The following is a 135,603-nucleotide window of genomic DNA, read 5'->3' as shown; positions in this document are numbered from 1 at the left end:
TCCAGCGGTTAGGACTTGGTGCTTTCCTCTTACATTAGGAATGTGTGGGTGGACACGTTTGGAGCAGTGATTGTGCCCAGTGAGTCAGAGAGAGACAGAAGAGGGAGGAGGCGGGCTCCCGGGAGAGGAGGCCGGGGTGGGGGCTTGGGGGAGGGGTAAGGGCTTCCCTGAGGTCGTGTCCTTGTTGGTCCAATGGTGTCTGCTCTCACTAGTCCTGGGTTCAAGTGCTAGTTCTGCCATTACTAGTCACATGGGATAATAAAATTACCTGTCTTTTAGGGCTGTGGTTTTGAGTAAATAAGCAAGCCTGGGGAGCAGCCCGCAGAATGGCTGTTAACCTTTACTGGCCAATTACCATCCTCTTCATGGAGGACCTTCCTTGTCCATCTTCAGCTTCCTCCTCATCTTCGACTGAACTCACCCTCCTTCTTCTGAATCCCTTTATCTGCTCTTATTACTACATTTGTTCTTCCATGTCGTTATTCGTCGTATCCAAAGCACTTTCATATCTGACTTCTTTGACCCCTCCAGGCAATCCTCAACGAAGTTCCATTATCCCCAGTTTATGGAAAAAGAAACCAAGTTGCAGAAAGGTCGGGTGACTAACCCAAGATCGCCCAGGTGGTAGACGATAAAGTTGGGATTTGCCCAAGTCTTTTGTATCCAAGTTCCTTTAACTACAGAAGTTGTCCCTTTCATTTATTCAACAAGCTTTGTCAAGCACCTGCAGACATCGGGCTAAGTACTGGAGTGTAGAGAGGGGGAGGGACGGTTCCTACACTCGGAGCTCTGGTCCGTGAGCAGGGCAGACGTTTACATAACCAATCACCCTCTCATGGGGAGAACAACTGTCTAAAAACTCCACGGAGGGGCTGGGGCTTGGTGGGGGTTTGTAAGGCTGAGGAGTTCATCTGGTGAGTCAAGTGGGGCACCGCAGCCAGTGAGGTAGCACGTACGGATGGTGAGAATAGTCTAGTGTGGCCAGAGGACCAGGTTCAAGGGAGCTGGCAGGGAAAGTGGGGATGTGGCTGGGCGAGGTCAGGCATCCATCACTAATGCTTCCTGTGCCACTAAAGGTTTTGGATTTTACCCTGTGGGTGACGGGCAGCTGTTGCAGGGTTTTCTGCAGGGGACAACATGATGACATGATAAGAGTCATCCTTTCAACCAGAAATGAGTCTGTGGTGCATCGGAGATGAAGCAGTGAACAAGATAGCCAAGGACTTACTTACGTTCCTGAGGGTTGAGAGATACTATAAACAAGTCAATGAATACAGAGAAAAACAGGGTTACACAAGCCTGTTTGTGCTTGAAAAGGGAAAAAGGAGTTCCTGAGAAGTGGGCGCGTGAATCGCCGGCTGCGATCTCTGCGGCCACACCCGCTCTTTCACCTTCACAGTAGAGGAAGAGGGTGATGCGGCCACGTGCTGGCTTTGACCATTCTCTGCCTCGCCGAGGGGCCAAACATGAGTGTAAGGTGGTACAAGGCGTGGCCTGGGACCACGACCACCAGGAGATCACAGGCCCTGTGGCCAACCTCAAGTTGTCCTGCCAACCCATGCTCAGTTTGGATGACTTCCAGTTCCAACCACCTGTAACCTTCTGCCTGAAGTCAGGTTCTGGCCCTGTGCGGACCCCTGGGCGGCACCAGATTGTTCCTGTAAGCAATGACCTTTCTGAGGAAGAGAGCAAAGAAGAGGTGAGGAGGAAGAAGCTGAGTAGTGCCCCATCCTGCCTGCCAGGAAGCTGGGGGGAAGCGCTGACCCTTCCTGGTTAGCTAGCTGCCTGCCACGTGCACCATGCACCAGGTTCCTGTACAAGTTTCAAGAATTTTGTGTCTTCTCCATTGAAGAGGAAGGGTAGCGGTGGGGTGGGTGGGGTCTTGCTCTGGTGCTAGGAGAGAGGGGGTCCCATTCTCCATAGGGCCCTGGTGTTCTAATCCTGTACCACACCGGGAGCGTGGTACAGGGGTGGGAGGAACTCTGAACTTCCATCCTGACCCGCTCTCCCCACTTGCCTATGAGGTTGTAGTTCAGCATCTGAAGCTCAGGACTACACATTTTAAACATTTTTTACATTTTTGGATAAAGGTTGAAAAAAGGAACCAAAATTAATTACAATGGTTACCTAAGGAGGGGGTTGGTGGGCACGGGAAAGGGTGTAGGATGGGCTGGAAAATGGACTTTTCTGGATGCACCCTGTTTGGTAGTTTTAACTTTGGAATCTTGGGTTTTACATAGTTATAAAATTAAATTAAATTTAAATGATTTTTTAAATCCCTAAAACTTCAGTTAACTTAAAATGTAAAAACACAGTAAAATGATTGAACAATCATACATTGAGTTGGTAGCATAAACACAGAGAGAAGAGTTTTTCCTTAAACACAGTATTTTTACTATCATACCTAGCGGGGTTTAAACCTAAGGACAAGAAGAACGGATGTGTGTGTGTGTAATTACTATAATATGTTACTATATATACATAAATAATTATGTTTATGTCTTTAGTAGCATGATTTTCAGCATAGGAACATAGAGATCCAAATATAAAATTTAAAAAGCTAAGTAAAAATAAGAACCTGCTGTATAAAAAAATAAATAAAATAAAATTCAAAAAAAAAGCTAAGTAAAAACCCTGTATTTGTAGATTTGAATTGGAAATATCAGTATAATTTATAAAATATTTTTCTCTTTCTAAAAGCACATATTGGGACTTCCCTGGTAGTCCAGTGGTTGAGACTCCATGCTTCCATTGCAGGCGGTGCGGGTTCCATCCCTGATCAGGGAACTAGGACCCCGCACACTGTGCCACGCGGCCAAAAAAAAAAAAAAAAAAAAAGCACGTATTTCCTAGGTTTGTGCACTCAGGTGTAGAAACAACAGTAACCCCATAGCAATGAACACGCTTATATCCAGACAGTGGTCTCTCAATGTTATTTCCCACTATCAGGAACCAGGGCTCCTTGGAGAAATGGCTGATTCAAGATCTGGGGCAAGGATATACAAGATGAACCTGGGATATCTTTTTAGGCCAGCAAACAAGAAATCTACCTAAGTCTACTGGGGTCATGCCCAGAAGACACAGGGACTGTCTTTTTTTGTTTGTTTTTTGTTTTTGTTTTTGAATTTTATTTTTTTATACAGCATGTTCTTATTAGTCATCAACTTTGTACACATCAGTGTATACATGTCAATCCCAATCACCCAATTCATCACACCACCATCCCCACCCCACCGTGGCTTCCCCCCATTGGTGTCCATACATTAGTTTTCTACATCTGTGTCTCAACTTCTGCCCTGCAAACTGGTTCATTTGTACCATTTTTCTAGGTTCCACATACATGAGTTTATATATGATATTTGTTTTTCTCTTTCTGACTTACTTCACTCTGTATGACAGTCTCTAGATCCATCCACGTCTCAGCAAATGACTCAATTTCATTCCTTTTTATGGCTGAGTAATATTCTATTTGTATATATGTATCACATCTTCTTTATCCATTTGTCTGTCGATGGGCATTTAGGTTGCTTCCATGACCTGGCTATTGTAAATAGTGCTGAAATGAACATTGGGGTGCATGTGTCTTTTTGAATTATCATTTTCTCTGGGTATATGCCCAGTAGTGGGATTGCTGGGTCATATGGTAATACTAATTTTAGTTTTTTAAGGAACCTTCATACTGTTCTCCATAGTGGCTGTATCAATTTACATTCCCACCAACAGTGCAAGAGGGTACCTTTTTCTCCACACCCTCTCCAGGATTTGTTGTTTGTAGATTTTCTGATGATGCTCATGCTAACTGGTGTGAGGTGATACCTCATTGTAGTTTTGATTTGAATTTCTCTAATAATTAGTGATGTTGAGCAGCTTTTCATGTGCCTCTTGGCCATCTGTATGTCTTCTTTGGAGAAATGTCTATTTAGGTCTTCTGCCCATTTTTGGATTGGGTTGTTTATTTCTTTAATATTGAGCTGCATGAGCTGTTTATATATTTTGGAGATTAATCCTTTGTCCATTGATTCATTTGCAAATATTTTCCCCCATTCTGAGGGTTGTCTTTTTGTCTTGTTTATGGTTTCCTTTGCTGTGCAAAAGCTTTTAAGTTCCATTAGGTCCCATTTGTTTATTTTTGTTTTTATTTCCATTACTCTAGGAGGTGGATCAAAAAAGATCTTGCTGTGATTTATGTCAAAGAGTGTTCTTCCTATGTTTTCCTCTAAGAGTCTTATAGTGTCTGGTCTTATATTTAGGTCTTGAATCCATTTTGACTTTATTTTTGTGTATGGTGTTAGGGAGTGTTCTAATTTCATTCTTTTATATGTAGCTGTCCAGTTTTCCCAACACCACTTATTGAAGAGACTGTCTTTTCTCCATTGTATATCCTTGCCTCCTTTGTCATAGATTAGTTGACCATAGGTGCATGGGTTTATCTCTGGGCTTTCTATCTTGTTCCATTGATCTATGTTTCTGTTTTTGTGCCAGTACCATATTGTCTTGATTACTGTAGCTTTGTAGTATAGTCTGAAGTCAGGGAGTCTGATTCCTCCAGCTCTGTTTTTTTCCCTCAAGACGGCTTTGGCTATCCGGGGTCTTTTGTGTCTTCATACAAATTTTAAGATTTTTTGTTCTAGTTCCATAAAAAATGCCATTGGTAATTTGATAGGGATTGCATTGAATCTATAGATTGCTTTGGGTAGTATAGTCATTTTCACAATATTGATTTTTCCTATCCAAGAACATGGTATATCTCTCCATCTGTTGGTATCATCTTTAATTTCTTTCATCAGTGTCTTAGAGTTTTCTGCATACAGGTTTTTGTCTCCCTAGGTAGGTTTATTCCTAGGTATTTTATTCTTTTTGTTGCAATGGTAAATGGGAGTGTTTCCTTAATTTCTCTTTCAGATTTTTCATCATTAGTGTACAGGAATGCAAGAGATTTCTGTGCATTAACTTTGTATCCTGCAACTTTACCAAATTCATTGATTAGCTCTAGTAGTTTTCTGGTGGCATTTTTAGGATTCTCTATGTATAGTATCATGTCATCTGCAAACAAGGACAGTTTTCCTTCTTCTTTTCCAATTCGTATTCCTTTTATTTCTTCTTCTTCTCTGATTGCCTTGGCTAGGACTTCCAAAACTAAGTTGAATAAGAGTGGTGAGAGTGGACATCCTTGTCTTGTTCCTGGTCTTAGAGGAAATGCTTTCAGTTTTTCACCATTGAGAATGATGTTTGCTGTGGGTTTGTCGTATATGGCCTTTATTATGTTGAGGTATGTTCCCTCTATGCCCACTTTCTGGAGAGTTTTTATCATAAATGAGTGTTGAATTTTGTCAAAAGCTTTTTCTGCATCTACTGAGATGATCATATGGTTTTTTTTTAAGTTTTTTTTTATTTCTGCTTTATAACAAAGTGAATCAGTCATACATATACATCTGTTCCCCCATCCCTTCCCTCTTGCATCTCCCTCCCTCCCACCCTCCCTATCCCACCCCTCCAGGCGGTCACAAAGCACCGAGCTGATCTCCCTGTGCTATGCGGCTGCTTCCCACTAGCTATCTACCTTATGTTTGGTAGTGTATATATGTCCATGCCTCTCTTTCACTTTGTCACAGCTTACCCTTCCCCCTCCCCATATCCTCAAGTCCATTCTCAGTAGGTCTGTGTCTTTATTCCTGTTTTACCCCTAGGTTCTTCATGACATATTTTTTTCTTAAATTCCATATATATGTGTTAGCATACGGTATTTGTCTTTCTCTTTCTGACTTACTTCACTCTGTATGACAGACTCTAGGTCTATCCACCTCATTACAAATGGCTCAGTTTCGTTTCTTTTTATGGCTGAGTAATATTCCATTGTATATATGTGCCACATCTTCTTTATCCATTCATCCGATGATGGACACTTAGGTTGTTTCCATCTCTGGGCTATTGTGAATAGAGCTGCAATGAACATTTTGGTACATGTCTCTTTTTGAATTATGGTTTTCTCAGGGTATATGCCTAGTAGTGGGATTGCTGGGTCATATGGTAGTTCTATTTTCAGTTTTTTAAGGAACCTCCATACTGTTCTCCATAGCGGCTGTACCAATTCCTATTCCCACCAGCAGTGCAAGAGTGTTCCCTTTTCTCTACACCCTCTCCAGCATTTATTGTTTCTAGATTTCTTGATGATGGCCATTCTGACTGGTGTGAGATGATATCTCATTGTAGTTTTGATTTGCATTTCTCTAATGATTAATGATGTTGAGCATTCTTTCATGTGTTTGTTGGCAGTCTGTATATCTTCTTTGGAGAAATGCCTATTTAAGTCTTCTGCCCATTTTTGGATAGGGTTGTTTGTTTTTTTGCTATTGAGCTGCATGAGCTGTTTATAAATTTTGGAGATTAATCCTTTGTCAGTTGCTTCATTTGCAAATATTTTCTCCCATTCTGAGCGTTGTCTTTTGGTCTTGTTTATGGTTTCTTTTGCTGTGCGAAAGCTTTGGAGTTTCATTAGGTCCCATTTGTTTATCTTTGTTTTTATTTCCATTTCTCTAGGAGGTGGGTCCAAAAAGATCTTGCTGTGATTTATGTCATAGAGTGTTCTGCCTATGTTTTCCTCTAAGAGTTTGATAGTTTCTGGCCTTACATTTAGGTCTTTAATCCATTTGGAGCTTATTTTTGTGTATGGTGTTAGGGAATGATCTAATCTCATACTTTTACATGTCCCTGTCCAGTTTTCCCAGCACCACTTATTGAAGAGGCTGTCCTTTCTCCACTGTACATTCCTGCCTCCTTTATCAAAGGTAAGTTGACCATATGTGTGTGGGTTTATCTCTGGGCTTTCTATCCTGTTCCATTGATCTATCTTTCTGTTTTTGTGCCAGTACCACACTGTCTTGATTACTGTAACTTTGTAGTATAGTCTGAAGTCAGGGAGCCTGATTCCTCCAGCTCCGTTTTTCGTTCTCAAGATTGCTTTGGCTATTCGGGGTCTTTTGTTTTTCCAAACAAATTTTGAAATTTTTTGTTCTAGTTCTGTGAAACATGCCAGTGGTAGTTTGATAGGGATTGCATTGAATCTGTAGATTGCTTTGGGTAGTAGAGTCATTTTCACAATATTGATTCTTCCAATCCAGGAGCATGGTATATCTCTCCATCTATTTGTATCATCTTTAATTTCTTTCATCAGTGTCTTATAATTTTCTGCATACAGGTCTTTTGTCTCCTTAGGTAGGTTTATTCCTAGATATTTTATTCTTTTTGTTGCAATGGTAAATGGGAGTGTTTTCTTGATTTCATTTTCAGATTTTTCATCATTAGTGTACAGGAATGCCAGAGATTTCTGTGCATTAATTTTGTATCCTGCTACTTTACCAAATTCATTGATTAGCTCTAGTAGTTTTCTGGTAGCATCTTTAGGATTCTCTATGTATAGTATCATGTCATCTGCAAACAGTGACAGCTTTACTTCTTCTTTTCCAATTTGGATTCCTTTTATTTCCTTTTCTTCTCTGATTGCTGTGGCTAAAACTTCCAAAACTAAGTTGAATAAGAGTGGTGAGAGTGGGCAGCCTTGTCTTGTTCCTGATCTCAGTGGAAATGGTTTCAGTTTTTCACCATTGAGGACGATGTTGGCTGTGAGTTTGACATATATGGCCTTTATTATGTTGAGGAAAGTTCCCTCTATGCCTACTTTCTGCAGGGTTTTTATCATAAATGGGTGTTGAATTTTGTCGAAAGCTTTCTCTGCATCTATTGAGATGATCATATGGTTTTTCTTCTTCAATTTGTTAATATGGTGTATCACATTGATTGATTTGTGTATATTGAAGAATCCTTGCATTCCTGGAATAAACCCCACTTGATCATGGTGTATGATCCTTTTAATGTGCTGTTGGATTCTGTTTGCTAGTATTTTGTTGAGGATTTTTGCATCTATGTTCATCAGTGATATTGGCCTGTAGTTTTCTTTCTTTGTGACATCTTTGCCTGGTTTAGGTATCAAGGTGATGGTGGCCTTGTAGAATGAGTTTGGGAGTGCTCCTCCCTCCGCTCTATTTTGGAAGAGCTTGAGAAGGATAGGTGTTAGCTCTTCTCTAAATGTTTGATAGAATTCGCCTGTGAAGCCATCTGGTCCTGGGCTTTGGTTTGTTGGAAGATTTTTAATCACAGTTTCAATTTCAGTGCTTGTGATTGGTCTATTCATATTTTCTATTTCTTCCTGATTCAGTCTTGGCAGGTTGTGCATTTCTAAGAATTTTCCATTTCTTCCAGGTTGTCCATTTTATTGGCATAGAGTTTCTTGTAGTAATCTCTCATGATCTTTTGTATTTCTGCAGTGTCAGTTGTTACTTCTCCTTTTTCATTTCTAATTCTATTGATTTGAGTCTTCTCCCTTTTTTTCTTGATGAGTCTGGCTAATGGTTTATCAATTTTGTTTATCTTCTCAAAGAACCAGCTTTTAGTTTTATTGATCTTTGCTATCGTTTCCTTCATTTCTTTTTCATTTATTTCTGATCTGATCTTTATGATTTCTTTCCTTCTGCTAACTTTAGGGGTTTTTTGTTCTTCTTTCTCTAATTGCTTTAGGTGCAGGGTCAGGTTGTTTACTCGAGATGTTTCCTGTTTCTTAAGGTGGGATTGTATTGCTATAAACTTCCCCCTTAGAACTGCTTTTGCTGCATCCCATAGGTTTTGGATCGTCGTGTCTCCATTGTCATTTGTTTCTAGGTATTTTTTAATTTCCTCTTTGATTTCTTCAGTGATCACTTCGTTATTGAGCAGTGTATTGTTTAGCCTCCATGTGTTTGTATTTTTTACAGATCTTTTCCTGTAATTGATGTCTAGTCTCATAGCATTGTGGTCGGAAAAGATACTTGATACAATTTCAATTTTCTTAAATTTACCAAGGCTTGATTTGTGACCCAAGATATGATCTATCCTGGAGAATGTTCCATGAGCACTTGAGAAAAATGTGTATTCTGTTCTTTTTGGATGGAATGTCCTATAAATATCAATTAAGTCCATCTTGTTTAATGTATCATTTAAAGCTTGTGTTTCCTTATTTATTTTCATTTTGGATGATCTGTCCATTGGTGAAAGTGGGGTGTTAAAAGTCCCCTACTATGAGTGTGTTACTGTCGATTTCTCCTTTTATGGCTGTTAGTATTTGCCTTATGTATTGAGGTGCTCCTATGTTGGGTGCATAAATATTTACAATTGTTATATCTTCTTCTTGGATTGATCCCTTTATCATTATGTAGTGTCCTTCTTTGTCTCTTCTAATAGTCTTTATTTTAAAGTCTATTTTGTCTGATATAAGAATTGCTACTCCAGCTTTCTTTTGATTTCCATTTGCATGGAATATCTTTTTCCATCCCCTTACTTTCAATCTGTATGTGTCTCTAGGTCTGAAGTGGGTCTCTTGTAGACAGCATATATATGGGTCTTGTTTTTGTATCCATTCAGCCAATCTGTGTCTTTTGGTGGGAGCATTTAGTCCATTTACATTTAAGGTAATTATTGATATGTATGTTCCTATTCCCATTTTCTTAATTGTTTTGGGTTCGTTATTGTAGGTCTTTTCCTTCTGTTGTGTTTCTTGCCTAGAGAAGTTCCTTTAGCATTTGTTGTAAAGCTGGTTTGGTGGTGCTGAACTCTCTCAGCTTTTGCTTGTCTATAAAGGTTTTAATTTCTCCATGGAATCTGAATGAGATCCTTGCTGGGTAGAGTAATCTTGGTTGCAGGTTTTTCTCCTTCATCACTTTAATTATGTCCTGCCACTCCCTTCTGGCTTGTAGAGTTTCTGCTGAGAGATCAGCTGTTATCCTGATGGGGATTCCCTTGTGTGTTATTTGTTGTTTTTGCCTTGCTGCTTTTAATATGATTTCTTTGTGTTTAATTTTTGACAGTTTGATTAATATGTGTCTTGGCGTATTTCTCCTTGGATTTATTCTGTACGGGACTCTCTGTGCCTCCTGGACTTGATTAACTATTTCCTTTCCCATATTAGGGAAGTTTTCAACTATAATCTCTTCAAATATTTTCTCAGTCCCTTTTTCTCTTCTTCTTCTGGAACCCCTATAATTCGAATGTTGGTGCGTTTAATGTTGTCCCAGAGGTCTCTGAGACTGTCCTCTGTTCTTTTCATTCTTTTTTCTTTATTTTGCTCTGCAGCAGTTATTTCCACTATTTTATCTTCCACCTCACTTATTCATTCTTCTGCCTCAGTTATTCTGCTACTGATCCCATCTAGAGTATTTTTCATTTCATTTATTGTGTTTTTAATCGATGCTTGATTCATCTTTAGTTCTTCTAGGTCCTTGTTAACTGTTTCTTGCATTTTGTCTATTCTATTTCCAAGATTTTGGATCTTGGAAATAGAATCTTGGATCATCTTTACTATCATCATTCTGAATTCTTTTTCAGGTAGACTGCCTATTACCTCTTCATTTGTTAGGTCTAGTAGGTTTTTATCTTGCTCCTTCACCTGCTGTGTGTTTTCCTGTCTTCTCATTTTGCTTATGTTACTGTGTTTGGGGTCTCCTTTTTGCAGGCTGCAGATTCGTAGTTCCCGTTGTTTTTGGTGTCTGTCCCCAGTGGCTAAGGTTGGTTTAGTAGGTTGTGTAGGCTTCCTGGTTGGGGGGGACTAGTGCCTGTGTTCTGGTGGTTGAGGCTCAATCTTGTCTTTCTGGTGGACAGGTCCACGTCTGGTGGTGTGTTTTGGGGTACCTGTGGCCTTATTATGTTTTTAGGCAGCCTCTCTGCTAATGGGTGGGGTTGTGTTCCTGTCTTGCTAGTTGCTTGGCATAGGGTGACCAGCACTGTAGCTTGCTGGTCGTTGACTGAAGCTGGGTTCTGGTGTTGAGATGGAGATCTCTGGGAGATTTTCACCGCTTGATATTATGTGGAGCTGGGAGGTCTCTTGTGGACCCGTGTCCTGAAGTTGACTCTCCCACTTCAGAGGCACAGCACTGACTCCTGGCTGCAGCACCAAGAGCCTTTCATCTACCCGGCTCAGAATAAAAGGGAGAAAACGTAGAAAGAAAGAATTAGTATTAGAAAGAAAGAGAGAGAGAAAGAAAGGAAGAAGGAAAGGAAGGAAGGAAGGAAGGAAGGAAGGAAGAAAGGAGGGAGGGAGGAAGGACGGAAAGACAGAAAGAAAGAAAGGAGGGAGGGAGGGAGGAAGGAAAGAAAAAGAAAGAGTGAAAGGAAGAAGGGAGGGAGGGAGGGAGGAAGGAAAGAAAGAAAGAAAGACAGGAGGGAGGGAGGGAGGGAGGAAGGAAAGAAAGAAAGAAAGGGGCGGAGGGAGGGAGGGAGGAAGGGAAGGTAGGAAAGAGAGAAGATAAAGTAAAATAGAATAAAGTATAAAATATAGTAGCGTTATTAAAAATAAAAAAATAGGGCTTCCCTGGTGGCGCAGTGGTTGAGAGTCCGCCTGCCGATGCAGGGGACACGGGTTCGTGCCCCGGTCTGGGAGGATCCCACATGCCGCGGAGCGGCTGGGCCCGTGAGCCATGGCTGCTGAGCCTGCGCATCCGGAGCCTGTGCTCTGCAAGGGGAGAGGCCACAACAGTGAGAGGCCCGCCTACCGCAAAAAAAAAAAAAAAAAAAAAAAAAAAAAAAAAATAAAAAAAAAATAAAAAAATAATTATTAAAAACAAAACAACAAAAAACAACAACAACAAAAAAAAACGGACGGATAGAACCCTGGGACCTATGGTGGAAGCAAAACTATACAGAGAAAATCTCACACAGAAGCATACACATACACATTCACAAAAAGAGAACAGGGGGAAAAAATCAAAAATCTTGCTCTCAAAGTCCACCTCCTCAATTTGGGATAATTCGTTGCAAAAAGAGGAAAAGGGGAATAAGTCTGGAATCTTGCTCTCAAAGTCCACCTCCTTAATTTGGGATGATTCGCTGTCCATTCATGCACTCCACAGACGCAGGGCACATCAAGCGGACCGTGGAGCTTTAATCCGCTGCCTCCAAGGCTGCACAGGGAGATTTCCCTGTCTCTTCTCTGCTCTCACAGCTCCCGGGTCTCAGCCTTGGACCTGGCCCCGCCTCTGTGCGTAGGTCACTGGAGGGCGTCCGTTCTTCGCTCAGACAGGACGGGTATAAAGGAGCCGCTGATTCGGGGGCTCTGGCTCACTCAGGCCGAGGGGAGGGAGGGGCACGCAGTGCGGGGCGGGCCCGCGGCAGCAGAGGCCGGCGTGACGTTGCACCAGCCCGAGGCGCTCCGTGCGCTTTCCCGGGGAAACCGTCCCTGGGTCCCGGGACCCCGGCAGTGGCGGGCTGCACAGGCTCCCCGGAAGGGGGGGGTGGGCGGTGACCTGCGCTCGCACACAGGCCTTGTGGCGGCGGCAGCAGCAGCCCCAGCGTCCCACGCCCGTCTCCGGGGTCCGCGCCTTCAGCCGCGGCTTGCGCCCGTCTCTGGAGCTTCTTTAAGCAGCGCTCTTAATGCCCTCTCCTCGCGCACCAGGAAACAAAAGGGAAGAAAAAGTCTCTTGCCTCTTCGGCAGCTCCAGACTTTTTCCCCGGACTCCCTCCGGGCTAGCCGCGGCGCATCAACCCCTTCAGGCCCTCTTCCTGCCGCCAGCCCCAGTCCTCTCCCTGCGCTCCGACCGAAACCCGATACCCGAGCCTCAGCTCCCAGGCCCGCCCGCCCCGGCGGCCGAGCAGACAAGCCTCTCGGGCTGGTGTGTGCCTGAGGGCACCGATCCTCTGTGCGGGAATCTCTCTGCTTTGCCCTCTGCACCCCTGTTGCTGTGCTCTCCTCGGCTACTCCGAAGCTTTCCCCCTCCGCCACCCGCAGTCTCCGCCCGCCAAGGGGCTTCTAGTGTGTGGAAACCTTTCCTCCTTCACGGCTCCCTCCCACTTGTGCAGGTCCCGTCCCTATCCTTTTGTCTCTGTTTTTTCTTTTTTCTTTTGCCCTACCCAGGTATGTGGGGAGTTTCTTGCCTTTTGGGGGGTCTGAGGTCTTCTGTCAGCGTTCAGTAGGTGTTCTGTAGGAGTTGTTCCACGTGTAGATGAATTTCTGATGTATCTGTGGGGAGGAAGGTGATCTCCGCGTCTTACTCTTCCGCCATCTTCCTCCGGACCGCCGATCATATGGTTTTTATTCTTCAGTTTGTTAATATGGTGTATCACATTGATTGATTTGTGTATATTGAACAGGGATCGTCTTGAAGCGGCTACTGGGACAACTTAAGCATCAAAAAGAATAATATCAGAAAAAGAAGAATAACTGCGATGGATTGAAACACAGCAAATATACAGAAAGACATGAACTCATAATGGTGCTAAAAAAAAAATGAAGGAAAACTCATTGGCCGGGACTTCCCTGGTGGCACAGCGGTTAAGAATGGTTAAGAATCTGCCTGCCAATGCAGGGGACACGGGTTCGATCTCTGGTCTGGGAAGATCCCACATGCCGCGGAGCAACTAAGCCCGTGCACCACAACTACTGAACCTGCACTCTAGAGCCCATGTGCTGCAATTACTGAAGCCCACGCGCCTCGAGCCTGTGCTCTGCAACAAGAGAAGCCACTGCAATGAGAAGCTCACGTACCGCAGCAAAGAGTAGCCCCTGCTCGCCACAACTAGAGAAAGCCCACGTGCAGCAATGAAGACCTAACACAGCCAAAAATTTTAAAAAAATAAATAAATAAAACTCATTGGCCAACTTTGGAGGTTGCCAGGGAAACCACTTATTATTCTGTAAATCGGCAAATAGAGGGGGAGACTCAAGTATTTGTCCTGCTTTTCCTGTCCAAATTGTATTTCAGAGTACAGTAGCCTCATAGTTGGTTGTTTTTGTTTCCTGTGGCTGCTATAGCAAATGACCACAAACTGCATGGCTTAAAAGAACAGAAATATATTTTTTCATAGTTCTGGAAGCTATAAATCTGAAATCAAGGTGTGGACAGGGCCACGCTCCCCCCAAATCCTCCAGGAGAGAATCCTTCCTGCCTCTTCTAGCTCCTGGTGGCTTCAGGTGTTCCTTGGCTTGTGGCTGCACCCCTCCAGTCTCTGCCTCCATCTTCAGCTCACCTCCTCCTCGTCTCTGTGTCTATGTCCCTCTGTCTTTCTCTTATTACTCTTGTCATTGGATTTAGGGCCCAGCCCAATAATCCAGGACAATCTCATCTCAAAACCCTTCACTTAATTATATCCGTGAAGATCCTTTTTTCCAATAAGTTCATGTCTACAGTTTCTAGATGGACATATCTTTTTGGGGGGCCACCATCCAACCCACTGCACGTGGTGAAAGGAAGCTCTTCCTGGAGCAGTTCCAGCTATTAAGTTCAGAAAGAATAGTCTTGCAACTGAATGAACAAATGGGCCCAAGAGCTGATCATCACTGGTCCCTAACACCAGCAGATGGTAGGTTGACGGGGTCTTCATACCATGGATTTAAGGACACTTAGCAGGGTTAACGCCACTTGACGTGGAACAAGCTGACATTCTGGGCTTCTTGGAGTACCCAGCACTGCCCATGAGGACCAGTGGCAAAGAGAATTTTTTTTTTGAACCTGGATGTAATTAAGGCTTTAACTATAGCAAGCAGTTTTCAGGAAATTCAGAGGATAGAAGAACATGTATTCACTAAGAAGATATAAGCTCCGTGACAATGAACTCCAAGGACCTCAGAGGAGTATCTGATGCATAAAGGTGCTCAGTGAAAATGTGCTGAATGAATGAATCCAGACTGTATAAACAAATCTTAAAAATCAATAAGGACCAGCAACCCCAGAGCAAATCAGAAAAGGGGATGAACTGACAATTTACAGAGAGAGAAAATGGGAAGGATCCATAAATACATGAAGAGACTCAATCTCACTAGTAATTAAGGTAATAAAAATGAAAACCTTAATGCGATACCATTTCACACCCCCAGATTGGGATCTGACAATACCACATGCTGCTGAGGATGTGGAGCAAACTTCCTCCTGCTGGTGGGTGTGTGAGCTGGTCCAACAGCTCTGAAAGCACTTGGATGATACTTGCAAAATGTGCATATCCTATGACCCAGAAATCCCACTCCTAGGGATTTACCTTAGAGAAACCTGCGTATATGCATGAGAAACAAAAATGTTCACGGCAGCATTACTTGTAATTGAAAAATAGGGGAAATATTTGTTAACAGGATCATGTAAAATAACACACTGGGCAGCAGTAAAGAATGAATGAACCAGAACTACACCTACCAACATGGTAGAAAGTCACAAGCAACAAAATAAGTAGCAGGAAAAATATAGCGTTATATTATTTATAAAAGCTGAACAATAACAAGAGAATTATATACCTACATAATTTTAAGGTGTATTTAATAATACACAGTAAAGGTGATTCATAAGAAAAACTCCAAATTCAGAATGTTACCAAATGCACAGTGAGGCCAAAGAAACCGAAATGTCAGAGTTTGGAGCAGAGAAAGATTTGTTGCAGGGCCATGCAAGGAGAATGGGGGGCTCGTGCCCCCAAGACCCTGAACTCCCCAAAGGGTTTTAGCAAAGCATTTTAAAAGGCAAGGGCTTCCCTGGTGGCGCAAGTGGTTGAGAGTCCGCCTGCCGATGCAGGGGACACGGGTTCGTGCCCCGGTCCGGGAAGATCCCACATGCAGCGGAGCGGCTGGGCCCGTGAGCCATGGCTGCTGAGCCTGCACGTCTGGAGCCTGTGCTCCACAACGGGAGAGGCCACAACAGTGAGAGGCCCGCATACCACAAAAAAAATAATAAATAAATAAAAGGCAAGGTGAGGGAGGGGCATTGTTGGTCGTTGCAGACTTCTTGGTGTTGGAATCCTTTGTTCTTGCAGCTGTCCACGTAGGTCAGGTCATGATGTTCCTGTAAACCTCCAACAAGAAAAATGTTACTCTCTGTTCTGCAACTTTTTATCTGTGTATGAATGGAAAAGTGTTATACCCTTAAAAGTCAGAGCCTTGAGAATAGGCTATCCTATATACTTCAGGCTATAGGCAACATTCTTAAATGTAAGCAAAAGTACTAGAATAAAAAGGTTAAAGTAAAAGAAACAGATTTAATATGGAGTCAGATTTGTTCTTCCCTATTACAAGAGTAGTGGTTGCATCCAGCATGGGGAGGGAGGGGTGGGAAGAAAGAGCCCTCAGTTGTGTCTGTAATGACATTGCTTAAAATGGGTGGTGGATACATGGCTGGTCATTACTCTTTGTTAATTACTATTTATTCCTTTTAAAATATGGAATCACTTTCCTACTCAAAACCCTCTAATGGTTTCCCATTACACTTTGAATCAGTTCCAAAGCCCTAATTTTGGTCTATATCATTTGGCTCCTGGCTACTTCCTGGACATCTTCTGCTACCACTTTCCCTTTTGCTCACTGAGCTCTGGCCATACCAGACATACCAAATATGTTCCAGCCTCAGGGCCTTTGCATATGCTATTCTCCTTGCATTGAATGTAGGGCATAGGCTCCTACTCTTTCTTGCTATGCTTCTCTACTCACATCTCCACAAAAGCCACCAGATCAGCTTCTGTTTTACCCTAGAGATTGATGATGAGCTTGAGATGACCCTGGCTCTCTTATGAAGCACTGCAGTGGGCTGCTTCTTCACCCTCCTGCCCCAAACTATGATTCCAGGGTTGGGCCCATTGCTGTGTGGTCATTTAGGGCAGGCGCATCTGTGGATGGGGGAAGAGGTTGTAAAATGGCTCTGGAAAGGATGTGTCATGTAGAAGGTGGGGGGGTACTGTCATTGCGGGTAGAATCGTGGTGGTCTCCAGGGTCCTCTCCAATGAATTCCTGGGCTGGATGAGCCACGTGCTCTCTGCAGCCTCCCTGGGCCACCAGCAGATTCAGACATTGCTCTGGGGAGACACACAACTCCAAGTACAAGGTGTGAGGCTGGTGGAGGCTTTGGGATGAGCTAGGCAGGAATCGGACTCAGCACTGACCCAGCTTCTAGGGACATTTTAATTACATAAAATTAAAACTCACTCACATTTATGTTGTGCTTCAAAAATTACCAAAAGTTCCCACAGACCTTATTGAAAGGCTGAAAATGAAAGTTTTTATAACTTTTATAGAAACTATAAATACTACTGTTTAATTGTATTATTACTTACTGTTAATTTATGATGCTAACTTTTCATTATTACAAATGACACAAGTAGGAATTTGACTGAATTTGGTTTAAAAACTAAAAAACACAACTAAAACAACAAAAACAACAAAACCCCCCAAAACATCAAACACCCAAGGAAAAAGAATAAAATGGCTTCAGGTGGTATTAATTTGGGGCTAATGTTATTTCTCTAGATTGTCATTGTGAACACTTTTTAAACTAAATTGCTGTCAACTTTGTTTTCCAAAAGTTTTCTCCTGGGAGCCGCTGAGGATGGAGGGCACATCCTCTCTCAGTGAAAGAAGAATCCGCTCTTTAAACAGCCTTAAAAACAGCTGCTGGTTGTCAGTGGGAAGAAAGTCACCTGGCCGACTGCTCCCCTCAAGGGAAAGGCTGGGTCCCCCAGGAGCAGAAGCTGGGAAGACCACCCCCCTGAGCAGGCCCTGGGATTTCAGAATTCCAAAACTGGTTTCGGTGAGTTTGTGGTTCTCGAGAAAAGTTTTGAGAAACAAAATATCCCTTAGAAACAGCCCCTTAGCTGTTCCATGGTGTTCTCAGCTGATGTTCCTCTCTCACCAGTGCCAGAAATTTCCCCAAATGCCTTCTGTGTTGGTGCCATTTTGTGAAAAACTAAAGCAAAGGTGTTTGCTTGTGGAGGACGGGTTAGAGGGCTGAGAGGATGGGCTGCGTTTGCAGGGAAGCTGCTGCCCTCCAGTGGCCACTCTGAGGATGGCGAGGTCCGTGCCCAGGGGACCTTGGCTATCCCGTCCACCCCTCCCATCTTTCTTATTGGTAAACTGGGATACACAGGACCCTTAAAGGTCTCCTGTAAGTTACAGGCATATCAGGGACAAACAACACAATGCATGTTCCTGGACTGCCATCCTTTCTCACACAATAAGACATAGGATTGCACTGGGCTATGGTCCCTCTTGCCTCTATGTCCTGCTTTTAGAATTTCAAAGCACTGTCACCCTAGATGACAGATACCCAACCGTTCCCACCTACCCTCTTGTCACCTGAGAGGCCGCCTCCCCTGCCCCCCGCTGAATGGACAAGGCTGGCCACTCAGATGCCCCCTCTCAGGCCTGAGTTAGCAACCTGAGGCCCAGCTGACATGAGGCCGTGCAGAGGTGCCCAGGACTGGCACCTGGTAACCCCACACCTCACATAAGTGGATGTTGGAGGAGCAGACACCCTGCCCTCCCAGGGGCAGCTGTGTCCAGAGAGGAGGAGGCAGGTGCTGGAGAGCAGCAGAGAAGGACCTCCAGGCCTCAGAGAGGGGGTCAGTGTGGCTGAGGTGGGGGGTGATGATGACCTGCTGGTGACCACTGGTATGGGCTGTACTTCCTGCCCTTGGAAATCCCACACCCCCTCCCCCCAGGTCTTGACTGAGCAGGTATGATTGCATTTTTCCTCCACAAACACACAATCCCCAACTAAGACACAACACGTCTTATTTTGTTGGAGCCTCAGAAGCAACCAGGGATGCAGGAGGGCCTGGTTTGATCATCTCCAGTTGAAGAAACTGGGACAAGAGAGTGTGCTCTGACACACAGCCTCTCAGTAGGGAAGCGGGAACTTGAAGTCCTGGGCTGCAATCAATTTCTCGTTGGCCCGTTGGACTGTTGGAACTGACCTAGGTAACAAGTCAGGAAGAGGCATGGTGTTCATTTTCCGGGGTGCAGCTCAGCAGCCTCAGCTCCACCAAGGAAGACCCCTAGGCTGAGTTTTAGGGTGTCAGGACCCCAGCATCTCCCAGAAACATAGTAAATGTCCCTTTGGCCCCTGCTCCAGAGTTCCCCACCCCATCACTGATAGCATAACAGGCTCCTGGAGGTGGAAGCTGAGAGAGAGAGAGGCCCCCCACTGCTCCAGGGTGGGCTGCTCAAGCACTGGCCCCTCTTTCAGGGGGGACGTGGGAAAAACCTGCTGATCACATCTTTCTTAGAGGCAGACACACATGGGCAAACAGAGCCACCATTAGGCCCTGGATCAAAAATACCAGATGGGACCACTAGCCTTTGTCAAGAATGAAAGGACCCATCATCCATGGAAGGGTCCCCTGAGGCAGTGCCCCCTCCTCACGTACAACAAGGACGTGTCATATGTGCTTCTCACTCTGTCACCCCCTCTCCACCTGGTGAGCTCCACTTCACCCTTCAGGATGCAGTATCCTTACCCACGAGATAGGGCACCCATATCATGCACGTTTAAGAGCAAGGAACAGAGGTGAGGAGGTTAAGCAATTTGCTCCAGGTGCCTCCGGTACCAAATGGCAGAGATAGATCTAGAACCAGGTCTCCTGTTTCTTAGGTTAGTTATCTTTCTACTCATTTCCCATTTGAGGAGAACCACAGGGCTCCTGTCAGAAGTTTATACCATCAGAGATTAAAAATCCTTTGTCGTCAACATGCTTCTCTTTGAATCCCAAAATGTGCTATTGACCACTTGAAATGTGGCTAGTGCAAACTGAGATGTCCTGGGATTTCACTGACTTAGCATAAAAAATGTCAAATATCTCATTAATAATTATTTTTATGTTGGTTACATGTTGAAATAATGTTTTAGATATGTTGGATTAAACCTAGAATATCATTAAGACTGAAAAAAAACACCACAAGCTTCTCTTTGAAAATGAAAACACTACAAGGAGTTCATAGATTAGGCTGTTACCAGTTATTTAAATCTCAGTGTGAATTAAATGGCACAGCTCAAGCCCAGGAAATATTTGCAAGGTGAAGGACGGTGATACTTTTCCTTTGGGTTTAGAATGGTGGTTTTGATGAGGAGGAAGAGGTAAGAGTAATTTGGAGTGTCACAGGCTGCTGGAGGGCTAGGATTGATTGCTGAGGGCCTGAGGGTGTTGGCTTGAGGGTTCATGGATACAGTGATGAAAGAGGGTCTGGAAGGTGAGAAGGCACTGGAAACTATTTTCTCTGTGGTGACCCATGGTCTATTGGCCAAGCCAAGGGTTTAGAGGGCTTCAGAACTGAGCCAAAGGAAACTCCACCTGAGCCTGGTGGGCCGTGAGGCCACCGTACTGAGCCTCATCTCCTTACTGGGCTCTGGGTCTGAATCTAGGAACCTCTGGGGCCACAGAAGAAGGTTTACTAGGGCATCAGTGGGGCTGTTCCTGGAAGGATGGTGGCGGTAGGGGAGGTACAGAGTGAAATGGATATGAAGACACAGGCAAGGTCAGACAGCTCAGGGGCCAGGCTCTGTGGGCAGAGGCAGGGCTGTCTGTGGCTGAGGGGAAATGGCCTGGGACCTCTGAGAGCCCTGAGTGCATGGATAAACCTGTGGATCCCACCCTCCATCACAGGAAGAAGGAACCACACCTGGGCTTTTGAGCACCTATATGGGCCTCAGGGGCTCTGTGGGCATTGTTAGTAAAATAAAATTATGATGTAAGTCTTCCAAATGTGTATATAAAAATAAGCAAAGTTAATCAATATAGCAAAAGAATAGAAATTGAAAAAAGAAAATAGCAAGAACATATAAGAAGCAAAATATAAAATAAGATGCCAAAGAGCAAAACGTTGATTATAACAAATATAAATGGATTAAACTCTGATATTCAAGGGCAAAGACTCTCAGATTAGATCAAAGAACAAAAAAATCTAGAGCATGTCTAAAACATAAGACACAGAGAGGTTAAAAATACAAGGGTGAGTGCTTACATACCAGGCAAATGCAAACAAAAAGCAAGTCTTGGTTGCTTGAATGTAGAATTCAAGACTAAAAAGTATGAAATATAAGTTGAAAGAGTAGCTATAGCATATATTTGGCGGTGTGATCAAGTTGGTGTTTCAATAGCACTGTCTTCCAAGAAGACAATTTCAAGAGGTTTATTGTACTCGCCGTTTTTCAATTCCTGGCCAGGAATACCCAATCCTGACCCAGAGCCCCCTTCCTTAGAGGTCTCTGTGAGGAGCAGCTAATTCTCTTCTTCCTCCCCAACAATCAGTCCATGTGCTTTGGGTGGGGTGGTCAGTCAGTGTGCTCCATCCTGCTGGCCACAAGGATTGTTTTCAGGGATACAGTGTTCCAAGTGGTCCAATCAAAGCCAATCCCAGAATTTGGGGGAACTCAACCACAACATGCACAAAACTAAACTCAGGGTTTTCCTCCATAAAACCCAGTATTCTTCTTGTGACCCCAAAGTCTAAATGGTAGCACAATCCATCCAATGAACGATGTAAAACAAAACCAACACAAAACAGCAAACCATTTAAACATCTCCCTCTTCCTCACCCACCATCCAATCCACTCCTAAGTCCCATTGATCTTATCTCCTAAATATCTCTTAACTCTCTCCGGTTACCTCTATTTTCCATTGACCCCTCTCAGGTCCATCATCCCTTCCCTGGGCTACTAAAGGAGCCTCCTCATTAGTCTCCTTATTTCCACACTTGGTTGCTCAATTCCAATCCAGCTACTGTCAAAACAACCTTTCTAAAATGGAACTCTGACAGGGTCCCAGGGTGAGACTTGAGTGAGGGCCTTGTGTTAGGTTAGGATCATCGGGAAGACTTGTTAAAACACAGATTCCTGGGCTCCACTCCAGAGTTTCTGATTCAGGGGGTCTGGGGGTGGGGGGTAGAATCTGTATTTGTAACAGGCTCCCAGGTCATGCTGACGTAGCACTTGAGAATTGCTAGAGTCGCTTACCTAGTTTACCAGAAGTCTGCACTGGGGTGTGGGTCTAAATCTCCAGTGACCCGTGAAAAATTTCTCTAACTTGCTGTGTTCCTTAAGAAGCTATTTCATTTAGGACTTTTGTTTTCAGAGACAGAAAACCCAAATCGAGCAGGTTTCAGCAACAAAGGAAATCTATTGGTTCACTGAACTGAAAAATTCAGGTGAAGCACAAAAGAATTCGAGCTCAGTGGGATCCCAGCTCACACCATGTCGTCAGAGCTAAGTTCATCCTCCCTCAGGCCTGCCCTCCTCCCTCTGGCCTTGCTCTCACCTAAGTGGTCCCTCACAGGGGGCGCCAGAAGCTCCAGGACTCTGTCCTCGGGGCTCAGCAACCAAGATGGAGAAGTTCCCAAGATGGAGAACTGGAATAGGGACCCCTATCTAAAGTGGGACCCTGGGGAGAATACCTTCAGCAAAAGGGAGAGCGGGACAGGAGTCCACCCAATAAAGGGAGACAGCGTCCAGGTCTCAGATCTAGGCGGAGGGTGAGAAGGTGGGCCTTGAGCAAATAAGCATAAGCACCAGCTGGCCCTTCCCTGGCTTTAGGGTTCAAATTCATATTATCTGTTTGTTAAAAGGACTCAAAAATAAAAACAATAGAAAAACACATACACCCACCTAAACAACAACAACAACAAAAAACTAGAAACTTCTGATGCCTGACAGGACCACACACAGAAATGTTTTCGGGACAATTGCAGATATTTGAACATGGCAGAAATATTAAATGATATGAAGGGCTTACTGATATCTAAAATTTTTTTATGTGAAATAAAAGTATTTAATAAAAATATGACTTTTTTTTTTTTTCGGTACGCGGGCCTCTCACTGTTGTGGCCTCTCCCGTTGCGGAGCACAGGCTCCGGATGCGCAGGCTCAGCGGCCATGGCTCACGGGCCCAGCCGCTTCGCAGCACGTGGGATCCTCCCGGACTGGGGCACGAACCCGCGTCCCCTGCATCGGCAGGCGGACTCCCAACCACTGCGCCACCAGGGAAGCCCGATGACTTTATTTTTAAAAGATCCGTAATGAGGTATTTAGGGATGAAATTCATGATGTCTGTAATTTACTTTAAAATATATCCACAAAGAAGGAGGAGAGGAAATATGGCAAATGTATAAGTGTTTTTTAAAAAAAATCATTACTGGGACGTATCTAGGGGTTTGAGGAGACTGGAGCCTTTCAAGACCTGAGAATGAGGACTAGGGGATTGTGACAGGCAGAGCGGGGAATAAGGACTGGAGTCTGGGACCCTCTTAGTTGGTCACATTCTGTGCCCTCACAGGGAAGCAAAGACTCTAATTGCCAAGTCAGGAAAATCAACAGGAGCCCTGACCCCTGTCCACTCCTGTTTCCAACCTTGGCCAATGGTGTTGACCCGTGCCTCTCAGAAACCAAAGCACACAGATCCTCCCCCAGCTGGTGACCTAAGCACAGGGCCAGGGCACCAGCACCCACCAGTCCGTGCACGTACAGACTGCCAGCAGGAAAAGTCTTTCAGCTCAAAGGCCTGGACCACTCTGAAGCTCCCATCAGGATGACGGGAATGATGGGGAAAATGTTCTTGATCAGCGGGGCTCCCTTTCTGGAGCAACGGCATGACCTAGGGTCAGACTCTGGGGACAGAAGGTGGTTGAGACGGTGGTATCTCTCTCTCTCTCTTTTTTTTTTTTTGCGGTATGCAGGCCTCTCACTGTCATGGCCTCTCCCGTTGCGGAGCACAGGCTCCGGACGCGCATGCCCAGCGGCCATGGCTCATGGGCCCAGTCGCTCCGCGGCATGTGGGATCTTCCCGGACCGGGGCACGAACCCGTGTCCCCTGCATCGGCAGGCGGACTCTCAACCACTGCGCCATGAGGGAAACCCCTCTCTTTTTTATAAATGTATATATATATATATATATATATATATATATATATATATATATATATAATTTATTTATTTATTTAATGGCTGCACAGGGTCTTAGTTGCAGCATGCAGACTCTTAGCTGCGGCATGCATGCGGGATCTAGCTCCCCGACCAGGGATCGAACCTGGGCCCCCTGCATTGTAAGTGTGGAGTCTTACCCACTGGACCACCAGGGAAGTCCCAGAGACGGTGGTATCTAACTTTGACATAAAAACACAACAAACTGAATGACAAGGGGGAATGTAATGGGTGAGCATCCTTACAGAGATGCCAGGAAGGTGTCTATGACAGGACAATGGACGGGACAAACACAGAAGTGAGGACCATGGGGCCCACCTGCAAGGAGGAAGGTTTGGGATCAATGTAGGAAGAGTGTTTTATGGCATAAAGCTGCTGACTTCAGTTGCTAACATGAATATGCACGCACTTCATACCGGCCACTATGCAAAGTGCTTTCAGCATTGGGTTAGTTCGGGTTCCCCAGAAGCAGAGCCTGAGTCAAGGGCAAGTAGTTCATTTGGAAAGTGGAAGAAAACATGGCAAGGGAGTGGAGAAATGATCCTGGAAAGAGCAAGGAGCCCATGAAGGGTGTGTTATGGGGACGGCTACCAACAGGCATCTGTTGCTTTAATCCCAGAAGGTACATGAGGAAACATGTAGAACACACTCGGATTCACCTGGTGGGGGTTGTGGAAACCGGAGCATCTATACACCACCTCCATCAGCCAGCGGTGCAGGGCACCCACCACCCAGCTCTTCGGGCTCACCTGGGCTCAGAAAAATGCCTTCAGGTGAAGAGAAGGAAGGCAGACACGGACATACAGTGTCGGCCAGAGCACGCGGAGGGTGTCTGCCCCCCACACGCTGACACATATAATCCTCTCAACAATCCTACAAGGCAGGTGCGAATACTATTATTATCATTATTATTTTTTTAAAGAAGATGTTGGGGGTAGGAGTTTATTAATTAATTTATTTATTTTTGCTGTGTTGAGCCTTTTGTTTCTGTGTGAGGGCTTTCTCTAGTTGCGGCAAGCAGGGGCCACTCTTCATCGTGGTGCGCGGGCCTCTCACTATCGCGGCCTCTCTTGCTGCGGAGCACAGGCTCCAGACACGCAGGCTAAGTAGTTGTGGCTCACGGGCCTAGTTGCTCCGTGGCATGTGGGATCCTCCCAGACCAGGACTCGAACCCGCGTCCCCTGCACTAGCAGGCAGACTATCAACCACTGCGCCACCAGGAAAGCCCTGTGAATACTATTATTATCCCCATTTTTCTGATGGGAAAATGAGACAGAGAAGTTAAGTAACTTACCCAAGTGCAGAGCCTGGCAGTCTGCCTCCAGAGTCCATGCTGGAATGGGCTGTCTTTGGAGGTGGTGAACTGCCTGTCAATGAAGGCATTCAAGAAGAGGCCTGATAACAACTGCAGGGATGTTGAACGAGGGATTCCTACTGGGGACAGGGACTAAGAGACAGCTAAGGCCCCTTTCAGTGTTGAAATCCAAGATTTTATCAAGAGGCAGGGGGAGTACCTGAAAATCTGGTCCAGGCAGACAACCTAGGAGGCTCTGATGCCAGAAGATGGGGGTAGGTAGGGGGCGGCCTAGAAGAAATCTCTGCTGAGTGGGTTTTCTAGTGGCCACCTGGCTCCACATCTTGAGGAGAGAACCCTAGGGGACTGCTGGAGCCCAAACCTTGATAGCCATGCAAACAGCCGGCTCTTTCTGATGACCAGGAGCCGTGTTCGCCTCAGGCAAACTCCTATCCCACTAGCACAAGGTTGGCTCCACTCCCACCTCCTGGGCTCAGGGTCCACATCTGCAAAATGATGGAGGTGATGGGACCCATCTCTGGTTCCTCTACCACCGAAGTTCTGTGATTCTGGGTTCAGACAAGGAAGTGGAGGCCAAGCTTCTAGAACAGTCCAGGCATTCTTGGTATAGCTGAGAACAGCACAGTGTGAATTACAAAAAAGCCTGGATTATGGCATAATTGCAATATGGTGAATGTTTCCTTCATTCAAGTATACAAAGAATGGGAAATTAATTGTAATCAAGTATCTATAAGAAGAGGTCCTATGAGTCCTGCTTTAATACATAATTAATTTTCAATTGCCAATATTTTCTTTGTTTTTTTGTTTGTTTGTTTGGCTGAGCCTTGCCATTTGTGGGGTCTCAGTTCCCTGACCAGGGATTGAACCCCGGCTCTCAGCAATGAGAGCTCGGGGTCCTAACCATTGGACCACCAGGGAATTCCCCAGTATTTTCCTTTATGCATGAAAACTGAACTGGTATGGTTCTTTTTTTTTTTTTTTTTTTCGGTACATGGGCCTCTCACTGCTGTGGCCTCTCCCGTTGCGGAGCACAGGCTCCGGACGCGCAGGCTCAGCAGCCATGGCTCGTGGGCCCAGCCGCTCCGTGGCATGTGGGATCTTCCTGGACTGGGGCACGAACCCATGTCTCCTGCATCGGCAGGCGGACTCTCAGCCACTACGCCACCAGGGAAGCCCTGGTATGGTTCTTTAAGAGCTAGTTTTCTTTAGAGGACTTCCCACTCCTCCCTACAAACTGCCGACCACGGCACATCAAGTCCAAGTGTAACTGTGAATTCCAAAGAGTGAGATCCGGCCAAATGGAATTCCGTGGGGCCTCACCCTGAGAACCTGGCTCACTCCCTTCCTTCCTGGGAGCCTTGATCTGGACATCCGTCCTTATCTGCAGAGTCACGTCTTGGCAGCAATTGGGCTTACGTGTAAAGATTAGTGAGTCTGTGTAAACCAAGCAAAGTACAAGAACTATTCTTCAGGGGCACATGGACTGACTCAGTCTGAACCCCAAAGCTCAGAACGACACGGGTGAGGCTGCACAGGGAGAGGCTGCAGCTGTTACAACTTGGAGCCATGGGTCACCTGACCTCGAATTAAACCCAGTCAACAAGCATTTATTGAACACCTGCCAGAAGTGCTGAGTATGATCAAGACTTTGCTCTCAAAGGCTGATCCATCTCCACGGGGTGGACAACAGAGGGGCTGCTGTTCCCATGCAGCTGACAAGGGGAAGAAATCCCAAGGAATTCAAGGACTTGCTTTAGGGTCAGGATGTCTATGGCAAAGTGGACTTTAGACCTCCTGATTTTCACGGTTGCACAACTCCCCATCACATGCACAATCTCCAAGAGATAGCATGGTTTACTAACGTGAATTTTGAAAATGTTTTTATTAGCCATTTTATTTCTTATTTAAAATGCACAATTTGATGTTTTGACATCTGTACACATCCATGATATTATTGCCACAATGAAGATAGTGAGCATTTCCATCATTCCAAAATTTCTCCCAAGCAACCACTGATCTGTTTTCTGTCACTATAGATTAGTTTGCATTTCCTACAATTTTACATAATTGAAATAATATAGTATATACTTTTTTTTGTCTGGCTTCTTTCATTCAGCAGAATTACTTTGAGATTCATGCATACTGTAGCATGTGTCCACAGTCATATCTTTTTATTGCTGCATAGTATTCGATTGTGTGGATATACCACAGTTTGTTTATCCATTCACCTAGGGGATGCACTTTGATACTGTGTCCAGTTTTGGGCCATTACAAATAAACCTGCTATGCACATTTGTGTACAAGCCTTTGTATGGACATATGGACATATGCTTTAATTTCTTTGGGCAAATACCTAGGAGGGAATGCTGGATCATATGGTAGATGTATGTTTAACTTTGGAAGAGACTGGTAAACTGTCTTTGAAAGTAGCTGTATCATTTGCATTCCTAACAGCAGTGTACCAGCAAGAGTTTCTCCACATCCCTGTGAATATTTGATGTAGTTGGTTTTTTTTTTTTTTTTTTTTTTTTTTTTTTGCGGTACGCGGGCCTCTCACTGTTGTGGCCTCTTCCATTGCAGAGCACAGGCTCCGGATGCGCAGGCTCAGCGGCCATGGCTCAGGGCCCAGCCGCTCCGTGGCATGTGGGATCTTCCCGGACCGGGGCACGAACCCGTGTCCCCTGCATCGGCAGGCGGACTCTCAACCACTGCACCACCAGGGAAGCCAGATGTAGTTGGTCTTTTTAATTTTAGGCATTCTAAGAGGTAGGTGGAGGTATCTCATTGTGGTTTTAATTTGCATTTCCCTAATTACTAATAATTTAAGCATCTTTTCATGTGCTCAGTTACCGTCACATGTCTTCTTTGGGAAAGTATTTATTCAAATCTTCTGCCCATTTAAAAAATGGAGTTGTTTTCTTCTTATTGAGTTTTGAGAGTTCTTTATACATTATACTTCTAGATACAAGTCTTTCTCAGAGATATGATTTGCAAATACTTTTTGCCAGTCTGTGGCTTGTCTCTTCATTTTCATAACAGTGCCTTACAAATAGCAGAAATTCTTAATTTTGTCCAAGTCCAATTTATCAACATTTTCTTGTACGGATTGTGCTTTGGGTGTTGTTTTGTGCAACTCAAGCTCACAAATATTTATCTCTTATGTTCTATTCTAGAAGTTTAATTTAGGCCTATCATCCATTTTGAGTTAATTTTTATATATGATGTGAAGTATGGATAAAAGTTCTTCTTCTTCTTCTTTTTTATTTTTTGCATGTGGATGTAGTTGCGCCAGAACATTTGTTAGAAATACTATCCTGTCACCATTCAATTGCTTTGGTCAAAAATCAGTTGTCTATATCTAAATCTGTTTTGATTACCGTAGCTTTATAATAATTTTGACATCAGGTAATATTAGTCCTCCAACTTCATCTTTCTCAAAGTTGTTTTGGTAATTCTAGCTTCTTTGCATTTCCACATAAACTGTAGAATCAGCTTGTCAATTTCTATGCCCCCAAGATGTCCTGCTGGGATTTTGATTGGAATTGTGTTGAATCTATAGATCAACTTGGGGAGGATTAAGCCAACCTTGCATTCCTAAAATAAACTCCACCTGGACAGGATATATTATTGTCCTTATGACACTTTATTGTATTCTATTTAAAGTTGGTTAATAATTTTCCTATCTATGTTTATGAGGGTGTTGGTCTGTAGTTTTCTGTCTCTAGTTTGGTTTTGGTATCAGAGTATTGATAGTTTCTATAGTGATTTAAGAAGTATTCCTTCCTCTTAATTTTCTGGAAGAGTTTGTGTCACACTGGTATTATTTCTTCCTTAAAAGTTCGGCAGAATTCACCAGTAAGTCCATCTGGGCCTGGAGTTTCCTTTGTGGGGAGGTTTTTAACTAGGAGTTCAATTTCTTTAGTTGATGGAGGACTATACAGGTTATCTGTTTCTTATTGCGTGGTCTTTGGCACTTAGTAGCTTTTTTTTTTTTTTGCTGTACGCGGGCCTCTCACTGTTGTGGCCTCTCCCGTTGCAGAGCACAGGCTCCGGACGCGCAGGCTCAGTGGCCATGGCTCACGGGCCCAGCCGCACTGCGGCATGTGGGATCTGCCCAGACTGGGGCATGAACCTGTGTCCCCTGCATCGGCAGGTGGACTCTCAACCACTGTGCCACCAGGGAAGCCCGGCACTTAGTATCTTTTGAGGAGCTTGTCTATTTCATCTAAGTTGCCAAATTATTGGCATAAAACTGTTCATAATATTCCCTTCTTATCCCATCACCTTGCTGTATTCTATTGGGTAGAAGCGAGTCAGGTTTATCCAGGCTCAGACTATACGTCCACTCCCACCAATGACAAATGCACCAGACCGTCTTCTATTTTACTCCAGAGGCAGCTAATGTGTTTGGATGACCCTGGGCTCACTCGGCCAACGTTGTGGTGGGTGTCTCCTTTACTGTTTTGCTCTTGCACCACCAACTGGGCCCAGCACCATGAGACCTGGGCTTCCGCTTCAGGACAGGCTTATCTGTGGCTCATGGGAAAGGCTGGAGGAGAAGACCTCTAGATGGGGTGTGTGATCTACGAGGGAGGAATCATCATTCTGGGGGAGAATCCTGGTGAGCTCCTGGAATTCCTGTATGAAATAAATACACAGGCTGGATGAGCCACAGGACCTGCTGGGGCCACATCTTGAACCTCCTGAAGATTCAGTCACTGCCACAGGGCATTGGACACATCCTTGTAAAGAGAACGAGGCCTGCGGTGGGGGGTGCGTTCTGGGATGAGTGTGCTGGGGGGCTCAGCTATCAGATAGGTTATAATAGTAATCATAAAAATAACCCCTGACATTTGTAAAATGCTTCTTAACTTACCAAGCGTTTCTACCTGGTTTATATGAGGCAAGAATGATCAGCCTTAACTCAGGGATGCAGAAACTGAAGCTAAACAAGATTAACTTACTTGACGAAGGACCAGAATAGGCAAAAATGTTGGGGCTCCAAAAAAGATCTTAAGATGGTTTTAAACGATTTCTGTAAATTTTTTGACATGCCTCTGTTCAAAAGTTGCAGTCTGATTCCACCCACCCTCAGTGTGGGCTGGAATTAGTGACTAGTTTCTGAAGAACAGAATGTGGCAGAACTGATGCTATCTATGTGATGTTCAAAGCTAGGGGTGTGAGTGTGTATACCATTTTGTTTCTCTCTCTCCTTCCCCCACACGCAGGAATCCAGCTACCAAGGTATGAGGAAGCCCAGATCATGCGTCAGTTTCAGCCAGCATCAACCATCAGAAATGCGAGTGAACAACTCCTGCAATCTGTAAACACTGACCAGGATTAGCCCTGCAACCTACAGCCACAGAGAGAGAGGAAGCCACCCCAGGAAGGCGATGGAATCCAGAGCCTTGGTTTCTAGTTCTTCGATTCTCTGACACTTTGATCAGGATTCAGCCTCCATATCAAATGCTGAACTTGAAAAATTTTACTTTAAAAAAGTGTGTCCATCCACCATTTGAGTTTTGATGCTGATGTAGAATCGGAGGATCTATTCGTGCCAATCAATACTCACGTGCCTTCCCATCTTCCTAGGTCATTCCTCCCAGGGTTAGCGTTGGAAGCTAACTGCTTCTTAATTAAATCAGGGACCAAACTGATTTAGTTTGGCCACTGGGGGCATAGAAAATCTCACAGCAGTCACCCTCCCTCGAGGCCTGGGGCAGGGAGACGCTTCCTCAGAGAAGGAAGCCTTAAATGTGCCACCTGGGGGACGTGTTGAGCCACTAAAAGGAAGTCTCCCTGGCAGGCAGAGACGGTATGTGAGGTCCAGCATCTGTGATTTCTTCTTTCTTCTCCAGAAACTCCACTCTGTTTCTCTGGGCAAAAATTCGCTTTATCTCCACAAATGTTCGGCCCTTGGTCTCAGGAATGACCACGTAGATGTAAACAGCAGTGAGGAGGCAGATTCTGGCAAAGATAATGAAGCTGTAGGCACCACTGACCTCCTAGGCCAAGAGACAAGAAAACAGGGGGGGACAGAGGAAGAAAGGAATGCCAGGGACAGCTCTGGGTGCGGCCTTTGTGAGTCACACAGGAGTTTCTCAGTGGCCAGTTCTACTTTACACCCAGAGGAGTGGAATAGCTAGACAATTGGGTCCTGCCCTCACATCAAAAAGGACTCAGCCTTTTAACAACAGGGACGGAATGTCCTCTAGACTTGATGGCACACCTTCAGAAACAGAGGAAGGAGGTGGACGTGGGGGAATCGTTCCCTCACCCTGGCTCTAGCTTGCTTTGCACTTGGCCGACCAGACCCCCTACATAATGAACGCGTCACCGCCTGAGTGTGGGACCTCCCTTCAGTGGTGGGAAACTGGGACCTCCCTTCAGTGGTGGGAAACTGGCGTAGTTACAGTTTGGCTGAAGTGGCGCCACGTGTGTTTTATGGACCTTGGAGTGTCGCCCCCCCTTGTCGAATTAGCAGATGTTCTTAGCAGAAGAGGCACCCCTGCCTATTTCCCGGAGCCCCTTCTGCTTGGGGCGGGGCGGGGGAGGCAAAGGTGGCACAGGAATTGGGGGCAAGGGGCCGCCCCCGCCGCCGCCGTGCTCCCCACCGCATGTCTCCACTCACCTGGATGGACGGGAACACGAAGCCCACGATGACGCTGGTGAGCCCGAGCACGGCCCCGTCCCCTGCGAAGGCGGCCGGCCGCGAGGACTGCAGGAAGATCTCGGTCCTCACCACGGAGGGCACGGGACCTGGGGGCAGAGAGCGCAGGACCAGGGGAGGGGAGAGGGGCTCGGAGGGCCCTTCAGGGGCACAGTCTGTTCCGGATGGCCGAGGGAGGAAGCTCACATCTCTCCTCCTGGGTGCGCCCATAGCTGAGCTTCGAGCTGAGCCTCTGAGGGCCTCAAGGTCACACCAAGGCCGCTGTACCCCGTGGTGGTGTCATTTTGAAATTCGCAGACAGTGGGAGGGGGAGCAAAGCTGAATGAGCGCTTGAGCCTGGGACGTGCTGCCCCCTGAGGTAGATCTGGGGAATGGCAGGCACCTTGCCTTGGGGCAGTTTCTCAACCCTTTTTCATTCAGGAGTCTTGTCTAAAATGTCTAAGGCCATTTTTCCCCCAAATCACCATCCCTCATGAAATTATAATACAACAGATATACTGTATATCCGTTTATATACAGTAGGTCTATCTATGACTTTATATATTCTTTATATATTAACATATTATCTATATTCTTTATTACAAAAATAAGATTCTGTCTCTCTCCCCCCAGTTAATTTCCGACCCTTGAAGATGGAGGGGAATTCAGAGCCCCGGAATGAGCTGCCCTTGGGACGTCAAATGGGAAACTCCTAGAACTGGCGAGGAGGGAGCCCCTTCCTCAGGGCTCTGTGCCCCAAAGGGGTAGCAGTGAGGGAAGTTATCCACACTGCCCTCCCTGGCCTCCTCCCTCCTGCCCCCTGGGGCCAGGCAGCCAAGCAGCCCTTTAGGAGTCGGCTCACATGTCAAATCAGTCCACCATCTGACCCCGCATCTGCTGGCACAGCTGATTACTCCTGGTCTTCCCGGAGGAGCCGGAGGCCCAGAGAAGCACAGTGGTTTGCTTCGGGGAACGCACAGGCAGTAAGGGGCGGAATGGCCCAGAACCCAGGTCTCCCGACACAAACACCAGCAGTGCTCCCACCAGGCCCTCCTGCCTCCGTATTGGAGGTGTGCCGGGAAGGCTTCCTGTTGAAAATCCCACTTAAATATCTTTCAACACGACCGTGTCAGTCTGATTCACAGCTGCATCCCCAGTGCCTGGCACAGCAGGTGTTCCATCAGCGTGTGTTCAATGGATCAATAACTTTATTTTGGCTTATGGACAGCTCTTTCAAAACCAAGATTCTGCAGGGAATATTCTAGTCTTAGGAGCCAGAGGGGTCTCTTCCCATGCAGTGGGAACTGCGTTAGATTCTCAGGAGTACACACAGGGGAGGGGAAGCCTGGAGTCTGGAGGCTGCCCCCAAGGAAGGTGGAAGTGAAGGCCCAAGGCTGCCAGCACATGGACACGGGGATAAAGCAACACAGGACTGTAGCTGGAAGCCAGGGGACCAAAGACAATTGAGCCTCGGGTGGGCTGTGGGTTTGGAGGCTAAAGTGAGCTTGTAGAGGGTTTGGATGTGAACTGTGGGGCCCCCAGTGGGGTCTGGCTGGCAAGAGCTCCCTCTTTGCAGAGGCTCGTCTCCTTCTTGGGCACTGGAACTGAAGCTGGGCAACTCTGGGATCCACAGGAGATTGGGGGGCCCCAGCCTGGCTGTGGCACTGCTTGGCACTTAGTAAATGTTTGTTGAATGAATGAATGAATGAATGAATGTGAGCTGGAATGGCCTTTCAAGAAAAAGGTAAACTGAACTGAGAATTCCAGTGTGGGTGGGGCTTGTGTAGGAACAGGGGAAAAGGTGGAGAGAACATCATGAGAATCACCAGTCAAGGGCATCCATTCATTCAGCAAATACCAGGTACCTCCTATGTGCTAGGCCCTGGAAGGCAGTGGGGCGTGCATGTACTCACTGGGCTCCATGGAATGTCCTGCGATGTAGGCGAAGACACAGGTGATGCCCAGGTAAGACAGCTCAGGGACCGTGCTCTGTGGGAAGAGGCAGGGCTGTCCGTGCCTGAGAGGCCCAGGCCTGGGACCTCTAAGAGCCTGAGGCCAAGAGCCCCACATGCAGACAAGCCCACATGCGGGCCTCACCTTCCTGCCACAGGAAGGAGCCACACCTGGATTTCTGAGCGCCTGTGTGGGCCTCCAGGGCTCTGAGGGCAAGAGAGGGAAGATGAGACCAGGAGTGAACCTAGCATTCTAGTCAACGGGGGCCTCCAGGAGCCGTACCTGATTGAGAGAAACGTAACAGGAGGAATGCCAACCACTTATTTATTTTCTGCCCTTCACAGATGCTAACCCACCGAATCTTCTTGACACCCCTCTGAGGGAGGATGTTATTGTTTCAATCCTACAAATGTGGAATCAGAGCACAGAGAGCCTGAACACAGACAAAGAGGACACTGGGTCCCTCAGGCGTCAAGCAATGGCCCAAGTCAAATGATCAGGAGCGGTTGGAGCTGGGACCTGGATTCTGCACTCTGCTAGAATCCTTCTAGAAGGCATCAGACCAGGAGAGCTGGCACACCCCTATCTCTGCTCCCCACTACCAGGGCAACAGATGACACAAACTCAGGGTGAACAGACCTCAACCAAACTAAGTATGCAGGTAACTATTTCACTACAGTTATGAAAAACGCTGCGAAGGTGGGGTTTGTGCAGGGCTGGCGGTGGAGGTGGACCAAGAACGACTCCTTCAATGAAGTTGTCTCCAAGGGACAAGGTGAGAGATGAGCTGGGGGAGGGGCAGCCTCCTAGAATGGATGACTTGGGGATGAAGAGCCAGCCAGGCTGCTGAGCAGAGGCGTGACAAGCTCTGATTCACGCAGGCAGGCAGGGTGGGGTCCATTTCAATATTTGAAGCAAAAGAGGAGTTGGCTGCAGCTGGAAGGGATATCCTGGGTCTGGTGCCACCTGCGCAGCTGCTGGTTACGTTTTCAGGCAGAGCCAACAAGACTGGCCAATGGGTTGGAAGGAGAGAGTGAGAGAAAAAAAGTTGCCGGGGATGCCACCAAGGTCTCCAAAAGGCAACTGGCAACTATCTCTCTAGATAATGTCCAGTTTTATTTACTTCTTTTCACCTAAGTCCGTAAATGTTCTAAGAACTTAGATTATTTTCATATGAGAAAATAAGGTCTTTAAAAAGGAAACTTTGATTAAACCAAAACAGGACTGTAAATTTTTTTTAAAAAAATCACTTCCTTTTTTTTTTGGTAAAGATTTATTTATCATTTATCTATTTATTTAGTTTATTTAATTAATTTATTTTTTTTTGCGGTACGCGGGCCTCTCACTGTTGTGGCCTCTCCCGTTGTGGAGCACAGGCTCTGGACGCGCAGGCTCAGTGGCCATGACTCACGGGCCCAGTCACTCTGCGGCATGTGGGATCTTCCCGGACCGGGGCACAAACCCGCGTCCCCTGCATCGGCGGGAGGACTCGCAACCACTGCGCCACCAGGGAAGCCCAATTTATTTAATTTATTTTTGACTCCGTCGAGTCTTAGTTGTAGCACACGGGATATTCGTTGTGGTGCACGAGCTTCCCTCTATCTGTGGCACGCGGGTTCCAGAGCATGTGGGCTCTGTAGTTTGTGGCACCCTGGCTCTAGTCGAGGTGTGTGGGCTCAGTAGCCCCGCAGCATGTGGGAGCTTAGTTCCCTGACCAGGGATCGAACCTGCATCCCCTGCATTGTAAGGCAGATTGTTTACCACTGGACCACCAGGGAAGTCCCTATAACTAGCATTTTCCTCGATAGCTGCATCATCACCCTCCACCTCGCCTGTTCCTCCACAGGCTCCCCTGCCCTGCTGTTCCCTGAACACAGCCACCTTCGTCCCCCTGAAGGTCCTTGCACTCACCCAGGAATTAAAAAGAAAGTCATGGGGCTTCCCTGGTGGCGCAGTGGTTGAGAGTCCGCCTGCCGATGCAGGCGACACGGCTTCGTGCCCAGGTCCAGGAAGATCCCACATGCCGCGGAGTGGCTGGGCCCGTGAGCCATGGCCGCTGAGCCTGCGCGTCCAGAGCCTGTGCTCCGCAATGGGAGAGGCCACAACAGTGAGAGGCCCGCGTACCGCAAAATAAATAAATAAATAAATAAAATAAAATAAAATGAAAATAAAAGGAAGTCATGATGGAGAGGACAGCCTGGCAAAAAAGACAAAGAATGAAGACATTGTCTCTGAATTATAAGAATAATCTCTTCGCACATTCTCATCCTCACATACGATTGTGTTTTCAACTACAGACGGTCCCCTGACTTAAGAAGGTCCAAAATTTTTAATTTTACCATGGTAGGAAAGTGATACACAGTCACTAGAAACTATACTTCAGGGACTTTCCTGGTGGTGCAGTTGTTAAGAATCTGCCTGCTAACGTAGGGGATGCAGGTTTGATCCCTGGTCCAGGAAGATCCCACAGGCCATGAATCGCCACAACTACTGAGCCTGCGCGCCTAGAGCCCGTACCCGAGCGTAGCAATGAAGACCCAACACAGCCAAAAACAAATAAATTTATATAAAAAAAAAAGAAACTGTACTTTGAATTTTGATCTTTTCCCCGGGCTATCAATAGGCAGTACGATCCTCTCTTGTGATGCCAGGCAGCTCCCCATCAGCCACGTGATCGTGAAGGTCAGTGACAATCACGCTGTTTTTCACTTTCTGTACAGTATTCAATAACTTACATGAGACGTTCAACACTTCATTATAAAATAGGCTTTGTGTTAAATAATTTTGCCCAACTGTAGACGAATGCACGTTTTCTAACCACATTAAAGGTAGGTTGGGCTAAGTGCTGATGTTTAGTAGGTTAGATGTATTAAATGCATTTTTTTTTTTTTTTTTGCGGTACGTGGGCCACTCACTGTTGTGGCCTCTCCCGTTGCGGAGCACAGGCTCCGGACGCGCAGGCTCAGCGGCCATGGCTCACGGGCCCAGCCGCTCCGCGGCATGTGGATCTTCCCAGACCGGGGCACGAACCCGTGTCCCCTGCATCGGTAGGCGGACTTTCAACCACTGCGCCACCAGGGAAGCCCTAAATGCATTTTTGATTTACAATATTCCAGCTTACGATGGGTTTATTGGGGATGTAACCCCATTGTAAGTCAAGGAAGATCTGTATATAGTTTTTTTTTTTTAAACAGGAGAAAATCAAACAAAGTTTAATAATATGAATATAAGGCAGAGACCCAGGAAAACTAACTATCTGTGTATAGTTTTTTTTTTTTTTTGGCCGTTCCACGTGGCATGTGGGATCTTAGTTTCCTAACCAGGGATCGAACCTGGCCCTCCTGCAGTGGAAGCACAGAGTCCTAACCACTGGACTGCTAGGGAAGTCCCACCTGTGTATAGTTTTAACTGTAAAGGCACAGTTACTGCAAAAGCAACAACAGGGCAGAAACAGCTGAGGATATACAAAATGCTGTCTGCTTTCAGAATATTTCATACTATGGCCATCCTATGTATTTTCAAAATTTTTGTAGAACACGTATAACAAAAATATGCTAAGAAAATGACAAATTAAAGTGATGTATTTCTTGCTTGGGCGGCCTTTTGTGTTTTAATCTTACTCTGATACTATTCCCAGTTACTCCATAGCCTCTCATTACTTCTTTTCCTACTTCTTTCTGATCTGGGTTCCAAGATATTTTTAATAGTAGAGACCGACATGCTTGTTGACACGTGTTAGGATTTCAAGATGAGAGCTCTACCCCATTTTATACTTGGGGCACACATCAATCAGACCAAGCTCACCTGCCAGCACCTCAACTTCCTTCTTCACGTCCTCCATCCTAACCTTCCGATTGGCCTGTGAGTGGTGTTCCTACTTCAGTTAAGGTATCTTCCTCTTTGTCTTACCATATACGAATATGTTTGGTCCCTGGTCGTCACTTATCCTCACACTAGTGTAGTCTGCCGTCCACGCCGACCTCTGTTCTCATTTTCTTCTGCTTGTTGAATGGAATGACGTCCGATCTTCCGTCTCTTTATTCTACTCTAGATCATTATTGGTGGACATCTTCTAGTGCAGTGCGCTTAAGCATTTGCATATTGAAATATATGTTTTATGGAACTTCTTGTTTCTCCTTTACTTCATGGTTAGGGCATTCGATTTAATTATTTATTTGCATGTACATGGGTAGATAATTGAAGTCACCCACGAACTCTACTTCAGGACGGGGCATTACATTGCACACGAAGGGGGCGTGGAGTTTGACACGCGGAGTTTGAGATCACTGGTTCTAGCGGTGTGGGTTCTGTTACAGGGACCTCCCACCACCCTGCTCGTCCACCACTGCGTGCCCCGCCCCCAGTCCCACCCCTCTGCGTGCCCCCGCCCCGTCCCTTCCGGGCAGGAGAGCGGGGTCCGACCTGGAAGCGCAGCGCCGAGACGCGGATGCCGTAGCCGACCAGCAGGAGGCGCCGCCTACCCAGCCGCTCGACGACGCCTGCCTGGAGGGGAAGGGCGGGCGGTGAGGAGCCTCGACGGCACCAGGCGGGGGGCGCCCGGAATTCTTGGGCCTGGGCCCCCCACTACCTCCTCAACCCCTCCTTAAGTGCCCGCTCGCCCCTGCTGCCTGCTCCGTGGAACTTAGGCCCTTATCCCGACGGGAACTTGACGTTTGTGCCGCGGACTCTGCACCACTACTCCTCCCTGTCTCAGGCATCTACAGACCCCGGGTCTCGGCTCCTTGACCACCTCCCCCCCGCCCCCACTCCGCGCACTGTAATAACTACGTTTTCTAGTTTCTGCGTCTGATGCTTTGACATCTGGGGGCCTTCCTGACGCTGGAGGGACTGTCCCCCACACACCGTTAGCCGGTTTCTAGAGATAGCAGACAGCTCAGCTGTGCGTGCGCCTTTCGCATGGAACCCGCCCGGAGCCGCCCCCCCCCCACCCCCTGCTCCATCAGGCTCTCACCTGCCCCCGCCGCCCCCAGCCAGCATCCCCCTGCCTTATCGCCCAAGGCAGGTACCAGACAGCCAGGAACACCCCGGCATTGGGGCCCCGGAACCGCCTGAAATCTTTCAAACTAGGCAGTCCTAAACCTGCTTACCTTGCCTTGCCTGTTCCTTCCCACGGAAACCACGAGAAAGGCTCTTGCCCACGTACTGCTGCCCGCCCCCCCACCCCGATGCTTCTCCATGTGGCCTTGTGTGCACTTCTCTCCCTTGGGAACCGTGAGCAATGCTGTCTTTTCAGTGGCAATCATCTCACACCCCCGAGATAATAATACCTACATTTTCACATAGCCCCCCTCCCATTATCTGCTGCTGCAATTCACGTCGAGGCTGCCCAGAATCTGGCCTCACATCACGAGGGTCCCTTTCACCCCCAGGTACTTTCTTTCCCACTGCCAGGACACACACCTCCTGATCAGCCTGTACCTTCTCGAATATTCCAAGCTTGGACAATGCTTCGTCCGACCAGCACGCCTGCCTGCCTTCTTGTTCTAACGCCCTTTTCATTCTACTCCATCCTCACCTGCAGCATCCACAACAGTGCCATCAGCAAGGCATCACCGTCACTCCATGCTAGGCCCTGTACGGTCCATTTACACATGTCCCCTCCGTCCTCCCAACAACCCTACAGACGGGGATTATCACTGCCGTTCAGTGAGGGTCCAACAGGAGCAAAACGGCAATCCCAGGATTGTATAAACAAGGTAGAGGTAAGACCAACGTCTCCTTCTGTGCTTAATACCCAGACACCGCTCCTCAGGGAGAGGGAGGGAGGCGCCCCTGTCTCTCTGGCTTGGGTTTCTCCAGGTAGGATGACGGGGAAGAGGGTCCTAGTTATGACGATGTACCCTAGAGGAGGAGGGCTCTGAGGACAGAGGGTGGACCCTGCCCTAGAGGAAGGCGAGGGGCTACGGGAATCCGCTGGAGGAAGGGGTGCACAGACTCCACGGAGGGTTGAGAATTGGGCCTGGGGGCCTCCTAGCTCCTCCCATTTCCGGCTCGTTTCCGTCACTCGGCTCTCCCCACCATGCTGAATCCTCTGAAGTTTGGGGCTTAAACTGTCTCTGGGGAAAACACAGATAAGTAATAAATAATTTCCTAAAACACCTTTAACCTCCAAGGTAACTCAAGAAACAGGAGCCAAAATAATAGTGAGATAACTTGGAAAAGTTCTAGAGAAAGGACCATCCTGGTCACTTGACCTTGTAAATGAGCACACCTCTGTCTATTCACTTTTTTTTTTTTCTTTGCGGTACGCGGGCTTCTCAGTGTTGTGGCCTCTCCCGTTGAGGAGCACAGGCTCTGCACGCGCAGACTCAGTGGCCATAGCTCACGGGCCCAGCCGCTCCGCAGCATGTGGGACCTTCCCGGACCGGGGCACAAACCCGTGTCCCCAGCATCTGCAGGCAGACTTTCAACCACTGCGCGACTAGGGAAGACCCTGTCTATTCACTTTTTTAACACAGGCATAAGTGGTTCAGAGTTTAAATATAAAACTCTGAAATAATAATTTTATGCCAACAGTAACAACACGTGCATCAGTATACTGGGTATTACAATCACCATAACCATTGTACAAAGGAAGAAACTTGAATTTGAAGGTGTTTAAGTGGCCCGGTTAAGGTCACACAGTGGTAAGTATGGGCACATCCGAAAGTCTGTGTCCCTCCAGTCACCCCAGGACCAGTGACACCAGCAGTGGACCCTGGGGGGCTCTTGTCTGCCTGCGGGGCACCGACTCAGAGATGCCCAATGGGAAGGACACTTCTGGGTGGCGCACCAAGATGACGGTCATCACTGTGTTGACCACGCTGGCACCCACTGTTACTGGGAATGAGCCGCCTCCATGCCAGCCGAGGGAGGCGTAGATCATGTCCGCGTAGTAATTGACCGAAAACAAAAGCACAAGGGCTGTGAGGAGAGGCCTGAAGGCCCAGGCCGCTGACAGCCTTCCTGACTCTATAACACACAGTCCTGAAAGCCTAGGGGACCCCTTGGACAGGAAGGAGGCAGTAGGTGGGAGAAAAGAGCCGTGACCTGAAGACTTGAGACCTGGGATGGAGGCTGGCTCTGCCGGAGCCCGGGTTACAGCTCTTCCCCTCTCGGGGCCTTGAGTTCTGCATCTGTAAAATGGGACCCCGAGATGTTTCCCTCTGTCTCTTTGTTAGTCTATGATCTCAGGCCCCACAGAATGACCCCTCGCCTCTCATTCCAGGCCTAGGCAACCCCAAGCTCAGCTTCTCTCCTGGCCCAGCCCCAAGGATGTGGGCAATGCAGCACTTCCGAAAGCCACCACGTGCCCTGGCTCCTGCCTGGGCTGGGTACCACTCGACGTCTCCTGCTGAGCAACCGTGAGTCCCCGAGGGCCTGATGCCACCACTTCCTGACACTTTCCTTAAGCACCATATGGGTTACGCATCCAATCTCTGACGTTTCTGGAAGCAGCCTCCCAGCCCTGTTTTTGCAGATCTTCACCCTTCGCCTACACCATCAATAGATACAATTATAGGGCTTCCCTGGTGGTGCAGTGGTTGAGAGTCCACCTGCCAATGCAGGGGACACGGGTTCATGCCCCGGTCCAGGAAGATCCTACATGTCGTGGAGCGGCTGGGCCTGTGAGCCATGGCCGCTGAGCCTGCGCGTCCAGAGGCTGTGCTCCGCAATGGGAGAGGCCACAACAGTGAGAGGCCCGCGTACTGCAAAAAAAAATAGATACAATTATAGCAAAAGAACCGCGCATACCGCGCTGACCCTGGAGAGCTGCTGGCCGGCCATGGGCAAGACGATGGAGACCAGCTGCCAGCGGACAGGCGGAAACGTGAAGAGGCTGGGCACAGACAGGCGGCCCTCGGCCCTCTCGGCCTGGTCCTCCACGCGGCACCTCTGTCCCGTCCCACTGGTGCCTGCGTCGTGGAGTGCATTTCCCCACCCTGCCCCCTGCCCGTTCTCTGCTTCGGGCACTAGGGAGGGATGTTTGACCGGCACGGGGAAGCGGCTGGGAAGTGAACATGGTGGGAGCGTCTTGACGGAGCAGCCTGTATCTCTAGTACCTTGTTGAACGTCTTCTTCATCTCTTTTCTGAGCCAGGGTGGACCTCGGGCTCTCGGGGAAGAAGGGCAGAGAGGGGAGCCAAAACAGTGCGGGGACCCCCATGAGCGCCAAGAGCACAGGCCAGCCTGGAGGGACCCGACACTGAGAACATGGACACCCAACACTGGGGAATCCCTGCCCTCCAGCCGACCTTCCGCGTGTCCTGACTCTGTCCTGACTCTCTCCTCTTGCAAACTCACTCACCCACATTGTTCCAGCCCTCCTAGGTCCTGGTGAGAGCCAAGGACAGCAGGGACCGAGTCCTTGCCAAGATGTGACTGCCCAGAACCCACCCACAGCAGGGTTCCACATTTTAAAATAGAGAAAATAATTACAGTTTTCAAAAGATCTGCTGTTAACTCTTTCTGCAGGAAGAGTATTGCTTTTCTTAGGAACAGCAGATGATTTAAAAGTGTGAGCCTTGGAAAAAGTGAACCCATGTCTTGTTCCTAACTTTATGGCTGGAAATGGCATAATCTCTGCCTTGCTGGAGGCTGGGGTCGATGAGGGTGCTGGAACCAGCACTGTGGCTGTGTGAGCTCCTTCTGGAAGGTCTGGGTTAAGGAGGCGGCATTGAGATTCATCTAAGCCTTACTAGCTATGATGGAAACTGGAAGAGGTATTTTACTTCTCTAAGCCTCAGTTTTCTCATCAGTAAAATAAAGATGATGATGATGATGATGGTGATAAAGTGCCCCCTGAAGAGTGGTGAGGGGTGACAGGCATCGTGCACTAGGCATCAGTACAAGGCAGCTGTTGGCAGCAACAGGCCCAGCCTGGCTTCCCCTTCAGCTGCACTGGGGTAGTTTGGGAATCGTTAAAACTAATGACCTTTCACTGAGCACGACTGGGTCCTGTGTCTCTTCAAGGTACTCTGGGGAATACAAAGTCATAAATCCACCCATTAAGGAATTCCTGTGGAATTTAGGTAATTTGAAAATGTTTACGAGGAAAAAATAAATAAAGAAAGAAATCCCACTGTGTTCTTGTGGGCCTTTAATGCTGGCCTGCATTCAAGCCACACTCTTGGGGCCATTCTCTCACCCACTCCCCCAGAGGACCATTTCCCCCTTTCTCCTCTGTCCTAGAGCTTCCCTCCCGCTTCCCCAACCCGCCCTCTCAGGCAGTGGCCTGGCCACCTTTCACTTGGAAAGTAGAAGCAACCAAAAGAAAACGTCTAGCGGAGCCACATCCACCCACGTGACAGTGACCATGGCTGTGTGCCTGCCCCTCCTGCATCGATTGCCCTTGCTGCAGGACCATTCGCACAGCGTCCCAGCTGAAAAAACAAAGCAAAACAAAAAACCCTTCTCTCCAGCCTGCTTCCCCTCCCAGCTACCCCCAACTTCTCTCCTTCCTTTACAGCAAAACTCCCAAGAGTTGTCTGTGCCCCTGGTCTCCGATCTCCTCCCGTCCCCATGCACAATTTGTCTCCACCGCTCACCCAAACTGCTCTCGTCAAGGTCACCCGTCTCCAAACAAGCCACACATTGCCCAACCCAAAGGGCACCTCTTGGCCTCACCTGACTTGATCCGCCAGACACATGGGCACAGCCGAGCCCCATGTGTCCAGACCCCGCTCCCTCGGCCCCCCCATAGCTCCCACGCTCCCTCTCACCCTCCCCCCACCCCCCCGGACCTCGGTGAGCCACAGGTACCTGTAGGGTTGCCCAGGATGGCTTGCAGGCCGAAGATCTGTGCTAGGAAGATTCCCATGATGACAAACACCTCCGTCATTGTTCCCAGAGCACCTCTAAGTTTTGTGGGAGCTAACTCTTCCAGGTACACGGCAAGGGCACTGTAGGAGATGCCTGGATCTAGCAAAACAAAAACCAGGGGAGGAGAAAAGAAACAGTCCCAACCTCCTGGGGCCTGGAAACTTGAGATTTAATTCATCTCATAGTCCCCGAGTTTCTCTGTGGTGTCAGCACCACTGACAGGCAGCCTGTACCACCCCCACCACTCCCCGCCCCGCTTCCCCTCCATGGAGATGGAAATTGGCCACGTGGACTGTTTAGTTGACACTAAGAAGGAAACCTTTCCAGAATCCTCAGACTCCCAGGGGACACGGCAGGATATCCTCTCCTTCCTAGCTGCGGAGCTGGGGCCACTTGTTACAGGCGAGGACTGTGTTCCTGGGATGTGGGACTGAAAGATAGGTCTTTGGCTTGGGATTATTTTCTGATTTTTCTGAAGCACAGGTTACTTGTATCATTTTTGTTTTTTTTAATAGAAAAAAACACCATAGTTAAGAAACCTCAGTCCCCTGCTGACAGAGTCCCCAAATCCTGTACTTTTGCTTGAATCTTCTCATCCTCAGTGTGAACTATACACCTTCCTTGGAAGATACCTTGTAAAGCCTTATCAGAATCTGGTACTTCAAGGTAAAAGGTAAAAGTGTGTTTTTAAAGATCTTCCCCTGATACATTTTGTTAAATAAGGGGAAGGGGAGAGAGAACATGAGGTTTTCGAGAGTCCGGGGATGGAGACAAGAGGATGCTCCCAAAGGGAAAAGAGCCATTCAGAACCAGGAAGACCCTTGCTGCTCCTGCTTCCAGCCTTGGCCAGTGGTGCTGGGTGTGTCTGACTCAGACCCTTCCCCCCACTGCTGACCCTCAGCATGGGCTTGGGGCTTCAGACTCCCAGTGCCACTCGAGAAAAGATGATCAGCTCGGAAGCTTTGGTCACTTTGCTGACGCCCTTCGGGATGGCAGGGATGGCGAAGACATGGTTGATCAGCAGTGTTCCCTTTCTGCAAGGACAGCAGAGCCCAGAGGGCATGGGGGGCGAGGCAGCAGAAGCTCTCCTGACACCAACTCCTATTCTCCAGGGCAGCCGTTATAGAAGTGTCGGGAATGTGCCTGAGAAAGGCTGATGGCTGGGAAGCACAGAAAGCAAGGACCAGGGGGCAGAGGCCCCAGGAAAGGAGGTTTGGGGTCAGCAGGGGGGCGGTGAGGAGTGGGAGCATGCTAACCATTGGAGCTGACTGAAGATAGTAGGGAAGGAGAAAGCAATGGGCCTGCCTCTGCAAGTAGGGAGCTTCCTGTCACTGGTGGTATTCAAGCAGAGAGTAGGCCAGATGAAGACTGTCAAGAATGGTGAACAGGGGAACCCCACAACAGGTGGGAGACAGAGCCGGATTAGATGATCGCTAAGATTCCTCCCAAGGCTGAAAACCCATGAGACTATGAAGAGGAGGGAGGGAGTGTCTGAAAAATAGAACTATGCTGGATGCCCCTGCCTGTCCCCCAGGATCCATACCTACCTTCCAGACTGTGTTCTGTGCCCCATGCTGACTGGCATCAGTGGCTCCCTTGCCCCCTCATCCCCACATGTGGCTTGGATTTTGCCAAAGGAGAAAACAGCAGTGGATCAGGAAGGAAGATGGTGGCCCAGCTATAGGGTGGCTGCTGGCTGCACCACCCTTGGTGATCTCTCCACATGCTGCCCACATTCTAGGACCATCAGGACCCTGACTGACACAGGTGCATCATCTCTGATGCCAGGAGTGGAGGAGGGCGGATCTCTAAACAGACACCCAGACACCCCTCCTGGGGGGATAGTCCTAAGAGTTCTACAAAAGTCCCCTGCTAGGCAACACTGAGGACTCATCAGATACACAGACTGGTTTTCTCAGGCCACTTTTCTCTTCCTGGGGTGGGCACAGCTCTGAGAGAACTGCCATCAAAGCCCAAACTCAGAGCAGAGGATCAGCCAGCCCAGAGGCTGCAGGTCTGGAAAGAACAAACAGCCCACACGAGCCCCTTCCTGATGACCAGGAAGCCTTAGCTTAGCTCAGGGCTGGTCCCGACCCCACTAGGGCAAGGCCAGCTCCACCGCACCAGCTGGTCTCAGGGTCCTCATGTGCAAAATGAGGACAATGATGAAACCACCTCTGACGTCCCAAGTTCTGTGACTCTGGGTTCAGACAAGGAGGTGGGGGCCAAGCTTCTAGAACAGTCCAATCACTCTTGGTGTAGCTGAGAACAGCACAATCTGAATTACATAAAAGCCTGGATTATGGCATAATTGCAATACAGTGCATGTTTCCTTCACTCACATATACAACGAATGGCAAATTAATTGTTAATCAAGTATCTATAAGAAGAGGTCCTATGAGTCCTGCTTTAATACATAATTAATTTTCAATTGCCAATATTTTCTTTGTTTTTTTGTTTGTTTTTGTTTGTATGTTTGGCTGAGCCTTGCCGTTTGTGGGATCTTAGTTCCCTGACCAGGTATTGAACCCCGGCTCTAGGCAATGAGAGCTCGGGGTCCTAACCACTGGACCACCAGGGAATGCCCCAGTATTTTCTTTTATGCATGAAAAGTGAACTGGTATGGTTCTTTAAGAGCTAGTTTCCTTTAGAGGACTTCCCACTCCTCCCTACAAACTGCTGACCACGGCACATCAAGTCCAAGTGTAACTGTGAATTCCAAAGAGTGAGATCCGGCCAAATGGAATTCCGTGGGGCCTCACCCTGAGAACCTGGCTCACTCCCTTCCTTCCTGGGAGCCTTGATCTGGACATCCGTCCTTATCTGCAGAGTCACGTCTTGGCAGCAACTGGGCTTACGTGTAAAGATTAGTGAGTCTGTGTAAACCAAGCAAAGTACAAGAACTATTCTTCAGGGGCACATGGACTGACTCAGTCTGAACCCCAAAGCTCAGAACGACACGGGTGAGGCTGCACGGGGAGAGGCTGCAGCTGTTACAACTTGGAGCCATGGGTCTCCTGACCTCGAATTAAACCCAGTCAACAAGCATTTATTGAACACCTGCTAGAAGTGCTGAGTATGGTCAAGACTTTGCTCTCAAAGGCTGATCCATCTCCACGGGGTGGACAACAGAGGGGCTGCTGTTCCCATGCAGCTGACAAGGGGAAGAAATCCCAAGGAATTCAAGGACTTGCTTTAGGGTCAGGATGTCTATGGCAAAGTGGACTTTAGACCTCCTGATTTTCAAGGTTGCACAACTCCCCATCACATACACAATCTCCAATAGACAGCATGGCTTACTAATGTGAATTTTGAAAATGTTTTTATTAGCCATTTTATTTCTTATTTAAAATGCACAGTTTGATGTTGTGACATCTGCACACATCCATGATATTATCGCCACAATGAAGATAGTGAGCATTTCCATCATTCCAAAATTTCTCCCAAGCAACCACTGATCTGTTTTCTGTCACTATAGATTAGTTTGCATTTCCTACAATTTTACATAATTGAAATAATATAGTATATGCTTTTTTGTCTGGCTTCTTTCATTCAGCAGAATTGCTTTGAGATTCATGCATACTGTAGCTTGTGTCACAGTCATATCTTTTTATTGCTGCATAGTATTCGATTGTATGAATATACCACAGTTTGTTTATCCATTCACCTAGGGATGCATTTTGATACTGTGTCCAGTTTTGGGTCATTACAAATAAACCTGCTATACACATTTGTGTACAAGACTTTGTATGGACATATGCTTTAATTTCTTTGCTCTCAAAGGCTGATCCATCTCCATGGAGTGGACAACAGTGGGGCTGTTGTTCCCGTGCAGCTGACAAGAGGAAGAAATCCCAGGAAATTCAAGGACTTGCTTTAAGGTCATGATGTCTATGGCAAAGTGGGGGCTGGACTTCAGGCCTCCTGATTTTCAAGGTCGCACGACTCCCCACCACATGTACAAATGCCAAGAGACAACATGCTTCACTAATATGAATTTTGAGTGCCAACAGCACCCTTCTTCTTTACCTGCCACATTTGTCAACCAGCAGGCCAATAAGCAGGGGCCCCACCAACACGCCCAGAGGAGACACGGACATGGTGCAGGACCACAGCAGCAGCATGACTTTCTCGTCCATGAAGGCTCCGTGTCGCTCAAAGTAGGTTTCATTATAAAAGGACTTCAAGACCTGGAAGACATTGACCCATCCATTGACAATCAGGCAACTCATGAGAGACCAAGAGGTAATGTTCTCAGTTGCCTCAGGTCATTGTCATGAAGGATGTGTCTACCAACACCCTCAGGACACAATTGATTCTCTGTTGTTACCTGGAGATAAAAAAAAAAAGCCTACTGTATGATGGGGTGAGATGAGGAACTAGACTGCTCAAAATGTTAAAAATTCACTGTTGGGAATTCCCTGGTGGTCCAGCAGTTAGGACTCCAAGCTTCTATGCCAGGGGGTGCAGGTTTGATCCCTGGTTGGGGAACTGAGAACCCACATGCCGAACGACATGGCAAAAAAAAAAAAATTCACTTTGCAGAACCTTGCTGTGCAAGAGGCAACATAAGAAATATTGTTACTTCAAGACAGTATGGGGCTTCCCTGGTGGCGCAGTGGTTGGGAGTCCGTCTGCCGATGTAGGGTACATGGGTTCCTGCCCCGGTCCGGGAAGATCCCACATGCCACGGAGCGGCTGGGCCCATGAGCCATGGCCGTTGAGCCTGCGCGTCCGGAGCCTGTGCTCCGCAATGGGAGAGGCCACAACAGTGAGAGGCCCACATACCGCAAAAAAAAAAAAAAAAAAAAAAAAAGACAGTATGGTACTGGCACAAAAACAGAAATATAGATCAGTGGAACAGGATAGAAAGCCCAGAGATAATCCCACACACATATGATCACCTTATTTTTGATAAAGGAGGCAAGAATATACAATGGAGAAAAGACAGCCTCTTCAATAAGTGGTGCTGGGAAAACTGGACAGCTACATATAAAAGAATGAAATTAGAATATTCCCTAACACCATACACAAAAATAAACTCAAAATGGATTAAAGACCTAAATGTAAGGCCAGACACTCTACAACTTTTAGAGGAAAACATAGGCAGAACACCCTATGACATAAATCACAGCAAGATCCTTTTTGACCCACCTCCTAGAGTAATGGAAATAAAAACAAAAATAAACAAGTGGGAGCTAATGAAATTTAAAAGCTTTTGCACAGCAAAGGAAACCATAAACAAGATGAAAAGACAACCCTCAGAATGGGAGAAAATATTTGCAAACGAAGCAACTGACAAAGGATTAATCTCCAAAATATACAAGCAGCTCTTGCAGCTCAATATCAAAAAAACAAACAACCCAATCCAAAAATGAGCAGAAGACCTAAACAGACATTTCTCCAAAGAAGATATACAGATTGCCAAGAAACCCATGAAAGGATGCTCAACATCACTAATCATTAGAGAAATGCAAATCAAAACTACAATGAGATATCCCTCACACCGGTCATAACGGCCAGCATCAAAAAGTCTACAAACAATAAATGCTGGAGAAGGAATGGAGAAAAGGGAACCCTCTTACACTGTTGGTGGGAGTGTAAATTGATACAGCCACTATGGAGAACAGTATGGAGGTTCCTTAAAAAAAACTAAAAACAGAACAACCATACGACCCAGCAATCCCACTACTGGGCATATACCCTGAGAAAACCATAATTCAAAAAGAGTCATGTACCACAATGTTCATTGCAGCTCTATTTACAATAGCCAGGACATGGAAGCAACCTAAATGTCCATCGACAGATGAATGGATAAAGAAGATATGGCACATATATACAATGGAATATTACTCAGCTATAAAAAAAAACCAAAATTGAGTTACTTGTAGTGAGGGGGATGGACCTAGAGTCTGTCATACAGAGTGAAGTAAGTCAGAGAAAAACAAATACTGTATGCTAACACATATATATGGAATCTAAAAAAAAAAAAGGTTCTGAAGGACCTTGGGGCAGGACAAGAATAAAGATGCAGATGTAGAGAATGGACTTGAGGACACGGAGAGGGGGAAGGGTAAGCTGGGACAAAGTGAGAGAGTGGCACTGACATATACATACTACCAAATGTAAAATAGATAGCTAGTAGGAAGCAGCCGCATAGCACAGGGAGATCAGCTCAGTGCTTTGTGTCCACCTAGATGGGTGGGATAGGGAGGGTGGGAGGGAGAAGCAAGAGGGAGGAGATATGGGGATATATGTATATGTATAGCTGATTCACTTTGTTATACAGCAGAAACTAACACACCATTGTGAAACAATTATACTCCAATAAAGATGCTAAATATATATATATATATATATATAGTTACTAATTGTATGACTTTGGGCAAGCTACCTTACAGAGGTAGCTCTGTAAGTCTTAGTTTCCTCCTTGGTTATAGAAATAATATATATCCAATAGAGAATTTAAGAGCTTCACTGTGATATATTGATGGTACATTGCTTGACTGAGAAAAAAATGTTCCTTCAATGGTAATAATGATAAGTATATTAATATAAGCCATGAGCAACTACTGCAGTACCTCCTATAAAGCAGAATAAAGTGTAGCTATAAAGTAATGACAGTGATTTTTAAAAGTAGAGCAGGACTCATACACCCAAATGAATGGGAACAGACACTGGGTCCTGTCCTTGCCCTTTCAGGGACCTTCTTCCTGTAACTATTCCCTGTCTCTCCTGCATCACTGGTTCTTTTTTTTTTTTTTTTTTTGGTCACGCGGCATGGCTTGTGGGATTGAAGCTTGTGGACCCAGGTTCAATCCCTGACCTGGGCCCTTCACAGTGAAAGCACCAAGTCCTAACCACTGTACCACCAGAGAATTCCCAATACATCTTTCTTTATTGCATCCGTCTCCTCACAACACAAACATGACTCTTGCCCTATAAAACCCCAACACAACCCCCCTTCTCCCTTCACTAAGCTTCAATTTTTTGTTCCCCTGTGCAGCAAAGCTCCTTAAAAAGTTGTCTCTCCTCCACCCCTCCCATTCTCCCCAAACCCACTCCAATCAAGCTTTTGTCTCAACTCAGCTGGTCTTGTCAAGGTCACGCATGCGCTCCATGAGGTCAAAGCTCTGCCTCCTAAGCCCCTCCCTCCTGACTCACGTGCTTTACTAGGCCTTTGGGATACTCTTTTTCCTTTGCTTCTCCTCCCCCCAATCCCAACCCCTAAGGGTTTAGTCCTTGACCCCATTCTCTTTGTCATCTGCAAGTGGCCTTCCCAGGGGGAAAGGCAGTGGGACTAAGGCCCAAAGCGACTGGGCAGGGAATCCAAGCCCATCCCCTCCCACCCCCTTCCCAGTGTGCCTGGAAAGGATGACATTGCGGGGCGGGGGGTGGGGGGGAGGGGGAGGGGAATAGCCCACAACCCTAGTCATCCCCTGGTCTGCAGAGGCCGGCCTCCCAAGAGTACTAGAGGAAGGCAGCTGCTTCTGGAAAAAAGCCGGTGGCTTCTGGAAGAAAGATGGCGGCCTCCACAGAGCAAGATGGCAGGCTTCTCCTGCCCACCCAGCTTGTGCGGTGTGTTAACCACAGCGATGTTGCAGCCGTATTGGAAGGCCGAGCCAAAGGCTGTGTTCAGCGTGGCCAGCACCAGCGTGGGTTGGAGGCGCTGCGGGAGCGGAGGTTTACGGTCAGGGACTGGGAGGTTAGTCCTGGGAACTTCCGGAAGTGGGGCCGAGGCTGGGCTGGAAGCGGGGGTGGAGGACCCCAGGCCATGCCCAGGGGAGTGGGGAAGGTGCCGGAGGCTGGGGGGAGTGGATGGCACCATTTCCTGTTCCTTGAACGCATCCCCCTCCTTAAAGATATATCTGTGCGTCTCCTCTGGGCTTGGCCCTGGATGAAGTAGGGGAAGCTTCAGGAAGAAGGTCCAGCGTACTGTGCCCTTGAGGAGCTTACGTTCTAGTGAGGGGAGGCCAACAAAACAAAACAAAAACACAGACAAGTACGAGACCCCCAAATAACGATAATGCTGTGAGGACAATACAACAGGTAATGGGATAGAAGCCAGTGGGGGACAGAGAAGGGGGCTCTCCGAGCAGGTGCCTTTAAGCTGAAACCTGAAAGGATGAGGTGGGCCTGTGAGCTGCTGGGGGAGGAGTTTTCAGACAGAGGAAGCAGCAAACAGAGGCATGGCTTGCCTTTCACTCCTGGACAGGCCCTGGGGAAAACCAAGGCAATCACGTTTCCATGGCTACCGCAGCACCCAGGGTAGCTCCCGGGAACTGGCCCCCGGGCCAAAGTCTGAGGAGGGGCCAGCAGAACTGGGGCAGGGTCTGTGGCTGCCTGAGTCGGTGCCACCCAGGGCTCCAAGAAGCCAGCTGGTGCAGAGCCATGGCCCCAGACCGTCCCCCCACCCCTCTGCTTGCCTGTTACCTGTACCTCTGACCCCCACCCCCACTATCTGCCTGACTGCCGACAGTCTCAGCCCTGTGCAGCCAGCAAACCAGCCAGGCAGACAAAAGCAGGATTTGGGCAACTTTAGAGGCTGGGGGAACAGGACGGGGACAGGGGTCTCCCACACTTCCCCAGAGCTGGACTCAACCCCTCCTCTCTCGTGTCTGAGCTGGGATGTGTGGGGAAGCTGCTTCTCCTCCACTGCTCTCCCAGGGCTGGTGGCTCCCCTGGAAAGCCAGGGGCAGTGTTGTCCTCTCCTTGCTAGAAGCATTTCAGGGGTCTTCCCCTCCCTCCACAGTCCCCTCACCTGGTGGCAAAGGGACAGTGGCCGTGACAGTTTCCTAGACTTGGCACGTACCCCTTCCCTGGGGGGGAGGGGGGTAGTGGAGTCCCCGCCTCTTTTGTTCTCGTCCTTGTTCAGCTGAGAAACAGGCGTGCCCTGCCTTCCAAGTGACACCTGGGTCCTGCTCTGTGTTGACAGCCTGGGGCCTGTGAGGCTTTATTACCCTTTTGGTCTCTGGACCCTGCTGACTTTCCCCAGGAGACTATTTTCCTTGGACGTGTTGATAAGATAAAGATTCAAACTCAGCGTGAATTTTGTCTTTGTCTCCATCAAGCTTCAAACCAGAAACTCTCTGGTTGCACCAAGGAGAAGAAAAACACCACCTGCCCTGGGTCCCTAGAAATAAGGTGTCTTGGAAACCAAGTCGGGCCTGATTGCCTACATCCTTTATGCGTCTCCTGTGTTATCTCTCCATCTGTGCTTCCTCTTACGAATTTGGACGAATTGTCCATTTGGGGGAAAGAGCAAACTAAATACTTTTTTTAAAGAGATACAACTTAGTTATTTCTACTTACGCTTATTAGTATTAAATAAGTCAATAAAATATTGAACAAAAAAGTGCTTATTTCAGAATTATCACTGTTAGAAAGAGAAATATCATATGATATCACTTATATGTGGAATCCAAAAAGAAATGATACAAATGGACTTATTTACAAAAAAGAAACAGACTCAGAGACTTAGAGAATGAACTTATGGCTACCAGGGGGGAAGGGTGGGGGAAAGGGATATTTAGGGAGTTTGGGATTGACATGTACACACTATTATATTTAAAATGGATAACTGCTGATCTATATTTCTATTTTTGTGCCAATACCATACTGCCTTGATGAGCTTTGTAGTATAGTCTGAAGTCAGGGACAGATGAATGGATAAAGAAGATGTGGTATATGTATATAATGGAATATTACTCAGCCATAAAAAATGAAATTAGTCATTTGTAGAGATGTGGATGGACCTAGAGTCTGTCATATAGAGTGAAGTAAGTCAGAAAGAGAAACAAATTTCATATATTAACACATATATGTGGAATCTAGAAAAATGGTGCAGATGAAGTTATTTGCAGGGCAGGAATAGAAAGGCAGATGTAGAGAACGGACGAGTGGACATGGGGGAAGGGGAGGGTGGGATGAATTGGGAGATTAGGTTTGACATAAATCCACTACCATGTGGAAAACAGTTAGCTAGTGGGAACCTGCAGTATAGCACAGGGAGCTCAGCTCGGTGCTCTGTGATGGCCTAGTTGGATGGGACGGCGGGGAGGGAGGTCCAAGAGGGAGGGGATGTGTGTATGCATATGGCTGATTCACTTCGCTGTATGGCAGAAACAAACACAATATTGTAAAGCAATTATACTCCAATAATAAAAATAAAAATAAAATAAAATGGATAACCAACAAGGACCTACTGTATAGCACAGGGAACTCTGCTCAATGATACGTGGCAGACTGGATGGGAGGGGAGTTTGGGGGAAATGGATACATGTCCATGTATGGCTGAGTCCCTCTGCTATGTACCTGAAACTATCACAATATTGTTAATCGGCTATACTCCAATATAGAATAAAAAGTTAAAATAAAGTAAAAAAAAAAAAGGAATTATCTATATTAGCAAAACAAAAAAGTAGGCAATAACTGGATAAATTATGACAAATCAACTGGAATGCCAGGCTGCCATTTCAAGGGATAATTATGAAAATTATGTAGGGACATGGAGACATGTTATGAACGTCATGTTAGGTGACTAAAGCAAAATACACTCGTGTGCCTGGGTAAAAACCTGTTGGCACATGGACAGCAGCATGACGACCACTGGGATAAGAGAACATGGGGGCCTTATTTCTCCTAACGGTCTGCTCATGACAAGTTAGGTACTCTCCCAAGTGCTACCTCTTTTGTCTGCTGTGCCCCTCATCCCTTCTGAGGCCTTGCTAGCAGAGTGTTAACTCTTGGGAAAGGCCTGGGCCCGGGACACTTCCCTACCAAGATATGAAGAGCCCTCACAGCCTGTGCTGGGCTTTTCACCCTGGGAGGGACTATCTTTCCGTCTCAGGCTCAGTGTGCGCTCCAGGGTTCTGCTTAAAGCACATTCAGCAGTGGCCAAAGGCAGGCCCCCAGCTTCTGTATTTCAGCCCTCACGGGGTGGGGTGAGGGGAGACGGTGGGGTCCTCCCACGCAGCACAAAGTGGGGCATGTGCAGCCTCCAGGGCTGTGGATCCACTGGCTGTGGGGGATGCTTTGCCTGGAGCTGGATCTGGCACGTGCTCTCCTCTCCTGCAGTAAGTAGACGCTGTACCACTTGAGCATGGTGTGTGAGTGGTCTCTCCTCAGCAACCTTGAATCATGCACTCATCTCTCACTTCCCTGCCTTTTAACCTTGGCTGCACAGCCTGGTCCGCAGTGAGCAGTGAAATCTTAACATTTCTATTTCTACCACGTCTGTCCAAGGTCATCTAGGCTTTTTCTATCATGTCCCTGAAAGTTCTTCCAGCCTCTTCCCACTGCCAAAGCCAATTCCATATTTTTAGGTATTTGTTATATCTTCCCCTGCTTCTCAGCACCAAGATCTGTATGAGTTTCCTGTGGCCACTGTAACAAATCACTACACATTTAGTGGATTAAAACCACACAGAGGGCTTCCCTGGTGGCGCAGTGGTTGAGAGTCCGCCTGCCGATGCAGGGGACACGGGTTCGTGCCCCTATCCCGGAAGATCCCACATGCCGCGGAGCGGCTGGGCCCGCGAGCCATGGCCGCGGAGCCTGTGTGTCCGGAGCCTGTGCTCCGCAACGGGAGAGGCCACAGCAGTGAGAGGCCCGCGTACAGCAAAAAAAAAAAAAAAAAAAAAAAAAAAAAAACCACACAGATGCATTACCTGACAGTTCTGGAGGTCATAAGTCTGACAAGGGTCTCAGTGGGCTTAAATCAAGGTGTCGCCTTTCTGGAGGCTGTAAGGAAAGGCCATTTCTCTGCCTTTTCCAGCTTCTAGAAGGCTTCCTCCATCTTCAAGGCCAACAATATCAGACTGAGTCTTTCTGGTTCTTCCTGCCCCCTGTGATTACATTAGTCCCACTTGAATAATCCACAGCAGTCTCCCATCTCAGGGTTAGCAGACCACAGTTATCTCTCAGTTTGTTCCTAAAGACTCTCGAATGCTAGTCCACTCCACCTTTCCACTTTATCAGCCGAATTCAGTATCCTTTTGGCAGAAATCACAATACCTAGTCACAATGCTTACAGTCTAATAACATTGATTCAACACTGTATGCCTCCCCTCCCTTCTCTGAGTCAAGGGCAGCAACAAAGTCAAGCTGATGGCAAAACCAAGCTCCTTCCTGCTGTTCCTTCTGCTTGAGACATTCCTCCCCCAGGTCTCAGGTCAAATGTCTCCTCCCTGGGGAGGTCCTCACTAGCACCACCCTTTTGGAAGTAACCCACACCCCTCACCCCGCACTCTCCACCGCTTTCCCCTGAGCACTGTCTGAAATGACCTCCAGTATTTGCTTACTTGTATTTTTGTTTTGTTCTGTTTTGTTTTGTGGTACATGGGCCTCTCACTGTTGTGGCCTCTCCCGTTGTGGAGCACAGGCTCCGGACGCGCAGGCTCAGCGGCCATGTCTCACGGGCCCAGCCGCTCCGCGAAATGTGGGATCTTCCCGTACCGGGGCACAAACCCGTGTCCCCTGCATCGGCAGGCGGACTCTCAACCACTGCACCACCAAGGAAGCCCCTACTTGTATTTTTGACCATTGGATCCATTACATCCACTGGCTGGCACATAGTAGGTGCTCAACAAATATCTGTTGAATGAATGAATGTCCTTGATGCATGATGCTCCCTCTCCCACTACCCTCCAAACACCTTATCCTCCCTTGCTATACAAATCTCACCCATTCTTAGAGGCTCAGCTCACCCCATTTTCCTTGAAGACGACTCCAGGTCACGTCCATTCAGTCAACGTTTACTAAGTGCCAACAAGCGTCAAGCTCCCTGTCAGGCATTGGAGCTGCTCGGATGGTTAAGACAGTGCTCACAGCAGACTCAAAACTAGATACAAGTCTTCTGTCCATTCTTATTGCCCCATAATTCCTTTTTGCATGTGGTTTGCCTCTTCCTGCCTAGACTGTAAATTCCTTGAAGACAGCAGATGCCATATAGGCAACTCTGCCGTGTCCCCGTGCTGAGCTGAATGTTGGGTGACTGGAGAGCCCTCAGCAGCACTTGATCAGCTGGTTAAGGAATAACGGGGGAGGGGAGGAAGAGGAACTATCCACGGGTAAGAGAACCAAATCACCACGCACTTTTATGACGAAACCCATGCAAGTGAGGGTCAGAATAGCAGCCACCTGCCGCCTCATTCTTCCTCTGGGAACTGAGGAACCAGCCCTCGAGGAAGCTGATTGCAGATGGCAAGACTCTGTGTCACTTTCATTCCAAAGTGGGACTTCAGACTCTGCCCTCCAGGCTCTTCCATAACAAACATCGCCAGGGTTGCTGCCCTCCCATTCCTGAAGTCTGTCTTCTGCTGGTTAAGTGACATCAGGACAGAGGGCAATGTAGTGAGGTTTCCATGAAGAAAAATCTATTCAATTTAAAGGACTGAAATTTGTTCTGTGGTCACATCCTCCCTATATAGTAAAATGCCCTTTTTTTTTTTTTTTCCTGTACGCGGGCCTCTCACTGCTGTGGCCTCTCCCGTTGTGGAGCACAGGCTCCGGACGCGCAGGCTCAGCGGCCATGGCTCACGGGCCCAGCCGCTCCGCGGCATGTGGGATCCCCCCGGACCGGGACACGAACCCGCGTCCCCTGCATTGGCAGGCGGACTCTCAACCACTGCACCACCAGGGAAGCCCGCCCTTTCTTTTAAGTAACCTACTTCTCATTATGATAGTAGTTGAGAGTTATTATTATTATTTTAGGTTTTGTTTTGTTTTGTTTTGGCCACACCACACAGTGTGGGATCTTAGTTCCCTGACCAGGGATTGAACCCACGCCCTCAGAAGTGAAAGCACGGAGTCCTAACCACTGGACCACCAGGGAAGTCCCTATTTTAGGTTTTTACTTACAAAATAAAAAGTAGGCAGCCCAATGCTAGTTCACCCAGTTTTGGTCTGTGAAATCCAGAAGTGTGGAAACCACTGGTGAAAGCTACCTGCCTCGTCGGGTTATGAACGTGTTGCCTTGGGGCTGGCAACTCCTCCAGTTATGCTCTCCCTACGTCAGCTCAGCCTCACGCTGCCCTGCTCTCGCTCTTAAAATCCTCCCGGCCAAGACTCATAGATTCAAAACAACACCCAGTGAGCCCTGCTGCGTGCTCTTGGCACTGTGGACACACAGCAGTGAACAAACAGGGTCTGTAGCCCCTCACCACCATCTCTCTCACTTGCTAACTGCCCTGACCTTGACTGACCTTGATCAGCATCCACGGGCCTCCCATCTCCTGACATTTTCTAATGGAGGGACTCTTTAAATTGCAAATCAGATCAGAATTGTCTGACTCACGTCAGCCAGTGACTTGCCCTCACGTTCAGAATAAAATCCCCAGTCCTCCCGGTGGCCGGCTGAGTCTCTGCCAGCTACCTCCTTCCTTTCCCTTTCTGCTCCAGCCGTTCCACCGACCTCGCGTCACTCCCGAGCTGCAGCCAGCCCTCTCTCACTTCAGGACGTTTCCACCAGGCTGGTGCTTGTGCAGATTCTCTCGTGGCTGCCCCCTCCCTCCCTCAGGGAGGCCTTCCTCCCTCTCCCTGGAAAACAGCCGTTCTCCACCTGTCACCCTCATGCTACCTGATCTTTCTTTATCTCACCTCTCGCTCAGTGACATGGTTTTCTTCACTGTTGCAGCCCCAGTGCCTGGAACACAGTAGATGCTTGATAAGTCCGTGTGTTCCCCCAAATCTACATCCTTGTTCTTCTGGTTTCAGAGCCATACGGTCAACTTCCTTCTAGATGTCTGCCGTGTGTTCTGTGAGCTCCCCCATCTCACCAGGTCCAGAACTGTTAGTCTTCTCCCAAAACCTGCCACGCAGGTCCCCAAACCATTCGCCATTGGCCCCTGTTAGAAACCTGGCACGTATGCCAGATGCCTCACCTACAGTGGCCGAGTGCCCCTAAATCCCACCGGTCTCTCTGACTTCCCCCTCACTTCTCGGCCTCACCACTGCTGGCTTTGCAGGGCCCTCGTTCTTGCTCCCCAATCGGTCTCCCTCCCCACGTCCTGCCTGGTCTTGGTACTGCGACCGCAGTCTCTGAAACTCAATGGTCACGGACCACCAGGTTTCTCTCTTTTTGTTTCTTTGGTTGTGTTGGGTCTTCGTGGCTGCACACGGGCTTTCTCTAGTTGCGGCGAGAGAGCAGGGGATACTCTTCGTTATTGTGCGCGGGCTTCTCATTGCGGTGGCTTCTCTTGATACGGAGCATGGGATCTAGGCGGGCGGGCTTCAGTAGTTGTGGCACATGGGCTCAGTAGTTGTGGCGCACGGGCTTAGTTGCTCCACCATGTGGGATCTTCCCAGACCTGGGATCGAACCTGTGTCCCCTGCATTGGCAGGTGGATTCTTTTTTTTTTTTTGGTACGCGGGCCTCTCACTGTTGTGGCCTCTCCCGCTGCAGAGCACAAGCTCCAGACACACAGGCTCAGCGGCCATGGCTCATGGGCCCAGCCGCTCCGCGGCATGTGGGATCTTCCTGGACCGGGGCACGAACCCGTGTCCCCTGCATCGGCAGGCAGACTCTCAACCACTGTGCCACCAGGGAAGTCCCGCCACCTTTATCTTGAGGCCAAGGTCCAGGCTCAGTGTGGCTCACAGGGACCCACAGACAGGATCTAGTTTGGGCTTTCTGGCTTCACGTTCACACCAAGCTACCTGGCGTTCCCCCCAAACCCTCTCATCTCTCTGTGCTGTTCCTCGCCTGGAATGACCATTCTTCTCTTTCCTACTGCATTTTCTCCTGGAGAAATCCTTTTTTGTGTTTCCTAATTCCCCATCTTCCTTCTGGGCAACCATAGCACCAGGCCCATCTCTTTCTCCTCCTGTTGTATTTTACCAACCCATGTAAATCCACATATCTATAAATATTTCTATGTGTAGCCACCTGTGTCTATATTCAGCTGAACAATATCTCCAACTGTAGTCTATTACCACATGGATCATTCTAGACTCTCTCTCTTGGCTTATCTGTAATTTCTCACTGCAACAGTGAGATGGTTCCCAGCATCTGCCATCCACGTACTTGTTTAATCCCAGTATTCATGTATAGTGGGGTCTCTCACTGTATCTTACCTGTGTGTTTTTGTCTACAAGATCAACATTCACCCCCAAGCACTTAAAAATAACTAAGTGCTTAATACACACCAGGCACTGATCTAAAAGCTACAAGCATAGAATTTAATTCTCATAACCAACCATGTGAGGCATTTACTATTAGCTCAACCAAAAAGGAAACTGAGGTACAGAAAAACCAGATAAGTTGCCCATGTCACCCAATTACTAAGTAGCAGAACCATGGCTGGCCCCAGAGGATAGACCCACAGAATCATGAACTCCAGAGCCTCCCCTGGGTTAGGGGTGCTGCCCGTAACATGAGCTGAATTAATAATGCCACAGTCCCTTAATTCTGACATTCTGGCCTTACTGTTTCTCAGCACTGCACGCTGCCATCTATGGTTGTTTTCTGAGCCCCCTCACACCGTAGGTCCCTGTGGCAGAAGGTAAGGATGGTTCAACCACAGGATTGTGCTCTTTGTCTGGGCCTTCACTACATTTGTAAGTCATGGAATTCACCACCTGGGGAATCCCCATTCCACCCCCACGAAAGCCGCTCCCAACCCCACCACTGTCCCACCCGGCCCCTGGTCTCTGCCTCCCTAACTCCCAGAAGATTTTACATCCTGTCAGAAGCCTTTCAGCAGGTGGTCCCTCCACTTCCTTTCCTACACCTCAGTTTTCTCCACCTTTTTGTACACACCCTCTTCACACACACACACACACACACACCCCTCTACGAAAGCCTCTATCTCTGCTGTGTGTGTGTGTAGGGGGCACTGCCTCCTTCTCCCGACACCCTTTCCTGTCCACCTTCAGGGCCCCTCGGTGTTCGCTATGCACCTTCAGGAGCCCTCGGTGTTTGCTATGCACCTGAACACATGCAGAGGCTTCCCCAACCTTAAATCTTAAAAATCACAACTTTGCGACCACCTCATCTCTCACTCCTCCCCTTCTTTCAGCAAATATCATCTGAGCGGCCTCCTCCATGACAGGTTCTTTTAGGCAGTGGGGATTCCGGGACTAACAAAACTGGCCAAACCCCTGCCCTTATTAAGGGGCTGACACTCCAGTGCAGCCAAGCTGCTTGAAGGAGCAGGGACTGCCCCCCACCTTTCACTGGCTCACAGAAAAGCAGCACATCTTGGTGAAAAGTGATCATATGTGTTTTATTGAGTATACAGAGGCAATTCTATTGTCCTCTAATAATATAATTTGGGAACAATAATCTCTGACTTGGTTAAAGTCTCCATAGGGACCTGCTTCCCAGATTCCTAGACATCGTTACTTGTGACATCATACTTTTCAAAACTCGTGTTTCTGGAGATGGATCTCACAAGAGGACGGATTCCACCCTGAACATGTGCCCGTGGCCCCTGGAAGACTACGGGATTGGAGAAGAATTCGTTTCTTTGGCCACATTTGATTCCTTCCATCTCGACACCACGGTAATGGTTTTCATTATAAGAGCCTGTGTTGCCGGGAGCCACACAATGGCTGACCCAGCATGGTTGAGGGACAGCTGCCCGGCATGCCTTGGGGTTGGTGATGGGTCAACCTGGAAAGAGACAGCCTGGCTTTAAGAACTGCACAGAAGCCCTTACGACAGTCCCATCAGGGCCTGCCTTCCACACCGGACTTGTCCTAGTGGATTCATAGCCCAGGAGGGAAGCTCCACGCAGACCTGATTACCAGGCTCCTCCTCTCGAGTTACTGCCCCGCAGTAGAGGGCGGAAAGTCCTTTAGCTCCTCCTTTTCCAGGTGCACCTCTGACACTTTGTTCATCTTGGTGAAGATCTGATTGATTTCTATGAAGGTCTTGGACTTGGTCTCGGGGACAACCAGGAAGATGTAGGTGGTGGTGAGAAGACATATAACGGCAAAAATGATAAAGCTGTAAGCTCCAAGGCCCACCTGTGGGAGGGGAGAGGGTTCACGTGCTTGAAAAGGTTCTCGATTTACTGCTTGAGTATTTTGTGGCTCTGGGGCCCCTGGGTCGCACTTACTTGAATGAATGGGAAGATCAAGCCCACAGTGAAGTTGGAGAGCCAGTGGACGCTGCCCCCCACCATGTAGGCAGCCGGCCGGGAGGACTGCAGGAAGATCTCGGTGATGAGCAGTGCGGGGATAGGACCTGGGGAAGAAGAGGAAGAGCTGTCTTCCCTGCCGGCCAAGCAAGCCCACAAAGGGTCCTGGAGCCCCTGCCCGTGCAAGGTTCCAGAAGCATCCGGCCCAAGACGGAGCAGTGTGTCTGTGTCTCCAGGACTCCTGGTCTCGTGGAGAAGCAGTGTGAGAAGGCACCTAGCAAGAGTCGGGCACAACAGGCGACCTCCTGTGATGTCCCTAAAGGGGGCCCATGACCACCTGTAAGACTCTCTGTGCCAACCACACGGGCACCGTGGTCCAGCCTACACAGGCTGCTTTACTGTCCTCGCTCTAGTCGTGCTCCGCCCAAACCCCTCTGCCACAAGAACACAGGCAGAGAAGCCATTTGGGCCGAATTCGCCCCTTCCTGGAGCCTCTCTAAGGAGCTCAGGCCAGAAGTTTCTAGGGCTGGTGGTATAGGAGGGGGCAGTGAAACCACAGAACCAGCTCTGGGGTACATACTGGGCCCAAGGGCATGTCCTGTGACATAGGAGATGATGCAGGCGATGCTGACGTAGGGCATCCAGGATATTGTGTCCTGTGGGGAGAAAACAGAGTTGGATCACACCTGGCAAAGCGGAGACAACCTGGGACGGGAGCGTCAGGACTCTCGGGTGCCGGAGGGCCAGCAGCTCTGCCTGGGTTGGGAAGGCAGGCGCCTGGCACCTCCTTCCACAAGCAGCGCCACCTGGATGCCCCTGGAATGCCGGCTGAAAGTGGGTAATATGCTGCTGGGGTGGGGATCGGGGCTGCACGTGATCCCCAGGCAGCAGACTCGCGCATGCGCACGAGGGCGCAAGGCACCCCAGGCCCCACTTTCCTCACCTGCAGAGCCAGGGCGGCCGTCAGCACGCAGCAAGCGGTGAAGCAGATGGAGAAGCCCAGGAGGAGCAGGACTCTCCTCCCCAGGAGCTCCACCACGAAAACCTGGAGGGAAAGGGAAAGGAAAAGTGGGAGGCTCAGCAGGCCCTGGCTGCCCCCCTGCCCAGCAGGCCCACCTCCCCTGTGCGCCCACCCACCCGCCCGTGTGTGTGTGTGTGTGTGTGTGTGTCTGTGTCCTTGAATGGCCAGCGGGCCTCTGCACTGCGCAGTCCAGGGGCCCCATTTGTCACGCGGTGGCCCTGGCACAGGTAGTGGTCCCCAGTGTGAGACGTTGGAGAAGAGCCACCTCTCACGGCGGTAGCTTCCGGAGTGGACGGTGGGGACGGGTCTCCATCTTTGGGGCCACAGGCTACCGCCCTCCCCAAAAGACAGGCTGTCATCTGAGGACAGCCCAGAGGCTAGAGAGGAGGGGACCGAGGGGCACGTCGCCACCGAGATCCGGGCTCCTTCCTGGGCCAAGACTCCCCACTCTCAAGGTGCCCTCCATCCTTGGTGGCAGGCAGGGACTCGGCTCCCGGGGGCACTCACGGCGCAGACGGTCATCAGCACGTTGACCGCGCCTGTGCCCGCCGTCACATACTGGACATCCTGTGCTCTCACCCCAGCGCTCAGGTAGATCTGGTCTGCGTAGTAGTAGATCTGGAAGGCCACCCCCGAGGCTGGTGAGGCCGGCCGGGCGGCCTGGACCCCTCGGCGGATCCCTTCCCGCTCCCGCCCCGTGCCTGCCCGCTGCCCTGGCCCCGGCTGCCCTGGTACCGCGTTCACTCCCGACAGCTGCTGGCCGCCCATGAGGACGACGATGGAGATGACCTGCCACCGCAGGGACCTCATTCTGAGCAGCTTCAGCACGGAGATGAAGCCCGCAGCCTTCTCGGCCTTGTCCTCCTCCCGGATCTCCTGTATCTCGGCGTCCACGTCGTCCCAGCCGCGCAGCCTCCTCAGCGCTGGGGGAGGGAGCAGAGGGGACGCTGGGGGCGGAATCACGCAACCCCCCGCCCCCCGCCCCCCGCGAAGATGCCGCAACCTGCGTCGTTGGTCCTGGTCTCCTGGGAAAGCCTTACCGCTTTTGGCAGCCACTTCATCCTTCCTCTGAACGAGCAGGTACCTGGGGCTCTCCGGGAAGAAGGGCAACAGGAGCAGCTGCAGAGCCGCGGGGATCCCGGTCACCCCGAGGAGGACGGGCCAGCCTGCAAGGAAACCAGCCTTCCGAGAGAGCCGGCGCCCCAGCCTCCTCTCCTGCTGCTCTCCGCCTCCAGCCCCACGGAGCCGCTCTGGCCCACCATCCTGATTGGTTTTCTTTGGAGCCGGAACACAGGCTGGGGGTCGGGGGTGGGGGCGGGGCCTTTATCTTTCTCACTCCTCTGTCCCCAGCGCCTAGGATGATGGTGTCTAACCAAGAGCGGACCCTCTAACTACTTAGAGAATGGATGCTGATGAAGAGCCACTACCCACCTGTCAGATGAACAAAGTGAAAAATTCTGACAACACCAAGCACTGACGAGAATGTGGGCAGATGGGACGTGTCCACACCGCTGTGTGGACACGTGGCATCTTTAGGGGACAGTCTGGCAGGAGCTAGTGATGCTGGACACCCACATGCTCTAACCCAGCAGTTGTGCTCAGGAACGCATGCCTGGGCCCCCGGGACACCAGAAGGACGAGGACAGAACAGCACTGATTGTAGAAACAAAACCCAGAAACAAGGCGAATGTCCACACGGTAGAACGGATGCATAAATCATGGTTCATTCATAAGATGGAATTTTTTTTTTTTTTTTTTCTGTATGCGGGCCTCTCACTGTTGTGGCCTCTCCCGTTGCGGAGCACAGGCTCCGGACGCGCAGGCTCAGCGGCCATGGCTCACAGGCCCAGCCGCTCCGCGGCACGTGGGATCTTCCCGGACCGGGGCACGAACCCGTGTCCCCTGCATCGGCAGGCGGACTCTCAACCACTGCGCCACCAGGGACGCCCCAATAAGATGGAATTTTATACTGTGGTGAAAATGAAGCAAGTCAGGACAGGAGCCAGTCCCACCAATGCGATGTTGGATGCAATGTAATTCCACACAACGTGGTTCCATTGTATTAAGTCCGGAAACAGGGAAAATTCACTCTGTCTTCTAGAAAAGTGGTGAAACTCTTCTAGGGAAGAGCAAGGATGCGATGATCATAAATGTTGGCACAGTGGCTCCCTTTGGGGGCGGGAAGGCTGTGATTGAGGGGCGCGCAGGGGGCCGGCGTGGCTCTACTTCTGGACCCTTATATATGTTACATCACTCAATAAAAACGGTTGAATAAGTGAATGAGTGGTTCAGGCTCCTTCTAGGAGCTGTGAATGCCCGACTCACCCCCTTTTCTCCTATGCAGGAGGTGATAACTGCAGACATCTGCGTGCCAGGCACTAGAGTCTCATGGCTTTTCACATATAGCCCACTTCCCCATCATAGCCACGTCAGGAGGCAGGTACCAGCATCAACCCCATGTTACACCTGCAAACACTGAGGCATGGAGGGCATGTAGCTCCCTTGCCCGAGATCAGTCATTTAGGAGCAAAGCTGAGATTCGAACTCAGGCACATTGAACCCTGAATCCCCATCCTCCCAACCTTCTCCACCTCTTGGCTCTGAATCCAGGGCCTAGCTGATCCGGGTCCCGCTTCTATCACCCTGGCACAGACTACAGCGAGTATGGACGTGCCTGCCGTTCGGGCCGTTGCCATCTGCCCTCTGGCCCCCACCCCACCCCCTACACTGAAACTCTTCCCATGAGATCTCAGTGACCCCTAACTGCCAATTCCAGACACCCTGTTCCGATCTTGACCCCCATGACTTCTGTGCAGCCTTTGTGCTGTGACTGCCCACTCACTTCCAAGGACTCTGACACTCTTCTCTCTGGCCTTCCTTCCTTCCTTCTTCACTGAGCACCTCGTATGTGCCATGAATTTTGCTGGAGATTCAAAGATGAGGAAGGCCAAGCCCTGCCCTCCACACTCTTGTCTAGAGGAGGGTACCGATGGCTGAATAGTCACCATAAAGGATGGAGGGACAAAGTGAGAGTCCACCACAACACCTGCAGCTCCCTGCATGCACAAGGAACTTTATGCTTCCATCCCCTGTGCCCACATCTGGAATGCTGGTCCTACCCGTGCCCCCAAGCCCAGGCCCTCTCTGAGACCCCCTCCCTGGGTGGAACCAGGGCTCCCTCCCACACACCAGAGAGCACCTCGCAGGTGCCAGGGATCCGTGGCTGTTTCTGGGTGCAGCTGGTTGGTTACGTGCCATCAGCAGGGGACAGGCACCTAGCTCCTCCACTCCTGGTCCCAGCTCTTTACAAGGGCGATTGAAAGGTGGGACAGATGGTAGTTAGGCTCGGACTCAGGCCTGCACTGCCTGCATTTGTGTCCTAAGGAGACATTGGACATGTGATCCAACTTCTCTATGCCTCAGGTTCTGCACCTGTAAAATGGGTATAGTAACTGTACATGCTTCATAGGTTGTTTGGAGGATTAAATGGATTATATAAAAGACTTCGTGTCTGGCCCATACGTTTTGACTGGTGCTTTGTTAGTGGCGATTTCCCTTTCAGAGGTTCGAGACCCAAGACAAAAAAAAGGGAGGCCATGCAAGAACGACAGTTCTGAGTTGCTGTGCACCTACTATGTGCCAGGCCCCAGGCTCTGGGGTGGGGGTGGGGTGCGGCTCCGAAGTCTGCATCTGGTGTGGATGCCGGCCCTGAGACTCACCACCTCACCTACGGAGGCTGGGTCTTGTGACCCTCTTTCCTGGTCTGTGATGGGATGATCACGGGTTCCTGCGCAGCTGCATTGCTGGGAGGCTCCAGGGCAATGGTGCCGGAGGCCTTAAGCACAGAGCCTGGCACCCTGGTGGCCGTCATTACCACGCCCCGGGTCCCTGTGTGACAGTCACCAAGCAACCAAGAGAAAGATAGCAGCACCTCCTGCGCCCTCACAGCTCCCTCATCCGTGTCCCAAGAGGGACTAGAGAACGTCAGTCTGTCTGTCCCCACCAACTTGTTCAGGCCCGCTCTGGGCAACCTCCAGCTCAGCACCGTGGGGTCAGGGCTGTGCGGGGGCCCCGTCGTTTAGAGAGAAAAGACCAGCTCATAGGAACGGGCTGGGGGGTCTGGGGTGTCCTGAGCTCACCTTCTTCGTTTGCGAGGAGACTCCGAAGACCCAAGATCTGGGCCGCAAGGATGCCGACGGTGATGAAGAGCTGGGGCACCACCCCCAGGGCCCCCCTCAGGTTCTTAGGGGCCAGCTCCCCTAAGTACATAGGGACGACATTGGAAGACAGACCTGGGAGGGAGGGTGAAATAAAGACACCATCAGGAAACATTAATCTGGCAGGGATGAGCTCTGTCTTCAAACACATTTATTCTTCCTCAGCAATCGCATTCGTTGGGCTGAAACTGTCTCAAAACTGCAGGAGTAAGCAAACAACCCCTCTTGCAATTCTTAGGCCTTTTAATTTAAGAGAAAATAGTCTGACCAAAGAAGTTTATGGACAGTGCGTTTGCTTCCAGACTGGTGTCACCTGGGGACACAGGCCACCCGGACCTCAGGTCTTCCTTCCTGATTGGCTTGGTCTCAGAGAGGAAAAGCCCAGGTGTGGTTAGACCCTCTCCTCTCTTGCTCCTTGGGTGGGGGGAAACCTGTTAATAAAAGGCCAAGGACCCCTGCCCACCAGCTTTACCTTCTGAGACTGTATATTACATAATAAGCTGATGCATAGACATTGAAGCACAAGCTTTATTTGTCAGTAAGCATTGAAAAATTAAATACATACTGTAGACTAACTGCATTCTGGGATCCGTGTAATGACTGAACTACTTCTGAATCCTCAGTATTTGAACTTGTTGGTTTTCCCGTCTTACTGACATCTGACCCCCTTATGAATAGGTGAAACTTAATTTTATAGGCTCTAAAGTATTTTCATAGATATTATCCCATTTAGTTCTCCTAAAAGTCCAGTGAGAGGTTGGGGGTCTGGGAGGAAGGTCAGATGGGTTGTTACTGGTCCAAGTATCGCACATGGAGCCAGAGGCAAGCTGATGCTCAGAAAGACGTGGGATCTGAGAGGGAGGCTGTGACCAAGGGCAGACCAAGGGAGACAGTGTGGGGTGAGGGGAGGCTGGAGCTGCTGGTGATGGGAGGGTATTTTATAGCACTGAGATAAGAGGAAGCTGAAGGCCAAGTTTTCAAGCTCTGCAATTCTGCCCAAGGACATCTCTGCTTAGTATTTTATTATTATTATTTTTTGGCTTTTTTTTGACATCTTTATTGGAGTATGATTGCTTTACAATGTTGTGTTAGTTTCTGCTGTATAACAAAGTGAATCAGCTAAGCATACACATATACCCCATATCTCCTCCCTCTTGCATCTCCCTCCCACCCTCCCTATCCCACCCTGCTAGGTGGTTGAAAAGCACCGAGCTGATCTCCCTGTGCTATGTGACTACTTCCCACTAGCTATTTTACATTTGGTAGTGTATATATGTCTATGCCACTTTCTCACTTCGTCCCAGCTTACCCTTCCCCCTCCCTGTGTCCTCAAGTCCATTCTCTACGTCTGTGTCTTTACTCCTGTCCTGCCCCAAGGTTCTTCAGAACCTTTTTTTTTTTTTTTTTTTTTAGATTCCATATATATGTGTTAGCATACGGTATTTGTTTTTCTCTTTCTGACTTATTTCACTCTGTATGACAGACTCTATCTAGGTCCATCCACCTCACTACAAATAACTCAATTTTGTTTCTTTTTATGGCTGAGTAATATTCCATTGTATATATGTGCCATATATTCTTTATCCATTCATCCGATGATGGACACTTAGGTTGCTTCCATGTCCTCCTGGCTATTGTAAATAGAGCTGCAATGAACATTGTGGTACGTGATTCTTTTTGAATTATGGTTTTCTCAGGGTATATGCCCAGTAGTGGGATTCTGCTTAATATTTTAAAAGGGGCATCACAGTTCATTAATTAATACCAATTCTTTCTGATTTTCAGACAAAGAGGGACAGTCTTTAGAGCAGCTCTAAGGTGTCTTGTGTGGTGGACAGGGGGGGACCCTGCAGGCCCAGTGCCCAAAGGGCTATGGAGAAAGCGAGGCCCTCGTGTTGCCCGGTCACCATTCAGGCCCTGGGGGCTGCTTCTCAAGGCCAAGTGCTTCTGAACTTAGGTAAGAGCAACACTGGAGAGACAAACACCAGGAGGTTTGTGAAGAGGTGGGATTCCCTTCATGTTGGTGGAGAACAGTCTCATTCTGTCTTAAAAACAACTCCACGGGGCAACCCCCGGCCAGCCTGTTCTGACACCAAAGTCAGAGAAGCAGCTTTTTTTTTTTTTTTTTTTTTTTTGTGGTACACAGGCCTCTCACTGCCATGGCCTCTCCCGCTGCGGAGCACAAGCTCCGGACGCGCAGGCTCAGCGGCCATGGCTCACGGGCCCAGCCGCTCCACGACATGTGGGATCCTCCCAGACCCGGGCACGAACCTGCGTCCCCTGCATCAGCAGGCGGACTCTCAACCACTGCGCCACCAGGGAAGCCTGGAGAAGCAGCTTTTAAAGTTTAAATTCCATTAGTGAAAGTCTGAAGTGTTCTTATCAAAGATGTTGACTAACAGCAAACCAGCAAACTGAGCATCTGGGGGTCCAAGCTGCATTGACCCTGAACCCCCTTGGTCAGAGTGGCCGTTTACTTCGTTTTTAGGGTGTCTAAGTACCACGGGGCTTGATGACACCCTTTCCTGACTTTTCAGGAAATATGTGAAGGAATGAGCAGGAAATAGATTAGGCTTCTGCTGGAGTTCTTCAAGTATGACCTGAAGACACAGGGGGTTCCTGATACCTTTCAGGGGGTCTGTGAGATCAAAACTGTTTTCAGAACCGTCCTGAGATGTTACTTGTCCTTTTCATTCTCGTTCCCTGACCAGTTTTCCCGAGGTCACGTGCCCTCTGACATCACACCAACAGAACCCGGAAGCAGGTTTGAGAGTCTGGCTGTCTTCTGTTAAGCCAGACATTCAAGAGATTTGCAAAAATGTAAAGCAATACCACTAAATTTTTTTGTTTTAGAAAACAGAATTATTTTCATAAAGACATGTAATGGGCTTATTATTGCTATCTTAAAATGAATTAATACATTTCTTGGTTGCAATTTCTCACATGGTAAATATTGATCAGTATAACGCATATGAGAAAAAGCTCCTTAGAACCCTCAATAATTTTAAGAGTGTAAAGGGGTCCTGAGGCCAAAAAGTTTGAGAACTGTTGACCAGAAGTCATGCTTATTTAAAAGCAAAGGTAGGTTGGGAATTCCCTGGCGGTCCAGTGGTTAGGACTCCGTGCTTTCACTGCCGAGGGCCTGGGTTCAATCCCTGGTTGGGGAATTAAGATCCGGAAAGCTGTGTGGCATGGCCAAAAAAAAAAGCAAAGGTTGGGATGTTAAACTGTGATTTTTCTATTGGAGCCTAACATTTCTTTCTTGGAACCAACTCTGAATTGTTGGCTGTCAGTAGAAACGCGACAGCACCTGCCCACTGCAGACAACTTCCAGGAATCGTCCATTTTTCATAAAGCTGAGCCTGGCTGCAGGGAAAAACTGCAGGAGCAGGGCCAGGCACCCCGGGACTCCTGGCCAGACGGTAGATAAATGTCCAGGTGCTCTCAGGGAAAGCTAGAATGAATGAAGTTTGCCAGGGGGCCCATCAGTCCCTCCTTGAGGTGACCTCTTCTGTCTTCGGGAATCTTGTTTTCCTCTTCATCTCCCCAGCCCTGCAATCCCTCGCCACTTCCCCCAGTACCAGGCTCCTTGCTGTCTCCTCTGCTGTCAGTAAACTCCAGGGAAGGGGTTTGCTGACATCCGGCCAAATTATCCCTTCTTCATCCCCATCCCTGTGTTTGGAAGGAGAACGAGTCACTTGACAATGCCACAGCCTGGTGGGGGGCGAGTGAAGCGCCCAGGGTGCAGCATTTCCAGGGGCGCTTACCCTTGGGGGCCCACCCAGCAGTGCACGGCCCCGAGAGTGGGCACCTTGCTTGCCTCAGTGGCCCTGGCCCTTCTGCCTACAGAGGAAGCCAACCTGGAGGAAGGCCACAGCATGGCTGAACCATGTCTCTTCAGCCTGAAGCCATCATGGGGGAATTTTCTATAACCAGGGAAACCCAGCCTGGGCAGAATGGCTTTGGAGAGGTTACTACTGTTAACTCTTTTCTGGCAGAGGGATTCGTGCATTTGATAATTTCTCAAGCTTTTTTGACCACAACTCACGGTGCAAAATACAGAAATACATTTTACATCCAACTTGGTTCTCACATATGTATAAAGATAAAGAACTGAAACAACGTTTCAAAAGACAATCCTTATGTTTACTACATGTGACACAGTCTACCCTAGTTAAAAACAACAAAAAAGAAAATACTGTTTGCTAAACAGATGTCACTACCCACCAACTGATCCTGAGACAGGCTGGCATCTGGGACCCTTTGCTGCAGTGTTTGCACCTGGACAAACATCTCCTTGAGCAACAAGCTACAGAGAAACTATAAGGGACTAAAAATAACTGTGTGCATGTGCAGTTGGGGCAGATTATGGACAAAAAGATACAAAAAGACCAAAGAAAACCCAACTGTCATCTCTGAAGAGCCGGGAGAAAACACTGGATGTCTTGAGCCAAAGCAGTGTACTGCGCATGCCCCTGCACTCAACAGCACAAAGGGGTGGGCAAAACACCTAAGCCACCCCTCTGGCCTGATGCCTGGACACACCTCTTCCCTCACCCCATATAAGGAACGAGCTCGCCCCCACCTCGGGGAGTGAGCAAGGGAACCTGTTACTTGTTTTTGCTCCCTCCTGCGGCCGCAGGGGCCCCAACAAATCCTTGCCTGAATTTCTTGTCTGGCCTCTAGTCAATTTCTGTTGATTGGGGAAGGCCAAGAACCCTGGTCAGTATCAGTCCCGACCTGCAGTTTAGAAAACATTGAGATTAAGGACTGGTTGGAAGGACCAGTCCGGTCCTAAGATTCTGTATCTCAGTCTTTCAAAGAACAGCTTTCTTCACAGGAAACTCCACAGTGAAGATCTGCCCGCGGTCCACACACATCCCTGTAACGCAGGGGCTTAAGCGTCTACCCACAGCAGAGGTGTAGGAACAGCTTGAACCTATATGCTTCAGAGACCCCAAATTTGTTCAGACCCCAGGTGCCTGTTCTCCCCCCTCTGACCACCCCGAATCACAGAATGGTTTACCTGCACATATTCCCACCAGAAGTCTGGCCAGAATTATCATCTCAAATGACCTGGCAACTTCACTGCATCCCATTAAGATCGCAGGCACGATGGAAAAGATGTTGTTGAACAGCAAGGTTCCTTTTCTGCAGAGGACAAAATACCAGTCGGTTTGGTTTAAGGATTTGCCACTCCTTTAACAAATGTTTGCCGAGCATCTACTCAGTTACAGCAGTTGCTGTTGTGTTGTTTGATTTGCTGTTGACCTAAGATGGATACAGGTCCAGTGCATGGCCTGGTGTGGGAATATTCTCTGTGGGAGCAGATATAAATGACCCCAATGCAGAGGGCATCAGTAGTGGGGAACAGAGGGAAAGGCTCGCATATTACAATACAGTAAAGGGTTCTGCAACCATAAACTAACATGATTTTAGTGTAATCTTGAAACCCAGACTGGATGAGGACATTAAAGGAAAGGTTTAGGCCAATCTCACCTATCAACATAGATGTGAAAATCCTAAATGAAATATTAGCCAATTGAATTCAACAGCATATATAAGAATCTTTCAAGGTTAAAAACACCATATTAAAGATTGTACTGGGGAAAAATATAGGATTATCAATTGAAGTAGCAAAACAAGTCAATAAAATTTGATATCCATCATGATTTAAAAAAAAAACCTTAACAGGGCTTCCCTGGTGGCGCAATGGTTGAGAGTCCGCCTGCCGATGCAGGGGACATGGGTTCGTGCCCCGGTCCGGGAAAATCCCACATGCCGTGGAGCGGCTGGGCCCGTGAGCCATGGCCACTGAGCCTGCGCGTCCGGACCCTGTGCTCCGCAATGGGAGAGGCCACAACAGTGAGAGGCCCGTGTACCGCAAAACAAACAAACAAACAAACAAAACCTTAACAAACTATAAAAATGAGGAAACTTATGTAAGCTGATAAAGGGTATCTCCTGAAAACCTATAAAAATATCAAACTTAATAAAACTTACAAAGCAGTCCAATTTAAGTCAAGACTGGAGTTGGATTTGGGCCCTGGAGAGCCAGACAAAGGCAAAGGGAAAGTTTCTCTGGAGAAGCCCCTCCCATTGGGCTCCCCAGGAGTCTACCAGCCAGGGACCCCCCCCCCCCGCCCATGAGATGAAGCATCACCATTACAGGACACACAAGACAATCCACCACCTGCAAGAGGCTGCACATACAAACAGCACAGCTTCAGACAACAGGATTAGATAGAAGCTATAAAATATGTTTTAAATGAGTAGTGTCATAAAATAAGGAATCAAAAGGGTACTATAGAAAGAACAAGAACATACATAAAACAGAACTATCCAAAACAATAGCAAAAAAGATAGATTTTTTTTTTTTTTTTTTTTGCAGTACGTGGGCCTCTCACTGTTGTGGCCTCTTCCCTTGCAGAGCACAGGCTCCGGACGCACAGGCTCAGCGGCCATGGCTCACGGGCCCAGCTGCTCCGCGGCATGTGGGATCTTCCCGGACCGGGGCACGAACCCGTGTCCCCTGCATCGGCAGGTGGACTGTCAACTGCTGCGCCACCAGGGAAGCCCCGGTGTCCGTTTATATGAGATGAAAAGTTATAGAGATGGGTGGTGGTGATGGTTGCCCAACAGTGTGAATGTACTTAATGCCAAAAACCTGTACACTGGACTTCCCTGGTGGTGCAGTGGTTAAGAAGCCACCTGCCAATGCAGGGGACACGGGTTCGAGCCCTGGTCCGGGAAGATCCCACATGCCGCGGAGCAACTAAGCCCCTGCGCCACAACTTCTGAGCCTGCGCTTTAGAGCCCGTGAGCCACAACTACTGAGCCCGCATGCCACAACTACTGAAGCCCACATGCCTAGAGCCCGTGCTCCACAACAAGAGAAGCCACTACAATGAGAAGCCCGCGCACCACAGTGAAGAGTAGCCCCCGCTCACCGCAACTAGAGAAAAGCCTGCACGCAGCAACAAAGACCCAATACAGCCAAATAAATAAATAAATAAATAAATAAAAATTAAAAAAAAAACCTGTACACTTAAAAGTTGGTTAAAATTGTAAATTTTATGTTATGTATGTTTACCACACTTTTATTTTTTGACGCACCGTGCCACTTGCGGGATCTTAGTTCCCTGACCAGGGATCAAACCCGGGCCCTGGCAGTGAAAGCGTGGAGTCCTAACCACTGGACCGCCAGGGAATTCCCACCACAACTTTTGAAAAATAGCTTTTTAAAGAAGTCTTTTTACAGACAACAACAACAACAACAACAAAGGCACGGAGGAACTTCCAGAAGAATATAGAAAATGGAGGAGAGAAAATATCTGTAGAAATGATGGCTGAAAACTTTCCAGAACTGATGACAAAGACATGAAACCTCAGACAAGGAACTGCCATGAGTTCTGGGATAAATAAATCAGCCATAGCTTGCTCACAAAAGGGAAGCTTCAACAGTGTAAGGATGTTTAGTTTTTCCTCCAATTAAATGATAAATCCAAATCAATTCCAAGCAGAATCCTTTTTCAGGGATTTCGATAAGCTGATTTTTAAATTAACACAGAAGACTAAAGGAACATGAATAACTAAGATAAATTTGAAAGCAAGTGATTTTTTACATGGAAAAAAATTAAAATAAAATTGGCCTTCCCTCTCCACTCACCTACTAAATACAAAATAAAATTCCAGATCTATTTGGGAAAGACAAAATTGAAAAATTATTTTTTTAATTATAGAAGATTATCCTTACGACGCCTGGTAGGGAAGACTCTCTTAAGACACAAAAAGCAAAAATCATGGATGAGTTAAATGTGACCACTTGAACATTTAAAGATTTTGTATCAAAAAGATACTACATGTACAATTAAAAATAAAGCAACAGGGCTTCCCTGGTGGCGCAGTGGTTAAGAATCCGCCTGCCAGTTCAGGGGACACGGGTTCGATTCCTGGTCTGGGAAGATCCCACATGCCGTGGAGCAACTAAGCCCATGCGCCACAACTACCGAGCCCGCGTGCCACAACTACTGAGCTCGCATGCCTAGAGCCCATGCTCCACAACAAGAGAAGCCACCGCAATGAGAAGCCCGCGCACCGCAACAAGAGTAGCCCCCACTCGCCGCAACTAGAGAAAGCCCGCGTGCAGTAATGAAGACCCAAGAAGCCAAAAAAGAAATAAAATAAATAAATTTAAAATAATAAATAAATAAAGCAACGGATTGAGAAGACATGTGCCGGGTACAACAGAGTACAGTGTGGACGTTACTTGGCACGATGTGCTCAGAAGTGAAATTTCCTCCCAGCACCGTCTGTGCCTCTTTTTCCCCTGTGTGAAAAGGGGATGGGGCTTTTGTAAGGATTAGTGCAATTCATATCCCCTAAAAGCACTTAGGATAGAGCCCGGCAAGTAGGAACCCATCAGTTAATTGTTAGCTGCTACTGACATCTAAAGAACACTGATAAATCTTTAAGAAAACCACAAACAACGGAATAGCATTGATCACACTTTCAGGTGGACTAGCAACTGTCAGCTCCACCTTCAGACCGGACGGCTAGTCCTTCACCCAAGGAGAAGCATCCTGCAGATCTGTGACTTGACCCATGTTCTGCCCACCGGTGGCCCTCAGGGAGAACTGTGCGTTCAACACCAACCTCCCAGCAAGGCTTCAGGCACAGCTTGTATGTTTCTATTCTCAGATTCTTTTTGAAAAAGACTGGAGAAGGAACCAAGGTCTGGGGTCTGGCCTTGAGCTCACTAGATCTGTGGCTGAGAACGGGCACTTTACCTCAACCTGCCTCCGTGTGCCCATCCTCGAAGGGAGGGGGGTGGAGGGGAAGAACTCTTTTTTTTTTTTTTTTTTTTTTTTTTAGCAGTACGCGGGCCTTTCACTGTTGTGGCCTCTCCCGTTGTGGAGCACAGGCTCCGGAAGCACAGGCTCAGCGGCCATGGCTCACGGGCCTAGCCGCTCCGCAGCATGTGGGATCTTCCCGGACTGGGGCACGAACCCGTGTCCCCTGAATCGGCAGGTGGACTCTCAACCACTGCGCCACCAGGGAAGCCCAAGAACTCTTAAATACTGTTCATGACAAGGCTGCTGGCTCTCTCATGCCCATGGAATTTACCAGGGGGGTGGGAGGGCTTAAGGACCTTTCTTGGAATCAAATACAGAATCTCGAATGCTTCTAGAATTAGGGGCAAAGATTTAAGCTCTGCTTTTGCCATTGATGACACTCACAGTGAGGGTCTCCCTGGGACCACGCGGTCTCACACTGACGGGCTTGACATTAATCTCAGCCATTTCAGAGTTTTACAGGAATTTAATTTGGGCTACATTTCGCATATAACTGGATTCCAAGGTAAAAGAACAGAGCAGTTAGCTTGTGTTCATTTAGGAAGCAGAGTTCAGGAACATCAGTCTATGGTCTACATTGGGCCTGATGTCTTGGCCATGCCATCTGGCATTTGACTCTTCGAAAGGCCAAAAGGACGTTCTGGAAAGGACGATTTCAAGGCAAGAGAGGGTGAGAGCGGGAGTGAGTCCTGATCTCTGAAGCACTCTCTGCTCTCTCCATGGCCACCCCAGACCCTGAGACCCATCACCCCCACCCAACTCCAGCCCCGAGACCTTCGTTACCTAAGTCCCCAAACACTTGGTCAATGTCTGATCTTCTTAACCACATTAGGAAACAAAAATCATCACAGCAATCATTACCTGGTTTTAGGATAATGATTTCTGCTTTAGGCCCAGGTTTTAAACTCTGATGGGGTCTATGAGTTTCAGGGAGTTGAACATTCACCTTCCCTTACCTGCCTAATTTATTCACCAAGGGGCCGACCATGAGGGAGCCGAGGAAGCCTCCGAAGGGAAACATGGACACAGAAACCGACCACAGCAAGGTCAAGGAAAATTCGCTTATGTATTCACTGATTCTGTCATAGTAGGTCTCGTTATAAAATGCTTTCATGAGCTGGAGAGCAAAGCAAAACAGAACACCAAAATAATTTGAGCTGGTTTTGCAGAAAGAACAGTGTACGTTGTTGGGCCACCCAATGGGATGATCTGGGCACATGAACATCAACCCGATTAAGTGGAGGAGAGTGAGTGAAGATTAACAGCAATTAGCAGGGGGCACCCACGCCGGGGTAGGCGGCTGGGAGGCCTCCGATGGGCAAGCTGCCAGGGATGTTTCTTTTTTTTTTCTTTAAAGAATTTGGTTGGTTCTCTTTATTATTTATTTATTTATTTGGCCACGCCCCGCAGCATGTGGGATCTTAGTTTCCCGACAAGGGATCGAACCTGTGCCCCCTGCAGTGGACGCTTGGAGTCTTAACCACTGGACCGCCAGGGGAGTCCCTGCCCAGGATGTTTCTAACCCCAGAAAGGAATGACTCCAGGCTTCCAATCATGGAATCAATGTTGGATGATCCTGGCCCCTCCAGACTCTGCTATGGATTACAAGGCTGCAGAAGATCAGAGTGCCCCCAAACGTACCCCCCACCCCTGGAGGCCAGCCCACCATGTGTCCAGCCAGGCCTGGCTCTCCACGAGAACCTGGTGTGTCCCCATGACCCTGTGCCTGCAAGTCCCTTGGGCTTGTGCTGTTTATTTCATGGGTTTCCCCCACCCTTCACTTGAGGTCCCACTGTGTGCCCTCAGCGTCTGTACAGTCCCACCCTAGTGGCCACCCGGGCACGGACTGCTCCAAACCCCCCTCCCTGTTCCCGGGGGGCTGCATCTCGCCCACCATAGCGACCTACCTTGGCAGGGGAGTTAATAGCAGCCACGTTGTACCCATACTGGAAGGATGACCCAAAGGCAGCAATCAGCGTCGCCAAAGCAAGCACTGGTGTCAGCCTCTGCAGGAGGAGAGATCACGGCTTTAGGTAAGGAAGCAACCCGGGGTTCCAGGGAGCTCCTGATTTACTCAGAGTCTTGCAGAAAGATGGATGTAATGGGATCTGAAGATCCGTGGTCTTTCAACCACTCCATGTCTGGAAACCTACCCTCCATGCACCTTGGGTGGAGTAGGTTTCGTTAACCGTAGCACTTAAGCCTGGGTAATCCTTTGTTGGGGGAGGCTGTCCTGTGTGCACCGTAGAGACACCTCTCACCCCATCTGTGACAACCTAAATGTCTCCAGACATTGCTAAATGTCCCTGGGGGCAGGTGGGGAATCGCCCCTGGGTGAGAATCACTGGGTCTCAACAAAACCGAAGGGTCACCCCCTCCAACCCTCCACCTAATGTCTGAGCTGCTTCTGTGACATTCCTGCCGCGGGACTGCCTCTGCTGATTGCAGCAAATGCACTCAGGCACTGCCTCAAACACAAACCCCCCAAAAAATCAGAGAGAAAATGTGAAAATTTTTAATTATTTAGGGCCACTGACTAACTTCCTTTAGCCTCTGGACTGCTGCTCTAAGAGGCAGAAGGCACGGTGAAAGAAATATTTAAATATAGATTTCTGGGGACTCTTACACACATTCTGTGACGATATGCCCCTTGACACCTGGGTAACTGAACACTGATTTAAGACCATCTTTAATGACACGTGGGAATTCATTAGTAAAAGAATGAAAATTGGGAGAAAAATAAAAGTGGAAAGAGCTTTGCTCTTAGAATCTATGGATCTCAGTTTGAATTTGCTCACAGCCACTTTCTGGCTTAATTTCTGTGATCTTCAGTTTCCTCATCTTTAGGGTTAGGATAATAACACCTCTCGGAGTTATTGCAAGGATTAATTATGGAAGCGTCTAGCTGTGGAGGTGAATCCACTGACTGGAGTGGGCCTGGGCTCTCTGAACCCACCATTGACACCCTTCATCCTGTACTACAACCGAGGTCCCCATCACATGAGACTCAGCCCCTCTGGTGGCGAGCTGAGGTCCTCATGTCTCCCCTGGGCAGCATCCCTCCAATCTAAGGGGGAACCTCTTGAGAGAGGCAAGTAGGAGCAGGACAGGCAGAGAAACAGTGGGCACCTGGGCCTTGCCTCATGCCGGGGGGGACCGCTGAGCTAGTGACCCCCTCCCCGACCCCACAGAGCAGGTGCTGGACCCGCAGGAGTCCTGGTCAAGAGCAAAACCGCAAGTGAAACTTTGCCCGTCTCCTCTTCCACTAAATAACTAACAAATGCTTAATTCACAGGAAGTTTCTGGTAAAGATGATAAGAGCCACAGACAAGGCAGCCTATCAAGGAGCAGCGGGCTCTGGTTTCCAGTCTCTCCTCAGGCCCCACCACCCCCGCGGGCCAGGGGGGCAGCAGGTGACGGAAGTGGGGGGAGCAGGGGATGGTGCCCAGGAGGGGAGGCGGGTTCCAGGGCTGTTGCTACACCGTGTTTTCTAAAGTCAGGGGGTACGCAAGTAGGCATACCCACCCCACCCCCAAAACCCCACCCAGGAGGTAGCATAGGGCCAACCATGTCACACTTCACCTCCTGAAGCGCTCTGGGTGTTCATTCATTCATTCACACATTGAGCACCCACTGTGAGCCAGCCAAGGTTCTAGGTTCTAGCTACTAGGGATATAGTGGAGAAGAAAACAAAGATCCCTGCCCTGTAGCTGTCCTATTGCTTGATTCGGTGGAAGGAAAGAAGGAAGGAGGAGAGAGAGGGAGGGAGGGAGGGAGGAAGGAAAAAAAGGTTGATTAAGGGCTTCCCTGGCGGCACAGTGGTTGAGAGTCCACCTGCCAATGCAGGGGACGCGGGTTCGTGCCCTGGTCCGGGAAGATCCCACATGCCGCGGAGCAGCTGGGCCCATGAGCCATGGCTGCTGAGCCTGCGCGTCCGGAGCCTGTGCTCCGCAACGGGAGAGGCCACAACAGTGAGAGGCCCGCGTACCGCAAAAAAAAAAAAAAAAAAAAGTTGATTAAAATTTCTCCGCTTCTAATTCCCTTCCCAGTAAATGCTATAAATGCACCAGGCTTCATTCATACTGCAGGTGGAACTCCAACATTCTGCTTTGATGGGTCCTAAGGTTTGAAGTCCTTAGCAAAGCTCAGTGGGGGAGCTGGCTGGTGCCCCGGGGCTCATGCCCCAGACTGGGGGCATCCTGCCAGGTACGTGGATAGACAGCTCTCTGACTGCTTTTATGGGATCCTAGCAAAAATTATCAGAGACCTCACGCTGTAGAGTGTCTAAGCCTAGAGCACAGAATTCAACTTCTATTCCTTGGCTTTCTCCTTGAATTTGAGCCATAGGTACATTCTAAGGACCCGTAGGAATTAGGGCTCACACTTTGTGGAAATAGCAAAGACATTCTGGGTAAGTTCTCAAGTTCTCACCAACCTTGCTGGTCCAAATGCCTTCATTCTGATGAAACAAAATTATTTTTAAGGCAGGAAAAGAAAAATTTAACATAAAATTTCCTCTGCCATTTGAGCCACTATCCCCTCCCCTTTAGTGTGCATTAAGCATATGCATTACACATTAACTAGATCCCCTTAGAAGACACAGGAATGCCTACTCACAAAAAAAAGAAAAGAAAAACAACAACAACAACAAACAACATCCTCCTGGCACCAGCAAGCTAAATCCTTAGGAGATGACATTCCTTTCCCAATCCTGTAAGGGGTCACAATAACTCACTACTCACCTTGTTAGACTATGTAAACTGTCAATATGTTACTTTGATGTATAACACTTCGTCTCAAAAATTATATAACTGTGCTCTGACTTCTAACAGGAAGAACAGTCCTCAGAGCTTTCTGAAAGACTGTCTGCCACGTTATAATCCTCAGGTTGGCTCGAATAAAAATTTCATTTCTTTCTTAGATTGACTGTTGATTAATTTTTTTCATGGATGATGCAATAAACATTGCATTGCATATTTACTGACAGCTGTCTATGATCTGTGTACCATGCTATAGTCCAGTGAGCAAAACAGCTGCCCTCAAGAAGACTGTGGTTCAATGGGAAAGACAGACATTTTTTTAAAACTTCATAATAATTTAATAATGAAACTAGAACTGGAGTAAGTTTTATGAAGAAAATCCACAGAAGTGGTTAAAGACGGGAGTCAGGAAAGTGACTGAGAGAGGATGGGGGCCTGGGTAGGGGAGTGGCTGAGGCAGGGGAGCAAGAGGTACCAGCTTTGAGGACTATTTAGGAAGTAAAATCAAGGGATTTGGTACCCCTTGAGAAAAATGGAAATCAAAACCACAACGTGGTACCACTTCTCACTCATTAGGATGGTTAAAACCAACAAGACAGGTAAATGTGTTTATGAGGATGCTGAGAAAATTGGAACCCTCTCACATTGCTTATGGGATTGTAAAATGGTGCAGCCACTTTGGAAAACAGTCTGGCCGTTCCTCAAAAAGTTAAACACAGAGTAAACATATGACCCAGCAATTCCACTCCTAGGTATATACCCAAGAGAATGAAAACACATATACATGCAAACTTGATCACAAATATTCATAGCAGCCTTTTCATCATAACCCAAAAGTGGAAACAACCCAAATGTCTATGAGCTGATGAACTGATAAGCAAAATGTGGGATATTCATGCAATGGAATATTATTTGGTCATGAAAAGGAATGAAGCACTGATACTCGCTACGAAGTGGATGAACCTTGAAAACAAGCTACGTGAAAGAAGCCAGTCACAGAAGACCACCTGGTTCCATCTATGTGAAATGTCCAGACTAGGCAGATTCACAGAGACAGAGATAAATCAGTGATTGCCCAGGGCTGGGGGAGAAGAGGAAGAGATGGGGGGAAATGCGGAGTGACTGTCAGTGGGTAGGGGGTTTCTTTTAGGGGTGATGAAAGTGTTCTGAAATGGATTGTGGTGATGCATATACAACTCTGTGAATATATATGGAATTATATACTTTAAAGGGGTGAATTGTATGGTCTGGGAGTTATATTCTCAATAAAGTTACTATATAAAAAAGGCATGTAAGAGAAATTCAGGGCTTAAGCTTTCTTTTCCTTTTCTCTTTCTTTCTCTTTTCCTTTTCTTTTCTTTCCAAGAGGGGAAAAAAGAGAATTTGGTACTGGGCTGGATCAGGGCATGAGGGAGAGGAAGAGGCTGAAGAGGATGTCCAGGTCTCCGAGCATCTTATTGAAAATGACAAATGGCTCAGTGGCCTCAAGACACGAGAGGGGACCCTCCTCAGAGGCCAAGGGAAGCCGGGACTATGAGCTGTGCTTTTGAGAAAAACTAGGAACCAAATCCCTCACGCCCACGGTAAACTGGCTTCCTGTTTTTCAAAATGCTGAGAACATTCTGAGACTTCAGTGAAACAACCACCTTCAGGGCTAGCCCTCTGAAAGGGTGTGATTCAAGCTCTCTGGGAAGAAAGCCCCACCCAAACCATTTCTCTCTTAGGAATTTGTCTCCAATTTCTCTTTCTACCACCAGAGAGACACTCTCAGTCTCAGACTTTTCTTTGTCAGGCGTCTCCAGTCAGAATGCAAATATGCCTGGAAAAGGGAGTCCCTATGAATTATTAACACCGTAAGTCACTTTATCACACTATGGAATGAACCCAAAGTTTCACAAACATTCCTTGAGGTCCGAGTGACGAGGGGAGAGAGGGGAGACAAACGTCATAACATTTTAGAGCTGGAGGTGCCCGGTGTTGTCGCTGCGGGGGGTTTACAGCGTGGCCATTGCAGCCCAAGAGCGAGGGGTTGAAACTGCCTCTCCTGCTGCTGGCTGTGTGGCCTAGGGCTAGCTATTAACTTCTCTCTGTCTTGGCTACTTCATCTGTACAATGGGGACAATGATACTGCCTTCCTCGCAAGACTGATATGGGGAATAAATGAGTTCATATATGTGAAACAGGCCCCCAGCTGGCCCGTGGTGGTACACACTCCAAGCATTACACATTATATCACGGTTTGCTATCAATATTAATTATTAACAATGAGGACCCAGAGGGGAAGTTAGTAGCTCAACGACACTCAACTAGTTGGTGGTGGAGACACTCCACTAAAAATTCTGTTTTCACTTCCCAAAGCATTTTGGCATTTGTTTCTAATCATCTTATTTGTTTCTTTCAGGCCAAAAGTCCTTTTTCCTGGCGGAAAGTCCCTGATGCACACCAGATTCATGTCTTTTCTCTCTCTCTCTCTTTTTTTTTTTTTTTTTTTTTGGTGGTACGTGGCCCTCTCACTGCTGTGGCCTCTCCCGTTGCGGAGCACAGGCTCCGGACGTGCAGGCTCAGCAGCCATGGCTCACGGGCCCAGCCGCTCCGCGGCATGTGGGATCCTCCCGGACCGGGGCACGAACCCGTGTCCCCTGCATCGGCAGGCAGACTCCCAACCACTGCGCCACCAGGGAAGCCCTCATGTCTTTTCTGAGGAACCCAAAGGCCAGTGATGCCGTGGTCACACAGCCACCAGGGGACAGACAACCAGGCCCTCCCCACCAGGCCTGAGCGGCCCCTGGCAGCCCAGCCTCTGTGGCCTGAGCTGGCCCCCCACTTCCACTCAGCTCCTAAATCCCTCCTTGGCTTCACTTTGTGATTTGAAGGTTCTCACAGTCACCACTGGCATAGTTCTGTTTTGATGTCTCCTGGGACACCTAGCGCATATGCACCCAAAGGGCCAGGTCTGCCCTCAGGCACCTGGGAAGGGGCAGCCTGCATCCCCCTGGATGGATCCCTGGAGGAGGCCCCCTTCCTTGGGGGACTGCAGGAGCAGGCTGTGATCAGCCCATATCTTTTGCATGTGACCGTTTAATCATCTCCTTTCAAAATGTATCGTTCGTTTTCAGGGACCACCACGCAGGGTGTTTCTGTTCTTTTGCAGCCCCACCTGGGGGCACAGCTGGGAGGTGCACTTCTTTTGAAGAGACGGCACAGACCAGACCAGGGCCCCCCTGACCCCCAAATCCCTGAGTTCTTATTACCTCACAGCTCCTTTTCTATAAAATAGAGGCGATAACATTTGACCTAACACGTTCTTGTTGTCATGAAGTCGACAAGACAGTCCCTGTGAAGTGACGCAGTAATCTCTAAAGCAGGCAATCTTGTGGGCGAGAGTGCTACTGGCATCTAGTGAACAGACACCAGGGATGCTGCTCAACATCCTACAACACCCAGGCCAGCCCCCCATGGCAAAGAACTATCCGGCCCCAATGTCAGTAGCGCTCTGCTCTGAAGGATGATCACAAAACAATAACACTTACGGGGGATCCACTCTGTGCCAGGTAATTTACACACAGATCTCATTTACTTGTTCCAGCATCCCTCTGAGGTGGTATGGTTATTATTCCCATTTTATAGGTGAGAAAACCAAGGCACAGAGCAGTTAAATAACTTGCCTAAGTTCCCACAGCTTGAATAGGATGGAGCAGGAATGAATCCCAGGTACTTCTACCTCTCAGACCTGTCCTTAATCTGTGAGCTACAGAGCATGGACCCAAGGCTCTCCTGTCCACGACTGAATAAATAATAATTTGCACAAATAAGTACCTCCCCCATCAATATAAACAGATGCTGTTTTGATGAATAAAATGCAAATTTCTTAAAAGTGTTAATAAATTTATGTTACCTTTCTGTCCTTATGCATTTTCCTCAATCAAAAGACTCTAGCACTTCCCTGGTGGTGCAGTGGTTAAGAATCCGCCTGCCAATGCAGGGGACGCGGGTTCGTGCCCTGGTCCGGGAAGATCCCACATGCCGCAGAGCTACTAAGCCCGTGTGCCACAACTACTGAGCCTGCATGCTGCAACTACTGAAGCCCACGTGCCTAGAGCCCGTGCTCTGCAACAAGAGAAGCCACCGCAATGAGAAGCCCGCGCACCACAACGAAGAGTAGCCCCCGCTCGCCGCAACTAGAGAAAGCCCGTGCACAGCAACGAAGACCCAATGCAGCAAGAAAAAAAAAAATTAAAAATTTTATTAAAAAAAAAAAAGGACCCTAAAAGTACAACGGCAATTATATGGAGGGCAAGGGTGGGTGGGAAGAGGTTCAGAAAAATCTTTCATCTCTAAAAGAAAAGGATTCTGATTATCTAAAAGGGAGGAAACCTCTGCTGCAGATCTGAGTTCAATTCAAATCCCGCAACATCTTTTCTACCTTCTCTTCGTGCTGGCTTAGCTCTTCACCTGCTGAAAAGGTTAGTGAAAATGCCCTGAAGCGAAAATCAAACAAAGCAAAAAACTCTCACAGGCCATGTGTAAGGATTTTGTTGCTGGTTTCCGAAGCCCTTCCCCTCAAGTTCTTACGGTGAGGGAAGTTGTGACAAACTCATCCTTTGAGTCTCATCATTTCGGTTCCAGCCCAAAGAACCTCTGAATCTCAATGTGTCTAAATGTCTCCTCTCTCTAGTCCCTGTAAAAGTCCAGCTGCTGGGTGAGCTCTGAGGGGCAGGTGCCCCAGTGGTCCTCGCCGTGCACAGAGCTCCGAAGAGCATCCCCAGCAATGCCGAACAGGCCCTGCCGTGGGGCTGCTGCTTGCTGTCTCGACAGCAAACTTACCCCTTCCCTCCTGACTGCATCCTGTTGCTCCATCTTTTCTCTGGAAGCGCAGGGTTCTGCTTACTTCCTTTCAGCCAAAATAACAAATGCACTGAATGGCGAGAGAAGACATTCTGGCTGTACTTTGGCCAAGCCAGGTAACAGCCAATAGCATTTTTATAGGCGGGCTAAGGCAGAATAACCCTTTCGGGAACCCAGAGGTTTGTCTTGTTTTCGCTTCTTCTTTTAAGGGAGATGTCTGGGGTCTAGCTCAGCAAGTAGGCACCCCCCAGGGACTGCAGGCACAGTGCCTTCCAGATTGGGACAGTCTGCGGTATTTCCTTACTGCGAAAGTCAGGCTCGTGGTGAGTGACTGGAAGGGTTATTTCCGTCACAAGCACATGGAAAGCAGCAGGTGCCGGTGACCCTACAACACACCAGGTAACACGGGGGCCGGAGATGGGGTCATTAGAGGCTTCTCAGGAGTGGTCCCTGCCAGGAAGCCTGCAGCCAAATCTCTCCACTAGGAAGTCGGCTTTTGTCCAAAGTACCACGGAACACTTTTCTCAGAAAGTTTCTTATTTTCCTTTTTAAGGAACTCAGAGTCGCCTAGAGATGAGATTTTCTGTGTAATCATCACTATTGCAAAAGCAGTAACTATTTCAAGTCCCTTTATCTGCAGGGCAGGGAAAGTGAGTCACAGATGCTTGTCTGGGTCCTCCATGCGTGGCCAGGCCCCTGTCGGCCCCCTGTGCTCAGCGCGTGTTCGGCTGCCATGTGGCCACCACACCAGGTCAAGTGGCCAAAATCCAGGGCAGGCTCTCAAAGCCGATGGGCTTTCATCGTTACAGGGCATGTTCCCTGTTTTATTTGTTGTGGCACAAATCCAGTTAATGTAGTCACATCTTCCCCTGTTCACCTTCAAATGACAGTTAACTGGGGGTCCACTGTGTGTCGGGCAGTGGTCTTGGCATGAGTGGCAAACTCGGGAATTGTCATCAGGTGCCTCTGTGTGGGAGGCTGAGAGGAAGGTGACAGCGTGTGTGTGTGTGTGTGTGTGTGTGTGTGTGCGCGTGTTGGTCCCTGCTTCCCCATTCACGTGGGGGGTTTGGGGGGATAGGGAGGTGCTGGGAGCAGTGGGGGCCGGACTGACCATTTCCTTTCTCTAACTTCATTTCCTGTCCTTTTAATCCTGGGTCACAGCCCTAATACCATGATTTCCCGCTGAGGTTTGGCAAGACCAGAGGTTCCCAATTATTTCAGAGTTTTGAAAAATTCTCCAAAGAAAATGCACTTTAGTTGCGGGGCGGTGGGTGGGGGAGGGGTGGGGGGGTGAAGGGGAGGGGACAGGCTGGGAAAGCAAAAAGAGCTGTCAGAAGTTTGCCACCATGGGTCATTGCCAGGCCCAGAGGAAATCAAGAGAACCACTTCTAGGCCCAGAGCGTCCACTTCGCTCCCTGGGGAGCGGAAAGCTGAGAGATGGGGTGGTGTCGGGCAATGCAGAGCCCCCCCCACCTCGACCTCCCACCTGGAGTGGAGGTGGTGGGAGGAGCCGGCGGCCCGGCCTGGGCGGGAGGGGCCTCTCCTGGTGGGGAGAGGGGGAAGGGAGGGGGGAGCCGCAGTACCTGGCTCGGCGGCCCCGGGGCAGCGCAGGTACAGCCTCGGCGTCACCAGCGCCTCAGCGGCGGGAGCGCAGCGCAAGTGGAGAGAACGCGGCGGGGAGGCCGCCCGGATGCTGGGCTGTGGGGCGCTGTCCCCTCGCCCCTGCCCCGGGTTCCCCTCAGCCCTGCCCGCGGCCTCCTCAGCCCGGGACCCTCGAGCCCCGCGGCGGCCAGGAGACACCGAGGGAGGGCACCTGGGGGCCCCGGAGGGCCGGGAACGGTCGGGAGTGGGCCCAGAGCTCGGGGACTGTCCCCGCCCAGGTCCTCTGTGTCCCTTGCCCGGTCCTTCCAGGCCCCGGGACCCGGGCACAGCAGCCTCGGGGTCTCAGGCCGCCTTTAGGCCCTTGGGGGAAGGGGGTCCTCTGGGCGCCCAGGGATCTGGGGGCTCAGAATAGGGAGTGGCCCACCGGTCCGAGGCAGGGACTGTCCCTGCTGGGGTCTTGCAGGACCCTAGCGTCAGGGCGACCTGAGGTGTGTGGGCCAGGCTCGCCCACTGCAAGTGTCTTTTTGGTTTGGGGAACTTTCCACGTTTATTTATTACCCGCGGGAGCTGAAAACGGGGGCAGGGAGGAAGAGAGTGTCCCATCTCTGGCCCTCGCCCTCCCCACCCTGCCCTTGTCTCTGTCCTGCCTGCGCTAGGAAGGGGACCTGCCAGTTGAAACCTATTTTTGCCTTGGGGTTTAAAATGACAATAATAAACAACACTGATTAACCCAAGGATATTTTGGCTAATTGCACATAGCAGGCCAAGGTGTGTCACAGGAACACGTACTAATGTTTCCAAGAAACGGACCTGTGCTTGAAACTACTTCTGTTGAGAGACAAAGAATCACTTTTAAAGTAATAGGAAAGTGACCAGACCCGGGTTCTGCCAGGGCCTTCCTGACTTTCTCTTTCCCACCTTCCATACAGTTTGGTTCATTACAGGGAAATTATATTAGGATTTTATCATTGAGGGAGAAAAGGACCCAAAGCGAATTTTCCTCTTTCTTAGAGGGCTGTGTGTTAGGTCCACTCTAACCTGTCACAATGGGGAAAGTACTTGCTAAGAATCCTTGCTTGTCAAGGATTCTGACATGAAGATTTGGGTCCCAGATCTCAATTCCCAAATCATTATTATTAACATATATTATTACTATTAAACATTATTATTAACATAAAATATAAATATGTTAGCATAGGATTTTAGAAGACTTATCAGAATCTGAAAACAGTGGTTATTCTGGAATGTGAGATTAGGAATGATTTCAATCCTAGCATATATTTACATTTATATGTACTGAGTCTACTACTGTCCTAGAGGGGGGATACAACAGGGTGCAAAAAAAAAAAAAAAAAAAGCCTTGTCCTCAAGCAGTTTAGACTCCAGTTAAGCAGAATTTAGTCAGATAAATACACTGATGAATTTATAACTATAAAAGGACTCTAAAGAAGGGGGTTGGGGGGCTGGTCAGGGAAGGCTTCCCTAAAAAAGTGAGCTTGAGCTGAGATGGGAAGGAAGCATGAATAGAGCTTACCTAAGCAGAGGGGGGTGGGGTGGGGATGGGGTGGTGGAGAGAGCCTTCCAGGTAGGGAATAGTATGTGCCAAGGCCCTGTGGTACGAGAGAAATTGCAATCCGTGTAGCTGAAGAGCACAAAGTGGAAAGGAAGGCTGGATGGAGAAGGAGGCTGGGGAGGTAGGCAGGGCCAGACTATATTTAGCACTTATAGACCATGTGAAGGAGCTTCATTTTTGTTCTAGGAGCAGAAAGAAGGCATTAGAGGGTGGAGGGTGACCAGATTTGTGTTTTGAAAAGTTTACTGTGGCTGCCTAGAGGAGAACTGATGAGGGGACAAGAGACCAGTGGATTTGGGGAAGAGGAGAGGGAGCTGTTCTTTGCTGCAGAGCAAGTGAAATATGCCAGTGACTTGGACCTGCGTGGTGGCAGAGATTAGAGAAGCAAATGCATCTGAGAGATATTTAGGTTGTAAAACTGACAAAACTAGGTGATTGACACCAAGGGGAATTAAGAGGATTTTTGTATTACTTTTAAAATAAAACAAAAAATAAAAATGGTCTATCTGAAAATGAAGCTTTTCAGAATTAGAAAAAAAAGTTTGTATAGGAAAATTTAACCAGGATGTAAGCTGTTGAATTAGCATCACAAAGCAGGTCGGCAAATCCCCGGGCTGTTCTTGAAACCAAGCAGGACCCTGTGGTGCTCTTGGGCACGGAAGCCTTTCTGTGTCCCCCTTTTCTTGTTTGTAGGGAACAGACTCCAGCCTCCATGACCGTCCCTCAGTTCCAAAGGGCAGATTTGAACAGTTGACAATCAGGGACCGGAGGGAATGCAGAGACAAGGGAGGAACAGCCAAGAAACAATAGTGCGGCCTTGGGGCAGGGTCCTGGTTCGCCTCGAGGGATACACATGACAATATCTTTAAGCTCTTTATGGAACTAAAACCCCCAACAAATGGAAGATGTCAGCATTCTTCAGTCCAGAGAAGCTTTTCAAGAAGACCACATGAGGCCAGATTAAAGGAACCACAGAAGCTCATCAGATTACCTGAGGCCAGATTAAAGGAGTACAGGCCTGCACACACCCTAATCTTATCAGCACCCCCATCCTTGAACTATAGCTATAAAACTCCTCACCAAATCCTTCCGGGTTGGGACATATAGTTTGTGAGGGGCACGAGCCCACTGTGTCCCCCTTTGCCTGGCAAAGCAATAAAGCCATTCTTTTCTACTTCATCCAAAACTCTGTCTCCGAGATTTGGCACTGGCGCACACATGCTGAGTTTTCGGCATCATTCTGAGACCAGACGATACCAGGACTTTAAGTCACTCTTGGTCTCATCTCTACTAGGAATGTTCTGGAATTTTAAAGTTTTGTCGTGGGCCTCTATTGTACAGACTGCTGTGGCTCCCCCAACCCATCCCCAAATCCATTTGCCCAGTCCTTCTAGTACTAGAATTTGGGGCAGGACCTGAGGCTGCCCAAAGGAAAGACTAGGTTTCCCATCACCCTTGCGGTTGGCAGGGACATATGACAAGTTCTCTCTAAAGCAACACATGCGAAGGTGTCATGTACTGGCTTGTGAGAACCTTTCTCTCTTCTTTGTTCCTTTTGCCACCCTGCTGCCTGGAATACGGGTGCCACCAGCTTGGACCACAAGGTTGAGGCCACACAGGACAGAGCAAGAAGATGGAGGGAGCTTGGGTCCCTTCCCCTTTGAAGTGCTGCTCCAGCCCAGACCACTGCCTGGACTTTCCATGAAGGAAAAACACTCCTCTTTTTCATTTTCTGTCACTTGCGGCCAAACCCACTTCTTACCGATATAACCATCAAACATTTGCCTGAAAGTCTGTTAGGACAGAAAACGGGAAGAGACTCTTACTCTTGAAGAAGCTGTGAAGACATGTCTCTGTCTCTCTCTCTCTCTCTCTCTCTCTCTGTCTATATACATATATATATGTCTCTCTCTATATATGTATTTGTTTGTTTTGACTACAGCCTAAACCAAGTTTTAAAATGTGATGACATGGCTCTCAACTGGAAGCAAATGGCCTAAGAACACTCATTTTAAAGGAGAAAGTGAGAACCCCCTAGCTGCTGGGTGCAAATGTCAGTGGAGATTTACCCAGGCTGCTGTTTTCATTAGGGCTGTATTTGGTTTTGTTGTGTTCAGATTTTAAAATTGTGTGGTGGTCTGCCCCAACCCTATTTCCCCCCTTAAATCCTGTTATTTATTTATGTGCCGTATGACAGAAAGTGGGGTCCTTTAGGAACATGTGCATCGCATTATACCAGAAGTGCCTGCACGTGCCTCGGAGGGCACAAAACGAGGCTGCTACCAAGGTGCAGAGTGTGTGTGGATTGCTTGATTGGAGGGAGGGGTAGGAAGGCAGGAGACAGCTCTGGGTCATCCCCATTCCAGGTGTAGATAAGAAGTAATTAGCAGGTCCCCGCATGCATCCAGCTATCTACACAGGCAGTGCTCCTGTTGCAGGGGGCCTGGTAGGATGACACAAGACTTCCCAAGCCCAGTGCCCAGTGGGGCCAGCTACACCTCACCCAGGCCTGCCTGGCTTCTGGCCATCAGAACCCAACTCTTCAACGTGGGTAGAAGGAAGAGGGAGAAAACATGCCTGATCCAAACTGTCTTACTCCACAGTCCAAGATTTTATCAGATGCCCCCAAGGCAGAAAGGCTGTGGATCATGTTGACACACCTGGTGAGTAAACTTCAGAGATGATACAAGTTTTCTTTCCAAGAATAGAATTTGACCTCACCTATCAGAGTGCCCATGCACTAAAGAGTGACCTTTGGGAATCATGGACAGAATGCATGAAAGCCAGGGGGTCACAAGGCTTCTCAGGGACCCGAGTGGCTTCGTTGGTTACACATTACCTTGGGTAGACCACTCTTTTTTTTTCAAACTGTGGTAAAAATCTTATAACAAAAATTTGCTTTTTTAGGTGTACAGTTCAGTAGTGCTAAGTATATTCACTGTTGTACAACCAGTCTCCAGAACTTTCTCATCTTGCTAAACTGAGGCTATATATTCATTAAACAATAATTCCCCCCAGCTCTGGCAACCTCTGTTTTACTTTTTGTTTCTATGAACCTGACTGCTTTAGTTGTTTCATATAAGTGGAATCGTCAAGTATTTGTCCTTTTGACTGTCTTATTTCACTTAGCATAATGTCATCCAGGCTCATCCATGTCATGAGCAAGGATGTGGAGAAACTGGAACCATTGTATGTTGCCAGTGGGAATGTAATGGTGCAACTGCTGTGGAAAGCAGTTTGGTGATTCCTTAAGAAGTTAAACAGAATTACCATATGATCAGCAATTCTACTCCTAGATATATTTTAATTCCAAAAGAATAAAAAAAGAAACTGGCACTCAAGCAAATATATGTATATGCATATTCATAACAACGCTATTCACAATAGCCAAAAGGTGGAAACAGCCCACACGTCTACCAATGGATGACTGGATAAACATATTGTGATATATACGCACAACAGATTACACAGCTCTAAAAAGAAATTAAGTCCTGACACAAGCTACATGAACCTCGAAAATATTATGCTAGGTGAAAGAAGCCAGGCACAAAAAGGTCACATACTGTATGATTCTATTTATATGAGAAATCCAGAAAAGGTAAATCCATAGAGACTGAAAGCAAATTGGTGGTTGCCAGGGGCTGGGGGGAGAGGGGAATGGGGAGTGACTACTTAATGGGTGTGGGGTTTCCTTTGCAGGTGATGCAGATGTTTTGGAACTAGATAGAGTGGTGATTATGTAACACTGTGAAGGTACTAAAGGCCACCGAACTGTACACTTTAAAAAGATTAATTTTATGTGAATTTCTCCCTAGTAAAAGCAAGGGAATAAATGCTGGAATACTCTAGAATAGTACGCTACTTTGCCCATCTCTTTCTGACTCTGGGGTTAGTGACCTTACGTTAATAGTGTTAAAGGATAATTTTCAAGAAAAAAGGTGAAAATTATGATTTTTTTCCTTCCAGTTTATTGAGATGTAATTGACGGCACTGTTTGAATTTAAGGTGTACAGCATAATGGTTTGACTCTCGTACATCGTGAAATGATTTAGTGAACATCCATCATCTCCTATAGATACAAAATAAAAGAAAAAGAAAAAAAATATTTTCCTTGTGATAAGAATGCTTAGGATTTACTCTTTTTTTTTTTTTTTTTTTTTTGCGGTACGCAGGCCTCTCACTGCTGTGGCCTCTCCCGTTGCGGAGCACAAGCTCCGGACACGCAGGCTCAGCAGCCATGGCTCACAGGCCCAGCCGCTCCGCGGCATGTGGGATCTTCCCGGACCGGGGCACAAACCCGTGTCCCCTGCATCGGCAGGCGGACTCTCATCCACTGCGCCACCAGGGAAGCCCTAGGATTTACTCTCTTAACTTTCATATATAACAGGGTTTCCCAACCCCCAGTACCGGTACCAATCCAGGCCTGTTAGAAACCGGGCCGCACAGGAGGAGGTGAGCGGCGGGCGAGAGAGTGAAGCTTCACCTGCCGCTCCCCATCGCTCCCCATCGCTGGCATTACCGCCTGAACCATCCCCGCCTGCTCCCTGCCCCATCCGTGGAAAAATTGTCTTCCACCAAACCAGTCCCTGGTGCCACAAATTTTGGGGACCGCTGATATATAACGTACAGCGGTATTAATTATATTTATCATGTGGTACTTTACATCCCTAACACTTATTTATCTTATAACTGGAAGTTTGTACCTTTGGACCACCTTCCTCCAATTCCCTTCCCCCTGCCTCTGGCAGCTACTAATCTGACCTCTTTTTCTATGAGTTTGTTTGTTGTTTTTGGAGTATAATTGACCTACAGCACTATGTTAGTTCCTGGTGCACAACACAGTTATTCTATATTTCTGTCCCTTTCAAAGTGATCACCACGATAAGTCTAGTTACATGAAATAGGTCACCATACAAAGATACTACATAGTTATTGACTATATTCCCCACACTGTACATTTCATGCCTGTGACTCATTTATTTTGTAACTGGAAGTTTGTACTCTTACTCCCCCTCATCTATTTCTCTCCTCCTCCCTGCTCCCTCCCCTCTGGCAACTGCCTGTTTGTTCTCTGTAACTGTGACTCTGAATCTCTTTTGTTATGTTTGTTCATTAGTTTTGTCTTTTAGATTCCACATATAAGTGAAATCGTAGAGTATTTGTTGTTCTCTGTCTGACCTGTTTCACTTAGCATAATACCCTCTAGTTCCACTGGCAAGATTTCATTCTTTTTTATGGCTAAGTAGTATTCCATTGTGTGTGTGTGTGTGTGTGTGTGTGTGTGTGTGTGTGTGTGTGTGTACCACCTCTCCTTTTTGGCTGTGTCTCCCAGCTTGCGGAATCATAGTTCTCTGACCAGGAATTGAACCCCCGCCCTTGGCAGTGAAAGTGCAGAGTCTTAACCACTGGACCGCCAGGGAATTCCCACCACCTCTTCTTTATTCATATTTTGATGGACACAGGTTGCTTCCATATCTTGGCTATTGTAAACAATGCTGCAGTGAACATAGGGGTTCATATATCTTTTCAAATTAGTGTTTTCATTTTCTTTGGATAAATACCCAGGAGTGGAATTGCTGGATCGTATGGTAGTGCTATTTTTAATTTTTTAAGGAACCTCCATACCGTTTTCCATAGTGGCTGGGCCAGTTTATATTTCCACCAGCAGTGCGAGGGTCCCCTTTTCCCCACATCCTCATCAATACTTATTTTTTGTCTTTTTGATAACAGCCGCTCTGAAAGATGTGAGGTGATATCTCATCGTGGTTTTGATTTGCATTTCCCTGATGATTAGTAATGCTGAGTATCTTTTCATGTGCCTGTTGGCCACCTGTATGTCTTTGGAAAAATGTCTATTCACATCGTCTGCCCATTTTACAATTGGGTTGCTTGGGTTTTTTTGATGTTGAGTTGTGTGAGTTCCAGCATCAGTTACCTACAACTTGCAGAATTGTAAGCTCAAAGGTAGTACAAGGGGGCTTCCCTGGTGGCACAGTGGTTGGGAGTCCGCCTGCCGATGCGGGGAACACGGGTTCGTGCCCCGGTCCGGGAAGATCCCACATGCCGCGGAGCGGCTGGGCCCCTGAGCCATGGCCGCTGGGCCTGCGCGTCTGGAGCCTGTGCTCCGCAACGGGAGGCGCCACAGCAGGGAGAGGCCCGCGTACCGCAAAAAAAAAAAAAAAAAAGTAGTACAAGGGCAGAGCGCTGTGCCAGCGGGAAGTGTGCTGCAAACAATGCGCGACTTTCCCCTGAAGCGCACACTTTTCCCTACAGTCAGTTGACAAGAGCCTCAGTGGGAGCATCACCGATATCAGCACCGGCTGTAAATCAAGGCCCCCGCCGCCTCCAGTTGGTCGGTTGTTGAACGGTTACAGCATCCCACAGGATCTAGTGCTACGTGACGCCCCAGGACCAGAGAATACATTTTACGTGTCCAGCCTGGTGTCTTAAGGAACATATTACGAAAGCCAGAAGCCCAGTGGGTATTGCCGGGCCACGCAAGTTCTCCTTGAAGCCAAGCCCTGCAAGCATCCGCCCCCGCTTTTGAAGCCCCCGGAACCAGACTTCCTCTAGGTCTCCTAGGTCTGCAGCAGCCGCCTTACCTGGGAGCTTGTGAAAAATACAGGCTCACAGACTCTCAGACTCCACCCCAGGCCCGCTCAATCAGAACCTGCACTTTTTTTTTTTTTTTTTTTTTTTTGCGGTATGCGGACCTCTCACTGTTGTGGCCTCTCCCGTTGCGGAGCACAGGCTCCAGACGTGCAGGCTCAGCGGCCATGGCTCACGGGCCCAGCCGCTCCGCGGCATGTGGGATCTCCCCGGACCGGGGCACGAACCCGTGTCCCCTGCATCGGCAGGCGGACTCTCAACCACTGCGCCACCAGGGAAGCCCCAGAACCTGCATTTTAACAAGAACCCCGGGTGGTCCCGGCTCTCAAGAAAGTCAGAAGCACTGCTCTGCGCTTTTCCTGAACGTGGCATCGGCGACTCCCCGTGGACACCCAGCCCCGAGGTCTCCCGGATCTGTGCCCAGCCAGGGCGGACTCACCCCCAGGGCTGACACAGTGTCCCCAGTGCTCTCCTCGTCACTCATGTCACTCATCATGGCGCTGGCTGGTTAACTTCAGACAGCACCTGCCCTCCGACGCCCGAGGCTCCCCGTCTGCTTTTCCTCCTGGGGTGGTGGTGCCGAGACAGGGAAGAGACAAACGCTGTCTGCTGGTATTTGAGAGAAGATCTCCCAGATGCAACGGGTCCAGGCAAATCCAGCGATTCGCTGGGTGCCGGGGAGAAGAGAAGCTGCAGAAAATGTTAGCGAAAGGGAGAGCCTGCTCCCATCTCTGACTTAATGGTCATGGGAAATTCCCCAGATGCTTGTCAAATAGGGACTGCCGGACAAGAGTAGGTGTGAGATTGTTCCGTCTGGAGCTGGGCCTGGGGCACTGGAAACAGAGGGGAGGATCCAGCTGTGGGGGAGGGGCAGGAAGTAGTCGACCCTTCAGGGGGTCTTAGGTAACACAAGAAAAGCTAACGGAGAATAATGACAGCTGCGTCTTGTAGAGCTTTCCTCTGGCTCAGTCCTTGTACTAAGCACTGGGTCTCATGTTAGTTTCATTAATATCTCCTTTTTAGATGAAATCAAGACTAAGAGAGATCACAATTCTTTGCCCAGAGTGACACCATTAGGAATGGCAGAGGCCTGGGTGACCCAGTTTCTCTCCTTCCAGACCCTCTTTGTTCACACACCTGTCTCTCCTGACCCCCTTTCTTGGACCATGGTTTGTCTGCCAAGACATGGCTGGGTGAAGATGTGGCTGCCCTCATCAGCACCACTTTACTACTCCCAGGAGACTGGCCCAGAAAGATATAAGTTGCAAGTGTCATCTGGAAAAAAATAAGAGCTCAACATAAGAGCTGTGAGTTGAGTTTTATTCAGTATCTTACTGATGACTATGGCCCAGGATACAGCCTCTCAGAGAGCTCTGAGAAACTGCTCTGAAAGAGGTATTGGAGGAGCATATATATGAAATTTTTTGACTGGGAAATACATGTAGCCAAGCCTACATCTTGTTAAAAGATTAATGCTAATCACAGAAAACAGATATCTCCAGTTAATGATTTTAGCGCTTTGCTATGCATGGGAAGGTGCATAGAATCTGGGGTCATCAAAATTCTTTCTTAGACATGCATCTTAACTATCTAGGGCCCCATGTGCCCAAAACACAGAGTACTTCATCCTGAATTCCTTTCAGGGTATGCTATAGGTCAGGGGCTAATGACTTCTTCCTTGTAGAACTGGAATTGTGGGCAACATTTTTTTGTTTCCACAAGTAACTTCTACTTCCCTCCAAGAACTTTTAAGAAACGATGCATTCTTTAACAGAAAGCATCGTGACAGTTTACACCCAAAACTCTTTAAATTCTTCACCTCCAGATGCTTACCCCACTATGCCCACGGATGCAAAACTGGGATGTCATGACTCTCGCCCAATCCCCAGCACATTAAAAGGCCCACCTTAAACCACACTTCAAAAACGCCACTAAAGGGAACTTCCTGGTGGTCCAGGTGTTAGGAGTCCATGCTTCCATCACAGGGGGCACAGGTCTGATCCCTGGTTGGGGAACTAAGATCCTGCCAGCTGTGCTGTGCGGCAAAAAAAAAAAAAAAAAAAAAAAATCGCTAAATATCCCACTAAATGTCCCTCCCACTCTGAGACCCTATTAAGGCCCTGTTGGGAGTGCTTTTCCTTATCCTGCAAGCAGTGCACGGCTTAGTCTTATCAACAGGCTGGGCCGACTCTATGGGAGGCCTGCAACCTGTGCGATCACTAGGGCCTCTGCTGAGAAGGGTGACCTCATTTGGCCCCAAATGTAATGAGCTCAGTAAACATTAGCTGTTAGCTACTATCAATGTCCTGACCCCATAACACCAGGCAAACCTTTTCTTCATGGAGCCTGGATTCTGCTCCAATAAGTGATTCTGAGTTTTGGGGGTTTTTTTGGTGGGGGAACCCACATGCTTCATTCAGAAAGTCATCTAGGGACTTCCCTGGTGGCACGGAGGTTAAGAATCCTCCTGCCAATGCAGGGGAGATGGGTTCAAGCCCTCGTCCGGGAAGATCACACATGTCGCGGAGCAACTGAGCCCATGTGCCACAACTACCGAGCCTGTGCTCTAGAGCCCACGAGCCACAACTACTGAAGCCCGCGTGCCTAGAGCCTGTGCTCCACAACAAGAGAAGCCACCACAATGAGAAGCCCGTGCACCGCAACGAAGAGTAGCCCCCGCTTGCCGCAACTGGAGAAAAGCCTGTGTGCAGCAACGAAGACCCAACGCAGCCAAAACCAACCAACCAAATAAATAAATAAATATATATTAAAAAAAAAAGTCATTTACCTCTTCCCCCCAAACTTCTAACTTTTTGGATGTGAAAGGCTTAAGCCCCACGTGCATGCTGGGCTGACCCTAGCATCTCACTCTGTGCCCAGAACCGGGCAGGCTCTGGGGAAACAGGCCAGGTAGAGTGGTCCCTGCAACTTCTGGTCTCTATGGACACCATGGCATCTCAGAGGTCTGCTTAGAAGGCCATGGAGCAGAGGGAGGTGGTCTTCAGGGTGTCTGCTGGCTAAGGGCAGAAGCAGGGAGCCAAGCAAGAAGGGAAAAGGAGGGCTTTCCAGGGAGAGGGAACAGCATGGGACAGTATGGAGCAGCACTGTGATACTGTGATTTATAATCAGAAATATATATTTGGTCTTCATCCCATCCTGGCACATAGATCCTAAAATCTTGGAATTTCCTCAGCATCGAAAGTGTCTTTTTTTTTTTTTTTTTTTTGCGGTACGCGGTCCTCTCAATGCTGTGGCCTCTCCCGTTGCGGAGCACAGGCTCCGGACGCGCAGGCTCAGCAGCCATGGCTCACGGGCCCAGCCGCTCCGCGGCATGCGGGATCCTCCCAGACTGGGGCACGAACCCGTGTCCCCTGCATCAGCAGGCGGACTCTCAACCACTGCGCCACCAGGGAAGCCCCGAGAGTGTCTTTGTTATGTCAGTGAGGTGACTTTTGGAAAAGCCCCTAGGTAAGCAAAGAATGGGGCTGGTTGCCAGGGGAACAAATCCTGTGATTAGGGAGTTGGAAATTTCAGTCCTACGCCACCAGCCTCCTGGGAGGAGAGAGGGGCTGGAGGTTGAATAAACCACCAATAGCCAATGATTTAATCAGTCATATAATGAAGCCTCCATAAAACCCCAAAAGGACAGGAAAACACAGAGGTTTGGGGAGAGTAGGACTTGGAGGACATGGAAGCTCCGTGTCCTTTCCGCATACCTTGTCCTGTGCATCTCTGCCATCGGGCTGTTCTTGAATTATGTCCATGGTAATAACCAGTGATCTAATAAGTAAAATGTTGCTCTGACTTTTGTGAGTTAATCTAGCAAATTAATCGAACCCAAAGAGGGGGTCTCCAGTGGGAATCTCCAGTCTACGGTGGTTGGTCAGAAGCACAGGTGAGAACCTGGACTTTCAGTTGGTACCTGAAGTGGGAGACAGTCTGTAGGACTGAGACCTTCACCTGAGGGTGTGGTGCTGTCTCCAGGTAGACAGTGTCAGAGCTGAACTGCAGGACAGCGAGCTGGTCCTATAGCTGGTGTCAGACGATTGCTTGCTGGGGTTGGGAAAAACCACAAGCATCACCAGCATGGAAGTGTGTGCTGTTTGCTGGGGTGAGGAAGGCGGAGGCGACTCCAGAGAGGGGGACAGGTACAGGTCAGAGGAGGCCTGAGAGCTTGGACTGTTCGCTGCCTCCCCTGGAGTCCCTCAGGCCAGGTCACCTGGCCAGACTGTGCCTTGGGTGGTGCTCAGAGCCTCCCTAAGCAGGACGAGGGGGCTGGTGGGAAGGTCAGGGAAGAGGTGATGGAGGGTCACCGAGGGGAGATGGGGTGGATGGGGAGAGGAACACAGCACCTAATGAGGAGTGGAGAGTCTCAGGAAGGTCTCTCAGTGCCAGCCGGGAAAGGCTTCTTCCATTTTCTCACAGATAAGCATGTAGCACCTGGTTCAAGGTATGGAGATCAAGGCAAGAGAGAGTAGCTAAAACATCCTCCCAAGTGGTTGCCCGGAAGAAACAGGACAGGACGCTGCTAATTTTGTATTGTTTAAGTTTGTGTGTGCTGTAACTTTTTGTGTGTGATAATTTTATTATTTTATTTTTTTAAATTTCTTTTTAATTTTCATTTTATACTGGAGCATAGTTAATTAACAATGTTGTTTAGTTTCAGGTGTACAACAAAGTGATTCAGTTATACATATACATGTATCTATTCTTTTTCAAATTCTTTCCCATTCAGGTTATTAGAGAGTACTGAGCAGAGTTCCCTGCTCTATAGTAGATGCTTGTTGGTTATCTATTTTAAATACAGCAGTGTGTACATGTCAATCCCAGACTCCCAATCTATCCCTCCCTTCCAAGTTGCATCTTAATAACAAAACTAATATTAAAAAGATGCAAGCCATTTCTAGGGGCTAGTCAATGTATTTTTAAATTAATTAATTATATTAAGACTTTATTTTCGTAGAGCAGTTTTAGGTTTATAGCAAAATTGAAGGGAAGATACAGATTTCCCATGTGCCCCCAGCTCCTACACCTGCACAGCCCTCCCCAGCATCAACACCTCCCACCAGTGGTACCCTGGTCACCTGAGATGAACCTGCACTGACACTTCATTATCACCCGGAGTCCAGAGTTTACATTAGGGCTCACTCTTGGTGTTGGACATGGTGTGTTTGGACAAATGTGTATTGACAAGTATCCATCATCATAGGGTCATACAGAGTGGTTTCACTGCCCTAAAAATCCCCTGTGCTCCACCTCCCTCCCCCCAACCCCTGGCAACCACTTATCTTTTTACTGTCTCCATAGTTCTGCCTTTTCCAGAATGTCCTATAGTTGGAATCGTACAGCATGCAGCCTTTTCAGATCGAATTCTTTCACTCAGTAATGCATTTATGTTTCCTCCGTGTCTTTTCATGGCTTGATGGCTCCTTTCTCTTTAGTGCTGAATAATATTCCTTTGTCTGGATGCACCACAGTTTATTTATCCATTCATCTGCTGAAGGACATCTTAACTACTTCCAAGTTTTGGGCAGTTATGGATAAAGCTGCTATGAACATCTGTGTGTAGGTTTTTGTGTGGACGTAAGTTTTCCACTCATTTTGGTAAATACCAAGGGGCGTGACTGCTGGTAAGAATATGTTTAGTTTTGTAAAAAACTACCCAACTTCATTCCAAAGTGGCTGCACCATTTTGCATTCTCACCAGCAATGAATGAGAGTTCCTGTTCCTCCACATCCTCGTCAGCATTTGGTGTTGTTGATGTTCCGGATCTTGGCCATTCTAATAAGTGGGTAGTGGTATCTCGCTGTTTCAGTTTGTGTTAACTGGTGACACATGATGTGGAGCATCTTTTCACATGCTTATTTGCTATCTGTGTATCTTATTTGGTGAGGCAGCTGTTAAGGTCTTTGGCCCATTTCTTAATCGGGTTGTTTGTTTTCTTATTGCTGTGTATTAAAAGTCCACTGTAGGGCTTCCCTGGTGGCACAGTGGTTAAGAATCCGCCTGCCAATGCAGGCGACACGGGCTCGAGCCCTGGTCCGGGAAGATCCCACATGCCGTGGAGCAGCTAAGCCCGTGCACCACAACTACTGAGCCTGCACTCTGGAGCCCATGAGCCGCAACTACTGAGCCTGCGTGCCACAACTACTGAAGGCCGCGTGCCTAGAGCCTGTGCTCCGCAACAAGAGAGGCCACTGGAATGAGAAGCCTGTGCCCTGCAACAAAGAGTGACCCCCACTCGCCACAACTAGAGAAAGCCCACGTGCAGCAACGAAGACCCAACGCAGCCAAAAATAAATAAATAAAAATTTGAAAAAAAAAGAGTCCGCTGTATATTTTGGTAACAGTCCTTTATCAGATGTGCATTCCCCCCAATCCCCAGTTTCCCTGAAAAATAATAGACACACCTCACTGTATAAGTTCAAGGTGTACAGCGTGATGGCAATTCACATACATTGTGAAATGATGACAGTAGGTTAGCATCCATCATCTTGTATAGATACACAGATGTGTCTTTTGCAAATATTTTCTTCCAGTCTGTGGCTTGTCCTCTCATTCTCTTGATAGTTGATGTATTTTTAGCTTTACAAAATCCAGGAAGTAGAACAAATAAACAAGGAACGCTTTTGGGAGCAAAGTTCCCAAGATGTAGCAGTTAAAAAAAAAAAAAAAAAAAGACTTGAAGGCAGGGCTGCAGGGCTGCGAAGTTCTGCACTGAACGAGGCAGCCGGCTCCGATGGCTGGTTTTGGAAGGCTGCTTCCTTCAGAGAAGAGCCCTTGTGCCCCAGCAGTTCCCGGCCACCTGGGAGCCTTAGTTGCCACTGCAGAGGGTCACCGGGTGTCGGGATAGAATCATGCAAGAAGGGAGACATGGTTGGTGGCTCAGTATCTGGAGTGTCACACTCATGAGAGTTTAGCCCTAAGCTGTGGGTCCTTGGAACTTGGCTTTGTTGATCCCCATATGGGACGGGGCCTTGGAATCTGTATTCTAAACACCACCACCCCTGCTCCCCAACCCAGACCAGGCAAACTCAGGAGAAGCTGGCTATACCAACCAGTGGCCACCTACCCGACTGCATTTGCCCACAGAGAAGGGCAAAGACGTGGTCTCCAGGGCCCAACCGTGTGGGAAGCTCTGGACCTGCCCCACAGCACAGGCCCGTCTGAGCCTCACTGCCGACCCGCACCCACATCAACGGCAGTCGGCTTACCAAATACACAAAAGAAATATAGTTTATTTAATTAAAAATAGCAAGACTTTGGCCTTGATCCAGGCGGTCAGGGTTTGCATTACAATTTTGCATGTGCACAAAACCTCCCGCGATGCCATTATGCCAAGACGGGAAGCCTGCAAAAGTGTTCTTTTCTTGCTGTGGACACAGGCGGAGCTCTCTCTGCATCCTCAACCCCGGGCCAAATCATAATCTTTATTAAAAAACAAACACAGACAGACACAACTCTGAAGCGCAAAGAGGCAGAAAGTGTTCAGTAAACCTGAGGAAAAGACCAAGGTTCAGCAAGTGCCTGAGCAGAGAGGGGCTGGGGGCTGAGACGCAGCCCCTGTTCAGGCCGAGGTCACACAGCTGTGCCCGGGGGGGTGAGGGTGGATAAACATTAACTACACTGGCCGAGAGAGAGACCCCACGGGCGCCCAGCCACGTGTAAAAGGAACGCACTTTTGTCTGGCTCTGATCCGAGGCAGGAGACCCTCCTGGGCTTCACGATGGTGCTGTTTGCAACGCTCCAGGCACCAGGACGAGCCCCTCCCCTGCCCGCACGTGTCCGCCACTTGCAGTAACATGTTCACCCGTCTGCAGAGACGGGGTGGGGAGCAGAGGGAGGGACATGGAAATACTCAGCAGCGGCAACTCACAGGTGGAATGAGAACGTGAGGGTGGCCCGGGCACACGGAGATGCTCTTCTCTGAGCCCCGACTCCCTCTGCAGGTGTTTTCCGGCTGCAGCCGGTCTGGGGAAACCCAGGTCTCAGGCCAGTCCTTAGAGGCCATGCCCAGCGGGCATCGATGTTGCACCATCTGAGCCGAGGCCTCTGGGGCCCCCTTCAGAACAAGAGGTATTCGAGCATCATTCCCCCAGGGCCCATACTAACTCAGCCGTGAGTCATCTCCTCTTTTGCAGCAAGCAACTTCCTGAATTTCTGCTCCATTCTAGAAGCTAACGTGAGGCTCTTTACCAGCTAGGCACCCATGATGAGCTGTAATGCCTTTAGGGGACCCCCGACTCCCCTCACGTGGGCCATTTCTGTAAGGAGACCGCCTTACTGAAAGTAGCTTTCTGTAGGGCAGCCCAGAGCTTTCTCTGAATCCTAAAGGGATGTTTACCTCTTGCTGATTTTCATAAAAACTTCTTTTAAAAAGGGAACCCAAAAGGAGCGTTTTGGACCTAGTTCTGTGGAGGACTATTCCTTTCAGAGTCTCTTCCTGTTACAGATTTTGCTTTTGAGAGTAAAAGAGGAATCAACAGTAGGGTGTGGCTTTGGTTTTAATCCAGAACCCTCTTACAGGTTCAGAAAATCAGTTTTGCAGAGTTCTCATGGGACCCAAGGGAGGGGCACCTATCGGGTTAGTTGTACTTTTCTTCCCCAAGGCCCCACACGCACGGTGACAGTTACACCTCCCATTCTTAGCCAGTGGCTTCTATGACTGAACAGAGAAATTGTTTTCTGACCTAAGACGAAAGGGTTGGTGGAAGAGTCATAGGTTATAGAGATACGGATGCTTCTTTTAAATCCTTTTTCTTTTAAATCACCCCACGATGCATGCGTCACTCTCCCCAACCAATCCCCCAAACCTTCACCTTCAGGGAAGAATCAGTATTTGGGTGTTCCCTAACCCTCTGGTCGCCTTTCCTATACAAAATTAACCTAGGAAGTGAATGAGCCAGATCCTTCCCTGACTCACCCATTTCCGTCTTTACAAGAACAGACCCAAGTGACAGTGGGGCGTCTGCGGGGACTTCTGCAGTGGCCTCTTCCTGTCCTGTTCCAGTCCTTGCGTTGGAGGAGGGACCTGCATTTTAAGTGCCTGGGGGAGACAGGAGTCTGGATCCTGGCCTCTGCTTGAAACTCAAACACAATCCATACACCAAGGGCTGGCAGCCCGTGGAGAGACTTCGGGAGGCCCCAGGAGACCAGCTGCCCTGCGCAGCTGTGTGCGGCTGCGCTCATGCTGGTCACCAGGGGGGAACCTCCTGGTGAAAGGTAACTGGCCCTTTCGTTGACCAGCAAAGCCATCCGGGAAAAGCCAGGCTCTCAGGGGAATCTCAACGCCCTGACAAACCAGGAGTCTGCTCCGTGATACCTCAGTGGGGGCCACGTCGCTGGTACCCCCTGACATTTTCTTGAGGATGGGTGCCCAGTGTATATATATCTCTTTGTGCTTTTCCCACGGGTGTGGGTCCCTCCAGCTGTAAGCAGTGCTGTGTGGTCACGAGGCCGATGACGCCCGGACCGCAAGGCAACCTGGCAGTGATCGGGTTTCCCTGAATCTCAGTGCAGCCCTCATGCCGACGAACTCCCCTGCGTGCAGAAGGATGCGGTGTGAGGGGACGTGCTTGAGGGTCGAGGAGGTAGACAAGCTGAGTTTGCGCTGCTCCCCACGGGGCTCAAGAGCTTCGGCAGCCCAAGGCGGACAGCGCAGCTGACGCCCCGCTCCCTGCAGAGGGGACTCGGCGCCGCCCGCCCCAGGTCGGCAGCACCCACGCACAGAACTAGGAGCGCAGCAGCTCAGGTGCTGGAGAGTTCATCCGCGGCCCGCCTGGGCCCCTGAGGCTCGCCCGTCGTGGAGGGCGCGGAGGCCGTGGGAGGCCCACCGGGCTCTCGGCGGCAGCGGAAGGCTGAGGGCAGCAGCCGGAGCAGAGAGCGAGGAGACGAGTCCGGACGGTGCGGGTGCAGAGGACGAACGTGATGCAGTTGGCGCCCCCCTGAAAGGTGTTCCCGATGCCCTGGCAGGGAGAAACGGAGGGGCGTGAGTGCCAGGGCCAGGGCGGGCCTGAGCAGCACACGCAGGGAGGCCGGGAAGTGCTGGGGACCCAGGACCCGGTCCTCCACCCCTTGAGGCTGGTCTGCGGGGGACCCTGGCCACGTGGGCCTTGGGCTGAGCACCGGGCAGGCCTGGACTTGCAGGCGTGTCCCCGGGTCTTCTGGGCTGGGGAGGACTCAGGGTCAGTCAACTCTCCCGGGGCTACTCCTAGGCCACTGGACAGCAACTCAACACCCCCGGGCTGCCCCCGAGCCACGCTGACCTTCCACCTTCACTCTTCAAGGCTCCCTGTGGGGCAGCGAGCAAGGCGAGGTAGGGTAGAGCCCTCGGCCTGCCTGCCTGCCTGCCTTCCGGGGACAAGGATCTGACCCTGCTGACCCCACAGTCTGGCCGGGAGCCGCGAGGGCGGGGCGGGGTGGTGGCGGGGGCAGACCTACGTGCAGAACCACGAGCACCGGGGTCCGCACTGCCGGGGAGCCACAGAGGGTCAGGACGAACCGCACGGTGCTCCAGACCCGGAGGCAGACGAAGATGAGCGGGATGAGGACCAGCTTCTTATCGGCCGTGGAGGTGCGGCGCTGGAGCTGGTGCGCCCGGGACACGAGGGGCCGGTACTCGGAGAGAGCCTCATGCTGCACAAGGAACACACAAATCAGACGTGAGGCCCTCCTGCCCCCTCCAGCCCCCTCCAGCCCCACCACAGGCTGCCCTCCCCCCGGGACACGGAGGTCGTGAGCCGCGCAGTGCCTGAGGCCGGCAGCCCAGGTTCCCACCTCTGCCCCGTCTCCTCCATCCACTGTCTGCTCCACACCCCACGAGGGTGTCTAAAGCACGTTGGAAACTTCTCAGGTCCAAAACACATGCCTGCTCTCGACCCCCAGCCTGCTGCACGCTTCCCCATCTCAGCTAACGGGAGCTCCGTCCTTCCAGCCGTCCAGGCCCCAAACTTGGGAATGGCCTTTGGTCCCTCTCTCTGTGCGACAGCTCACGTCCGATCCATAGGCAAGCCCTGCAGGCCCTGCCTTCAAAACAGACCCAGACCTGGATGTCCACTACCACTGCCACCAGCCCGGTCCAAGCACCACCACCCCTTCTCTGGTGAGCTGCCACTGCTTCTTCACAGGTCTCCCTCTATCGCCCTGACCACCCCACCCCGTCCCCACTGCAGTCTTACTCTCAACACAGAAGCAGCGTGGCTCGTTGAAAACCTAAGTCGGATCAAGCCAGTCTTCCACTCAAAGCTCTTGTTGTCTCCCCATTTCACACGTTCCTTACGATGTCCCCAACCCTAGTCTAGCTCTGACCTCATTCCTGCTACGTACCCCCTTTACTCTTCTCCAGACACACGGGCCTCCTAATGCTCCAAACATGCCAGGCACACCCCACCCCAGGGCCTTTGCACAGGCTGCTCCCTCGAGCTGGAATGCTCTTCCCCAACCGTCTACGTGGCTCACTCCCTCACCCTCTTCAAGTCTTTGCTCCAGTGTCGCCTTCTGGATAAGGGCTATCCTGACAACCTATTTAAACTGCAAAGGCATTTCCCAGGTGGTCCTGTCCCCACCTCCAGCTCTTTATCCTTGTCTGCTTTTCATAGCTCTTATCATCCTCCTTCCTGGACGCCATTCACCCTCGTTTATCAGGCCCATTGCTCATGGTCATCCTCCTCCTCCAGAAGGCAAGCCCCCCTCACCCCCCAACCCTGCTGCGTCCCCCCACCCTGCCAGCCTGCCCCACAGCAGGGGCTCTGCCCAAAGCTGGGACAGGAAGAAAAGGCGAGCAGCCGCCAGCTTTGGTTTCCCCGCTCCTTGGAATGCCCTTCAGTGACAGGAAAGGCAGTTCCAGATCACGACCGAATTTCTAAAAATAGATGGAAAAAACACTGCTCCATAACAAAGATGTGTTTTTGAGCCTGGTCCTCTGTGGGGGACACTGACGGCGCAGGTGAGGAGAAGAGCCACACCCTTTGGCATCTCTGAGCACCCAAGCTGCTGCAGCTCACCTGCTCAGAGCACATGCTTCCTCCCCAGGGCCTTCAGCACCCAGAGAACGGCACCACCCACCCCCTCCAGGACCACACGGGTGGGCGGGGGAGCCGGGCACTAGCCAGGCACTAGCCGGGCGCTAGCCAGGGCTGCTAGTCCGCTCTTCCTCAGGGCAAAGCTCACCCAGTTCATTTATTTTTAGCTCTCCCTCCTAGCTAGAGGCAGGGAACAACCGGCACATTCTCACCTCCCTGCTCACTAGTATTTGTTTTCTCTGGAAACACCTGCAGAGCTGTAGGAGAGGACCATTCTCACATGGGGGGGGTCAGCCTCACAGGCAGGGCCCCAGGCTTCCTGCCCCCGCTACAGGAAGGGTAGGGAGGAAGACAGACACACGAGGGACTCCCCTGGCGCTCCAGTGGTTAAGAGTCTGGGCAGGAGGGAGAGCTGGCGGTGCCAATTTAAAATCTGGTGGTCAGGGGGACTTCCCTGGCCGTCCAGTGGTTAGGACTCTGTGCTTCCACTGCAGGGGGCACGGGTTCGTTCCCTGGTCAGGGAGCTAAGATCCCGCATGCCCCGCAGCATGGCCAAAAAAAAAAAAACAAAAACCACATGAAAAGGCAGCTGGGGGAGGGCATGGGGAGGTCCTGGGCAGAGCCTGGTAGGGCTCCTGGGAGCTTTCATCGGGGAGTCCGGAACCTTCCCAGGGCAACGGAAAAGAGGAGGTGAGCAGGGCAGCCCCGGCCCAGGCAGGAGACCAACTAAAAAACCCTAAGTAGACAAAGAGGATCTCAGACCCATCGGTGAGCCCTGCCAGCATCTTTGTCAACGACTCCAAGCTGAGCCAGAAGAGGGCGGCAGGGAGGGGTGAGAATCAGGTAAATTTTGGAGTAAAAAGAGAACCCAAAGTGTGCATCCCACATACAGGGTGGCGATCAGGTGTCAGACAGCTGCGAGGAGCACCCTACACACTTGGAAATGACCGCTGAGTCAGCAGCACACCCGAAAGTCAAAAGCTGGGGACGTTCTCGCCTACAATTACAGCCTTGAAAACTCAGAGCAAAAAAGAAACACAGGTACCACACCAGCAGAATGAGCTTGGAAGTCTATCCCCAGAGTTTTCACGATGTTACTGCTCCAGCCCCGTTTCATCTTCCATCGTAATTACACGTCTGCCTCCTCCTAGGAGGGCAGGATCCATGCCTGAGCTCTCCTTAGCATTCCCACCGACACACAGAGCTTTTGTGCATAGTAGATGCTCAATAAAAACACACTGAATGAATGGTTGAGCGGACCAACGGATGGGCTAATCTGAGGCTTTTTGGGGTAGCAGTTTGCTTGTGGCTAGGAGAAAGCCCATACTTTACACGTGCGGAAACGGTAGTCCAGAGCAAGGAACAATTTGGCCACATCATCAGAGGGAAACCATTCTTTCCTAGAATTTCTTGCCAGAAGTCTAGGAGACTTCAGAGCAGCCCAGCCTATTGATTTATGAATTCCTGACAGCCTGAAAAGTCTACCACTTATAATATTTTAATCACCAAGGAGAAAGAAGTGAGTTACTTGTATCGCTGATTGTGAAAGTCTGTGGCCTCCTCTCCCCAGGGGCGTGCCAGTTCAATTCTTATTGGGCTACTGGTCATCTTTCATCCAAATTCGTCTCCAGGTTAAGCGACCGTGGTGATCTGTCCAGGAGGGGGCAGTAGAGAGCTGCGGCCCAGAACACAGGCTGAGCCCGCAGCCTCCTTGGCTTCACAGCAGCTCAGTCAGAGTTGGGCGAGTCTGGGGAGCCCCTTAACTTCGGTGAGCCCCCGTTTCCTCATCCACAAACGGAGCATAACAGGACCCGCTCCCGACAGGGCTGCATAACTAGCAAACCAGACAACCCACGATGCTTATTAATTCAGCGCGCGTCACGGTGCCTGAGGCACAGCAAACGCTCCGTCACTCTGGTCGGTCACCAGTCCTGTCCCCTACAGCAGCCAACCCCGATGCCGGGACACAGCGGCCACACAGAGCTCTGGGCCGGGGCCCCGTGGGGCACGTACCGCTCTGTTGATGTGCTTCCGGATCAGGAGGTAGAGCACGGGCAGCGTGACGTAGGCGAGCATCTCCCACGCCTTCCCAGTCAGCAGCATCCACAGCACGCGGTCCTCCGCCTCCAGGTCGATCCAGCACCAGCCCACGGACACGTCCGAGGCATCGTAGCCGATCTTCTTTAGAGTGACAGCCGCCACGGTGATGGCCAGCGGAACCCCCCAGCTGAGGAATAAGGAGCAAACGGGAGGCGGTGAGGTCAGACCCGGCTCCCGGCAAAGCCAGCGAGGGCGAAGGGACCGGGATGCTGTGTACGCAAGAAGTACGGTGCTCTCCCAAGTGCGCAGCACACAGTGTCCCTGCAGAGAGGAGGGGCGGGAGTGCTCAAATCCCCCAACCCAGCCCTGCTCTAACCAAGCCCTGCCAAGCCCGGGATGCCCTAGCCTCCCACCTGGACAAACCCTCCCAAGCCCTTGGAGGCCGGGTTCTATTTCAGAATTGCCAGGCTCCTCGGAGACTGGCGCTGGGATGCTGTGGCATCGGGACGGCCGGCTCCTTCCCACACCGAGGGGCCTGTGCACTGGCCCACAAACACCAGCCCACGTGGACAAGCCTCATCCACACACCCCAACAGTCAGGCCCCCTTGGCCAGCCTGGGCCCAGGGGTGCACACACTGGTGGCTTGGGGTTGTCTGGGTCCCGTGCACCCACAGCAGGAACTAGAAGACGGGCCCTGGGCTCCGGGCGGACACATCTCCTCGGTCCTGAGCCCTCCATGCTCTATGGGAAGGGGCGGGCACTGCCAAGGGTCCAAGGGGGCCCACTAAAGCACAAAGCCTGGGGCGGGGGCCCCCTCTCAGTGCAGTGTTGGGCTGACTTTTCTAGAGTTTACTGCAATGGCAACACACCTGGGATTAGGGCTGAGCCCCAGGGCCCCTCCCCAGTGGTCCCCGCACGAGTCTCCTCGCCAAGCCTTTTAAATCAGCCAGGGGGACCTGTGGTGGCCCGGCAGAGTGGTTAAGAGCTTGGACCGTGATGCAGCAGGCTGGGTCCGAGTCTCGGCCCTGCCCCACGTGGCTGCAACACATCCGTGTTTTTCTCCAAAAAGTGGGGATGATCACGGTGCCTGGAGCAGGGCATCGTTGTTGGTTGTCAGGAGAATAAACTCATCAGCGTTACATCCAGCATGCGGGACAGGGTACGCGTGTCCGCAGTTACGACCAATGTTGTCAGTGAGGCTTGTCCCCAGGTCCCAGGATCCGGGCCTGCGGTGTAGCCACCAGGGATGCATGAGGCCTGCGCGGTCTCTGCCCCCAGGAGGACACACGGGCCTACGAGGTAGGTCGGCCGCCCAGAGAACAAGCAGTAAGTAAATAGGACAGTGTCATCAGGAAAACGTTTAGTTCAGAAACTGGTTCTGTCTTGAGGGCTCTGTGTAAGGAATATCGGCTCTTTCTGAAAGAAGGTCATAGAACAAGGATGAGGCCACAGTTGCACTTAGTCTGTTACCAAAACGAGGCTAGAAGGGCTGTGATTTTATAAGGTCCTCCAAACGCCGCAGGGCTGGGGACAAGGCAGGGCAGGGATGGCGAGGAAAGGGAGAAAGTCCGCTTCCTGGGCCCAGGAAAGACTTGGTACCTCCTCCCCTCACTGGCCTCTGCAGGAGGGACCAGAGCCTGGGGCGGGCCACTGGGTGCCACCCTCAGCTCTGCTGCCCCAACAGCCCAGCAGAGGCAGAAGCAGCACACCCTCCTTGAAGTCACAAGAGCACGGAAGGGGGCAAAACCCCGTAGAAAGTAAAGGATGGTGGGGACTTGCCTGGTGGCACAGGGGTTAAGAATCCGCCTGCTAAGGCAGCGGACACGGGTTCAAGCCCCGGTCCGGGAAGATCCCACATGCCGCGGAGCAATTAAGCCTGTGCGCCACAACTACTGAACCTGCGAGCCACAACTACTGAGCCCATGTGCCGCAACTACTGAAGCCCCCGTGCCTAGAGCCCGTGCTCTGCAACAAGAGGAAGCCACCAAAGTGAGAAGCCCGTGCACCGCAATGAAGAGTAGCCCCCGCTCGCCGCAACTAGAAAAAGCCCGCGCGCAGCAAAGAAGACCCAATGCAGCCAAAAATAAATACATAAAATAAATAAATTTATTTTTTAAAAAAAGGATTATGAGAAAGGTACCAAGTTACACTTCAAATGGATGGAGTGTGTCTATTTTAAATGTTTGTGCTATGCAAAGTTATTGATCTGGTGAGTTAATATATATTAGTGTCAAACCAAAGGGTTACCGTTTTAAAACTCACGCCATCCTGGGATTTTAGGACAACACATGTCAGCTATGAGCTCCATGAGGTGAGGGCCATGTGGGTTCACTGCTCTATTCTGGCATCTACACCAGTGCCTGGCACATGATAGGGGCAAAACTAGGACCTGCTGAATGAATGAACGAATGAATGAGTGAAGTTTGAACCAAGTGACTGAGACAGCTTTTCCCAATTTACTCTTTAAATATTCACTGCAAGGACATTACTGAAAGGAGGTGAAAGGCTTTTAAAGGGCTGAACCGGAAATCCTGAAGTTAGAGATGGGAAAGCTGTGCTTAGGGACCAACACCCGGCAGGACTGGAGCCGAGGATTCCCACCCCAGCGGGAAAGGAGAGTACAGGCTTGGCGGGAGGAAGCAGCTTCTTTCCCTCCTCAGCATCCCTACAGCCCCTGGGGACCACAGGGTGACAGTTCCACATTTTACAACTTTAGGTTTGTTGTACAAAAGCTACCCAGTGATGTATTTCCTCTGTGTTACTGGGGTGTGCCTGGAGCTGAATCTGTGATGGAAAATAGCCAGAGGGAAGACCAAATAGACGGCTTTGAAAGGGGTGAGCATGTGGGTTGATCAATCAGAGTTGCTGTTTGAACTCAAGCACAGACAGCAGCTCTGCTGAGGCTAGAAGCTGCCTGGGGAGGTACCTGAGGGGAGGTGGAAGAAAAGGTGACCTCAGAGAGCAGTGGGAATGGAGTGGGAGGGATGGTCTAATAGCCCCGCCAAGCAGGCTCCACCAGACTCGTAACTTACAGGTACGGACAATGGTGTGCTGGTGATGTTTTAACATCAGAAAGACATCTACGCACGTGTGTGTGTGTATGTACACAAATGTAAACTGATTATGAATTTTACAGATATAAAGGATGTGCGGCACACAATTTGTAAATAATAATAAAATACACAATACTCCTTATCGTACATTCCACACAGCCAATTGATTCTCACAGGAGGCTTCTGTTGAGTTTTGCGGAGCTCTGGTATCTGCAGCCAACCTGTGGTTGCAGTCAGCCAATGAGAGTAGTTCCGTGATGAGAAGGTGGCTGATGTTTCCATTTTCCTTAATGACTAAGATGGAAGTGAAATGAGGAAGACCTGGGGGACCAGACGAGAGCTGGGACTTCACTGGGTCCACTTGACATGAGTGACCTCTCTGTGGATCAGATAATACTTTTCTTTTTTTCTTTTTTTTTTTTTTTGCAGTATGCGGGCCTCTCACTGTTGTGGCCTCTCCTGTTGCGCAGCACAGGCTCCGGACGCGCAGGCTCAGCGGCCATGGCTCACGGGTCTAACCGCTCCGAGGCATGTGGGACCTTCCCGGACCGGGGCATGAACCCGTGTCCCCTGCATTGGCAGGCGGACTCAGGTAATACTTTTCCAACACTGGAAGAATGTTTCTTCTTTTTTCCTGCTCTGGGACATGGCCTCTTCTCATCACCTCCCCGTGAAATATGCGGCTTCCCACGTGCCCCGACGTGGCTGCCGCCAGGGCTTAAGTACAGAGACAAGAAACACTTTCGCATTTAATCTTTACTACTAACATTTTCTCTATCACTTTCTTAAATCTAGAACAGGGGTTCAGCAAACTAGGGCCCTCAGGCCAAATCCGGCCCAGTCTGTTTTTAATTAATTTATTTTATTTTTAAAATTGGAGTATAGTTGATTTAAAACGTTGTGTTAGTTTCAGGTGTACAGCAAAGTGAATCAGTTATACATATACATATATCCACTCTTTTTTAGGTTCTTTTCCTGTATAGGTCATTACAGAGTATTGAGTAGAGTTCCCTGTGCTCTACAGTGGGTTCTTATTAGTTATCGGTCTTATACACAGTCATGCGTTATGTGTCCATCCCAAGCTCCCGATTCAGTCTGTTTTTTAAAATAAAGTTTTACTGCATACAGCCACACTCACTGGTTATATATCATCCATGGCTGCTTCTAAGCTACCAGAGCTGAGCTGAGCAGTGGCATCGGAGATCGCATGGCCTGCAGACCTGAAAATACTATCTGGTCCTGTACAGGAAAAGTTTGCTGACATCTGCTCTACAGATCAACAAAAGTATAATTAGGGGACTTCCCTGGTGGTGCAGTGGTTAAGAATCTGCCTGCCAATGCAGGGGACACGGGTTCGAGCCCTGGTCTGGGAAGATCCCACATGCCACGGAGCAACTAAGCCCGTGCACCACAGCTACTGAGCCTGCGTTCTAGAGCTCACGAGCCACAACTACTGAAGCCCACGCACCTAGAGCCCGTGCTCTTCAACAAGAGAAGCCACCGCAGTGAGAAGCCCATGCACCGCAACGAAGAATAGCCCCCGCTCGCCACAACGCAACTCAGCCAAAAATAAATAAATAAATAAATAAAATTTTTTAAAAAGTATAATTACGACCTAAGGAGTTTTGAGTATGTTACTTTTGTTTTTAATGCAATTTATTTAATTGTAAGTTTATATAATTTAATTTTTAACGATGTTCTATCTAACAATCAGCCCACAAAATGCCCTGAAATTTAACAATCGGGTCCCGCAAGCTGGCTCCAGGCCACCACTGGACAGAGGATGAAAAGGATAGGGGGCTGAAGGTGCCCTGCACCAGTCTCTCACCTATAGAGCCAGGAGAAAATCTGTTTGGCAACCGCAATAAGCCAAGCTGTTCTCTGGCCAAGTGGCCACCCTGAGTTGTAGGTGGTGTCCAACTCTGGGAGGAACTCTACAAAGACATGTGTGACCTAATTCTCACTTTCCAGAAACGTCTACTGCTAATTTCTGACATGTACCACCTAACAGTTTTTTATCCCTCCAAAAAAAAAAAAAAAGCAGCCATCAATCAAACAACAAACAAAATCAGAACAAGTAAGATACGGCTTAACAACAGCACATGTGAAACAGACCAAGGGCTGTAGCTGACTGGGACCCAGAAGGTGTGTGGTCGGAGGGGCTGCCGTGATGCCCAGACGTGGGTGATGGAGAACGACCAGCAAACTGTCCTGCCTCCGTGTGGACACCTGGGACCCACATTCTAAACCTGAGACTGTGAAGCTGGCACCAGAGCGGGCATGTGAGGACATGCTGGGCCTGGAGCTGGGCCTCGAGTCTTGGAAGACTCTTGGGGACGTCCTGCTAGCAGAGTAGACTCAGGCGGCCGAAGGAAAGGGCAGGCATCCTGCTCAGTCCCAAAGCCAAGGGCTAAACTGGCAGCGTCCCCCATCAAGGGAAGGAAGCCATGTGACCACGTGCAGGGGATGGTATGAAAGGCACTGAGGAGGGACATGGTTAAAGCAGGTGACCAGTGAGGCTCCTTCTCTCCAAACCTGTGGTGCAGGCGGAGGAGAAGCGTGGCTAGGGTCACCTAGATGGAGGGGGCCTGCAGACCACTCTCTGAGCAGAATCCCCCACTTGGAGGGGCACCAAGAGCTGCTCCCAGAGGTGCCCAGGCCCCAGCTCTCACGTGTGTTTGCCTGGAAACCGAGGCCAGACTCCAAGTTGGCTTCCTCCCCCTTCGGAGGCAGTTATAGGCTGAGTATGTCCCCTCCTGCCCCCAAATTCCTGTGAAGTCCTAACCCCCAGTACGTCGGGACGGGACCGTATCTGGAGACAGGGTCTTTAAAGAGGTGATTAGGTTAAAATGAGGTCACTGGGTGGGTCCTAATCCAATAGGACAGGTGTCCTTGTAAGAAGAGGAGATTAGGATGCAGACACTCACTGAGGGACAACCATCTGAGGACACAGGGTGCAGACGGCCATCTGCAAGCCAAGGAGAGAGGCCTCAGCAGAAACCAACCCTGCCTACACTTGGATCTCCGATTTCCAGCCTCCAGGACCGGGAGAGAAGGGATGTCTGTTTAAGCGCCCCACCCAGTCTGCAGGCTTTGTTAGGGCAGCCGCAGCAGACGAAGGCAGATGCTCCCTACCAACTCTGGGGGAGAGACATGCCAGGGCAGGGGATGGCAGCCCAGCCCTGGGACACCCCCCGACACCCAAACCAGCAGAGCTGGGGGCCCTCAGCGGGCTTAGGGGAGGGGTAAACTGACAAATGCCCTGCAGACCGGTCATGAGCTTGGCTTTTGGAACTCGACATTCACTTTGTTCTTCAGTCGCCCCACGAGAAGCTGAAGCACCGCGGGATCAGGCGGTCGGTGAGCAGGCCGCGTCCCACACCTGGATTCCGTGGCATTTGTCAGACGACCACGAGAGGCGGCCGGTGCCCCCGAGAGCAAGGCTCTGGCTTTCCTTCAGAGTTTCCAGTCTGCCCAGCTGGGGATCTTCTGAAACCTGTCCCACCAGTCAGGGAGGGGGACACCTGTGGTGACAGAGCCGCTTTCACAGTCAGGGCTGGGAACACCCTTCCCCCTCCGCACCAAGGGCGCAAGGTCTGCTCAATCCACCGTTGGATTCCTGTACTCCCCCCTCCCCCCAAACCTCACCCTTCCTACAGATCTCTGGTGCGGGGTGGCACCTGATGGGAAGGCTGCAAGAGGGTCTTCTCCCCCAAACAGCAGAGCCTGGTCCATGTGCCTGGGGCCTATGGAAGGCCTTGAATGTGACCATGACCCCAAGATGCTCTGAGAACAAAACTATCCGGCAACCATGTGCCAGTTTCTAAAGCTCTTGGGAGCAGGAGAGAGCCGGGCCTGGGCCCGGAGGGATGCAGCTGCAGGGGGCACAGCCTGGTGCAAGGAATCCAGGCCCGAGGAGGCCGCCTGGAGGTTTCTGCCCCAGCAATGGGGCTCTTATTGTTAAGGGTCGGGCAGGGGGCAGGACGTGGGAGTTCAGGGTGTCAGCCACCGGCCAGGCCACCGCGAGGTCGGTCGCTCGGTAGCCCTGGCCGCAGAGGTGGGGAAAGGCGTCCAAGGGAACTTCTAAACACTCAGCCCCTGGCACAGGCCTCTGCAGCCCTGGCTCTGTGGGTGCCGAGGAGCACTGTGCAGCGCTCAGGGACGCTTTCCTGCCCACCTGGGCCCGGGGTAGACTCTGACTCCGCTCCGGCAGGGTCAAGGGGCAGCCTCTGGTGCCGCAGAGGGTGTCCCACGGACACGCAAATGCAGCGCAGAGAACTCAATGCAGCAGGGCCCTCAGCAAACAAAGCCGGTTTAGCTCTTATCATTTTGGGGAGCACCGTCTGATGTGGGGTGCTGTTCATGCAACCACTGGATTCACCCCCTATTCAGACACTGCCCACTTGGGGCCTTGTCACTGGGCCCCACTGTGAGTGAGCCAGTGTCTGATTAGAGAGCTTGCAGGCTCTCCCCTTCGGGGCCCACGGGGCCCCTTTTCTCTGCGCTGGAACTTCCCAATCCCCACAGCAGGGGTTTTCATGGTGAACTTGGGGTGCCATAGACTTCTCTCTTCCTCCAGAGCCTCCAGCAAATGCAAGAGGGTGGGTGGGCACATGGGCTGGGGGTCATGTCCACACCTATCCCCACTTCAGTGCAGCCAGAAGAAACCCAAAGGCTGCTCGAGGCTGCCAGCTTGGCGCCTGGGCTCCACTTCTGACGCGGTGAGACGAGGCGCCCCAGCCTGACCTCCCCCCACAATCACAGGACACACCTGGCCCAGCGGTGAGGGGACAGTCCATGACCCTGCTGTACTGGTTCAGAAGGAGCCACCACCTTGCAGGGGAAGAGGGGCTGAAGACTGCTTTTGATAGGCAGGTCACCTTCTGCAGGGGGACAGAGATGGTTTCATGCTTATCTTATCTGAAAGGAAATGACCCCGCCCATAGCTGCTACAGGCTAAGCTGCCCAGCCCTTTCTTAGGTGAGAACTGCAAACACAGGGTCACAGATGCTTATCTATATGCATGTAAAATATGGGTACAGACTTAGAAAACAAACTTGTGGTTACCAAAGGGGAAAGGGGGGTGGACGAATTAGGAGTTTGGGATTAACATAAACACACACACTATATACAAGAGATAAACAACAAGGACCTACTTACTGTATAGCACAGGGAACTATACTCAATATTTTGTAATAACCTATAAGGGAAAAGAATCTGAAAAACAATATAAATATATAACGGAATCACTGTGCTGTTCACCTGGAACTAACATGACACTGTAAATCAACTATACTGCAGTCAATCAATAAAATATGTGGTGTCGGTACCATGCCGCCTCCACAGCTAAGACACAGTAGAAAGGGACTTATCACAGGTCTTTCCCTGAACACAGAATATTCTCACACTTCAAAGATGAGGCAACATCCAGAAAAGTCACCGCAGAATGCTGTCGGAATCAGGGGATGTGAAACCCTTGGGTGAGGCTTCGAGGAGTTCCAGGAGGTTTATCTCGACAAGATCCTTATTAAGTACAAAAGGAACAAGAGTAACTGTGGTGGAGAACTGGCAGATAACACCCTGACCAAGCAATCAAAGTGAACATCACCGGGAACGGAACAAATCAAAGTCGCCAGCCACCACCAGGTAGGAAGCGAGAACAGGTTTCTGTGAGATTCCAGCCCAAGGTGCAGATCCTGAATCTACTCCCGAGGAAGCAACAGGCAACCCAGGTGAGGGGGGACATCCTACACCATAACGGGCCTGTACTCTTCAAAAACACCAGTTGTGAAACACCAAGGAACACGGAAACACTGCTCCCGATTGAAGGAGGATGAAGAGACATGAAAACAAAGTCCCTTTGCTATCGGCGACCTTATTAGACAACTGGCAAAACCTCAATAGATCCACAATCAGATTTTTTTTTTTTTACCAGACACACACACATATTTTTTTCTTTTTAGCTGCTTTGCCTTTTTCCTTCTTCACATGACACAATCAGATACTGGCACTGCTCCACGTTACTCTCTGTTTTGGGGAGGTATACGTGGTCACACAAGAGACTGTCCTTGTCTTTTGGAAATAAAAGCACACTGAAGGATTTAGGAGTTGGGGGCATCAGGTCTGTAACTTACTCTTTTTTTTTTTTAATTTTAGTTTTGGCTGTGTTGGGTCTTCATTGCTGCACACGGGCTTTCTCTAGTTGTGTCGAGCAGGGGCTACTCTTTGCTGCGGTGCACAGGCTTCTCATTGCAGTGGCTTCTCTTGTTGCGGAGCATAGGCTCTAGGCATGCAGGCTTCAGGAGTTGCAGCACATGGGCTCAGTAGTTGTGGCTCACGGACTCTATAGAGTGCAGGCTCAGTAGTTGTGGCACACGGGCTTAGTTGCTTCCCGGACCAGGGATCGAACCGTGTCTCCTGCATTGGCAGGTGGTTTCTTAACCACTGCACCACCTGGGAAGTCCCTGTAACTTATTCTTACGTGGTTCCAGAAAAAAAAATAATTGGAGAGGATAAGAAAAGCTAACATGGTAAAGTGTTAATAATGGGGGAAATCTGGAAAGTTAAAAATAAACGATTGTCGAATTATCTCTCAGTTTAAAAAATTATTATCAAGGCCAAGAGACAAGATGGAATCCTAAAAGGGGCACTGACCTTGAAGTTCTAACCCTGAGCCTCCTGTTAACAGCTCTGTGGCCTTGGGAAAGTCTCATCAGCTGTGGCTGGAGGGTGGTCATCTCTGGGTGAGTCCCCTGGGTTATGGAGGATCAAAGCGTGATCCTTGCAAGACCTCAGGAGCCTGATGCAGCTTGTGATGACAGGCAATTTCTCTGAGGATAAAGTCTAAGCTGCCCTCCTTCCCCAATGAGATAAAGTCTTTCTGTAAAGGAAACTATGGCAGGCATTATGATGGGGTCCCAGGGGCCACGCAGGTGCTTTGTGGGAACTTGCCTGCGACTCTCTCCAGCCTCCTGTGGTGCATGGCTGCATTTAGTTTTATAGATGGCTTTTCCCACTTAACGTTGTATCATACCGTTTAAAAAGTATATGACTTATAGAGTTCATGGCCAGTTTTTTTTTTTTTTTTTTTTTTTTGCGGTACGTGGGCCTCTCACTGTTGTGGCCTCTCCCGTTGCAGAGCACAGGCTCTGGACGCGCAGGCTCAGCGGCCATGGCTCACGGGCCCAGCCGCTCCGTGACATGTGGGATCTTTCCGGACCGGGACACGAACCCGTGTCCCCTGCATCGGCAGGCGGACTCTCAACCACTGCACCACCAGGGAAGCCCCATGGCCGGTATTTAATGGCAGCATAACAGTTCTGGGTGGGGTGTAGTCTGTAACTTACTGATCCCCGATTTTTTGAACATTTCGGTTGCTTTCAAATTCTCATCACTGTTCTGGCTAACAGTGCCACGCAAACTCCTTCGTACATCCCACTTTGCATGTAATTTGGTTTATCCCCTTAGACTAGATGCCTACAAATAGGATTGCTGGGGTCAAGGGGTATGAACCAAATATTTTCTACATGGATTATTCCAACTTACATGGCCAATAATAATGTAGGAAAACACCAGTTTCATCTGCATTTATCACATTAGTATCCTGCCTTACTATTTTTTTCCCTCTAATTTAATGAGAAAATGGTACCTCATTGTTGTATTGTTTTGAGTATTCATGCTTTTACTATTTCGTCCGAATGTCCTTTGTCCGTTTCTCAAGATATTTGTCAGTTTAAAAAAAAAAAATCAACTCATAAGAATAGAGAGAGCAGCCCTTTGTGTTGTCATATTTTAAAATATTTTCCCGGGGGACTTCCCTGGTGGTCCAGTGGTTAAGAATCCGCCTTCCAATGCAGGGGATGAGGGTTTGATCCCTGGTCAGGGAACTAAGATCCCACATGCGCGGGGCAACTAAGCCTGTGTGCCACAACTACTGAGCCCGTGCGCCACTAGAAAGCCTGCGTACCACAGCTAAGACCCGACACAGCCAAAAATAAATAAATATTAAAAAATAAATAAATAAAAATAAAATATTTTCCAAGACTGGAAGGTCTGAAGAAGAGGACTGATTTGCAGTCACTTGAAATGGTTAGCGAGTGGGTGCCTGGGCAGCCAGAGTCTGAAGATGAGATTTCCCACGCCAAGAGGTCCTTCAGCAGCAGCAAACTAATCCTCCAAAGAAAGACACTGAAGAGTCCTTAGCAATACGGTCTGAGAGGATCTAGGTCAATACATGAACCTGTTGGACAGGTCTTATCAAGTCTCACACCAGCAACACGAGTGCTGACTTCTGACAGGGAATAAACTGTCAAAGTCCCTTTCTAGCTTGGATACAAGTAATTTTCTTTCTTTCTTCTTTTTTTTTTTCTTTTAAGAAGCAGGTGGGGCTTCCCTGGTGGCGCAGTGGTTGAGAGTCCGCCTGCCGATGCAGGGGACACAGGTTCGTGCCCCAGTCCGGGAAGATCCCACATGCCACGGAGCGGCTGGGCCCGTGAGCCATGGCCGCTGAGCCTGCGCGTCTGGAGCCTGTGCTCCGCAACGGGAGAGGCCACGACAGTGAGAGGCCCGTGTACCGCAAAAAAAAAAAAAAAAAAAGAAGCAGGTGGATCACATTAAACAAAGAGGAACAATTTGCTTCCTTTTTACGGCCAGAGAAGGACACACGGGCTTTCTTAGGAGGCCTTCCCTAAGCATACAGAAAACATCCCTAGAAGTGGAAAGCAAGGTTTCTTAGGAAATGTCTTTTCTATAGGAGCTGTGCCAGGTTCTCTTTATCACTTGAAAAATATGTTGTATTCAGTATTTTTCAAAAGAGGGGGAAAAAGACAAGAGAATCTTGCAAAGAAAGTCTTGGGCTCCTTTTCAAGTACACGTGAGCTCCACGCTGCCCACAGCCAACCAGCCTGCCAAGGACAGGGTCTCCAAAATGGCTGGTGGGATCAGGTTGGATGCGGGAGGGGGGTAGGCAGCCCCGCTCTCTGTGGGTCTCTGCAGCACCTGAGGCACATGTGAATGGCTCGCTACAAACATTTTGACTTGAACAGCCGAGAAGCAGGCCGTTTAGTTTCCCAGGGACCAGCTGGCCTCCATCCAACAGCTCCGAGACCTGGAGGTCAAGTGACTATTGCAGGCTTGTGACCTCACTGTTGTGACACCCCGGTGACCTGTCTCTACCAAAGTGCTGACTATCTTCAGTCCCTCGGAAAGAACTCAAGTATTTAACAGAGAGAACCTATAATTAGGGCAGCATTTGGTACTCTTATCTGGAGGAAGGAGAGGAGGAAAGAAGCTCTATAAAATTCCTGCCTTGGGTTCACCAGAGGACACCACCAGATGTTTGAATCTTGACATTACACCAGGAAGGGGCCAACCTTCTTCCATAGATGAGGGTTACTTGCATGAGACCCTTCAATGTCAGAGCAGGACAAGGCCTTGGTTTTCTCTACTCTCAGAGACTCCAGGCCGCTGGCTGCCCTCTTCCAGACCAGCCTCTGCCTCTGACCTCAATTTCAGAGTTGCTGAAATTGAGTAAGAAATTAAGTTGCTGAAATTGAGTAAGAAAGTAAGATCATCTAGAAGAGAGATAACAAGAGATTGGGGCCTGAGGTTTAGAGATGAGCAAAGATAAAATAAACAAGACTGTCCTTCCTAAATTTTACAGCTGAAGCACTGCATCTGGCAGAGGGCTGGGTGGAAGGCAGCCTGAAAGTGGCTGAATGCACCACACCTAACTCACCTCCCAGCCTGACCAGCTGCTTCCCCCCATCCCCATGGTCAGCACTGAAGCAGGAGGCCAAGGGCCCAGAGTGGCCTCGCCAGCTCTCCAGGTGCTTCCAAGTTACCAGGGCCACGCTCTGAGGGCGAGCTCTGGCCCCTCCCACCCTCCAGGGCCTGCGCTGAGGGGCCCACCTCACTGGGGGGCTAGGGCTGGGGCCGCCTCAAAGGGGCCCCCCCTGCGGCAATGTTCAGGACAAGTTCATCTCCCAGGCAAGCCTAGCATCATTCTGCTGGCCCAGGGCTGTCCCAGGACAGGAGCAGACACTGCCTGCTGGGCGCCTGGCCAGGGGTCCAATCACGACGCAGGGCCCAGAGGGTGGCGAGGGCCACAGGGGCAGCAGACAGGATCCAGGCAGGGGTCACTGGACCCGAGGGAAAGCAGCGTCGCCGCCACCCACCTGACGACGTGGAAAGCCCAAAGCAGGCGGCCGTCTCCGGGGCCGCGCGAGGTGCGGACGATGCTAAGATACAGGTAGAGGGCGATGGCCACCGTCCAGAAGAAGGAGCTGGTGTTGGCGAAGGTGGAGAGCGCGCCCTGCAGCACGCAGTCCCACGAGGGGCCCTCGAAGTCCTGCAGCACCCCGTAGAAGTAGGAGGCGGCCGAGAGCAGGTCGGCCAGCGACAGGAAGAGCAGCAGGCGCCGCGCCCGGCTGCGCAGGTCGGGCCACAGGGCGTGCGTGGCCACCAGCAGGCACGAGCCTAGCGCGGAGAGCGCGCACGACAGCAGCACCACTGCGCGCTCCGACGGCACCAGCTCTGTGGGGGGCGCGGGAGGTGGCATGGTCAGGAGCGGAGGGGGCCAGGGCCGGGTCGCCGCGTGCGGCGGCCGCCGTCGCCGCTGCCGCCGCCGCCTTCTGGGCACATAACCAACGAGCGGCTCACAACCCGGTGTCCGCCCCGCCCGCGGCTCGGCCCCTCCCGGGCCCTCCAGGTCCGCCGCCCAGCGGCCCAGCGGCCCCGCCCCGCCCCGCCCCGCCCCTGTTCCTAGGCCCCGCCCCCGCCCCACCACGCCCCCGCGCCCTCCACGCTCCACCCCGCGGCGCCCACGTCCCGACCCCGGCCGCGCCCCGCCCCCGCGCCCCACCCTCGCCCTCACACCGCGCCCCTGCGTCCTCCACGCTCCACCCGTGGCCCTCTCGTCCCGACTTCGGACCCGCGGCCGGCCCCAGAGCCCTTCCCGCGAGCACCACCGACGCCCCGGCGCCCCTGTGCCCGCGTCCCTAGGCGCTCCCCGCAACCCCCGGTCCCATCCCCAAGGCTCCGCCCCTGCCCTCCCACCACACCGCTGGCGCCCACGCTCCACCCTGCAGTCCCCACGTCTAGTCTGCAGCGCCGCACTCCTTCCCCCCCCCTCCCCGCGCATCCTCCAGAGGCCCCTGCTCTTGCCAGCCGACTAGGACGTCCAGTCCTGGGGAGGGATGCGCTGACAGTTTTTTAGGGCTAATATTACCTTCTTTCTTTACGGCCAGCATGTGTGCGGGGGTGGAGGCAGTCTTTCCACTGGTAGCAACAGCAGCTGTCAAAGTGATCCTCTTTCCTTAAGCAGCCATACCAGAGGTGTTCGCTGGTTAGGGTGGCGGTGGTTACTTCCTGAACGGGGTGTTTCCAACTTTTCTTACAATGAGCACTCTATTTTTTTAAATAAAGCTTAATGTGTGAAATTGTTTTAAAGAAATTGAAACATTAATTTCCAATTTTACTGGGTTTTCTTTTTTGAAAATTTCATTTTTAAAAATTTGGGTTACCATTCACGTGCCGTAGAATTGGCCCTTTTAAATGTACAATCAGTTATTTATAGCATATACACAAGTTTGTGCAACCATCCTCATTATCTAATTCCACAACATTTTTATTGCCTCAAAAAGAAACACAGTCGTGTCAAAAGAGAGGTAACAGGTCCCAAGTGTTGTCACTTGTGCTACGCCAAACCAAGACTTCATACCTAACCTAACTGCGGTTTCAAGCTCTCCTACAAATGTAATCTTAACCAGTCAGTCTGGCATTTCCTGGTCAGCACTAGTGAAGTAAATCCTTCTGGTAGATCCCTGCCGTCCCCCAAAGGAAGGTGACCTTGCCTGAAATACTCAGCTCTTTGCTAGACTCATTTCCTTGTCCCATCTCTTTCTGCCTGTAAAAGTCTTCTCTTTTGTACGGCGCTTCAGAGCTCCTTTCTATTTGCTAGGTGGGACGCTGAGTGATTCATGATCGGTGAATAAAGCCAATAAGATCTTTACAATTTACTCAGTTGATTTTGTTTTTTAACAGTAGTCACTGCCCCCCCGCCCCCTGAAACTACTAATCCACCTTCTGTGTCTATGGATTTGCCTCTTCTGGGCATTTCACAGAGATGGAATCCAATAGGTGGTCTTCTGTGACTGGCTTCTTTCACTTAGCTTGTTTTCAAGGTTCATCCACGTTGTGGCATACATAAGTGCTTCATTCCTTTCTATGGCTGAATAATGTTCCATTGTACGGATATCCCACATTTGTTTTTCCATTTATCAATTGATAGCCATATTTTGGCTATTATAAATAATGCTGCTATGAGCATTCATATACAAGTTTTTGTGTGGACATATATTTTCAGTTCTCTTGGGTATATAACTAGGAGTGGAATTGCTGGGTCATATGGTTACTCCATTTTTACCTTTTTGAGAAACTGCCAGACTTTCTTCCAAAGTGGCTGCACCATTTTATATTCCTACAGCAATGTATGAAGGCTCTAATTTCTCCACATTCTCCTAACACTATTTATCAACTGCTTTTTGATTCTAGCCATCGTAGTGGTGTGGTGTTTCATTGCGGTTTTGATTTACATTTCTCTAATTAATAGTGATGTGCAGCATCTTTCCCTATGCTTATTGTTCACCTGCATATCCTCTCTGGAGAAATGTCTGTTCAAATCCCTTGCCTATTTTTAAAATGAGTTGTATTTTTGTTATTGAGCGGTAAGAGTTCTTTGTATATTCTGGATACTAGACTTATCAGATACTTGATTTACAAAAATTGTCTCCCATTCTGTGGGTTGTCTTTTCATTTTGATAGTATACTAGGAGGCACAAAAATTTTATTTTGACTGTGTTCAATTTACCTATTTCCACTCTGGTTGTTGTGCTTTTGGTGTATTATCTTTGGTGTCAGATCTAAGGAGCCAGTGCCTAATCCAAGCTCATGAACATTTACACCTATGTTTCTTTCTTCCCAGGAAGGCACAGCTTTGGTCACTGTAGCTTTTTGTAGTAAGTTTTGAAATGGGGAAGTGTGAGTCATCCCACGTTCTTTTCCTTTTTCAATATTATTTTAGCTGTTTGGTGCTCCTTGCAATTCAGTATCAATTTGAAAATCAGCTTTTCCATTTCTGAAAAAAAAATCCAACTGGGATTTTGGTAGGGATTGCATTGAATCTGTATATAAACTTGGGGGAATAATGCTATCTTAATAATACTAAATGTTCTTATCTATGTCCGGGGGATGTCTTTCCATTTATTTAGGTCATCTTTAATTTCATTCAATGATGTTTTATAGTTTTCAGTTTACATTAGATTTGATTTTGCATGTGATTCATAAAAGGCAAAGTTTATCATCTGCATAGATTATCTTTTTGCACCTAACTTTTAAAAACATTGTGTTATGAACTATGCATACTGACAAGTACCTAAAACACAAATGTACAATCTGATAAATAATTATAAAGCAAATACCCACTCAGAGCAAGAAATACATTACCAGCCCACCAGAAACCTCCCCCCAGCCTCTTTATTCCCCCTAGTCATTTTCTTGCTTTTCAAAAACCATCCATGTGTGCATCCCTAAACAAAATAGTATAGTTTGACTGCCATTGAACTTCTTTTTTTTTTATGGCCACGCCGTGTGGCTTGTGGGATCTTAGTCCCCCATCCAGGGATTGAACATGGGCCCTCAGCAGCAAAAGCATGGACTGCCAGGGAACTCCCTGAGCTTTATATAAGTGGAATAACACCGTATGTTCCCTTTTGCATCTTCTTTTTTTTTTTTTTTTTTTTTTGTGGTATGTGGGCCTCTCACCATTGCAGCCTCTCTCGCCGCGGAGCACAAGCTCCGGACGCGCAGGCCCAGTGGCCATGGCCCACGGGCCCAGGCGCTCCATGGCATGTGGGATCTTCCCGGACCGGGGCACGAACCCGTGTCCCCCGCATCGGCAGGCGGACTCTCAACCACTGCGCCACCAGGGAAGCCCCTCTTCTATTTTTTTTACATGCATTTTTTAAAATTTTAATTGAAATAGTGTTGATTTACAATGTTGTGTCAGTTTCAGGTGTACAGCAAAGTGATATATATATGTATATATATATATATATACATATATATATATATATCCTTTTTCTTACATTCCCTTCCATTATAGGTTTTTACAAGATATTGAGTATAGTTCCTGTGCTATGTAGTAGGTCCTTGTTGGTTATCTATTTTATATATAGTATTGCGTATATTTTAATTCCAAACTCCTAATTTATCCCTCCCCCCACTTTCCCTTTGGTAACCATAAGTTTGTTTTCCATGTCTGTGAGTCTATTTCTGTTCTGTAAATAAGTTCATTTGTGTCATTGTGTCTCTTCTTTTTTTGCTCAACTTATTTTTGTGAGATTCATCCATGTTCTCACACGAAGCTGCAATTCTTTCATTTTCATTGCCATATAGTATTCCATCATATAAATAAAATATTTATTCATTCTACTGTTTTTGGACATGTTGGGTTGTTGGACAAGCAATGCTAGAATGAGCATATATTCTCTTTTAATCAGGAAAAAAGTTACTAGCGACAATTCTCAGCAGCTGGAGCAAGCGTATTCGTGGACATTGCTCTGCAGAGGTCGAAGAGCAGCTGCTTTCCTTCGGAGTCACTTAGGAAGCCCCTGACCTCCTCCTGAGAGGACCCCAGACCGTGAACAGACCCGGGCTGTCAACGAAGCCTCTCAGCTTTTTACTGGCCTGAATAGTTCTAAGCTCGGATTGTGCAACCAGCCTCAGCTTTGGCACGTGGCCATGCAAGAGGCTGGAATGGACTCTTCCTGGAGCGGAGTCATTTAATCCTTAGGGTATTGTGGGGACAACAGGGCACAGGAGAGGTCTTTTCTCAAGTATCTCTGTCACAGATCAAGCCAGACTATATCTTTCCTGCTTTACTGAGATGAAAGCCCTTTGCCCACCTCCCCAGGTGAGCCGTTGGTTATTTTACAAACTAGTTTGATCAAGAGAATGCTTGGTTTTCTCTGCACTGGAAAGCAACATTCAAAGAATGGTCACACTTCCCACTATAGGGAAAGAATGGGAAAGACATTCAATGATACAGCTTCAGATCACTTAGATTTAAGCTTGATGCTAATTTTCCGTAGTCCGATTGCACCGATATTGCCCGGATGGGTGCAGGGACTAAGCAGGAGGTGAGAACCACGACTCCCAAGTTGCTGGGTGCCCTTAAGCCACATAGTGTGGTCTCCACCAAAGGGAGCCAGGGGTTCCGGATGCCCTGGCTCTCAACAGAGTTCCCGGGCTCTGCTTTTCCCATCCCAGGGCTGTTGGTCCTCCAGGGAGGCATGACCCAAACAGCAGACCCAGAAAAACCCCAGGCTCCAAGCTTCCGCCCATATGGAACGCGATGTCCTATGAGGCATATTTTAAATTTCTGGTATCTCAGTCCTCCCTCTCCCTCTCCTTCCTTGGAGGAATTGGTAAGAAACCCATATGGATTCTTCTTGTGACCCTGAGTCATCTCCCTAGTGTCTGGGCCAAGCCAGCCGGTCCTTGTCTGCTGCTCCATGTCCAGTGTCCCAAGAGGCCATGTCTAAAGGTCCTGGCACATCATGACAGGCCCCCCTTGCCCTGCAGTAGCCCTGGCTACAGAACTAAGGGGCCCAGCCCCAGAGAGGCCCCATGGCCATGGCCAGCGGTTCAGGAGCAGATTGGCTTTGGTTTGCTTCTCCCCTGTCTTCCCACCCCAGTAACTGGCACAAGATTCTTCTCCTCTGACAACTGCAAAAGGGGTGGCAATTTGGAGTCTCTAAATTGGAGGGGCTGTAAATGATTTTCTGAGCTCAACTCCAACCTAAGTTACAAACCATGTATGTGATTTTTAACATTAGAACAGAAGAGGGACTTTTCCTCATGTCACTGGTAGAAATGTGGGCTGGTCACCTTTCTCATTTCCCTCTTTGAAGGTAAATATGGTTCATCTTGCCCTTTTCTACGCAGGTACCACAGAAAGCAATGGCCATGGAAGAGGAACCTGGTTCACGTGGGCCCCTCTCCATACTCCCCGCTCCAGCATCCCCAAAGGAGGTAGTGCAACCCCTGGCACGCTCATGTGACCATTGGGCCACACAGATGGAGACCAGGACAACCTGTCCAGCCACGTTTGTGCAGTTGTTACCCATCAGTGTTCTTGGCCTCCTTAATCAATAGAAATTGATCAGAGGCCAGACAAGAAATTCAGGCAAAGCTTTACTGGGGCTCCTGCTGCAGCAGGGAGGTTGCAAGAATAAGCAACAGGTTCCCTTGCTCACTTGCTTCCTGGGGGCGGGGGACGAGCTGGTTCCTTATATGGGGTGAGGGGAGGGGCGCGTCCAGGGGTCTGGCCAGAGGGTGGTTTAGGTGGTCTGCCCACCCCTTTGGTGGTGGTGTGTGCAGGGGGCATGCGCAGTACCCTCCTTTTGCTCCCGGCTCTTCAGAAGTGGCAGTTGGATTTTCGGTCGTTTGTATCTTATTGTCCATAACAGCATGCACACAGCTATTTTTAGTCCCTTAGAGTTTCTCTGTATTTTGTAGCTCTAGGAGACATTTGTCCAGGCGCAAACACTGCAGCAAAGGGTCCCAGGACCCAGCCTGTTGCACAGTCAGGGGCCTCTTCTTCAAGGGGCACAGCTGGTGGGTGTATTTTCCTACAGATGAGACACTTAGGTCTCCGTGAGATGTGTTTAAACCCTCCCCCCTCCCTCCCCATCACCTCGAGCCTTTCCTCTCCCTATCCCAAAGTCCGCAGCTTGCTGTGTACCCCGCCCTCCTGCCTGCAGAAACCCTGAAGACCCGGCTTCTGCCAGGCTCTTACATTGCACCAGCTCTCGGAGTAGCCACCACTGCAGTTCCAGCTGCCTGGGCCAAATTAAAGAATAGCCGAGCCACTAAAGGGAAAGTCTACTTTCCTCTGTACCTCTCTACTTGGGGACTCACTTTGCAGGTGGGACTGGCTGAAAGTACATTACTGGTACCAAGAGAGTGTGGAAGACCCAGGTTCTAGCCCTGCACCTCTGTCCTGGCCTCGTTGGTGGGCAGAATTCTAAAGATCTCCCCACTCAAGATTCCTGTGCCCTGGTCATTTCATCAAACACTAATCTAGATACTGCTGTGAAGGGATATTGAAGATGGAAGTAAAGGCTTGTTATGGTCTGAATGCTCTCACTCCCTGCCACCTCCACCCCTCACCAAATTCATATATTGAAACCCTAAACCTCCATGTGACGGTATTAGCAGGTGGAGTCTTTGGGAGGTAGTTAGGCATAGATGTGGTGTGAGGATGGAGCCCCCATGATGGGACTTGTGTCTCTGTAAGAAGAGGAAGAAACACCAGAGCTTCCTATCTCCGTCATGTCAGGATACAGCAAGAAGGCAGCCATCTACAAGCCAAGAAGCAGGCTCTCTCCAGGAACTGAATCTGCCAGCACCCTGATCTTGGACTTCCAGCCTCCAAAACCATGAGAAATAACTGTCTACTGTTTAAGCCACTCAGTCTGCGGTATTTTGTTACAGCAGCCTGAGCTAAGTCAGGTCCCATGTCAGTGGCCCCTTAAGATACAAAGATGATCCAGGTTAGCCTGAACCCTCTAACAGGCGGAAAGTTTTCTTTGGCCAGTAGCAGAAGAGGAAGTCAAAGAGTGCTGAAGCGTGAGGGAGATTCCATATGAGGGGGATTCTGCATGAGGACCCAGCTGCCAGCCGTGATGTTGTGAGAGGGCCTGTGAAATGCTGCTGGGGATGAGAGAGACCCAAACACCACCAGCCACATGAACGAGCTAACACAGCCGCCAACGCTGGAGTGTGGGACCCTGAGCAGAAGACCCGTTGAGCCATGACAGACTTCTGACCTGCAGGGTCTGTGAGATAACAACTCGGTGCTGTTCAATAAGCAGCCAGGTTGGAGTAATTTGTTACAAAGAAATAGAAATCTAATACACCACATGACCTGAAGGGGCTCCTTAACCTTTCTAAGCCCCCATTGCCTCATCCAGAAAACAAGGACAGAAAATCCACAGGGTTGTGCTGAATAAGGGACTTTGGGGCTTGTAGACAGAGCCCTGGAGATGGGGCTAAAAGGCCCAAAGTTGCTAGTTGTGTCACCTTGAGTGAGTTACTTAACTTCTCCTAGTCTCAGTTTCCACACCTCTAAAATGGAGCCAACAGCAGCTATTTCCTTAGTAACTGAGGGGTAGCTGGGCTCATGGCCATCCAGCCAGAGACTACATTTCCCAGAACCCCTTGCAAGGAGGTGTGGTCACCTGACCAAGGCCTCACCAATGAAAGGAGAGTGAGGCATGTGGGCTGCTTTGAGGGTGGACCTTAAAACATGGCACATGCCCTCCGGGTCCTGCCACCTCCTATGACTGGAACAGTGAGGTGCCAGCCACACAACTTCAACAAGCAGACGGGGAACATGACCTCCAGGATGGTGGAGAAAGAAGACAGAAAGAACCCAGGTCCCTGAGCGGGGGGGTTGCTGAGTCACCCACTGACCTCTCATGTGAGAGAGAAATAAACATGTGTTTCCTTGTAGCCTTGGGGGCCTCTTTGTTACAGCAGCCTGATCTCTGCCTTAACCAATTCAAGCAACTAATACAGTTAGTCCCCCACATACGAACCTTCAAGTTGCAAGCTTTCAAAGATGTGAATGTGCATTCAGGCGTGAGTGACATTGCAGCTTGCCCTCCGTCTCCTGTTGCTGACGATCCTTCAGCTCTACCATCTCTCACCTCCTCTCCCTCCTCCAGTCAGTAACTCTTCTTGCCTGTTCACTCGATGCCAGCCCCTGTATGCCAGCTGTTGTACTGGACTACTGTATTTTTTTAAGGTGCTGTATTGTAAGATTGAAAACGTTTTATTTTTTGTGTTTGTTTTTTATGTATTATTTGTGTGAAAACTTATAAACCTATTAGAGTATAGTACTATATAGCCGACTGTGTCAGTTGGGTACCTAGGCTAACTTGCTGGACTTACAAACAAATTGGACTTACAAATGCGCTCTCGGAACGGAACTTGCTCGTATGTAGGGGACTTACTATACAGGGAAAACAGGTCCAAGGGTGGCAGTGAAAACTTGGGGATGCCATGTAAGCGTTGATTAGCCCAGAGCCCCCTTTTCACCCAGGATTTTGTTTTGTAAAATGGAGCTATTATACAAACCCCAAGTGATTTGTCAGTGCTTCTAAATAAGTATTATTTAAAGAATATTCCAGCAGTTCAGTGAATCAAGGGATTCTAGTAATTTATTCATTCCACAAATATCTATTGAGCCCCTACTAATTGCCTGAAGATATAACATTGAACAAAACAAAACACCCGCCTTCAAGGAGTTTTCCTGCTGGTCAGGAGAGAGATGATAAACAACCAACAAATATATAATGTGTCAGATAGCAATCAGTGTGGGAGAGAAGAGTAAATAATGGGGCACGGGCATGCTGGTGGGGGCGATGAGGGTGCTCCGTACAGGTGTCCAGAGAAGATCTCCCTGATGGCATGGCACTTGAACAAGATTCTGAAGTGAGGGACTGAGTCCTGGGGGACCCAGGGGAAGAACATTCTAGGCAGAGGAAACAGCATGTGCAAAGGCCCTAGGGAGGACCATAGTCTGTGCTGAGGAAACAGCAAGGAGCCTCTGGAGGGGGAGCAGAGGGCAGAGAGGCAGGGAGATCATGAGGGCCCCGAAGTCAACGTGAGGACTTCAGCATTTCACACTGAGCGACACGGGAGCTGAGCAGGGGCGTGCTGTGAGCTCCTTGTAAGGAGTAAAGCCCGGCTTAGGGGCTACTGCATCATCGAGGTGAGGGATGATGGAGGCAGAGGTCATGGATATGTTCTAGATGCAGAGATGATAGGGTTTACAGAGGGGTCAGATGTGAGTGTGAGCAAATGAGGAGCCAAGGAAGATTCTAGACTTCCAAGTTGAAAGTTGGAGTTGCTCTTCCCTGGAGGGAGCAGACTTATGGGGAGCAACGGCAGGAGCTCGGTTCTGGATGTGTTCGATTCCCTCTGGATGAGCCAAGTGGTGGGGGTGGTCGGAGTTCGGAGAAGGTCCTACCTGGAGATAGAAATCTGGAAGCAGTCAGCATAAAGATCGTGTTTAAGCCATGAGACCTGAGAGCTCCCAGGGACCAAGTGCAGAAGAGACATCTGTGGAGGGAACCCCGGGCACTGCAAACTAGGGTGAGGGGGTGAGCCAGTGTGACCAGAAAGATGTCGTTAAGCAGGGACTCTTTTTATTGTGGCAAAATATACATCATAAAAATTGCCATTTTAACAATGTTGAAGTAGACAATCCAGTGGCATTGATGAGCTTCACAAGACTATGTAACCATCACCAGTATTTCCAAAACTTTTTCATCACCCCAAACAGAAACTTTGTACCCCTTAAGCAATAACTCCCCATTGCCTCTTCTCCCCAGCCCTGGCAACATCTACTTTCTGTCTCTCTGGATTTCCCTTTTCTGGACATTTCACATCAGTGGACTCAGACAATAGGTGTTCTTTTCTACATGGCTTCTTTCACTTACTATAACGTCTTCAAGGTTTATCCATGTTGTAGCATGTAATGGCACTTCATTTCCTTTTATGGGCAAATAACATCCCATTGGATGGATATTTTGCTTATCCATTCATCTGTTGATGAACACTTGGGTTGTTTCCATCTTTTGGCAATTGCTGCTATGAATAAGCAGTGACTCTTTTTTTTTTTTTTTTTTTTTTGCGGTACGCGGGCCTCTCACTGTTGTGGCCTCTCCCGTTGTGGAGCACAGGCTCCGGACGCGCCATGACTCACGGGCCCAGCCGCTCCGCGGCATGTGGGATCTTTCCAGACCGGGGCACGAACCCGTGTCCCCTGCATCGGCAGGCGGACTCTCAACCACTGCGCCACCAGGGAAGCCCAGCAGTGGCTCTTTTTTTTTTTTTTTTTTTTCTGCCATGCCACGCAACTTGTGGGATCTTAGTTCCCCAACCAGGGATCGAACCCAGGGCTCTGGCAGTGGAAGTGCAGAGTCCTAACCACTGAACTGCCAGGGGAGTCTCAAGCCGTGACTCTTAATATGGGTTTGGGTAGGAAATAAAAGGTATGAGCACCTCTCCTTCCCAGAAGTCCTTCAGAATCTTCCAGAGGATTTCTTTTGCTCTATAAAAAAGGAGTATGGGCTAACCTAGGTTGAGAACTTGGCTTTAAAGTGAACAGAATTAAAAGAAAACTTTCAGTAAGAAATATTATATCTCAGTTAGGCAGGAAATCTTGTTCTATATTACATGTATATTCAACAGGAACATGTGACCTAAATGTTGAGCGCGTACAAGCTGTGCTATGTCTTGTTCATCACCTGTCTCTCTGTAGAAAGCGCACTTGACAAAGGCAGGGACCTTTCTGCATAGAGCGTGGTGTCTGTCACACATCAGGTCCTCGGTCAGTGTTTGTGGGACAATTGATGGGTGTATGGAGCAGCCAGATGACAGTAGCTGGAGTCCTAATGAGGGAGGCACAGCGGCCCTGACTGCCTTTCTAAGGCAGGGTTCTTACCTGCGGGCAGCAACCTAGAGGGTGACCTGTTTTCACCAACTTCACACAGGAATTAAGCAGTTCCTTTACTTACCAACCTGGAAAGCAAGTCCCAGGAGTTTGTGTTTTTCTTGTTTTTTTGTTTTTTGTTTTAGCAGTGCCTGTGATTCTGTGAACAATAGAAATCACAAATATTGTCATATCACGTTGCAGGTTTCTCAAAATACCACTCATCCTCATCACTACTTTTAAATTACGATCGTTATTAGACCAGCTGCTGCGGGATCTTATTTAATGTGCTACTAGGGGCACATGTACCACTGTAACAAATTTGGTTTTATCAACTATTTTGATAATTATATTACACTATAATTATTCTGCTTTGTAATCCATGTATTTTTTTCGCCTTTGTCCTTTGGGTCTATAGGCATTGGTAGATGGGCAGAGGGGTCACGGTATAACCAAGGTCAAAAGCCTGCTCCGATGCCCCGATCCCGGAAGATCCCACATGCCGCGAAGCGGCTGGGCCCACGAGCCATGGCCGCGGAGCCTGTGCGTCCGGAGCCTGTGCTCCGCAACGGGAGAGGCCACAGCAGTGAGAGGCCCGCGTACAGCAAAAAAAAAAAAAAAAAAAAAAAAAAAAGCCTGCTCCGAGGGCTTGCCCCGCTTCCCCCTGTACGGTCATCCCTGGGACACACGTTCCTGGTTCCAGATTCACACCCAGACTCCAGGTCCTGACCCGGCTGTTACTGCCGCCTCTCGCCACCAGGAGGCGCTGCTTCCCCCATGTCAGATGAAGCCCAGGGGCAGATACAGGGTTTCCTCCTTCCATCTTTGTCCTAACCGGGGCTGGGAACGGAACCTCCTGGCAGTTTTTTTCCTATTCTCATTCTCTCCTCCCTGAGGTCCCTCTCTTTCCCTCCCCCATCCACTCTCTCTTTAAAAACAAACAAACAAACAAAAAACAAAAAAAATTTGTTATGGAAAATTTCAAAATGTTCAAAAGTATACGAACCCCCAGGGAGCTATGAGCCAACTTCAACAGTCTTGTTTCACTTACATCCTACCTGGGGAACTTTCTAAGTGTGCAGATGCTCAGGCCCCACCCAAGATGGGGGAAACAGAGCCTCAGGGCTTACAAAGCTCCCAGGCCGTTTGGGAACCACTGTTACAAACCTGGCCCCGCCTCTGGGATGCTCCCCAACTCCAACCTTGTGTGGGTCTCACAACCTCCTCGGCCTCCGACCCGTCCCCCCACAACCCTAGGTCTTTTCTCATCTCTGACCCAAATCATCTAGCTCACATCATTCCTCTTCCTCAAGCCCTGCAGGACTCGGACACAGCTGGCCCCTGTCCTCTGTACGGTCACTCTTCCTGTGTCTATCTGATAGCGAGGATTCAGTAACCAAGCCTCACACCCTTGAGCAATCTCCCAGAGCCCCATTCTTTTGGCTCCCGGGTCTTTCGATGCCTCTTCCTGTGGATAGAGAACAGACCGCAGGGTCGATCATGTCTCGGCTGGAAAGACATTAAGCTATTAAAACGATTTTGAAGTGTCCAGAAAAATCCCAGTGACAGGCTGAATGGTGTCACCCCCTCCTCCCCCCGCAAATCCATACTTGAAGTCCTAACCCCCAGGACCTCAGAATGTGACTGAATTTGGAGATAGGGTCTTTAAAGAGGTAGTTAGGTTAAAATGAGGTCATTAGGGTGGGTTCTAATCCAGTATGACTGGTGTCCTTATAAAAAGGGGAAACGTGGACACAGACAGGCATAGAAAGCAGAGCATGTGAGGACACAGGGAAAGGACGTCCATCTACGAGCCAAGGAGAGAGGCCTCAGGAGGAATCAGCTCTGCTGACATCTCGATCTCAGACTTCCAGCCTCCAGAACTGTG

General features: G+C 49.2%; 3 protein-coding genes across 3 annotated transcripts; all 3 read right to left on the bottom strand.

Annotated features, from left to right (window-relative positions):
- Nucleotides 1-30,830: 30,830 nt before the first annotated feature.
- SLC2A7 (solute carrier family 2 member 7) lies at nucleotides 30,831-58,085 on the bottom strand (the record flags this gene model as incomplete). The annotated part of the gene is given in 14 exon segments (XM_081225370.1): nucleotides 30,831-31,052; nucleotides 31,679-31,806; nucleotides 33,610-33,685; nucleotides 38,072-38,152; nucleotides 40,443-40,553; nucleotides 41,405-41,610; nucleotides 41,713-41,838; nucleotides 43,411-43,569; nucleotides 44,389-44,504; nucleotides 47,500-47,660; nucleotides 51,041-51,139; nucleotides 52,283-52,306; nucleotides 52,309-52,336; nucleotides 58,069-58,085. Coding segments are annotated over 14 exon segments (1,554 nt in total).
- Nucleotides 58,086-60,699: 2,614 nt separating this feature from the next.
- On the bottom strand, nucleotides 60,700-95,528 carry SLC2A5 (solute carrier family 2 member 5; the record flags this gene model as incomplete). The annotated part of the gene is made up of 13 exons (XM_081223750.1): nucleotides 60,700-61,084; nucleotides 61,211-61,440; nucleotides 61,533-61,660; nucleotides 62,134-62,209; nucleotides 62,497-62,598; nucleotides 63,082-63,192; nucleotides 63,310-63,497; nucleotides 63,615-63,740; nucleotides 66,714-66,866; nucleotides 71,818-71,942; nucleotides 76,603-76,763; nucleotides 77,554-77,652; nucleotides 95,475-95,528. The coding sequence occupies 12 exons, from the start codon at nucleotides 95,526-95,528 to the stop codon at nucleotides 61,237-61,239; spliced, it is 1,527 nt and encodes a 508-aa protein (XP_081079876.1). The 3' UTR covers nucleotides 60,700-61,084; nucleotides 61,211-61,236.
- Nucleotides 95,529-104,783: 9,255 nt separating this feature from the next.
- Nucleotides 104,784-122,708, bottom strand: GPR157 (G protein-coupled receptor 157; the record flags this gene model as incomplete). Its single annotated transcript, XM_081223751.1, is given in 5 exon segments — nucleotides 104,784-104,869; nucleotides 104,872-105,001; nucleotides 105,477-105,671; nucleotides 109,070-109,283; nucleotides 122,326-122,708. Coding segments are annotated over 5 exon segments (1,008 nt in total).
- Nucleotides 122,709-135,603: the final 12,895 nt, after the last annotated feature.

The sequence above is a fragment of the Mesoplodon bidens genome (assembly GCF_964165515.1).
Source record: "Mesoplodon bidens genome assembly, chromosome: 2".
Taxonomy (NCBI): domain Eukaryota; kingdom Metazoa; phylum Chordata; class Mammalia; order Artiodactyla; family Ziphiidae; genus Mesoplodon; species Mesoplodon bidens.
This window is presented reverse-complemented; position numbering and strand designations above follow the sequence as displayed.